The 107,973-nt window shown below is 39.4% G+C and overlaps 5 protein-coding genes across 7 annotated transcripts; 3 read left to right on the plus strand and 2 right to left on the minus strand.

The window, feature by feature from the left end:
- Positions 1–13,251: 13,251 nt before the first annotated feature.
- LOC146522405 (uncharacterized) lies at positions 13,252–21,509 on the plus strand. Of its 2 annotated transcripts, XM_085154750.1 has the most exons (14): positions 13,252–13,744; positions 14,461–14,615; positions 14,898–15,111; positions 15,254–15,329; positions 15,889–16,139; positions 16,889–16,945; positions 17,121–17,194; positions 17,550–17,650; positions 17,795–17,998; positions 18,156–18,242; positions 18,443–18,696; positions 18,846–18,974; positions 19,057–19,197; positions 19,582–21,509. In XM_085154750.1, exons 1-13 carry the CDS (start codon positions 13,601–13,603, stop codon positions 19,066–19,068), a joined length of 1,758 nt encoding a protein of 585 aa, XP_085010876.1. In that variant the 5' UTR covers positions 13,252–13,600; the 3' UTR covers positions 19,069–19,197; positions 19,582–21,509. The 2 variants fall into 2 exon arrangements, with proteins under 2 accessions (XP_085010876.1, XP_085010875.1); XM_085154749.1 differs by having other exon boundaries at positions 18,846–19,197.
- Positions 14,699–26,904, minus strand: LOC146522406 (uncharacterized). The gene is made up of 10 exons (XM_085154751.1): positions 26,449–26,904; positions 25,178–25,252; positions 24,761–24,920; positions 24,186–24,497; positions 23,802–24,000; positions 23,193–23,238; positions 23,026–23,117; positions 21,884–21,994; positions 21,363–21,639; positions 14,699–21,236 (listed from the first exon to the last, which is right to left on the minus strand). The coding sequence occupies exons 1-10, from the start codon at positions 26,590–26,592 to the stop codon at positions 21,030–21,032; spliced, it is 1,623 nt and encodes a 540-aa protein (XP_085010877.1). The 5' UTR covers positions 26,593–26,904; the 3' UTR covers positions 14,699–21,029.
- A 12,354-nt stretch (positions 26,905–39,258) lies between these two features.
- Positions 39,259–99,206, plus strand: pea15 (proliferation and apoptosis adaptor protein 15). The gene is made up of 4 exons (XM_085146733.1): positions 39,259–39,655; positions 96,792–96,966; positions 97,086–97,241; positions 99,015–99,206. Exons 2-4 carry the CDS (start codon positions 96,795–96,797, stop codon positions 99,077–99,079), a joined length of 393 nt encoding a protein of 130 aa, XP_085002859.1. The 5' UTR covers positions 39,259–39,655; positions 96,792–96,794; the 3' UTR covers positions 99,080–99,206.
- Positions 48,877–94,050, plus strand: LOC146522408 (uncharacterized). Of its 2 annotated transcripts, XR_014871643.1 has the most exons (3): positions 48,877–50,712; positions 51,274–87,452; positions 87,567–94,050. XR_014871643.1 is itself a non-coding variant. In XM_085146707.1 (2 exons), exons 1-2 carry the CDS (start codon positions 50,399–50,401, stop codon positions 51,398–51,400), a joined length of 441 nt encoding a protein of 146 aa, XP_085002833.1. In that variant the 5' UTR covers positions 48,877–50,398; the 3' UTR covers positions 51,401–94,050. The 2 variants fall into 2 exon arrangements, 1 of the variants encoding a protein (XP_085002833.1); XM_085146707.1 differs by having other exon boundaries at positions 51,274–94,050.
- On the minus strand, positions 52,010–53,797 carry LOC146522409 (uncharacterized). The gene is made up of 3 exons (XM_085146721.1): positions 53,668–53,797; positions 53,279–53,529; positions 52,010–52,705 (listed from the first exon to the last, which is right to left on the minus strand). The coding sequence occupies exons 1-3, from the start codon at positions 53,795–53,797 to the stop codon at positions 52,655–52,657; spliced, it is 432 nt and encodes a 143-aa protein (XP_085002847.1). The 3' UTR covers positions 52,010–52,654.
- Positions 99,207–107,973: the final 8,767 nt, after the last annotated feature.

Below are 107,973 nucleotides of genomic sequence, written 5' to 3' on the forward strand. Positions count from 1 at the left end.
AGACGACGACAGATGCATAGACACAAGCAGAGTGAGCGTCTCCTCTTCCTATTCAGTTTCCTGATCTATCATCAGGGAGAACAAGCACTGTAACAGGAACGAGACTCTCACAGTCACTGAGAGCTTCCTGTTAAATATTAACAGGTGTGTGACTAAGACCATTAGCCACTGCTGCCTCCTTTATTCAGCCCTAACTGTGTCTGCTAACTGTTGCACATCTGAGGACAGCTCCCTCCTCTGGCGGTTGCCCCGATAACCCTCATCTCTTTTTTGTCTTGTTACGTCCATCTTCTCCCTCTCAGCCCTCTTTAGATTGTCTCAAACAGGATGAGTAATAACAAGCAATCACACGGTTTGTGCCGAGGTCATTAAACTCTGCATGTGCTGTTGCTAAGGCGACTGGTAGGCTGACTCAAACAGCTTGTTTTGTGAGATGAAGAAGGATCACTGCAAATGTGGCTCATGCAGAGCTAAAGTAAATCCATCAGCTTCAGTTAATTCTTTTCTTGTACCGATATGTCTCTGTTTGTGAAACAGAGAACCAAGAGTCATTTTCCCTCTTTCAGATTTAAAAAATGCTGTAACGATGTCCCCATTTAAGACTTTCATCGTTTCAGCACAGACTTTGCTGTACTTGTACTTTCAACTCCATATTGTGCGTCACCTCCTCCACCGTGGCAAGGGGTGAAAAGTATGACACATCCGAGTTGGGGTGCTAATGAGATCTAAAGGCTTGATCACAAGGAGAGAAAATGGAAGAAACAAGGGAGGTGAAAAGGTGTGATGGGTAATTTTAGGTGAGAGATCAAAGGATGGAAAAAAAGGTAAGTAACAAAAAGAGGAGGAAATGAATGACACAAATAAGGACACTGACTCATATAGAAAGCAGGAAAATTAGCTATTGGGACTAATAACAGGGGAGAATTTAATGTGTGTAAAGAGTTACCACAAACTCCTCTGAGGCATAGTCATCCATAACAGATGCCCAAATCACTGTCTAAGGGCCACCTAGTGTGCAGCCACACTGCACTTCTGTAAGTTAACCACCGGCGTTAGGGGTTGTCGGATTATAATATTTGAATCCGTAACAGGGTGATCCTGCATCAGGTCTTTGTTGGACATTACTTTCAGGCACATTTTTTTTGTGCTTGAATGATTCATAGGTCAGTGTTAAGTGGCTTAACAAACAAAAAAATATTCCTCTGTAAATTTTTAGGTTTAACAGCTGGACTGGCAGCCACTGTCCAAGGAAATCAAACCTCACTTAGGCATAAGTAACAGCTCCCTGAAACACATCATCCGGTCTTCATTTAGTTTGTCGTGATCTCGTCAGCCGACTGTAAAAGGAAAATTTAAAGAAATAAACGGCAGACTTTATAAGAAGAAGAATAAGTGCAACACTTGAATGTGACAAAGTAATGCTGTGTACAGTCAGTCAAGTAACATAAATCATAGGAAGGAGCCCAAAAAGCAGGCTCAATTAGAAATGCAATAAAGGAATATGATGGAAGCAAAACTCAGTAGACCCTATGTTTGTAAAACATCTCCATTAAGCATAGATTTATATGAAGATCAGAGTTAGAAAATGATGATGTGTGAATTGATATTTAAAGAAAATTAGCCAAGTAGAGATGAATTAAGGGGGCAGAAACAGCACTGTTATTAATCATGCATGATTGTGTCAGAATTTTAAATGCAGAAGGTGAAAGAAAAATAGTCAAAAGTTTAATAAAGGCAGAATGGGAAAACTTAATAAAGCATAAAGCAAAGATGGCTTTTTCTTATTGTATGGCAGTATTACAGTGTGTCAACTTAAGCACATTTCAGATGCACTATTCTGATGCCATATGTCCACCACAGCAGGTTATTTCAGATACAGGTAATGTTTTTGTGCAGAATACCATATCCTCACACTCAACACATGTCAAAACCTCTGAGTGGGAAATGCTGATTCTGTTTTATGTTTTTTCTGTCAAAATATGTCACGATGAACACTGTGGAAATGAACGGCAGTGCAAGGTACTGCCAAATGAAGCTCAGTCTACTGCAAACTCAGGATGATTAGAAAACAGTCAGGTTTGACAAACTTTGATTGTAGGAATTCGTGTTATAATAGTAAACATACAACGTAATGCGTTGGCACCAGGTGAGCAATCACAAATACACATTTAAAGCTACACATTACAGTCACAAGGAGAGCAAACTCTACTCCTATACAAATATGAGGAATTTAATATTATAAACGTAGGACTGCTCCTACAGCCAAAGACAGAAAGAAAAGACCAAAAATAAAAACTGTGTGAGTTCATATACTTGTCTAGTGACCTTAAATGATCTTGGAAGCAAATAAGGAACGAATACAAGAAATGAATTAAAATCTGTAAGAGTGCTTTGCATGTCTGTATATCAAGGTCTACAAGTGCACATCTTTAATGCTGTCTGAGGATTATGTTGCTATAGGATAATTGTGCAATATAACAGGAATTAAGCAATAAAACAGTCTGTGAAAAAAAAATTTAATGGGTTCACTGTCCAAGAGACTGATGAGTGGAAAGTTGTTTTGTGAAGATCTATTATCCCAAGTTATGTCTGCATCATAAGTTCCTGTTGAGATGCACCTCAGTAAAAAGTTAAGCCTGGCCAGCTGCTCGTTAACAAAAATACTGAATCAGCCAATCATGTGGTAGCATCTCAGTGTAATCAGGCATGTAGAAATTGTTCAAACTGAGCACCAGAATGGGGAAGAAAGGTGATTTAAGTGACTCTGAATGTTGTATGGTCATTAGCGCCAAAGGTGCTGGGATTTTCCCAAACAACCATGAGGGAGTAGTGTTTTGAAAAATGAGGACATCTTTATTCCCCTTTATGTCTGATAGTAACACAAAGTGGAGAAAGTAGTGAAATATCTGAAAATTCTTAATGGTATCATAAATCTGGGGAATGGTAGAAGGAATGGAAAATGATATCTTTGGGGCTATTTCCCCTCCCTATTTCTGTTATAGATGGTTTATAATAATAGAAAATTTAAAAAGATCTTTAAGGTATTTCAGTGTTGCCTTCCAGCCACAGGGGGAAGATATTTAGAGATTGTAAGTGGGCGTAAACTCATGACATCCACCTGTCGCACGATTGCGGTCATATTTATTCATTTGTGAGTCACATCAACATGCAGCAGCAGAGCTGACCTGAGACATGTTTTGGCTAATAAGCTATCAGATCGAAATAATGTTCCAAATCAGACCCAAGTCGCAACCCTCCACACACACCTCCTACCAGGACCAGTCTGGCCCTGGTACTCACTCCCTCTCTGTCCCACACCCACGGTCCGTATGCTGGTTTAAATGTTGCTAAGCATTTCCTCACAAAGCTGGTGCTCTCTCCTTCTCTGACACACGCACACACATGACCAAAGTTTAAGAAATTCACACAACAAGATGTATGAAAGCAGATGCACAACAGAAGTTTAACAAGACATGTATGTACAACACAAATACTCAAAATGAAACAACTATACACCCAGACATTACACACATACACAAACACATTTCTTTTGGTAAAGTAGTGGGTTGGCTCTCTGCGTGAAACACTGGCCAGCCTTTGTGTTCTGGTGTCCAAGCAACTAGAGGGGGCAGAAACACACACACACACACACACACACAGACTGATAGGAGGAGAGATTCTGCGATGTGCAGTTTAAATTATTAGGAGTTAAGCCCTTGACATTTCCAGAAGAAAAGGGAAATTGTCTTTGCCACATGGCCTTGAATGAGCCACATTTATTTTTTGTTACAGTCTTTCAGGTGAGGCACTTTGAGTGGTTGACAGATTTCACCTGTCTTCCAGGATCTTAGTCAGCTGTGAAAGAAAGGCTCGTGAGGTTTGACTTTAGATTCAAAGCTAAGTGTAGTTCATAAACAGATTAAGGCTGACAGAAAGAGTGATGGCATGCTGCAGGGGAACTAACTGAAATTAACATTTAATTTTCAAATTCCAAAAATAATGGGACATTGTCATATGAGTGGCTTGAAGTAAGGAACCGACAAAGAAATATCACCTCTGTGTGTAGCTCTCATGAATCTGAAGGATGCGAGCTTTCTGAGCTGAACAGCCACAATTTTACTCACTTACTTCCACTTTATGGAGATACTTTTACCATAAAAAATGTATATGTATCTTATCAGTAAAATAAAGGCAGCAGGGGTAACAGGGTGGTTCTGTCACCAGAATTAACAAAAACACCACCAACTAAAAAAACATATATGTTATTCAAGAAATTAGTCTCTAACACTTGATAATGCTGAGTAACATTTCAACAGAGACTAGAATGTGCTGTTGCTATTAAAGGAAATATGGTGCAGTGGTTTGAAATGTATCCACCAGCTAGACCTTAATTTGTGCATTTAAACAGAGAATTCTTCACACATGAATGTTAGTCACAGAGCCTTTTGGGATTCTGTGCTTGAACCAGTACTATTTATATTATTTGCTATTTGCTTCCTTGGGCAATATTACCAAAAGAGAGCATATTTTTTCATTGCTATGCAGATGATACCTGATACCTCTGTCTATGGAGCCAAATGATACAACTCAACTAGTTAAACTACAGTCAAGTCTGAAACTGGGGGTCAGATAGAAATAAAGTCTGAAACTCCTCATTTGACTTGTGTCATCAGCGAGTGCTATTGAGGATGGCATCCTACCATGATGGACGCAGGCATGTTTCAGGTTCTTCTGACATGTTGCACATGTATTATGAGCACTAACCAGGGAACTCCAATGCTTCCTCCAATGACAGCTGCCTCCATGAAAATCATTGTGTTAAGTAAATATAAGTTATGTGAGCATACAGAAGACACTGTTTTGCAGAAGCTGCCCTAATTAAACAACAAAATGCATCCTTATGGAGCAAATCCTTTTCTCCATAAGAATGGTTTTCTAAAGTGCCCTTTCATGAAAGAGTGAGAGAAAACCTGAGGTGGAGCGAGGATTTGAGATGCTAAGACAAGTTGAAGCATACTCGGCCCAGATCATTAAGTACAGTGTGAGTGCAGGCCAGCAGTGGAGTGGAGAGCAGGGACAATCATGCTCAGGTACGATACAAAACAACTGTGCTTAATTTGAGTATGCTCTTATTTAAAACCCCTTTTTCCTCCGGTTATGGGGACACAATGAAATTCTGCACTCTCAATCTCCCATGTTAGACAACAGGCTGCAGGCTGTCCTTGAAGCCTTCAGAGAGGCAAAACTGAATGCGTCAAACAGAAGATAATCAGGTCATTATGTTCCCAAAAGGCTTTAAGAAAAAGAGTGCACTAAAATGCACAACAGGCTGTTTTGAGCAAAAAAATGTTTAAAACCCTTGTGTATTTTTCTAGATGGTTGAGAAGGAGCAAAGGGAGCATTATGCATTCATATGACTGATAATACAGTGTTTTATCGTGTCCATGTTCCATAAATAGAACAACAAAAGTCAAAAAACAACCTTAATGACCTGAATTATTACAATTATTATTAATAACACATCTTTAATTATACATTTTACAACAGTTATTAGTGAAATGCATTTTTTTAACTATAAAAAATGGTTACCAATAAATTGATTGGTAGTGTAGCTCATATTTTAATCAGATGACTGCTTAACTACTTGTTAGCTTCACACAGCTAAACACTGTGCAGCAAATCACAATGCATGATTCCAATGAAGAAAAAGAGCTTCCCAAAGGCAATAGATGTTAAGTCCAAGCACACAAGAAAGAACTGCTCAGGAAAGGTTTAACATTACATTGTTCAATAGTAAAGGTTGTCTTTGAAAGTTCTGCACAGATAGCTCAGTGCGGTCACTGCATCGTTGTCTTGTGTGGCCTGCTTTGTCAGGCCTCGCCTAAACCACCTAAATTATTTCCAGAAAGTGGCGCCTTTGAAGTGGATTACTTCCTGCAGTGTGCTACATGTGAGAAAAGAAAACTTGAGGCACTATCTCGACCTCATTCTTTTTTAACAGAATTCATCCGTGCACATGGCTTTCCACCATCCACCAAGGTCCACACCACTGGCTTACTCTAGTTTCTACTACATGCTGTAGATTGGTAGGTAAAGATTGTTACACAGGCTAATAAGCCAATGTTCTTGGCTCATCACTCCTGTTCAGAGAAAATAAACAAAACACCTTTTGTGGCTCACTCAGTTTCCTTCATTATAAAAACAGAAGAAAAAGAAGCTTTTTCAGCTGCCTCCTTATATCCTACAGGTGACCACAGCAAGTAGCTCCATTTAATCTTTTCCTGCATTGTGTTTGACTTTGAAAGCAAACTGGCATAACTGGTCCTAGACCTCCAGCCATTTTGTTGTTTTGTAGACGCAGTAGTTGTAGCACAGCACTAAAAACTCCAAGCAGTAAGAAATATAGCCAGGGTGCTGCCATAATTTCCTGCTCCTTCGAGCTCTTAGTTTGTACTCATTTTTTTTCTCACCCATAAAAGCAACAGACAGAATTCTCCAGTTTCAGCATCAGTCATGTTGGACCACAATGAAGCGCATTCATATTCACCATGAATCCTTTTAAGCCAGCGAATAAAATGTCAACATAGTCAAATGCAGAGAATGCACACAGAGATCTAATTAGAGGTGCTTTGGAGCCACTGCTGCTCATTTTTATGAATATTTGACAGTAGAGCAGAAGTTAATTTCTGACTCCAGACCATTTAAACTCTGTCAAGAAATGTCAATACGAAGAGACTCTTTGACAGCTGACTGATGACAGGAGGATGAGTGTTGCTAAGTAACCGAAAACCTGACAGACTAAGAGATCAAGCTTCAGACCGAACAGTTGGAGTGTGTAGGATGGGTATACATGCTGTAGTAAGTGTGCATGTTGTGATCTCTCTGTGTGTGTGTGTGTGTGTGTGTGTGTGTGTGTGTGTGTGTGTGTGTGTGTGTGTGTGTGTGTGTGTGTGTGTGTAGGTGTGTGTGTGTGCGTGTGTGCATGTGTAAATCTGCAAGGGAGAATTAAAATGTATGAGGCAGGGTCACTGGGTTCATCCTGTTTAGAGAGTGAAAGCAAACTGAAGCAGATGGTTATTTTCTTAATATTTTTTTTAATATTAAGTCTACCACTACTTTTTAGACATGACAATATAAAACACAATATGATGCTGTATAAAAATAATATGCGCACTGCACCCACAAGATGATGCAAGTATCTTTACAAAAACAAAAAAATACACATATAAAAGTGTGAAGAATAATCCAATAACTGTCTAGGGCTTCTTGTTTACACATCAAGGAACAACATCATGACTCACTTGCATGCATGTCTCCAGCCACCTGGCAAAATGAAGTCCAATATTCAATGTCTTCAAGCTATCTTTTTAGCCTACATCATCTCCAGAGGGATGTTTGAATCCAGCGAAATGTTCCATTTTGTTCACCAGCCAGGCACTTAGTGTTCCTTTGTCTTGTTTTTCAGTCAGCCCTTCTACTCAAACTAGACTTCCTGTTGTTTCTAAGTCACTAAACAGCTGCTCTCTAAAGCCCGAGTTATGCTGCAGTGGGAAATCTACGACTTAGCCTCAACATATAGTCTTAATAAGTTCTAAATAATAATCACAAGAATACACAACTGTCAACAGATTCCTAGATTGCAATGATAGTAAAGAAACTAAGCTACTAAAGAAACAGATTTCAGCACATATATGATGTAGTAATCCTAAAATATGCTGAAAAAACACATCTGACTGCATGTTTGGCAATGGCATGTACGAAGCTTTGGCATCTCTGGGTCTGAAGATATCTTGTTCCCAGTAGACTGTTTGTAAAGAATGACCAGCACCAAAGAAGATTAATAGAGGGCTTTTGTTTTGGGATTCATCCAATTAAGCACTTTCACTGTTGCTTTCTTAGTGTTTCCAAACCAGATGTGACGAGCCAGGCCTGGATCTGACTGAGAAAATGAGAAACGCTGCATGTACAGTAGTGACATATCAGTCTTGTTTTATCTTTCTTCTTTTTCAACTCTAGTCAGGCTCATATTTACAAAAAAGTAGGTACATTTTTTTGCAAAAAGACTTGTTCACGTGTCAAGTGTTTACTGAGTTCAACTGAACTTCTTGCAAAGTCGCCACCTGCTGGTTATTAGAAACAAAACTTTCCACATCTTTCAAATACGTTATGCAGTTGTTAGCTTGTGTTAGCATGTATCTTTCCAAGTTGCTTGGAGACACTTTAAGTCAGTTGTTCACAGCAATGGGTAGTTGTGTGTGGTTTAGGAACAGTTTGCTCATTGCAGAAAGGTTCTCACCAATTCACACAATAATACTAAAGTAGATTTGTAAACGAAGAATTGTTACCTGCATGCTGACAGAGACTGAGATCATTTCAAGTATGTAAAAGAAGCATTTTCTTTTTTCTATCAGAAGATAATGCAGATAAGTTTTCCACGGTTTGGTTAGTAACATAGCATAATGTTCCATGTCAATCAGTTATTCTTCTGGTAGTGGTTTTATGTTGTTTGTGCTATGTTGTTTTAGTAGGAAAAAATGGTTGAAAAAATCAATCTGTTTTCACAGATGCTTTTATTTGCTTGTCTGGGATCATGTTTTTATTCCATTTTCCAAACAAAGAATGCCTTTGCTTTGATTTTTAAAAGTTAATATCGATACACACAGTCGATCTCCCAAGGCGCTGCAAAAAGTCACGAATTTCATGATGAACAATACGTTTATGTTCATCATTTCATTCACTGCAGCATTTCTCCCTCTCTTTCTAACAAGACCATAAAGCGCAGCAGGCATTTTGTGTTGTGATTAATGAGCTGTAATCAATCCCTCTGCAGGTTTCTGAGCAACACCTAATGTAACAACCCCTTTAGGCTGTAATTTTGCCTCAACTAACAGGCCTTGGGAGGATGGTATAATTAAGAAACAGTGGGTAATGGAGACCAGTTTTCAGTGCACGGTTATCTAAGCCAGACCTAGCCTAATGTTCCTGAGAAGAGACATGGAGGCAGAAGAGTTACAAAAAGCAGAAGCACAAAAAGAAATACATGAAAAACTATTTTTACGTGCCCTTGTTGTCTTAAAATGCTCTTTATGGATATTTTGGACTTATCTGATACATTAACTAAATAGATAAAATTTAAAAAAGTCTCAAATACAAAGAGGAAAAGATCCCAGGAGTTTACTTTTGCCTATTGTATGTACTGAAAGAGAAACCCTAGAGCGTTTCTCATTTTTATGTTAATATTATGTGCCATTTCCAATTGTATAATATCCTGTGTGAAGAGCCTGTTTTGTGACATGGTACAAAAATAAAAAAGCCTTTGGTTTGTTCTGTCATTACTCATCATCGCACCAGTCAATGTGAGATGTAATTAACAGACTGCATCGAGGAGTCACGACCATCTGTAACATCGGGACACATTTAGATGGGGCTGGAGTATTTCAGGAGCGCGGCAAACAAAGACCCGAATGACTCAAGTCACCCTGAGGAGATCAGGTTTTTGACTCATTGTTTGAGACTCTAGAAATTTACTCATCGGCTAAAATTGGAAAGTGTGGCTGGAATTAATTGTAAGACTTTGCTTTTTCTTATTTTGAAACTTTAAAAATTCATTGTAAAATGTCTACTTTTCTGCTTAGGGTTGATGCCTGCTATATTTTTCTGTCGTTTTCTTTAGTGGTAGATGACAAATGTTGGAGAGCTTATCTGTCGCACCTCAATTAAAGTTGAATTAATGATGCTTGGATGGTTCAAAGGCATTAAATACATCAATAAGCTGTCAGAAAATTATAGAAAGAATATTTAGGAAAACAAAGATTTCCACACACACGATACAGAACGTCAGGATCCATTTGATGTTGTGTTTTTGTCACATGTGCCTAAATTTCAGTGGGAGATAGCTGGGTTTGGGTTGTTGTTAGCCGAGAGGAGGAAGCACACTTCTTGCTCCTTGTCTTCATTTCTTTACAAACTGTAATCCAAGTACCAATCTCACTCTCAATAATTATATAACTAGTGCATACAGTACATACGCATGTTACTGTGTTACTCTGTCTCTTCATTCTGTTGGTTAACTTATATTTAATCACACAGAGACAAGAAAATAGAGATAGTAAGATGGTGTTTATAGAAGTAAATTGGAGACTGATTTTATAAAAAATTAGGGCATTTCTGCAATAGGTCCTGCTATGCAATACAAATATCATTTGAGTCTTTTGTCAAGGGTTTGCCAGGCAACATGGCAATGTCATAATATATCATATATATTGTGTAAAATAATATTCAGATTAGGTCGCTGTGAGGCTTTCACATAATTTTGAAAAATTAGGAATTTTAGGAATTTTCGGTAGGTGGTTACTATGCAACATAGTCTCAGTTTCTTTTCAAAATAAGAGAGAACAAAGTGACACTAACCAATGTGTGACACTCTAGATGGCTTTCCTTTGAAAAGAATCTATGGAAATTCAACAAAGATATGCCCACCCTACAGTCCCTGTGGTCGAGTGGTGTTTAGGGGAATAGGTTGATGCTTGACTCATGAGGAATGTTAACTGGTTGGCTTTACTCACAAGGAGTGAATCACAGGCACAGTAGGAACAGAGCCATTAGGTAATTAAAAAATACAAGGAAAACACGTATAAGCTTTAAAAAAAAATTATTCATTTACATTTTTCTTGATCCTTCTCATAATTATAACATAAATATCATTAGGCAGCTTCTTCCGAGTGCTTGGTGACACCGCTGAACGTTCTGCTGCAGTTACACATTAATATTTTTCTTCAAATATTTAAGCTCTTTCATAAACACTCAATTAAGGCTAAGCAGAGCAGCCAAGTACAGGTCTTGCTATTCTGTGGCATGGTATTTGATGGCATGGCATCACAACAGTGTCTCTCTCTCCATGAAGCAGTTGAGCAGACAGCAGCAAAAGATACAAGCGGATATTTTAGGTCAATATTGAGCCCATTTCAAAGATAAACAGTAAAAGTGAAGTTTAGATCCACTGAAAACCAAAAATATTCATGTATAAATGGTAAATGTATATTATTAAGTGAATAAAAAACACACTAAGTACTGGTTGTGACATTTTTTTCTTATGTGGAATCATTTAAAGCTAAATAAATGTCAAATACTGAATTATTTAATCAATTTTTAGCAAAAATAAGACAGCAAAAATAAACACAAATAGTAAAGCTTTCTAGATGCATTTGATGTATGTCAAGAAATGAACAACTCCTATCTCAGCATTTAAAACAACAATTCAGCCACATAATGTGAGAGTTTCAGCAACTTAGCACTGTCATTTTCTATGTTATGAACCATGATAATAGATAGGCAGGACCATAAAAACAAATTTCCCAAATCCAGAAAAACACTGACATTCAAAATGCTCCAAGCCACTGCTGATTGTTCTGATGCAATTATGTCTCTCTGTGATCTTTGCTGATTGGTTGGGAAAGATTCACGGTTGGTTTTACAACCTGACAGAGATGCATGGTGAGGCCAGTGTTGATGTCCATTGAAGGTACCATTTATGGTTCCTTAAGAGAAAAACTCTAAACCCTGGGGCCAAGGGGGAAACTAAGATATACCTATGAATGCGTATAAAAAGGAGTTAAGTGTAAATCCAAACCAGTGAACTGACATATGAAGAACAGCAGACATTGTGGTTATTGTCTGTGAGCCATTTTCTGCGCACCTCAATTATCTGTAATAACGTCTGCGTGTACAGGAAAATAACTATGGTAGACACATTATTTCAAAGTTGAACCACAATTCGATAAGTTAAATAAACTCTTTCCCTGCTAAATAAGTTTGACTGATGTGTGGCTTTGTTTGGTTACTGTAGCCGTTAATTTCCAGCCTGTTCCTGTTTCTTACCTGGTTTAATAATGCCACTTTGTTCAAGTAGCGTTGCAATCACGAAGCGTTCTTATTACCTCCATGATTGAAAGCTAAACGGAAAAAGTATGAAACTGAACCAGTTGCCTCAACAAGAATATAAATTATCATCTGTCTGAGCGACTTTTACACATAAAACCTTGAAAAAGCAACACATTCTTATGTCTTGTCCATCTGTGTGAGCCTTAATTGAAACTATTTAAAAGAGCATAATAATTACTATTATTGATGGATTTTCTGTAGTAGCAGTAGTAATAGCTGAGCTTTTAGTATTATTATTTAATCATAGGAAAGAGCCCAGCAGAAAGCATTACATGGTCATGGTTTAACAAGGGAGGGCAGAGTTGTCTGTCTGCTGGCTGCTTTGTGGCATTTGTCATTACCGCTCTGATCTGGATGCCTATGTGTTTATAATAGGGTTGGATGCCCCGAGCTGTGGGCCTGCACTTAGTGCGGTTGGCGATTAGAGCTCAGCCTTTAATTTCTGCTACAGAGGCAGTGTCATCATGAGGAAGGGTGAGGAAGTGAAAAACAGAGGGCAGGGATGAAAACAGGACAGATGCTAAACCAGGAAGATAATGACAATGTGGAGGAGATGCTTGTTTAAAGCTGTGTTTACAAGGAGGAGGAAGTGCAGGTAGGCAGTGAGTGATGAAAGAAGGCAGGTGAGCTGGCAACATGACAAATGGGGAAAGATATAAGCTGGAGGACAACGCAGACTGAAAGAAACAGAGAGAATCTGTGTTTCATGTTGTAGTCTAAGGAGCTTGCAAAGAAAAGCGTCTGGACTTCTTTGAGTTGCTTGAAGACGTTTCACCTCTCATCCGAGAAGCTTCTTCAGTTCTAAGGTCAAATGGTGGAGAGTCCCAGATTTAAACCCAGTGGGCGTTTCCCCCCAAAGAGGGACAAAGGGCCCCCTGATGATCCTCTAATCGCCTGAGCCAATGTGTGAAAGCGGGTGTGGGTCACAACCAGCCAGGGTTTTGGGTGAGCTCATTGTGAAACCTGGCCCCACCCTATCATGCGAATTCCTGAGGTCAGATGGCCCAGGATGTGAGTGGGCGTTAAGGCGTCTGGGAAGGGATCTCAAAACTGGATTATAGATGGCAGAGAGTTGGTGTCGTAAACCACCACCTCTGTTCAAAGATGGTCACTCACAGTGGACGTAAATGAGTCTTTCACTGATTTCAATGAGGTCACCCGAAATCCTGGCTGATTGTGACCCACACCCGCTTTCACACCTTGGCTCATGTGATTTGACCCTAGAACTGAAGAAGCTTTCTAAGATAGACTATGATGACCTGGATGACTGAGAACCTTCACAGACATAGATGTTGTAGTCCATTAACTATGGGCTCAAAATGTGGTCATAAATATTTTGTACTTGTAAATTGGTTTTGTACTTGTAAAAAAGATTTGTATGTGTAAAGAAAATTTGTGTGTGCGTAAAAAAGATTTGTATGTGTAAAAAAAATTTGTGCGTGCGTAAAAAAGATTTGTATGTGTGAAAAAGATTTGTGCGTGTGTAAAAAAGATTTGTATGTGTGAAAAAAATTTGTGTGTGCGTAAAAAAGATTTGTATGTGTGAAAAAGATTTGTGCGTGCGTAAAAAAGATTTGTGTGTGGACTTAGCCAAAAAAAAACCTGCAAGTTACAAGTACGAATTTTGACCCTATTTTTCTTCCTTTAAGCTGATTGGTCAATGTCATGTCAATCACAAATTAAACACTCCAATCAGAGAACAGATGGGTTTGGCTGTTGGGGGGGATGCTTTACGGACCTTCAGGTCCTGGAAGGGTTACACAGTTTGAAGATGGAGGACAGCGGTGGCGCTTCTGCTGCGCAGGTAAGCTTTAATTTATGGTTTACTGGAACAAGCTAATTGTCCAGACATATATTTTTGAATATCATGTTCGGTTACTACACTGTAATTTTTCACGGTGCCAAAAGCTAGCTTAAAAAGGGCTCTCAACATTAGCCCTAGTGTTGCATGTGTTCAAATAGTCTCCTGTGTAGCACGGTCTGTCTGCTTAAACATCAGCATCGTGGAGAATTATGTGTTTGGATTTAAGTTTAATCCCGATGAGATGTCGTTTTGGTAATAATTGGAAATGAAATGCTCTGACTTGACCTTAGCACTGGTCCCAGGTCACCCCCGAGTTTGTGTTAGAGTAATACTACAGTAATTACAGTATACAACAACTTTCAGCAGCTACTGAATGTTAGGGGACCTAGCTTAATTTTCAGTAGCTGCTAACGCGTTAACGAGCAAACCGCGCTAACGTGTTACACTGGTTAACATCATTTTAAGGAGATTACCGCTGACAGCACAAATATATGTGCGTGTATAAAGTATTTGATTTCAATTTTCTTCTACTACTGTAACTATGGCTTAACAAGCTTCCTTAGTGTTCTTTTAAACTCTCACTCATGACTATTAGTTATACTGTTAACTATTTTAATATTAGGTTAATAAGGGAATAGGGATATATCGGGAAACCATATGGTATTGTTTAAATGAAGATGCAGATGTTCAATAACATATAAATATATTTTCAACAGGAGCCAAAGACTGCAATAGAGAAGGCTATACTGAGTCTTGTGGGAATTCTGTCAACTTCCCAGTCTGATATTAGGAGTGGAACTGCAACCACATCTGTTACTGCGACAGTGCCTCAGCAAACCCCAAGAGTGAGCACCCAAATAGAAATGCAAAGGTAAAAAGAAAAAGAAATTTGCCAGTAATGTTACTCCTTTCTTTTTTTTTTCTTTTTTCTTTTTTTTTTTTGGGGGGGGGGGGGGGGTGGGTGTAAGTCATCTTTTTATTTAAACAACCTGCTCTGCAAATTACCTATGCACTTGGATCCTCCTTAAACATCATTATGACATTTCACCTTAACAGCAATGCAGTACTTTTCCAATCAGATGAGTAGTCTTGCTTTAATTTGGAAGAAATTGGCAAAGTGTTTAATGCCTCAAATGTATAATCTTATTTACAGGTCATTTCCAGCAATGTTTCAAAGAAGGCAATCCAAAGGAAAGAGGCCTTTCCCAGCTCCTAGTAATGTGATACATGCAGTTCGCAACCTTCAGTTGCAATTCTGTCTTTTGCCTGATTCCACGACAAAAACCCCAAAGAATGAAATACGGCTTCTTCAAGCTGGACTTGGAAGGCGAACTCTCAGCATAGCTGACAATGCTGATCATGAAGAAGTACTTTTCTCAATTTTAGATGCCTTTATCTTGTCAAAAAAAATCTAATTTTAAACTTCAAAATTAAAATTGAAAAATGTTACAAGTTGACTTGACAAACTAATCATGAGGAAATGTTTAATTTCTTTTAACCCTAATTTAGATTACTGTAGCTCTGCATGAAGAGTATCCGAAGATGAAGGCCCTAACTGGTGGATGGCTCTTGTATAAAGCAGGAGGTAAGTCATTTTAACTCCCCGACTTTGTATCTGAGTTAATAGAAGACATTTACTTAGAGCCAAAAGCATCCGGATAAGTTTTAGAAGAAGCTTTTTTGTCTAATTAAAACATTTCTAACACTTCTTCCGAGAATAACTTATGGAACACTGATATGGCTTTTTTTATTTAGTTTTCAAATTTGTAGGCATGGTCTTTTTTTAGATTAACTCACTTTTTTTGCACATTGTGATTGAAAAGCAATAAAGGCATAAGATGCACATCAATACACTTCTATTGTTTACAGGTATAACATCAACAGTACAGCACCACTTAATTAAAAACTTAAATATTCGGAATATATTTATGAACGAAATATTTTTTTGGTCTAGTGATTCATTTAACATTTTAAGCATTGTTTAAAAATGAAAAGTATAGGTTGCTACAAGGTAGTTTTTAAAGACATTTCTATACAAGAGTAGTATTCCATAATGTTATGGATTTATTTGTACTTTATGATCTCAACTTTTAGAACATTGCTGTATTGCGAATGCATTACTTGGTTTTTGTTCCATATTCTAGGTGGTAGCGGACAGAGAAATCTCTCTCTAGTATCTCAGGGAACACAAGGCTACACAGCCAAGACGCTCAAGATGGCCACCAACAATGGAAAAAATACACTTTATATTGTCCCTCTCCAAGAAAAAATTGATACTACACCTCTTCCACATGATGCTGCAGAATTCAGCAAAATGCCAAAGTCTCAGTGCAAGACCTGTGGTGTGACTATGCCTCTTCAGCTACTTGTTTGTCATGTAGAAAACTGTGTACAAGTAAGCCAAATTCAGCAGTAAAACAAACATTGCTACCACCTTTGCTAAAAACGAAAACTTTTTAAGTTGTATTCTTTTTACTACTTTCAAAATGGAAGGACAGAATATTATGCTTTACCCAAGACTAATTTGGGTGAATTTCCAGAGTCAATGTATGTACTGAAATCAGTCGTAAGTTTTGCTCTAAATGTCTGTGAAGTTTCTCAGTTATCCCAGTCATTGTAGTCTAAAGAGTTTGCAAAGAAAACATCTGGACTTCTATAAGTTTCCTTGAAGATGTGCCACCTCTCATCTGAGAAGCTTCTTCGTTTCTTTAGAGCATAGGTGTCAAACTCTGGCCCGCAGGCTAATTACATTTGGCCCGCGAAGCCATACCAAATTACTATGAGCTGGCCTACTGGTATTATACAGCTAATATATATATTGTTTAGTATTAAGCTTTGCTTGTTCCATATTCAGTTTTTTAGCAAAATGTGTTTGAGTCCATAAGAAAAGATTCATTCTTATATCTGGAGGAACAAATATATTTCAATAAATATTAACGTTAGCCCGTTCCAGTTTTGAATTTTGGCTGTGTATTTGAGTTTGACACCCCTGCTTTAGAGCAATTGGTGGAGAGTCCAAAACCTTATGCCCTATTGGAGTGTCCCCATGAGGGGCGTTGATCCCCTAGTTTGCTCTAAATGACAAATCGTGAGCAGCATGTAGCTACCATAAATGTGTAATGTAACATTATATTCCTTTACCAGGAAGCTGCGTGTGAAAGCATGACTGACCAGGCACATCAGAATGAAGTCCAATTGGAGGTGAGTTCCCAGATATATTTAACATTGTAATATGGACAATACAAAATTCCAAGCGGATCTTTGTTCAACTGTTTCATTATTTGCTAATTACCTGTGGCATTCTGTGCTAGATTTTGACTGTTCATCTTTGCTAGGACTAAAATAAAACACTTTTTAATTGCAATATCCTCTTCAGCCTTCTTGTCCTGTTTGTGGAAATCGTTATCCTCCAGATGACTTGGTCTTGCATGCCAGTACATGTGGTGATCGGTAAGTTCATTTTAGTTGGACAACACTAAACAAATGCTATGTGTAGCACATTTATAGTTGCTCTTGCTTCTGTCTTTGCATCATGTCATAGCAGGGGCTCATCCTTACCTAACCTGTTCATCTTCTATGATCATGTTGACCACATGGATGAGCTTTTATCAGTGTTCATCCTGGCATTTTGACAATATACTTTTGCTTCTTTAGAGTGTATTGTTTAGGTGACCTTGTCTTTTATTGACAGTATTCCTGCATGCATGCATGCATCTATCTATCTATCTATCTATCTGGATAGATCAGTGTATATATGTTTAAACACTGATGTTTTTTGGTTTTTTTTGCACCACTTTGGGTAAAGTGAAGTGGATGACCTGCATCACACAGCACATGAAGTCAGAGACACACTTTTCAATTTTGCTGCTGAGATGAACACTGACATCCCAGCCAACAATAAGGAAGGTACTTTTCATACCAAATATCAGAGTATATTTAAAATTCCAAATTGACGTGCTTACCAAAAAGTGTGCTGGGCCTTAATTTTTTGGCTTACTGGGTTTACAGTACAAAATGTTATTTTTGCATACAATGTACTTTATCTTTTAGTAGAACAGTGGAAAAAGGCCAGTGATCCCCAAGATGCTGCAGTTTTGTTTAAGAGGCATCTCTTAAAGGAAAAGGAGGAGAACCCCAAAATCACAGCTATCATTGACATTCGACAAGATCAAACATCCCAGAGCCGAGAGATCATTGCTTTCTACAAAAGACCACAGATTGATTGGGCAGGACCTTTTCGTTGTTCTTTACAAGGTAATGCTTATGGTGAAGCATAGATTCAGTTAGTTTCTTTAAAGGCTGTTTAACATTCCAACTTGGTAAATGAGAATTTTCCATTAAAGGGTGCTGTAAAGCAGTTTGTACCTTTACTTGTGTTGTTGTTTTTTTCTTTTTCCCAATTTTAAAATAGGTGACACAGCTGTTGGCACTGGGGTCCAGAGACATTTTTTCAGCATGACAATGCTAAAGTTGCAACATGGCTTTAACATCCATAGCGGTATGTTTCTATATCCTTTTCTTAATTAATGTGAGATGAGTTTTTAAAATAATCCATCGAAAAATTTACTCCAGAAATTAAAAAAAAAAAAAGATACCATTGAAGTATTTGCATCATGTTTGACAACTTCATTAATCAACTACTTACGTCAATAGATAAAGCTATAGCTTTTTTATTTTGCTTGTACTGTTCTTCTCCAGGTGCAGCCAACGTGACCCTTCTCTTTGAGGGACAAGAGAACCATCTAGTGCCTTCTACTTCTCAGATTTTGGCAGACAGTGACTTATTTGTGGTAGCAGGCAGAATGATTGGGCATTCATTTTTGAACGATGGGCCACGATTGCATGGCCTCAGCAAGGCTATTATTCACATGTTGGTCCATGCTGATAGAGACACTGTCACTGTCCAGCTCGATGATGTGCCAGATCTAGATATTCGTTCTACAATTTGCATGGTGAATACTAATTTACTTCAAGCCTTTGTGAAATCATAATTTAAATTAACTCATTTTTATATAAGTGTAAATACCCCCTTCAAGAAAATGCAGATTTTTTAGGCAATATATTTGCAACATACTAAAATGGAATTTTTCTCCTCTATAAGCTTGATGGTAATAAACACCTCACTGAGCAGCAGAAGGATGACATTAACAATTTGGCCATTTCCTGGGACTTGCCACCCGTCAGTGCAGAAAACCGCAGATGGCTGTTCCAACAGCTTCTCCATCATGCAGTAAGATTGCCCTTTAAAAATTGTTTTTAGATTGTCATCACCTAAGCAAATGTCATGTGGTTATTTTTAATTATTGTTTTAGGTGATAGGCTGAACTAAAAGGCAGACAAAACACATCAGAAAAGGTCTGAAGGACACCGGATTGTTGACTATGCTTCAACAAAGACCTGACACAGCCTCAGTGGTCTTTCCCCAGCATGAAGACAGCATACTTACTGCACAGGTATTTCAATGCATTTCTAAGATGCAGACTACAGTGACAAGGCTAGATGGTATGACAGTTAATGCTGCTTTTAGGAGAGGCTGTAGCTCAGGAAGTAGAGCAGGTCATCTCCTGATCAGAAGTTTTTTAAGATCCCTGGCTAAGAATCAGTCCTTTTACCATTATACTCTAAGTAAGACAAAATGATTGATAATACTTTATTCATCCTGAGGAAAATTCTTTTAAAGGCTGCCAGATAATCCAGTGCCATCATGAGCACCCCATAGAATACACCATATATAAATGCCAAGTGTCGGGAAAAGGTCTCTTCACAAATTTAACATGTAAAAAAACTGTATTTAAGGCAGTTGCATTCTTAAGTGTGTCTCTGAAATCTCATTTTAGGCTGTTCTTAGCCACATTGTTTGGCCAGGAGATGAAGGCGATGATGAAGACGATGATGATCCACCTTACCCACTAAGCATCCAAAAGCAAACAGTGGGATTTCTGAAGACCTACATTGAAACAGGCAAGTGTAATTGCATTGTGATTCAAAATTTGAATCTAATTTGATTTCTAATGCATTGATTATTTTCACAGCCACTCCATTCCAGCTCAGCCAGCTGATGAGGTTTTGGGTCGGGTGGGAAATTCCAACTGGTACCATGAAGGTTGAAGTAGTCAAAGCAGACTACCTCATATCCTCTACATGTTTTGGAACGTTGCGTGTGCCTGGGCACTTCCACGAGTACAATGTCTTTTCCAAACATGTTGATGATTGCATTGCAACTTGTGCCACAGGTTTTGGCCTTATTTAAAAGCAATTTGTAGACACTGGATGTCGGATAAACTTTCCCATGCTTGAAAAATGTTTTACATAGGTTTGACTGTTACTTAGGCTTATTGATTTTTTGGGAATATTGTTATGTGAGTTTAAATATAAAAATTAAAGTTACAGTTCCCACCATTAACATTTATATTTGAAGTTAAGGAACTAATGATTGTGTTATTTAGGGTTCAGTCATTGTCATGCATCCAATTCACATCATCTCTTTGTTTGGAGCAGTTTCATGGTTTACAAGAGGTGAAAAAAAGTCGATTAATACCAAAGCCGTATTAAATGTTACACACAGTCCAATGCTGTTGAATAAAATGTTAATAAAAATCTGCCAAACTGTCAGCTGTGGTCAAGCTATTTAATTACCGCATGCAGGACAGCTAACACACATCAAAACATTACAGTTCTGCAGTCATGAGAGTTTTTGTCACTTTCAAGCTGTTATCAATAAAGTCAAGTTTTGAGCTATGAAAATTGGATGATAATATTCCTGATTATTTTTGAGGTTGTTTGAAATCATTTTGTAAATCAAAGGAAATATGCTTGAACACCCCAAATTGAAATCCAGAAGTTGTCAAGGACATGGATTTGGAGCAGCAGTTATTGGACTTAAATACAAGTTACATTCTAGACTGGTTGCCACTCCATCAAAGTTAAGAAAAAGAATTCTTGTCAGACTGTAAATAAAGTAGATTAATTGAATATTGCCTTTACAATTAAATAAAAATAGAAATCAGCAAGAATAGGCATGAGCATAGGCACCTAAGCAAATTTTTATTGAAGCTATTATTAAACAAAAGACTTACATGAGAACAGAAATAATTTATCATGTTACCTTTGCATTAACTGACAGATTATCAGGAAAATATAACTGTAAACTCATCAAACACAAAATGCATTAACATTAAAAACTGAAAATAAATATTGATGCAGACTTGGATACAAAAACTGATAATTCAACATAATGTAAACATCTGTTAGGGCATCTTATTTTCAACCATCACTCTAGATAAAGCTATAAATCCTGCCTGTTCTCAAGAATGGCTTCCACATACTGGACAAGGGAACTGTAAATGTCAGCCCCATAGGACATAGAGGGTTCCATGGGATTGAAAAGGTGTCTCACTCTTTCCAAATCCTCACTGTCAAGTGGAGACACAAGTTCTGGAAGGTGAATACCAGTTTGGTCCAAGTCTGCAATGTCCACATCTGGATACTCTGCCTGAAATTAGACGCCATCAATTCAGGAAGTCTTTAAAATACATGCTTTATTAATTTTGTCAATGATATACTTTTTATTTTTATTTTTTAAAAGCGATTTGAAGAATTTAGAGATGTGTAATCATACCACAATACTTTCAGGAGGATTGACTGGATTCTGAGTCTTTCCAATCTCCCATAGTTGGTTTGGGGTGTAGTTCCGCTCTGTCCTAAGAGAGTGATTGTTCCAGCCTTCAATAAACGTCTCCAAATCTGCTTGGATTCGTGGCAAAAACACATACTGTGCACAAAAAAGGTCAGTACAGTTTGTTGGATCCAAGAGTCTGTCTTCCTCAAGTCTGTGAAGAAGATCGTAGTAGATGTTGGTGACAACATTCCAAACGTCTCGCCACAGGCGCTCTATCCTTCAAAACAAAACAAAAAGAACATTTGTTTTTAAAAATCACTATACAGTGACATTCATCCTCATAAAATGAAATAATTTCCAAGCATTCTGTGCAAACAAAATGTTATGGGATCTTGTTATAATTTGAAGTAACACAGTAATTCAGTTTTAAACGTAATTTTGTTGCTAACACATTCAATAATTAACGCCAGAATACTACACCTGGCAATCAAAAATATGTTTTTGTTGTAAATTAGGAATACCTTTGGTTATGCACGCTTTTGCCAGACATAAAGCTTCCTCTACCACAGCCCCGAACTTCAAACATGTATCGAGCAATGTCAACATTCTCAACTCCTTGGTCTCCCCTCACTCTAGAAATATGAAAAACAAAGGACACAGAAATTACAGAGTATCACATTTTAGCAATATTTTAAAGTTAATCATTTAAAGAAAAATGTGAATGTTTTACATTCAACTGTATAATATTTTTAGGGCTCTTTGAGCTCTTATGCAGAGCTATATTAACAAAACTTGAATGTTAACAGAAAGCAAGCTGCTTCTGAAGGCTGGTAAAAACTATACAAAAGGCAGAGATGAAGCTAAACTAGGCAGACTAAAGATAAACATAAAAACCAAAACATGAAACTCGCCGTGGATACAAAGATACCTGAAACCTGGAGCGTAGAAGCAGAGACGCATGGAAACATGGCACAAACGACAACAGACAACATGACAAAGAATGAACAGAAACACACAGACTAAATACACACAAGTGTGATTACAGAAAATGAAAACACATGGGAAACAGCTGACACTGATTTGACATATTCGTCCATATTTATCTGATCTTCTACATTTGTACTACATTTGTACTCGCCCCCTCATACACTTCGCTCTTCTTCAGCTTCCCTTCTGTCTGTTCCACATGCTTGCCTAACTACAATGGGACTCAGAGCCTTAAGTTGTTCTGCCCCAAGACTTTGGATGTACCTCCACCAGATCTCCAGACCACAAACTCTTTCACCACTTTTAAGTCACATCTCAAAACCCATCTATTCAGAATTGCATACACCTGATTCTGTATTAGTCCATTTTAACTTGCTCAGCTTTTATACTGTCATGCTTGCTTTTTTCTTCTTTAACTTATGTCTACATTTTATTTGCAATGTTTCAATATATTGTATTGTTGCTATTGCAAGGTAACCTTAAGGTGTTATAAAACGTATTATTATTATTATTATTATTGTAGTATTTCTCTGCAAATAGAATACAAATGATAGGAAAATTCAATCATTTCCGGACAGCAAGCATGTGTGTCAGGCACGAATGTGTATTCAAAATTGAAGTGAGACTGATTTAAGCCTTTATGCTCTAATGTGAACAGCAAGTTTTTGCATTATACCTCGATGGAAATCCATGCTTCTGTACAGCCTCAAGGAAGAACGTCAGTGCTGTAGAAGCCTTGTTGTTGTTAGCTGCTTTCAAGTACAAGATCTGAAAATAAAGAGACATTATGGAAGTACTAGTACTAGCATCACATTTTCTGCTATTTTAGTGAAGAATGCAAACCTTCCTTGAGAAGCCATCAACACCACCAAACATCACAAGTCCATATCTGTAAAGAGACAAAGACACAGCCCCTAAGACTTCAGCCACTGAGTATAATTAATTAATTGCATTTTTCACCAATAATCAAATATGAAACATTACAAGTTAGGACTTGTCAAATTTGAAAGTGGATCACACATTTCTAAAAGCATGCAAAGGCTGGTGAACTTCTCTTAATCTGTTAGAATTCAGATAATATATATATGTATATATATATATATATATACGTATATATATATATATATATATATATATATATATATATATATATGTATATGTATATATATATATATACACACACACATATATATATATATATATATATATATATATATATGTATATGTATATATATATATACACACACACACATATATATATATATATATATATATATATATATATATATATATATATATATATATATATATATGTATATATATATATATTACTGCAAACTTGGCGGTAAAGTAATGGTGTAATGTAAAATACCGTGTTTGCATATGCATGAATGACTTAAATAGTAATGGGCCCAAATGTGCCCTATGACTATTGAGTTATGTTAAACTTACCTAATTAACTTATGGTTGGTGTCAATGTGGAGCAGTGACAGAGGACCAGGAACACTGTATGTCCTTCTGACAACACATCCAAGATTTGCCATCCTTTCAAGGATTCCAGCGCTGTCAACACAACACATGGAATCCCATACTCTGTTCCACTGCACCTTGTGGCCCAGTGCCCTGAGGCGTCCTTTAACCATTCTGTAGCCTAAAAAGGCATTCCATAGTGAAAGAATTACAACAGCACATTGGAAGGCACTTATAGTACAGTAAATCAAACTACTAACTAATCATGACATTCAGCTAGTGTTATTCATGTAAATATGAAAGGTTGCTAGCAAGAAAAATAAAATAGTCTTATTACAAGCATTATTTTTCACATGAATAACTAACCCAGATTTTTTGATTCCTGTTTTATGGCTGCAATTAAGTTGTCAAGTTCATCATCTGATAGTGAGCTGTAGGTTGCTGTTATTGAGAGGCCCCACTCTTCCATTCTTCGTCGGACTGTTTTCTGTGATATGCCCAAAAGCTTGGAGATACAAGGAATGGAGAGGTCCATCTTTATTAGATCTTTGAGGTGGTCTTTGGAAACATAGAGCTTTGGCCTCCCCCGTTCACCAGCTGAGCTGTCAACAACAATGGCAGACCTTCTTGTATCCATATCGGAATGGATGAGGCAGATGAGGTGGTGAAGAGCTTCAACTACCTAAAAAATGGTTGCATTAAAATATTTAGTTGGATGAAATCCTAGAATTCAGTTTTACCATCTTAGTAACATTATTCTAATCCCCAATCTTTATATTGAAACACAGAACAAAATTTCATCTTGGATTTAACAAAGCAATGGATGACAGGTGTATTTGTATAGCATAATTACTACACTGTAAAATTAACATTATAAGACACATAAGAATGGCATATATTGAAACAATTTTTAAAGGTAACCAAAACTAAATCAAATAAACCTACCAGTGATGGAACATTAATATGAGCAGAAAGAGAACAGACTAGAGTTGATGCGTTCACGCAGAGGAACTCAATATGATCAAGGTCCAAGGGCTGCTGTTGGTAGGACTGCACCAGCCTATTTTGAAGGTTTTGGAAAACATGTCTTCCTAAAGCCACCTGAAAGAAGAAAAGATTTATTGAATTACTGATATCACATGAAGTGCATTGAAGGAACAATAAAATGTCAAACTGCGTTAAACTCAATAAAACCAAATAATATTCTCATGAAATCTTTTTATTTTGATTAACTTTGTAATACAGTAAAGAAACTGAATTGCATTAAAAATTATTTTTAAATATGTTCTATCCTGTGCAACCTTGCTGTATTCAAAAAATTCAAACAACTTTAATAATGAAAAAAAAAATGAACCCACCAAAGAGTCACAGGGACATCCCAGGTTCTCTGTTCTGGAGGGAGATCGACCAAGGTCTACTTGATTTACAGTCACCTGTTAAGTAAAACAATCAGACAATTTTCAAAGATTTACACATTTCTCTATGGATGTATCATACACTCTCCTATTTCTCTCTCTGAAGTACCCCGTGGATGTTCCCATGATGACACAGATGACCCACAAATTTAGTATAGCACACTTCAAAACACATAACCCGATGCAGAAAGACACATGCAAAAGATGCAAAAGTCCCTAAACACATTTGACATCTGTTAGGGTTGAAAATTTAGTTTACAAAATTATTAAGTAAGGCTGTTTCATTATTTTTTTAAGATGTACACAATGCAAATGTGCTGCATATTGGCACTCCATGTTTGAAGGTTGAGAGCGCAATTCAGCGCTGTATTTGAAATATTGCAGGTACACCTAGAGTGCAGAGGGGGTTTTTGCAGCATGCTTACAAACACACGATAATGGTTAGATTAGTCTCTGGGTTAGGGTTGCTGAACAAGATGCGGTGAACTGGGCCTTAGAATCAGCATCTGTTTTCATTGCCCGTTTCAGCATTATCCTTTTTGGGAAGCTGGTTCACACAAAAGGCTGGCACTATAAACTTGTAATTTCAACTGCTGAAGCAAATTCAATATTTTTAAATCTTTTTCTCCTTAATTCCTTCTTAAATTTTTGAACACGACACATCCAGCAAAGCAAATATCAACAGACATTAGCTTACTGATACCAGACAGACACTGCACTACAGTTACTACAGAAGCATTCTCGGTCAATCTGGTATTGTATAACAGAGTACTTCTTAATGTCACTGCCTATAAGCTGTCATAAATCCCAAAACGCTCACTGAAGCTAGGTCCCCTAACATTCAGTAGCTGCTGAAAGTTGTTGTATACTGTAATTACTGTAGTATTACTCTAACACAAACTCGGGGGTGACCTGGGACCAGTGCTAAGGTCAAGTCAGAGCATTTCATTTCCAATTATTACCAAAACGACATCTCATCGGGATTAAACTTAAATCCAAACACATAATTCTCCACGATGCTGATGTTTAAGCAGACAGACCGTGCTACACAGGAGACTATTTGAACACATGCAACACTAGGGCTAATGTTGAGAGCCCTTTTTAAGCTAGCTTTTGGCACCGTGAAAAATTACAGTGTAGTAACCGAACATGATATTCAAAAATATATGTCTGGACAATTAGCTTGTTCCAGTAAACCATAAATTAAAGCTTACCTGCGCAGCAGAAGCGCCACCGCTGTCCTCCATCTTCAAACTGTGTAACCCTTCCAGGACCTGAAGGTCCGTAAAGCATCCCCCCCAACAGCCAAACCCATCTGTTCTCTGATTGGATTGTTTAATTTGTGATTGACATGACATTGACCAATCAGCTTAAAAGAAGAAAAATAGGGTCAAAATTCGTACTTGTAACTTGCAGGGTTTTTTTTGGCTAAGTCCACACACAAATCTTTTTTACGCACGCACAAATCTTTTTCACACATACAAATCTTTTTTACGCACACACAAATCTTTTTCACACATACAAATCTTTTTTACGCACGCACAAATTTTTTTTACACATACAAATCTTTTTTACGCACACACAAATTTTCTTTACACATACAAATCTTTTTTACAAGTACAAAACCAATTTACAAGTACAAAATATTTATGACCACATTTTGAGCCCATAATTAACACACTTACCTCATAAGATGACTGTCCTTTTGTTAAAAAGGAACTCCAGCAATTTCATATGTTAAAAATCTTTTAACAGAGCTTGAGAGTATTTCTAAAAATGTTGCTTCAGAGCAAGGTTATTATCGTTAATGAAAACTAACAAAATAACGAAAACTAGAAGTGAAACAGAAACGGAAATAAAAAATAAAAGCGAGACTTTGCCAAAACAGGAAAACTAACTAAAACTGTAATGAGTGTTCACAAAACTAACTAAAATTATCTAAATTTATAGCAAAAATGTGTTTAGTTTTCGTTGATGTGTGTGTGTCATACAATAGTCTAGGGTGAAAATGAAGTGTAGTTTCCAGGGGAGTTTGTCTTGCTGTGTCTCATTATGCCAGCAGGTGGCAAGTACGTTAGTCGAGTCGTCTGTGTTGCTGCTCCATCCACGCGCAGAATCCTGTCAGCAAAAGTCGGGAGAAAGCGCCAGAGTCCAAGTTGGGATTACTTTGAAAATGATTGTGTTTTAGACAAAGCAAGTGTCTTGTAGTGGAAAGAGACAAAATATGCATAACATTTCTAAAGGGAAAAAAATTCCACAAACCTTAAAGTGCACTGGAAAAGCTCGCACAAGAAGGCTAACCTAGCTTACCTTGTGAAGGTAAGGGAGAACGCCCAACCCTCATCCCCAGAAACAGAAGCTAACCCCAGGCAAGGCAGCGCGATGCATCCTGAGACAACTCCACAAAAAACATTAATGCAGTGCTTCCAGCAGCGACCCGATGGCTACTGGTTGGTCAATTTGCAGGAACATCACAAGTGAGAGGAAGCATTAGAGAAGATGTTTATTGAGACTGGGATATCTACACAACTGTGTGAGTCAGTTGCCTTCAAAAAGTTTAGCGATTCACTTGAACCAAAATTCTGAACACCCGGTGCTGCAAGAGTTAATAGTCTCATTGGGGCCAAGATGGATATAGCAATTTTCCTCATCAATATTGAGGTTAGGCCCATGTGACACACTGCTCAGTGGTCATTTGTTTCCCTTTCGTGATATTGGTGACAGTAGATGTTACCTCCATGAACAAAGCAGCCCCTGTTATCGTCCCTTTCACTGAGGGCATTGCTGCCAGCTCGCCCGTGATCTCAAACACTTTCCCTTTCTATGTACAATAAATCAATAAGTGGCTTGTGTTGAACAAAAGTAATGGTAAACTGCGTCATATAAGGTATTGATTACTTTAATAATCAAATGTTTTGAGTATTTGCTTTCCATAAAAACTCCTGTTTGATCCCACATAGAGAATACAATCTGGCTAATCTAAATCTGAAAACAGCTGACTTTTTATCAAGTTTGGAAAGTTACATGTGGAAACAAGATATTTATGGCAGAGGGTTTGTATTTGACCGTGTAATGCCAAATGTATCATATCTGACACGTGAGTTGTTGAAACCTGTAAATCAGCAGTGTGATCATCATCCTCGGTGACAGACCTAAATAAATTGCACAAAAAAGCTAGATGTAGCAAAAATGAAACAAAATGTGAAAATAAACGTACAATCTAATGTAGTAAATCTGTTATATGGTACAATAAAGACTCTGGTTTGAAAACATATGAATTTATGGTTCAGGCCTTACAGGGTTAAACTTGACATAAGTTCCAATTTAGTGACAAAAATAAAGGATATAACCTCGAAAGGATCCAAAATTATGAGTTTGTGCAGATTGCTCTCACTGATTAACAAAGATCAGACAACACTGAACATACTGCCATTAAAATCCAAAAAAACACACTTTAATCTGTGGTGAGTAAAGCTTTTAAAACAGCAGAAAAGAAAGTTTGGGAGGGTGAAAGCAACATAATATAAGATCTGAATAAAAGGGGTGCTGTGACTCTGCATTTTCATTGTTTCCCTTTCTACTGAATCATCCCTCTCAATAAGCACATTCACACACAGTGACACAAAAGTCCCTCGATATCCCCTCTCTCTGTGTCTCTGTTTCTCTCTGTCTCTCTGTCTGTTGTCTCTTCTTTCCATCCTTTCTCCATCTGAGTTTTGCTTTTTCTCCCCCTGTTTATCATCCAGTTCAGGTTTATTCTATTATATTTCTTGCATCTTTCTCCTCCTTCCTTTCTTCTTTCCTTCTTTTCACAGCAGCTGAACCCTCAGTTGTTTTATTTGGAGAAGCTTCCTTTCTGGGCTTTGGTCTCTCCTCAAATAAACGAGCCAGTCTTGTGATGGGAAGCAAGAACTTCCCTATTTTAGTTGTTCTGGGAAAAACACACATGCAAACAAAATCAGAAACACACACACACACACACACACAGAGAGAGAGATCTGTACATGCTCATAAAGTTCATACACTACATACTTTATGGGCACATACAGTAAATGCCCAGTTTCACACACGCATGCTGTACATTGCATGCATTTTTTTCTGTTAAATTGCGGCTTAACCCAAACCTCAGATTAGTGTTCTTGTTTGTGAGCCTTTTGTTTTTGATCTGGGTCCTGCCTGTCTGATGGCATGTGGAAGTGGCCGCTCTATCAGACAGGCAGGACGCCTGTCTGATAGAGCGGCCACTTCCACATCCTGGGGTGCAAACACATTGAATACACCAATGCTGTTTGTCCATTTTAAGTCCAAAAGCCAAACCTAGTACAGGAAACTGTTCCAAATATACAAGAAAATTCAGATTTCGTTTTTATTCCATTTCAGTCAAACACACACAAACTCACAAACTGTGGACTAGTCATCCATGCATGTAATACCATGTCGCTATTGAATAACAATAATAACAATTACAAATTCTTCATTTAATAGTTAAATCTGTGGTAAGAAAACTGTTACAATTATCATTATTATTATAATACCTACTGGTGATGCCATAGTGGCTGCTGAGCCAAAAAAAACAAAACAAATACTGAGCAGGCATTCAGCAGACTTGATTTTGTTTTGTCTTATAGTATAGATTAAAGTTCCATATTCGCCTCATGTACAAGCATGTACTGGAAAGATTAAATCTGAATATGTGCACACTGCAAAAATATCTCCCACAAGGTTCTGCGCTGAAACTGGATGTAATGGACTGTACATTTGTATGCTGATGATATTATTATGTTCAGTCTGCTGTTAAACTCAACAGTACTACTCTGAGTTAGTGCAACTACTTATTTAGCAACCGAGTCCATCCAGGCATGTCGACATGGTAAAGACGTCCTGCTGAAATTTAAACTGAGCATCAAAATGAGGAAGAAAGTTGATTTACAGTAACTCTGAACATTGCCGATGGGCTTCTCTGTCATGGTCCCCGTGTCTGCCCGGCCAGCTCCACAAGGCCACATGTGTTTTGTGTACATTCTCCTCTCTCCTCCCTGCCAGGGCGGAGCTCACTGCAGGCTCCCGCCCTTGGCACACACACCTGCATCTAGTCAGGCTCTAATTATGGGTTGGACTCTTAAGGCCGGGACGCAGACAGCCTCACCGCTGGATGATTGTGCTAGACACGTCAGTAAACCTCAGCCTGGTATCCTTAAGCATTGTGGACCTGCTGTGGTCTCTGTGTAACCCTCTTTTCTCCTGTGCACAGTTTCCCCGGACCCATGACCAACCTGTTGTTTGAACCGTTGTAAAGAAGAGCTACCGTGTATGTGACTCCTATCCCGGACTTCCCTTTCGGACCCAGGACCCCCGCTCCCCTCACTGTAAATATCTGCACCTGGTGACTGTGTAAATAAACGTTGTTTTCCCCTGAACTCTGCTCTGCACCTGAGTCCTACCACACCACATGACTTTCTCGTAGTATTTAAAAAACTGCTGATCTGCTGGGATTTTCACACGCAACCGTCTCTGGAGTTTACAGAGAATTGTTCAAAAGAGAGAAAATATTCAGTTAGCAGCAGTTCGCTGGGTGAAAATGTCAGAGGTCAGAGCAAAACGGCCAAACTGCTACAAGCTGATAGGAAGCCAACAGTAACTCAAATGAGCAGGCATTTCAACCAAAGTGTGCTGCAGAGCATCGCTCAATATACAACATGTCAAAGCTTATGAACATGGACTAGGAACAGGAAAAGACCGCTCTGGGTACTATTTATATCAGCTAAGAACAAGAAACTGAGTTTCGCTAAAATGAAACAACAGAAGACTGCAAAAATGGAGTGTGGCCTGAGGAGTCTCGAAATCTGCTCCAACATTTGAATTATAGGATATTGAGTGTAGTCTATACATGAAAGCATAGATCCATCCTGCTTTGTATCAATAGTCCAGGTGGTGTAATAATGTGGGGGGATATCAGCAGGCTTTGGGCCCTTTACTACCAACTGAGCATCATTTGAACACCACAGTCCACCTGAGTTTGTCCATCCCTTTAAGTCTTAAAGGGATGGACAAACTCATCTTGTACCATCTTCTTCCTGCTTCCTGCAGGATAACACACCATGTCACAAAGCTCAAATCATCTCACACTGGTTTCTTGAACATTATAATGAGTTCTTTGTACTCAAGTGGCCTCCACAATAATTAATTCTTAGTCTAAGAAAAGAGACCCTTCGGGGTGTACTGGAAAATGAGATTCTCATCATGGATGTGCAGCCGCCACATCTGCAGCAACTGTGCAATGCAATCATGTCAATGTGGACTAGAATCTATGAGAAATGATTACAGCACTTTGTTGAATCTATGGAGAATTAAATATAAAGAAGATCCAATGCAATACTAGGAAGGGGATTCTAATAGCTGGCTGGTGAGTGTATGCTTTTTATGAATCCAGAAATAGTGATTATGATAATCTTATCATCTCTACCGAGAATGACTGAATTACTCTGCAGACTGTTTTCACCAATCTTGTTAAAGTCTAGTTTTACTCACTGTGCACCTGCAGCCTGGAGTAATGGGCAGATAAGTTAAAAGCTTGCCTCTTTTTATTTCCTTGCATAAATATAAATTGCATTTTAATTCTATTTTACTTCATTCTGAGCTCCGTAGTCGATACATGTATCTTAAAACTTTATCTTTCTAAATATTCTTCACTGATATCCAACCAGCTTATTTTTACACCTACGTCTTCTTTTCTTCAGCTGTGTTGTAAGTGAGAACTCATCCTTTAGGGATATAAGGTTGAACCAGAGTTTTATTTTTTGTTCTTTTAATGAACACTGAGAGAATTTTACCAGATATCTGAGGGGTAAAGGACAGGCTAATGGATCAATTCTCCTTTGTCAGGGGTTTTCCTTTTTTCACTGTAATAGCACTGTTATTTTACTACTTCAGTTTTTTTTTCTTTACTTCAAACTCTCTGTGAAAGGATTTTGTTACCATGGCAAGCCCAAACAAGTGAGTTTATGCTAACACTAATGTTTTTCATATACGTGGTGCATCCTTAGAGAAAAAATAAATCTCCTACCATATGCTACAGAGTCGACACGTCCTTTAGAGATATTTCTAAGAATAAATGAGATGATCTCATTTAGAATTCTTGACATGGCAATGATTGAAAGGTTAACTCTTTATTGTTCCGCTGCAGAAAGTTGGGAGCTCATGTTGAGAATGCTTCCATAAATCCCAGTGCGCTAATCAACATATGGCCTCCAAGGCAACCAAAGATTGTCAACTGACTCATCCATCACCCACTGAGATCTATTTGAATATCTGACATGTGATGCATGAGTTAGAAACATAAGCTGTTGTTTTCCACTCTTTTTGTATTTGTAAGCATTGACGTGTTCAGTTTTTGTTCATGAAAAATGACTGAAGTTGAACCTCAGCTCTTTCAAGTAGAAAATAACTTAGATTAAACCCATAAAAAAGAAGTTTTGTTGTGCTGTTTTCTGTATCACTCTGAGTCCAAAGAGCGCTGTCTCATTGTCCATTTCAGATGACTCTGTCCTTATTTGCATGCATTAACAACAGGAAGCCCATTGTTACAGTGAAACCAGATCCTGAGACGACTCACTGAGGTGGTGACAGGTACAGGAAATCTGGTGTCACTGTATTCACTGCTGTTTGCAACATAATGATGATGATAATAATATTTTATTTAATACAAAATGTTTACTATAGGGTCAAACCTTTCAGGAAAAAAAATGCTTGGTAGAAAGTAGAACTATGAAAATAGACTAGAGTAGAATAAAATTGAATAGAATAAAGTAGCCACTTTATTGTAATTCAGAACACACATCAGTTAGTGTACATCCGAACAAAATATTGATGCATTTACTCACTAGCAGGCTGCACAATATAAATAAATAAATGTGTATATGTGCATGTATATGTGTATATATAAAACACCCAGCACGCCCCTGCGGGCGGTTTATCCTTCAAGCTCGGGCCCTCTACCAGAGGTCCTGCGCAGTATCTTAGCTGTTCCCAGGACTGCGCTCTTCTGGACAGAGATCTCCGATTTTATTCCCGGGATCTGCTGGAGCCACTCGCCTGGCTTGGGAGTCACCGCACCTAGTGCTCCGATTACCACCGTCACCTTCACCCTCCACATCCTCTCGAGCTCTTCTCTGAGCCCTTGGTATTTCTCCAGCTTCTCGTGTTCCTTCTTCCTGATATTGCTGTCATTCGGAACCGCTACATCGATCACTACGGCCGTCTTCTTCTGTTTGTCTACTACCACTATGTCCGGTTGGTTAGCCACCACCATTTTGTCCGTCTGTATCTGGAAGTCCCACAGGATCTTAGCTCGGTCATTCTCCACCACCCTTGGGGGCATTTCCCATTTTGACCTCGGGACTTCCAGGTTATACTCGGCACAGATGTTCCTGTACACTATGCCGGCCACTTGGTTATGGCGTTCCATGTATGCCTTGCCTGCTAGCATCTTGCACCCTGCTGTTATGTGCTGGATTGTCTCTGGGGCATCTTTACACAGCCTGCACCTCGGGTCTTGCCTGGTGTGATAGACCCCAGCCTCTATGGATCTTGTACTCAGAGCTTGTTCTTGTGCTGCCGTGATTAGTGCCTCTGTGCTGTCTTTCAGTCCAGCTTTGTCCAGCCACTGGTAGGATTTCTGGATATCAGCCACCTCCTCTATCTGCCGGTGGTACATACCGTGCAGGGGCCTGTCCTTCCATGATGGTTCCTCGTCTCCCTCCTCTTTCTTAGGTTTCTGCTGCCTGAGGTATTCACTGAGCACGCTGTCAGTTGGGGCCATCTTCGTGATGTATTCTTGGATGTTTGTTGTCTCATCCTGGACTGTGGTGCTGACATTCACCAGTCCCCGGCCCCCTTCCTTCCACTTAGCGTACAGCCTCAGGGTGCTGGACTTGGGGTGAAACCCTCCATGCATGGTAAGGAGCTTTCTTTTCTTTATGTCAGTGGCTTCTATCTCCTCCTTTGGCCAGCCTATTACCCCAGCAGGGTACCTGATCACGGGCAGGGCGTACGTGTTGATGGCCCGGATCTTGTTCTTACCGTTCAACTGACCCTCTGCAGGTACTTGGTGGTTGCAGCTTTCCTAGCGGCCTCTTCATGGTTCCCATTCGCCTGCAGGATCCCCAGGTACTTGTAACTGTCCTCTATGTCTGCAATGTTACCTTCTGGTAGTTCAATCCCCTCAGTTCTGACTACCTTCCCTCTCTTTGTTACCATCTGACTACACTTCTCCAGCCCGAACGACATTCCGATGTCATTGCTGTATATCCTGGTGGTGTGGATCAGTGAATCGATGTCTCGTTCACTCTTGGCATACAGCTTGATGTCATCCATGTACAGGAGGTGGCTGAGAACTGCTCCGTTCCGTAGTTGGTATCCGTAGCCAGTCTTGTTAATGATCTCACTGAGGGGGTTCAGGCCTATGCAGAACAGCAGTGGGGACAGAGCATCTCCTTGGTAGATCCCGCACTTGATGGTGACTTGTGCTATGGGCTTGGAGTTGGCCTCTAGTGTTGTACGCCACTGATGAAGGCTCTTAGGGTCCCGTTGATCTTGTACAATTTTAGGCATTCCAGTATCCAGCTGTGGGGCATTGAGTCATAGGCCTTCTTGTAATCAATCCAGGCAGTGCACAGGTTGGTCAGTCTGGTCTTGCAGTCTCGGCTGACTGATCTGTCTACCAGTAGCTGGTGTTTTGCGCCTCTGGTATTCTATATATATATATATATATATATATATAGATATATAGATATATAGATATAGATATAGATATATAATATACATAGATATATCTATGTATTTATATGTGTATATAAATATACACATATACACATATAAAGTAGCACTTCTGATTATAGCTCGGTAACAGAGGGTAAAAAGTACTGTAACAAAGTAGAAACAAGAAGGTAATAATTGAAAAAATCTGTTATGACCACTCAATTACCAAACTAATAACAATGTAACATTCAAGTAATTGTCATTGTGGCGTCAGCAGTTACATTTGAGTAATCCAACCCATCCATCCATTCTCTTCCGTTTATCTTTGTCAGGGTCGTGGGGAGCCTATCCCAGCTGACTTAGGGTGAGAGGCAGGGTACACCCTGGACAGGTTGCCAGTCTGTTGCAGGGCCAATACTTACTAATTAACCTACCCCATAATAATTGCACAAATGTGGTAGGAAGCCACAGTATCCAGAGAAAACCCAGGCAAACTCAACACAGAAAGACACTGGCCAGGACCTTCTTGCTGTGAGGCAACAGTGCTAACCACTATGCTGCCCCATTTAATTAACATTACACTGAAATAAACATTTTTAACTTTTCAATTTGTTTCTTGTCTTGTGGTCACTGATATTTAAGTGAGAAAGCGAGGTTCTGCTGATATGTAAGGAATTGAATGCTGTCGGCATCAAGGCGAATTTACAGCACTAACTTAAGTGGTTATGCCAAGGCTACATGCACTTTCAAAAATGTACAGCTGATCTGTGTTTTAAAAAAGCATCCATTGGGTTTAAAAGACAGCAAAGAAGTGCACTGAAACAGTAATGGGCTAACTCACATGCTTCCCCTGAATCGATGCCAATTTAGGGTGTTGTTGATAGTGAAGACAATCTTTAGCAATCTGAAATAAGAAGGCATTCATCATTTTCAACGTTTTCAGCAAAATAAAGCTTAATCTTCATCTTTCATTCCAGAAAACTTTGCAAAAGAAAAGACAAACCAGTGTTTTCCATTCAATAAGGCCAACAAGTCGATGAAGTCATTGGAAAAAGTGCTCAAAACAGGATAAAATATATGTCTTTTTAATTTGTCTCCTCATCAGTCCAAACTTTTAAGTCAGGCATCATGAACATCATGATTTTTTTACAGGCATTAAATAGTCACTTTTATTAATAAATAAAGATGTAAACATAGTCATGATTACACCCTAGTGATTTTAAAAACTACTTAAATAATAGCCGGTGAGGCCTTAATGCAACTACAGCTCTGTTTACTAAGACTGTAGTATTACAGTCTGTCATCACTCAGCATCACAAAGAATATAAATGCATTTAACCTCAGTAAATGTTATGCTTTGGTGCTTTGAATTGCAGCAGTTTTTCTGATTTTTAAGTAAAAGCAAATGGAAACTTTCCCAAGATCAGTGTCCTTAATCCAGTTCTTTTGCACCCTTGTGAGTGATCATGTGTACATGCTTGTGTATTAGTAAAAAAAAAAGGGGGACTTTTTCCAATGCCCGAGGTCAAAACCTGAGAAGAAAAGCGTTATTCATAACCTCCAGATTTGATGATCTGCATCACCATGAGTTACAGAGCAACTGCAAAGTCATAACAACACAACAAAATCATGAGATGCACTATAAAATTTTGTAAGATAAAGGTTATTCTTATATTCTATATTATGAAATGTGTTTTATTTTAAATTTGGGGGCATTTTTTTTTCATGTCCGTCATAACATATTCCAAAATTATGTCAAAACACACTCACGCACTTCTGAGGTGTGTGAAGAGGCCATTAGCAGTTTATTCCAGCAGAATTATTTATTTCAGTGATCTAAAGTTTAGTCGTCGGACATTTGATGTACAGCACCTGTTTTTGGATTTAAGTTACACTTTGCAAGAATGAACACAGCTGTGCGCTTCACACCCACCTACGCGCACTTCTGAAGACCTTTGAAAAGAGAAGTGTAGAATGGCTCAAGCAGCTTTTAACAGGAAGCAATTCTTGTTTTCTTGGTGTAACCTGAAGATGGTTAAAAAAAACAGGAAATGTGACATCACATATGAAGGTATTTCCACTACACATAGTTATTATTTTTAGTTGTCTGGACGTTTTACTCTAAGTTCCTGATGGTCGCAAAGACTGCTCAAAATACTTTACCTTACTTTACACTTAAAAGGGGGTTTGTGTTCTTTTCATAATAAAATATGTAGGACTAGCTGGAGTTAACGGGCGACTTCAACCGTTAATGCAGCAACAAAAGTTTAATCTCCAAAAAGGTTTTGTGGGGAAGCAAGGGAAAAATAGTAGTGCATGCCAACTTTGCTTTGACAGCTTAATTTTTATTTCGGCATTGTAGAGCCTATAGCATTTATGTGCTTCCACTGCTGGACCGTTTTACTGTCAAAACATTAGTGAGCAGTAGAGTTTCTCTTGAAAATTATTAGCCATGGAAATTACGGCTTAGAGTTACAAAAGAGTTTGCAGTTAGTTCCAACTGTACAGTAACTGTGTGTTAGACATGGACGCTACTATCTACTACTATTTACCAATCTAAACATATCTCCATGTTTCTGATGGTGACGACTTCTGACTGACTTTGAATGCAATTATCATTCCAATACTATGAGAAATAATAGCCTCGTTATAATCTAAGGATGCATCTCGCTAACATAGTTGCTTTGTGTTGCAGAATGTGAAATGTGAAACCAATGAAATAATATTTTATTCCCATTGAAAGAACAGACATCTGTCGCTTTTCAAGCAATTTTGTGACAGAAATATCTGAAATACAGACATAAACTAATTGCAGCTGTTTTCACACTTGTTTCCTTTTTCACTGTGCTAAGGGGGGGGGGGGGGGGGGGGGACCCTTTCTTTCGGAGGCCAGAGGGGAGAAACTAATGAATGCTTTAACTTCATTTGAGAGATCAGCACCCAGCAGCACAATTTCTGTTGGCTCGCTGTCACTTTTAAAAGAATGGAGTTGAAGGTGGGGGGGATGTTTGTGACAGAGAGAAAGGAACAGGAGGAGGGATTTGCAGACCGGATAGCGGCTCAGTGACATCAGCTTCGAAAAATGTGTGTGTGGAACTGAGAGTGTATGTGTGGAATCAGAGGGAAAATGGAGAATGGGAAAGCGCTCCCACTCTGCTCCTTTTAACGAGAACTAAAGAGAACACGAATGTGTGCTCGTCGTGTTATTCCTGCTGGTTGTTTGTTTCTTTAACTTTAAATTAACCCCACATGCATAACAAATATTTCTCTGGGTTATTCTCCAAAAAGGCCCTATTTTAATAAGAGATCAATTGAAGAAATTCCCCAAGGTACCCAGTGATGCATCTGTGTGGGTTTGAGCATGTGTATGTGGATTCATCTTGCAGTGTCAAAGTGCTTTGAGGACAAAGTGAGTGCTAAACATATAACAGTCCATATTACCATGGGCTAAACTAAAAGTAGGAGAAGGTAAAACACTTAAAATATTTGGATGGAAAGAAGATTAGAGACTGGTGATCACTACTGTGAAGCTTGGGGTTCATTAATGGTGTTTTTAGATTGATTACATGACTAAGCCAATAAAATAAAGCTAAACCAATAAAACAGCTTAGCACAATAGTCACCTGACAGCAAGAAGCTTCCAGGTTTGAAGCTGTCCAAAGACTCTTGTCAGGTTAGCTGGTAAATCTAAAGTGTTGTTATTGTGACTTCAGTGGTTAGTCTGTCCATATGAACATCACATCTCAGCCAGGGTCCTGGATAAGCGCCCTAAACGAGAGTGCTGAGCCAAGGATAAAGCAGCATTCACACGGATACTTGAAATTTGTGCAAATGGAGGCGAACAAATTGACATCGAGGGAATGCCTGAATCAGTGCTATCCAACGGATAATATTACTATTTTACTTAAGAACAAGAAGCTCTGAAGAAATGCAAGATAAAGATGTCCCTTACTTATCCCCAAAAGCATTAATTGAAAGGAAATGAAGAGAAATGAAGAAGATAAGATGACAGTGTGTTACAGGGAATTGTAACACCTGTTCAATCTAATATTTGATTATCCTCAAGCTTCACAGCCCCCTGAAGTCCTTTCAAAAATTTAATTATTATTATTATTAGTAGTAGTAGTAGTAGTAGTAGCATTAGCATTACTGACATATATAGCGTCGTGGCGTGTTATTGACAGAGTGAGGCGTTGTTTTCAACAGACGATCTCAGGGCGAATCAGACAGCGTGCTTAACCGTGACCGAGAGAGAGAGAGGAGGGGGAAGAGAGAGAGACAAAAGGCGTTTCCACGTTAGAGCAGCCAGTTTCAGAGGCGGATAGCGAAGCAAGCGGACATAGTGACACCTCACGAGCATCATACACCCCCAAACTCGTGCTGACAGTTCGTCTAACCCAGGCACCGCGGCCGCGTTTTGCCACGCTGATGACTCACACTCAAGTTCATCACTGAGCGCCTTAAAACCACAAAAGTGAACCGAAACCAAGCGGGACTGACCAGGTGGACTTTTTTCCTCCCTCCTTGCACCACCTCTGCCGCCTCTGTCGGGCTGCTTTCTACGAGTTTTAGCGTTTTAGAGGAAATCGTCCCGCAGACTCACGCATCACTTCCATCTCTGTGTCTCTCTCCCTGCCTGTAGCTGACTCATTTTTGCTCCTCGGGGTGAGTACATCTCTTTCTAACTCTCCCTTCCTGTCTCCATCTTTTTCTTTAAAAAAAAAAAAAAAATCATGCTTTTTCTCACACGCCTGTGGGGGATTGTTGCTTTAAGACCCATTTCCCCCAGAGTGTACTTCATTCATTTGACCGTCAGCCCGCTCTCCATTCATGGACACGGCTCATTTCTGTCATTGCATACCGTTACATGGAGGCTGTGTCGGAGACTCGCCTACTTCACAGCCTGCTGTCAATGAGAGTTGTTTTTTTGTGAACTATAAAATAAATCTGAGACCCCTGTGAGGAGGACATACAACATTGGTCAATTAAGTGATTCCACGGGGCGTTCGTCACAGTTGTTTCTTAACAATAAAATAAACACTTTTAAGAAGCTAAAATTGAAATAAGTGTATGTCCTTAACTCATTCATGGACTTTTAAATGGCAAATGGATGGATGTGTCATTCTCAAGAGTGCACTGAATACACCATTGATTAAACTAATTGGATTGAGTGTAGTGTGGCTGTGGGCAGGCTATTCATGTATCTAGTGTTCTTTTCATTACACCCCTGCTGAATATCCCCACAGTTTTCCATAGGCTGGACATTACAGTGCACTCTCCCACTGAATCCCAGCTATACTGTGTGATAAAAGTCTGTGGTGTTGGTTTAGTAGATCTGTATTCATGAGGATCACATGATCTGGAATATTCTGGCTCTAAACCAGAGGAGCAGATGATAAAGCACTGGTGACCACCTGTGACTGTCCCGGATGGCTGAGAGTGTGTGTGAGCGGATGGGGAAGGGGTGGGTCTTTTATGAATGAATTTGGGTGGATGGCCAGCACTTTGTGTGTGCACATGGGTGGGGGTGAGCGGAAGTCTTCTTCCCCAACTGTAACAGACTTATCTTGACTTGTGAACTTGTGAATAAGGGATCATGTTTGATTTGGCAGATTTTTAGCCAGATGCCTTTCCTGACACAACTGTTTTCTATCGGTGGCTTGCACATGTCACACCAGCATTTTTCTTTGAATGTTTGGCAATAGTTTCTACTTAACTGTAAAAGACTTCACACAAACAAAAAGCTCCAGTGACAAAATTTAAACTATTGTTTTTAAATTCATAATGTTATTTATAAATTTATAATACATAATGTGTAATTTCTAATATGTTCTTAAATCTATAGCTGGCCCATTTTACCGACGCATTGATTATGTTTTTCTTGTGTCAAAAGTGACATCTGCACAGCTCTGTCCTGTTACGTGCTGAGGAAGCGAGTGCTTTTTTCAATATTCTTCTGAATGATGGGATAAAACTATCAAGTTGTCTCCACTCAGATAAAACCTGTACATCAGTGCTGGCATAAGAGGAAAGAACAGCAGGTATAATGGGACCATTATTAGCTACAGCCCTTAACTAACGTGTTTTGTTTTTGATAGAGGTTTGACATATGTAAAAACAGCCAAAAAGATTAATTAGAACTATAAAGAGATACAAAAAAAGTAAAAAAGAACAAGGCAATTTTTGAAGTTTAATGCCATTTTACCATCAGTTGTTCTCTCAGTTTACTTTTAAGTCTGTTTTAAGCTAAAACATTCATTGCTGTATGTAAATTAAACCCATTTTATGTTTCCCTTTGCCACTTCTTAAGCCCGACATTGGTCGCGTTGCTTGCTAGCATAAACTCAAGCAGTCATTTTTTTATGGTCAAAAGTTAGAAAAGCATCACGGTAAAGATGCTGGCACGGTATTCAGCATATTTATTAAAAAATGACATGAACAATTAGCCAAGTAGATCCTGATTAATTTTGTTGACATGTAGCTTCTGCTCTAATTTTAGCTATTTGTCATTAATTACTGCATATTCCCATTCTTTCTGACCCCATCTGCCACACTCATACAGCACATTGCACTTTAGCGTGTAACAGATGCACAGTGTGACAGCTGTCAGTCCATTTCCTGTTAGGTCACATTCCACTCATTTTTATCCCTGAACACTGTCCACTTTGCAAGCTGTCGAACATTCCTGTGGACTTATAATACATCTTTGTGAGGACTTTTTTTTTTTTTTAACTTTGCCTGAGGGTAAAGCTTAATTTTAGGTTATGAACAGAGCTTAAGGGTCCTCACAGTTATACAAATAGGGGCCTGTGTGTGTGAGCCTTGACTAAGCTTTTTGGGAGCCGGTCTCCTCTCCTTTTTGATACATATATACATCGATCTGTAGTTGTGCACACAGACAAAAGAAATAAGTGGGACAGCAGAAATGTGCTTCCTCTCTCAGGTTCACTTCCTATATATGTGTGTGTGTGCGTCTGTTTGTGGTTTCGGATGTCCTCCTGCCACCGCCAGGGGAATGTTTGTGGTCGATTGTTTGCAGGCACCGAGACAAATACAGTATTTGGGAAAAGCGGTGTTAAACTGGCACTTGAAATAGTCAACACCAAAGGCACAATATGCTCTTTGATTTTGTTTATTTTTTCCATGCACTTTTGCAATTTCCTTTTCAACAAGCTGTTGGTTGTCGCACATTACAGACAATAGAAATCTAACAAACCCATTTGTGCAACAACTCACAGCCTAACAGCCAAAGTGTTAAAAGGACCTGTTATTTTTGGTAGAACATTGCTTCACCACAAGTCGAAAGCCAAATGTGCACTCCATTTTAGGCTATATGAAAGCCCAGCGTTGAGTACGGTTATGTCTCAAACCACAGGAAATGAGGAATTGAAACTTTGCTGAGACAAATCTGGACTCACTAACATCCGATCCATTTCCTCTGTCCCCGCTTTTAGTTTCATTTGGTATGAGACACCATAAAGTGCAGTGCATTTCCTCCTCACATTCTCTTGCAGAAGTAAACTTGGCTTTATCTCATAGCAACAAACATTAATAAAAAGATGCATGTTCAATTCATTTCAATTCAATTCAATTCAATTCAATTCAATTCAATTCAATTCAATTCAATTTTATTTATATAGCGCCAAATCACAACTACAGTCACCTAAAGGCAATTTATATTGTAAGGTAGACCCTACGATAATACATACAGCGAAAAACCCAACAATCACATGAACCCCTATGAGCAAGCACTTTGGCGACAGTGGTAAGGAAAAACTCCCTTTTAACAGGACGAAACCTCCGGCAGAACCATCTGCTGCGACCGGTTGGAGAAAGAGAAGGAAGACAGGATAAAAGACATGCTGTGGAAAAGAGCCAGAGATTTATAACAAGTATGATTCAGTGCAGAGAGGTCTATTAACACATGCTGAGTGAGAAAGGTGACTGAAGAAGAAAGACTCAATGCATCATGGGAATCCCCCAGCAGCCTATGCCTGTTGCAGCATAACTAAGGGAGGAGTCAGGGTCACCTGATCCACCCCTAACTATACTTTAGCAAAAATGAAGGTTTTAAGCCTAATCTTAAAAGTAGAGATAGTGTCTGTGTCCTGAATCAAAACTGGGAGTTGGTTCTATAGAAGAGGGGCCTGAAAACTGAAGGCTCTCCCTCCCATTCTACTTTTAAATACTCTAGGAACAACAAGTAGGCCTGCAGTGCGAGCGCGAAGAAATGTTAACCGCCAGTTCTGAAAAAAAGTTGGGAGATGCTCTAATATGTAAATAAAAACAGAGTGAACTGATTTGATTAGATGTCTACCTGCAGTTCCTTTAGAGCAGGTTTATTTCAGCTCTGTGGTTCGTCACACTCGAATCGTGTGTTTTCAGCTGCTGATGAACAATCACTAATTAGTCATCAGTTGTTTCCTTAAGTTTGCCAAACTTCAGATTTTTGTCACAGAAAACAGAAAATGTATAAACTGAGAAAATTTACAACTATTTTAATGCATATTTTAGCCCATTTTGAATTTCAGGGCATTAACACATCTTCAAACAGTTGAGACAGGGCCATGTTTATCACTGTCTGGGATCCTCTTTTAACTAATAGTCATAAACAGAATCATGCCTGTTTTCACTGCAATACTTCCTGAGTGCCTAATGATCACGGGCATCCAAAATTGATTTTTGACTTTGTTTCATCATGATATCTACTGCCGATGATGAGATATTCCAAGTCTTCAAAATGTTTGATTAAGCAACATCATTCTTGAATTATTTTTCTTGCAGATTGATGAACATCTGCCTATTTTTTCATCTGAGAAACTCCACCTCTCTAAAATGCTCTTTTTATACCCAATCATGTTACTGACCGATTAACATAATTAGCAAAACGTTCCTGCACTTGTTTCTTTTAGTATCATTTACTTTACTAGCCTTTTGTTGTTATATCTCAAATTTTGAGACATGTTACTGCCATCAAACTCAAAACAATAAAAAAAAAAATGAATGACATATTTTCTCAGTTTAAACATTTCATATATTTTCAGTATTCTATTATTATTTATTAACAAGATATAGGTCCATGAGATCCTGTCAAATACAAACATTTTGTAGAAGAATGCTACGCTTTAACCACTCGTACAGCAGGCAGCCCCATCCTTTATCCAAGATATTGAACTACAACCAAAACAAACTGCTAAAAAAAAGCAAAGAAAAAATGCAAAAGTTGACATTTAATCTTTTACCATCCACCATTGAGATCGTGATGAAGCAACAACATGAGAACATTTTCAGAAAATTAGAAGAAGGTAGAACATGACGTAGTCTTATGTATCAATTATCAGTTATTATTAACATGTTCATTTTTGTTTGTGAGCACACTTTATTTTTTTCAAATCCCATTGTAGCTTTCTCTGCTACTAAGTACTAGTTGCCAAAGTTTCCACAATCAAATATTTTTTTTAAATTTTATATCATTTTATTATTGCTTAGATTTAGAAGTTGTTAAAGAACTGCATTTTTAAGTGATTAAAAGTCTCTGACTAACCTTCAGTTCCTCAGTGGCAGAGGACACTGACAGCGGTGACTTCCATTATTTAATAAAACCTTGTATAAGCTTGATCTGACAACAGTGCATGTCAACACATTATGCTGGGTAATTAAGCTCACATCGTGCTGAAAACAAACACAGACGTGTGTGGTCTTAAAGTACAGACTCGGGTATCATGAAAAGCAACCTGTGTTTCGCAGCAAAGATGCCTCGCAGTCACTCTGGAGGGATCATTTCCCGCAGCAGGAGATCCTCTGACATGCCTCCCGGTTCACAGAGGGGAACATATATTTCACTGTCAGACTATCCCTGCCTTTTGTTTCCCATGGCCTCTCCCCCTTCGGCTGCAGATTTATTTATTTTCACCATGTGTACACAGGGCTCCCCAGGAAGCTATGAGTTACAGAAGGTCACTGGTACTATGGCATGTTACATCACTGCCTGTAATCTGCACTACAGCTTGCAACGTCCTGCAGCCTACTTTTCTCAGCTGTGTTTAGGTGTCCGCTGACAGATTAAACCCTAGGAGCAGATTCCACTTTCTATCCAAATTGGAATATTTCTGTCCATACTATCAGCAAATAATATAATATTTTTCTTTTTAAAAATGCAACAAAATTTGCACTGGAAGCCTGCAACCCAAACCAAACTAATCTTCTGCAACAAATAAACACATCCAAGAAGTTTTGAGGATTTTTTTCGTTTTACTTTCTTTTAACGAGTTAAGTATCAAAGTTCAGCTGCAAATTAAGGTTGAATCTATGTCACCAGTGTTTAACTGGGTAATTCTCTTAAACACTATTTCTTCCCATTTATTGTGGATGGATTTATGAAGCCTACCACCTAAACACCAATGAATCATTCTGCACTCTGCTAGCAAACTCCTGTATTTTTCAATGTGGTTGAGTTTTTAGGTCAAGTTTGTAGAAGCAGCATGTTTCATTTTGCAAGTCTTGCAGGTAAAACGTTTAATTTGTAATAATCCAATAATCTCTTTTCAGCTGTATTGAAGTAACCGTGTTATCTTCATACAAAACAGACACAACATTAAAATCCAATAATAATAATTAAAACCTAATACTGTTTCAAATCCGTTAGGTTTTCTCTCTACAAACACTTGGTTAGGCTCCAGCCTCCCTTCAAGCCTAAATAAGTGAGTAAGAAAACAGATGGTTGGATGGATGGCAGCTGTGGCTCTCAAGGCAGAGCAGGTCATCTGCCAGTTGGAAAATTGGTGGATCAATTCCCATCTCGCCTAGGCTTCATGTTAAAGTTTCCTTGAGTTTATGCTATGTGCATGGATCAGAGTGTGTGAATGTTAGGTTAGGCACAAGCCTCGCTATGTAAATGTATGAGGCTTGTAGAAGAGAGAGCGTTGAGTGCTGAAATAGTCAAGTCCATACCTTGATGTGACAGCTCTGCCAAGTCAAGTCATGGACCTGGGATTGTGTTGTTTTGCAGCAGCACCCCATTCTTTGAATGGGGTGGGGCCTCTATGTGTCAGTCTTCTTCTGGTGCATAACACAGATGCTTGGGTCCGATTGGGATCTGGAGAGGTTGAAGGCCGGGTCAGGACCCCAAGGTATTTGTCATGCTGCTCACCCAGTTTGTCGTGTGGCACGGGTGTATTGTCCTGCTGGGCGAGGCTATTGCAGATGGAGAGAGCCATTCCCATTCTGGGGGTGATTGCTGTACATCAATTTTTAGATAGTGGTTGTTGACGTATTAACATGAATGCTTGAGCCCAAGATTACTCATAACTGCACATCATCTGAAACAGTATAGGAAACCTTGGTCAGATGTTTCTGTTTCAGTCATTGGGGTCATAGAAAGTGATACCGCCAGCATGGCCGAGCAGTGGTCATGAGTGAAACTGGAACCCACAGCCAAGTTTACCACCCCCGCTAATTTAAAAAAATGTCAAACGCTGTTTATTGTTTAAAATTTACCCCGAGCACCGTCCGCTCCACTCTTTGGCAAACAGGATGCGATGCCTTGAAGGGGAAGTCCGCATTTCCAATTACATCACCAGATGTAGTCTGTTTTTACTCCCTGCTCTCTTGAATTCTCGATACATTGCAGATCGCGCATGGGTTACATGGGTATTGTCATTTAAAGCCACCCACACGCCTTCAGTATATCCTAATGTTCTGTCGTGTTTGCAGGTTAATGCACTCGACAGATTGTCATTTTGATGTTTACCTTAAAATTTTGCACGATATCCTGTATATATGTTATTAGGGAAAAGAAGAGGAAGCGAGCAGCCGGCCATCATTAATCATGCATTCAAACTAAAAGACAGATTTACCTTGTGTATCTGTATGTGTGCCGTGATGTGTTTCAAAGTCACACATGTTAAGCGCTCTCGCTGCAGCCAAAAATTTAAAGAAAAAAAAAAAACACCACAGATTTAATCCCTCTGGCAACTGCTTGGTTGCGTGGTCGTTTGGTTGCTGTGCTACAAGTGACGCCTACACAGCTACTTTGTAATGCTTGCTGCTACTTTTGAAAATGTTCTTCTGCACTCCTCTGTGTAAGTGAAGCTATGCAAATAAAACACACCGCAGTTTTCCTCTTTTAGGGCGGAGCAGAAACGTGCTGGCTTGGTAGCAGGATGGTGTGATTTCAGCATGATTGTTGGTTAAACTAGAGTGATTCTGTTAATCGCTTTATTTATTTGTTAAAGGAGAGAGGGAGAAAAACACAGCAGGGGTGTTTTTCTGCTTTAACACAGCTGTCTAAGTGTTTCATAAGCCCAATCTGTCTGACTGGCAGTGTTTCACAGTGGCCACAGTAATGGATAAAATGATCTGCACACACACACACACACACACACACACACACACACACACACACACACACACACACAGTACACCTAAGCCTACAGAGACGGGCCAGAGTCACACAGACAGCAACAGCACAGACTGACACATGCGCACACACAAATGCTCTCTATCCCTCTGTTTTGCATGTATGCACAAACGCACACTGATTAAAGCCATTCCTCTTCATCCGTGTGCATAATCTCCTCTGCTGCTTGACTCCGAATGAAACGCCTCAGTGGGTCTGATTGGATTTGATAAGACTTGATTCGATTGGAGCAGGAGAGGAAGAGAAGCAAAAACAACTCTCCTGTGTGTGTGTGTGTGTGTGTGTGTGTGTTTCAGGTGTTACAGGATATTATGTCAAAGGTCAGCTTGTATTGTTATACCCGTTTCCACCCTTCTCTCTCTCACATGCAGATGCTTGTTCCAAACCTTCTAACTGATTGCTGCTGTTGATCGAATGCGTTTTAATAGTGTTGTGCAAAAGTCTTGAGCCATCTCTCACTTCTTTGCATTTTATTTGAAGCAGCCAGACTGTCTTGTAAATGTTTTAAAGTGCTCTTGACCAGCCTTTTTGAAAGTTTCTTTGCCTGCTACTCCCCTATGAACCATTTAAGCATAAAAAAGGCACCGAACTCAATGTTGAACCAGTGTTGTGTCTACACATAAGAGAAAACTTAGCCAAGAGTTTTAAATGATATCTTCAGGCACTTTGTTATAAGCAGCATGTCACAAAAACACAATTTGTTCCTTGTGTCCTTAAAAAATGAACAAAAAAACTAAGAAACTGGAGAAGTGACAGACAGATGAAGAGCACACGATTAGTATCTAAAAGTCATGTACTTGAGAATGAGAAAAATGTCAAATTACACAAGAACTGGACTGAATATCTGTGGCAACAGGTCTGACCGAGTGATGACTCCAAATTTGAAACTGTGTCTACAACCACCTATAAAGCATGATGGCGTCTTAGTCAGGGTTGGGATGTTAATAGTGCTGAGGATCTCGTCAAAATTAATGGAATTTTGAACAAAGAAAAGTCCCATAAGAATTTCATCCACCATACAGTATCATCTGGAAACCATCAGAATGACATTGGCTTCATTTTTCAGTGTGACAGTGATCCCAAACACACTTCCAATGCAGGGAAAATATACCCAGATAGAAAAACACACAGTGGAACTCCATCAGTCATGGAGTGACCTCACCACAGCTCGAACCTCGAGCTGAAGCAGTGTGGGATCATCTGAAGGCAGTCAACATCCAAAGAAGAGCTTTTCATGTGCTTGAAGAAGCCTGGAGAACTATTCCTGAAAACTACTTAAAGAAATGACAAGAAAGTTGCCTAACGGTGTGTTCACACCGAACGCGATGGACGCGAACAAAAACGCCCCAAACGCCCCTAATTTGACGCGTGCACATTCGCGCCTCAACGCGTGTCCAAGAAAAATCCATCACGCGCGTGAACCGGAAATATGGGAAGGAAGGAAGTTGTGCCAGACGGTATCTTTTTTTTTTTTTTCTTTTTTTTTTTTTTTTTTTTTGCCTGTCCCGTTTGGCTCTTTTGCCATCAGAATTATTGTCTAAAGGCGAAGAGAGATGCCCAACGGATTTTCTTTACCAAATTGACCATCCCAGCTTTGCCGTAATGGTCCATTTGATTCACCTTTTATTCTTTATTTTATTTTCACTTGCTGAATACGGGACAGACTTGACTGGGGGAAAGAAAAGGGAGAAAGAAAGAGGGAAAGAAAAACAGTTGAGAAGAGGGACGGGGGAGAAGGGCAAAAAACAAAAACCAACAGAATAAGCAGAAAAAAAAAAAAATAAAAATACATATATCGATCACCTGGATCACCTGTTGAGAAAGAAAAAAGAAAACAAGCAGAGGAAAACGAGAGTAATACAATAAACCACATCACAATGATATATGGGAATATGACAGTAAATACTAAATATTAAACATTATTGTGCAGCACGTAAGATCGACAGCACAGTGTGCATTGAGGTAGGAGCCAAAAAGGGTGTAGTTTGTGTGTGTGATCACCCGTGTGTACACCTGTGAGCATGGACGCGCTTGTTTTCTTAAAAGGTTCCCTCATGTAATGATCTGCTAGAGGGTGTGGGGGGCCACTGCCCCGTCCTCCAGGGCATGAAGCAGGTATGGAGGAGATCAAAACTCCAGACATCCAGAGGCCCCCAGAACACAAGAGACCAAGGAAGACCAACAGAGGGGCAGCCGTGCCACCGTCCCAGAAAGAGCTGAGGAGAGTCCCAGATGAGGGGTCACCCAGCAGCCACGGAGCAGAAGCCAGGGGGGGCTGCAGTGACGTGCCCGTGAGCTCCGCCGGCAGCCAGCTGTGCCTGAGTGACCGAGCCCCAGGCCGAGAGGCCGGGGGCACCCCACCTCCGAAGTGGCCCAAGCGAGCCCCAGGCTCCAGGCCCCGATAAGCAGCCGCCAAGGAGTGAGCCGGTGTGTACCCGGACGCCCACCCCCGGACACAAAGAACCACCAACGCACCGATGTCTGAGGGAGTCCGCCCCCGGCAGGGGAAGTGGTGGGGGGAGATAGGCCTCCAAACCTTGGAGGGCCTGAGCTGTCCTCAGAGAGGTGGCATCTGATACCCAACCTGACATATAGACACAGACATACAGGCACACACAGATACAAACATCCATTCCCACCCTCATGCTCTCATATGCACTTACTCCACACTCAACCAACGTGGAGACAGACATAAAGAGACGCTGTACACACAATCACACTCCCCAAGCGTACTCTACGAACCGGGTCTAGGTACCCTTGCCCCTGGAGGGGGGAACTGCACCCAGACCCAGGTTGTGTTACCCTTTTCCCTGCGGTGGGGAGAAGCCGACCGCCCCGACTCCGCAGCAGCAGGGGGGCCCCACATTCCGGATCCCAGTCGGACGGCCAACTCCTCCTCCTAGCCCCCCTGCTCCAGCAGAAAGCAGAGAACGAGGGTGAGAGAAGACTCCTAACCTCCCTGCCTCCTTGCCAGACGGTATCTTTGCAAGATGGCAGCTGTCGAGCTAGCGCTTGAAGAGAGAGTCTCCCTTCTCTATGTACTGTGGAGAGCAGAGCAGCGGCGTAAAAGACGTCCTCGCCGTACCTGGGTCCATCAGGTCCTCCAGAGGCATGAGCAGTTTGGTGACTTTCACCATTTGCTCCAGGAGCTGCGCCTGGATGATGGCCGATTCCAGCGATATCACCGTCTTTCACTCGGCCAGTTTGAGGACCTTCTTTCCCACGTCGGTCCCAGAATCGCCCGCCTAGACACCAATTACAGGCGCTCAATCCCACCTGCAGAGTGCCTGTCCATCTGCCTGAGGTTAGTAAAAGTATTTAATATGGTAGTCCTTTATTGATACCTGTGCTAATATATGCTAAACCATCCATTTATACACTGCTAACATGGATGTGCTATGCTAACAGTGAATGCTCTCGGTGTTTACTGATAGCAAACTGTGGTACGGAGACGACTGTTTATAATATTTCTAGTGATACTCAGAAGGTCTCATCAAGTCCCGATTTAATTCGATTTATGCTGTTATCAGTGTTTGCATTGATAGCATGGCTGTGGTGTCATATCAATGTATGCGCTCGGTGTTTGCTGTTATCAAACTGTAGCATTAGGACCACTGAGTTAACCTTTGTAGTGATACTCACTCCTTTTTATTTAGACCTGGTTTAATTCTGGGATAGTTGAATATTTGTATATAATCACCGCAGACTGTTTTAGATTATATCTAATATATATCATGTAATTATCCTTATAATTACTAAATGTTTTATGTAAGATTTATGTTTTCTAATTTGTAATTTCGGAATTTCAATAATGTATTTTGTAACTGCAGTACACATAATACTCATTTTAAACAATTTTGTCCAGGTTCCTTGCCAGCAAACAACTCCTCCAGAGACGCTGTCCTGGTGAGGGAGAAATTCATGGCCCACTTCCTGGCGGAGGGAGCTGTGTCTTGGCAACCAAAGGAGTAGTCTGTTTGGAGTCCCAGTGACTTCCCCACAACGGCTCTTTTAACGGCTCCACCCACAAACCTCTAAAGAGTCTTCCTGTCCTTTTAATTTTTTCTTAATAAATGGAGCTCTACTCCAAAATAAACTAACCTCTTTTTACTCTCTTAAGTAACTTGTCTTCACTATGTTCCTATATACAGTGTGGTGCAAAAGTTTGGGCAACCTTATTAATAGTCATTATTTTCCTGTATGAATCGCTGTTACAATGAAAAATGTTACTTACATATATCATATAGGAGACACACACATTGATACACACTAAATATTTATTTTATTTCTCTTTTTTTGTGTCGCCAATTTATGCACCTGCTTGATTTAGTTTAAACAGTTATTGCACACTTTCTGTAAATCCAGTGAACTGCATTTCACTTCTCAAATATCACTGTGTGTGTCTCCTATATGATATATTTAACTGACTATTTTTATTGTGACAACCAATGATTTGTACAGGAAAATAATTACTTTTCACAATGTTGCCCAAACTTTTGCATCCCACTGTATTAGTATGTTTTGTCATTAGTATAATATGAAATAAATTCTACTTGTGTCAAGTCGGGTGCCAATATTTGCTGTGTAGTAGAACAGAGACATTTGTCATTATAAATGTTTATTTGAAAAAATATATAAATTCAGTAACAAAAACATTAAACATAAATATATGAAATATACATATTTACAGAGAGACAGGAATAAAAAGGACCCAGCTTGGAGTGGAAGAGCCTCAGGGAGAAGGAGGAGAAAAATAAGAACGTTGTTTCTGCCCTGGAGAGCTGCTGCCTCATCAGAAAACTACTGATCATTAGGGTCCAATGTTTCCAAATTTAACACAGCTGTGCTGTTTTCAAAAGCTAATTTATAAATTTGAAATTTCACGAATTCTCGTGTCTGAGGCGGCATGCTCTCCAGAACAAGGCCGAGGAGGAAATGTTCTGTTGGAGACGGGCGGGGCCTCTTTAGGGACTCCAGGATGGCCAGCTCCACCGCCGATGGACCGTCCTGGGACCCGTCCCTCGCCCGCCTTCGAGCTGTCCTCCTCTGTGGGCCTGTAAAACACAGCACAAAACAACACAAAGTAATGAGAAGGCTGCTACTAGATTTTCATTTTCAAAATTGAAAAAAACATGATATAAACAGATTGGTTGTAGATATTTAGTAAAGGTGATCACAAGGGAATTCAAGCAAGTAAAAAGCTATCAGTGCTTGATGTTCATACCTGTGGGTGCAGCAGCAGGAGCTCAGGGACCAGGGGAGGACAGGGGAGGACTCTGCTGCATGATTACTTGACTCTATCAAGACAATATTAGATGTTAACAGGTTGAAGACAATAGTCATAGAGAATATTATATTATTATATACTTATATACTTATTATATACAGTGGTCTCTCATTTATTGCAGCACATGAACAGTAGTCACAGTTCTCACAAGTTGATTCTCAAAGTGCAAACCTTTGTCGATTTTAAAACGTAAAAGTATTATGCCGCGCTTTTTCTCCGTCTGCGGTGTCACTTTTGTGCGCCTTTTTTGCTCCCGGTGCAGGTGTCTATTTCCGAATGAGGGTCATAGTTATGATTGTTTTGTGCTGTTTTTTTCTATTGGACGTGATGGTTATCAAAACCAAACATGATAAGTTTGGCAAGCGCAGGAGACACAACACGGAGGAGATTTGTCATTTGGGCTGCAGAATGCAATGCGCATCGTTGAAAGCTGTACGGTGCAATACAAAAAAATCTGCGAAAAGGCGAGGCAGTGACGGATGAACAGCGGGACTACTGTATACTGTTTATTAATAAACAAAATATGTTCCTGTATGACAACACGCATAAATTAACTGCCTACATTAACTCAATGTAAACATACCTTCTGACTGACACTCCCCTGCTGCCTCTTCGGGCTGTCCCTGGTCCTGGGGGAGAAGTTCTCCACGGTCCGCACCATATTACCGCTAGTCTCCCGCGGGGTGAGGAAGGGGTCCAGAAACCCCATGACCGCGAAGAACTTCGATTTTCTCCCCGATCCTGCTGCAGACCCACTCCTCTTCTCCTTCTCTGTCTTCTTCTCCTTATTATAAGTGTCCCTGAGGCTCTTCCACTTTCTCCTGCAGATGTCCTCTGAATAAACGCATTATCTTGTTAGCGGAAAGGTATTTGTACATCAGTGGGAAAATAGCGGGACAGTAGGCGGGCTTGCTAGCTTTTGCGCGGGTTCATCGGGTCAGTCTGAAAATTAAAAAGAAGGAATGAACTTACCAGGTTGCCCGATCTCCTCACTTATGTGTCTCCAAGCTAGGTCCTTTTTATTCCTGTCTCGGTAGAAGTCGTAGCTAGCATCATATAGCTCCGGGTGATTAGCCACGGCACTGATTAGCTTTTCCTCCATACTGAATGAAGAATGAAGGGCTTTGGCTGGATCTGCCCCTTTGACCTAGGTCAGAGCCACGTCACCAGGCTCCTGATTGGTTGTCGCGGCGCGATTTGACGCTGGAGTTCAGATTTTTCCAACTCGAGCGGTAGACGCGAAACGCGCGTATGCACAAAATGCAACACAAAAACTCACGCGCGTGGTTTTATTCGCGAGTCAAACGCGCCAGACGCGCTACACTGACGCGCGTTTCACGCGTTTTGGCGTTTTCGCGACGCAAATCTGCTTCCGAATTTTCGCAGGACCCGCAATCGCGCGTCATCGCGCTTTTCCATTGACTTTACATGTAAACCTGACGCTCTATTCGCGTCCATCGCGTTCGGTGTGAACACACCGTAAGAGTTCAGACTGTGTTGGAGAATAAAAGTTACAAAAAGTCAATGGAGAATAAAAGTCAATAGTTGTCAAATAACAACTATTGACTTTCAAGCTCGTTAGATTTGTACAAACTGTGTTTTGGCCTCATATGTCGTTTTTACATGTTTATGCTTGTTTCACCATTTTCCTAAAATATAAAGAAATGTGGGCTGGCTCAAGACTTTTGCAGAGTACTGTATTTAACAAGAACATGTTGCTTGTTTCGTTAGACGTGATGAGAGCTCTGTTATATTAATTTTGGTTGGGCAACAGACTTGCCTTTGTGCTGAGCTAACGTTGTTGTGGCGGTAGCTTCACATTCACCTCATATAGTCTACTTATAACTGATATCAGTCTTCTCGACTTGGCAAGAAAGTGAATAAATGGATTTCTCAAAATCGCAAACTACTCCCCTGAAGTAGGAGATTTTAGAACACGCGTGTTGCAATATTACAGACAATAAAAGCAAATAAGAGGTTCACTGTTTTATCCCACCTGCTGTTATTTCATCATTTAAGGTAAAAGTGAAAGTAATAACAATAAGAAACAATCCCTAAACCACGGTACCCTAGCTGAATGAGCTCATCTGTGTGTTTATGTGTGTCACAAGCAGCTAACTTTTTTATGAACAGTTTTTGTTTTTGTCTTGCAACAGACGAGGAGTCAGCCTGTGGCGCCGTAGAGAAGCTGGCAGTGCCCGTCGGGGGGTCTGTTGTGTTTGTGCTTCTTCATCTGCTCATTGGATGATGATGATGGATCTTTGTGTGTGTGCGTCTAACTGTATGATGAAGAAGCTTGTGGCGTGGGTGGAAAGCACGGGTGTATAACAGTTGCTCTGATGAGCAATGAGCGGCTTGATGAGACACTTTGTGTTATTGAGGTGATTCAGAGCTGCAGCCGCCTTTTATCCTGCCCTGAGCTGGGCATGAACTGAACCAAATGTTGCCTTTATGTGCCTCCATGCTCTCGCAAGCTTTTGAAATACTGCTTTACTTTTAAATACCGTGATTTTTTTACATACTTGTTTCCCCTGCTCACAGCTGTCTCAACTCTGATCATCCATCCAGGTCTCAAAAAGGATGTTCACCTCCTGAATGAATCAGTTAGAGCCCCCTGAACGTGTCTTTGAATGCCTTACTGCTGTTTCTTCTGTCTCCTTGTCAGCTGCTATGCATGTGTTCTTCATTGTGCGCGCACATACTTTACGTGCGGTTGAAAAGGCCTCGGGAATCAGGTTAACCTCCTTGCTGCAGAGATAAAAAAATTCAGAGTACATGCACACACACGCGTACATATGGATGTAGCTTCTCTCCGCTTCAAATGAGACCGATAAAATGCGATGCAGGCGTCAAATTTGTTCTGGGTACATTGTTTATGTAACCCTCTGGGGACCCGTGAGTCCACCTAGTGCTCGAGGTATTAATGCATTGTACCATTACAGAAAGACCCGGCTAGAAGCTTTTATGTAATACCTTTTCACGACTTTTTGGAGCCGATAAACACAAGGTGAGCAACGTGCTGCCTGCAAGCCACATCTGCCCTTGTTGTTTAGTTTTGGTCTGATCCCAGCACTTATTCAAAATTTAACAACCTCTTCAAATCGGTGAGTGACATGACATTTTTATTTATTAGTTGGAAGAATATTTTCATAGAAACAGAAAAGTTCACATTTAAAAGAAGGAAAACTGAATAAATCTATATGGCTTTTTATTTTCAGTTACATACACAACCTTGCAAAACTTACTTTCCAGCAGAAGAATGGCAGTAAGTTTAATCCTCAGAGCTGCTGTAATCGCTTACTGGCCACATCATTAGGTACTCCTGTCCAACTCCTGAACATAATTGGGGGCGATCGTGGCTCAAGAGTTGGGAGTTCGCCTTGTAATCGGAAGGTTGCTAGTTCGAGCCCCAGCTTGGACAGTCTCGGTCGTTGTGTCCTTGGGCAAGACACTTCACCCGTTGCCTACTGGTGGTGGTCAGAGGGCCCGGTGGCGCCAGTGTCCGGCAGCCTCGCCTCTGTCAGTGCGCCCCAGGGTGGCTGTGGCTACAATGTAGCTTGCCATCACCAGTGTGTGAATGTGTGTGTGAATGGGTGGATGACTGGACATGTAAAGCGCTTTGGGGTCCTTAGGGACTAGTAAAGCGCTATATAAATACAGGCCATTTACCATAATTAGCCAATCACATAGCAGCAATTCATGCATTTAGGCATGTAGAGATAGTCAAATCGAGCTGCTGAAGTTTAAACTGAGCATCAGAATAAGCATCAGAATAAGGAAGAAAGGTGATTTAATTTGAAGTAACTGAACGTGACAAAAAAAGCACCTTTGGTACGTGGTCGAACGGGAGATTCTCATCATGGATGTGCAGCCGACAAATATGCAGAGACTGTGTTTTGCCATCATGTCAACATGGATGGAATGCTTTGAGGAATGTTTGCAGCAGCTTCTTGAATCTATGTCATGAAGGCTTGAGGCACTTCTGAAGGCAGAAAACGGTTCAACCCAGTACTAGCAAGGTGTTTGTAATGAAGTGTCCAGTGAATGTAATGTGTTGATATCCTTATACGCTGCGTGAATTATTTATTTAAATACAACTTACAGTAAATATTGTATTTGCCCTTGTGTGGTACTCTAGAGAAAATCTGCAGGTATTTGCTTGTAATATAATTGCTGCAATATAATTTAATGAAGCAATTACACGTTCTTTCTCATGGAGGACTTATACCCACTAACTGAGCAATCTTGCTAGTTGTATATGCTCTTGATTGCAGAAAAATCAGTTTCTGCTTTGCTTTTGCGCCACTAAAGGATGTGAAATGGTTTAGAGTAATTTTTTACTTTTCACTTTGAGGCCCTGGGATAACAGCCCAGGGCCTCAAATGTTGCCATGCCTTCAGATGTTGTCACAGAGATGTGCACAAGATGTCCTTTAGCATTGGCGGTTCAATACACTGAGCCAAGATGTGAGCCTGACATGAGCCAAGACATGGCGGGTCTTTTTTATAAGGCCCAATAAACTTCACAGTAGGGGGGAATTTTGGATGGGTGTTTAGCAAGTTAGTCAGAACTCTGTCAGTGAGGAGACTGCGGTGCTGGCAGCGAAGGTTTTGGTACTTAAACTACTTGCTCAGTTTCATGTGCTACAGCATGCTCTTTTCCAACATTAACCATGCATCAACCTTGAAAACTGATGCCGAACCAATGTGTTCAAAGATGACGCCGAGGGGTCTTTTTGCAAGCATCGATATGTAAGGAATGAGGAGTGGGTGAGTTTGCCCCCTAACTCATCTGATATGTGTTGGCTGCAATAAAATTTTCCACAATTCAGTTTTCAAACAGAACTGGCGTGTAAGTGGACTCTCGCTGTTTGTAGTTCACAGCCATAGTGACCTTATAGCTGGCCTCCAACATGCAGTTCAATATAATATCTCACACTCCACTCTTTGTGCACTCCATTATTACAAACAACCCTTTTAGTCATCAGCGCCATGCACTGCTGCTCATGTTGTGCGCAGGCTCTTGGCAGACAGCGTTTGGAAAGAAGTTGAACTATTGAGCGGTAAAGTCAATCTTACTAAACCATTAGCAGGAAAGGCAAAGCACAGACATGTCGTTGCTGCTGGGTTTCTGTGAATGAAAGCATCAACACAATCAGCCAATGAGAGACAGGTGATTAATAACCCTCCTATGTTCCTTTTTAAAGACCTTACACGGCATCTAGTCTCACATTAGGAGGACAACAAGCATGTGCAGGAGAGCAAATGGAACTTTAATGGTTGTATTACATAAGCAGTAATTGAATCCAAGCAGTCTCCATGATGAAAGTTAGATTTCAATGATGCTGATAATTACAGCAAGAGCTGAGAGCTTTAAAGCAGGCGGTTTGGTAACCGAGGGACTATTTATCAATGTTTCATAATAATACTGCTACTTATCGTAGTTAACATGTGTTTTTTAATCAAGGGGGTTGAAGCAGCTGCTTCACTGTAATTCTGGATGCTTTGATGGCTGCATAGCTGCTCTTTATGTCCAAAAACTAAAGGAGGCACAGCCGATGAAGATGAAGCTTTTAAACATAGTAAAGAAATAATTACCTACTTTATTCAGAAGTTTTCTTAAAAACCGTGCTTGTAAAAAAGTTCCCATTTAAAGTAAGAATTTTACTTTAAATATCAGTCAAATAAGTCAGTGCAGATTGAGATAGCTCAAGTGCTTCACCTTTTTTCATGAAATTCTGTATCAGATGATGAATTTAAATAACCTTTTCCAATGTTCCTAGTTTTTTCTAAGCCCTATAGATATCTCCATTGGGGTCAGTAAGGTTCATGATTCAATTCAGTTTTATTTATATAGCACCAAATTACAACAGCAGCCACCTCAAGGTGCTTTTTACTATAAGACCCTACAATAATACAGAAAAGCCCAATAATCAAATTACTGTCTTTAAGCAAGTACTTGGCGACTGTGGGAAGGAAAAACTCACGTTTAACAGGAAGAAGCCTCTGGCACAACCAGGCTCAGGAAGGTGCTGCTGTCTGCAGTGGGCGGTTAGGAGTGAGGAGAGGAAGACAGAATAAAAGACTTTTCAGTGTGCTGAGTGAAAGCATTAGGTTTGTGTTAGCACTTGTTTGCCTTAATAAAATTCTGCAATAAGGTGACGAGTTTTCACCTTCCTCTTGCAACTGTGGGCACAAGTTTGATGACATTACTTTTTCTTTGTTTGTTTATGTGATATTTAGTTGATATGGGTTGAATGTGCCAGATCACAGGATTTAGCACATGTCACAAAGCTCTATTTACTAGCTTACAACTAGCTATTGTATGCACTTCCTTGTAAAACCACTAGAGGTCTCCTGCATTTTTGCCTGATTACAGTGGATGATAACAACCTGCTAAGTTGGCTACAAGTTAGAGGAGGGTGTGTACTCGTGATATGCATGGTAATTATAATGGCTTATTAACATAACGACTTTTTAGTAGATTTCCAATAAGGTGGATTTCCTCTGATTTCCCATCTATCGCCACCCTCACAGAGCATGATGTATTCAACAATAACTACCAGGTTGCAAGCACAACATGATTTTAAATATTTCTGTAGCTGCTGTAGTCTGGCTTTGCCAACTCATTTAAATGTTAGTTATTCCCTCAATGACGCGGATGAGAAACCCTAAATCCTAGAATTGCAATCAGGAGTTCTGCAGTGAATTCATATATTGTGTTGTTTTATTAGAGAAATCTATAATAGAGCAGTAATGTGAAGAGGTGATGAGGGCTGGCAGGTAAAGTACCCCAGTCTTGCGTCTCCCCTGATGCAGGTTGATGGACTGAGTTTCATTTTCTCTGAATTGCACCCATCTTCCTCCCCAGTACCAGCACGCTTAATCCACTAATGGAACAATATAGCGAACTGAGTGATAGAAAGAAAGCCTGAAAGAGGCGAGGAAGAGGAGAGGAGGCAGACGAGCCGGCAGAGTAATTTGAAATTTTGAGTCACGCCTGGAGTCTGAAACATAGACTGAACAACTTGTTTAATCTCTAATGGACTGTTTGGGGACTCCAGCCCATTTGCGTGTGTGTGTGCATGAGGGGTCAGTGACTCCAATATAGACAGCCATTCCCCACAGTCCCTGACCATTTGACTCCATGTCCATGTTAGTGAAGGAGACAGGGAAACTGCCATTAAAGATTTCCTCTCCTCTACTTCAGTGTGTTTCTGAGTGTGCGCACGTGTCTCTGTCTCTTCGCCACCGTTTGGCTCGTGGTTGTAACGGCCTATGACTCATACTGTCCCCCACCTCCTCCCCTTCCTCCACCTGCACCTCATCCGGCCCTTTTTAGTTTCCATCCTCTCTTTTTTTTTTACCTCTTCTTTGATGTTCACATCTTTTTTGCTATGAGATTCAGGGCTGCAGCAGCTTTTGTGTTTTTAGTTACAGTAACTGTTAAATTAGGATTTACGAGATTAAGAGTAATCTGTATTTCTTCAGTGACACCACAGTCACACAGATGTGCACCTACCCCCACAGTAACCTCCAGTTGCTAGGGAAAAATATGTAATCACCAACTGGTAACTGGAGTTTGCTGGCTGTTGCCGGGTGAAATCAGTTGCAGAAGACCAAAAATGTCCTTGTGCTTGTTTTGGTCACTATAAAATTGCTGCACTTGCTCATAATTGAATGGAAGAGGCCAACTTATCCACAAACACTCACTCTGCAAACCACAAACGGAGAATGTTGGAGAAAGTAAAAGCTTCACCTTTTGAAATGTGTTGCAGCGGCAAGGAACAACTTTCAATCTGAGTTTTTTTTTTTTTTATGCCTCAAGCGTTCGCAGACAAGCCATTGTCTTCCATGCAAGCTCAGTGGGCCATGGTAAACTGCTACCAAGTACAACTGTTGCTACCTCTTTGCAATCAGTTTCACCAAACAACTATCAGAAGTCACTCACCAGGGAAATTATATTTTTCCCTAGCAACCAGAGGTTACCAGGGGCTCGCCAACCAGTCTGCAGACCTGTGTCAGTGAGGCCTTATGAGACTCATGCACAAACTTCGTCGCTGAATTAAAACACAGTTTAATGGACACAAAAAAACAAAATCTAACCTGTCATAAATAAAACCATGAAATTGAAAAGCCTATTATGTTGGCAGCACTGTTGTATCCTCTAAGATTAGAGCGTTCTTACAACAGATAAAAGACAGATGAAAAATGTGATTCATGCCGCAGCCAGTAAACTTAAGGCTCCTGCAGGAAATCAAGGTGGCAGTTGTTATTATGTAACGCAAGTTCTCAGATCTGTGTTGGGTTTTTGTGCTTGCGAGATATGTTTGTGAGAAGAAACAAAAATGCACGAGGATCACGAACATTTTCTGGAAATATGCTCTTGCATCAGTGAGAAAGCTGAAGGTTGAAGGTAAACACCAAAATAAATCCTGGTAACTGAATGTAAATTTAAAAAAGATCTCATAAGGACCTCAGTTTCTCCCATGCTGCGTTGAAGGATTGAGCCAGCTCTGGTACAGACCTATAAAAAGAGGCTTTTTGGCTTCCTCGCCTAAACGGGTCAGAACGGGGCAGAATAACATTCTTACTTCTCAGCGACAAATCCTGTCACACATCGCGGCTCCTCTGCCTTTCTTGTCATGCTGAAAATATAACAAAAGGCAGCTTCTCCTCCTCCCACTTCTCCGCTGTCTCCAGCTCCTCCACCACCCCTACTTTCTCCTCCTGTCACACAGTGGAGCTGCACGATTGCAGCCGACACTCTTCGTGAAGTGCGCTCCATGTGAGAGTGCGCATGAACGTGATGTTGACGCGCTCTTACACCACTTCTGTCGTGTCTTTAATCGCATGCCCCTGCTTGTGGCTGTTTCTGTGTTTCATACATGCAAGCATCCATGTGGGTTGATGGTTGATGATGCTCTGGCCTGTGCGCTTCGGTGTGTGTATGTGTGTGAGCGTCTGCAGCTGTGGCTCTTGTCCACTGTGTGAGCCGAGGTTATGGCATCCTGTTCCTTTTCCTTGCTGCCTCTCCATCTGGAGGAGAGCCAGACTCAGTGAACTGTGCATTACAGTGGGATACAGCCCCATTATCACTGTGGAGAATGCCGGCATCCGGACCCAGGCTGGCTGTTCAACTGTGCATCTGTGTTTGTGGGTGCAAACTCGTGTGTAGAGGACAGACTTTTGAGTTAAATTAACAGAAAAATCTGTATTTAAAAAACTATTTTACTGGAGTACGTCTTTATGTGCCTATGTGTATGACTTTTGTGTGCCTGCCAATGTGTTAGCGTGTTGTTTTCACTCCTGTAGTTTTATATCTGCGACAACCCACAATTTTGAAAATCTGTTAGCCACTCTTCAAATCTTGTATTTGAGTTATTAAAACAATTAATTGGCATCTGTGATCCTTCTCTGTTTGAAAAACACAAATACGATGTCATTGTTCTGCTGGAACTGGCATCGGATTGTGCGTGGTTCATGTTTTGATTCGTAGGACTATGCAAACATCATAGTAACCAAATGAAGCAGCCACAGCTCCTCATAATGAGGAAACTACACATGTTTTAGAGCTACCATTAAAGCCTTTAAACATTAAGGTGGTTGATGCATTGAGTTTGGGTGAGCCGTATCTTCTGCTCAAACTCTTTTTATGCTTGGACTCAACTAGAGCTCAGGTTGATTGGCAGGATTCACAGTTCAAAATAGTCCCTGGTTATTTCCCTGTGATATATTGGCAAACTGACCAGGGTGAGTCTGCACCAGCCTATCCCAACTGTTCCTCAGTATCCAGTTCCTCAATACCCTAAATTGGATAAGTGGAAGAAGATGGATGGATGGATGGACCTTTTGCACTTCATTGCCTGAAACAAGCTTTTAGCTAGGTTTTATTTCCATTGGCTGCACCTCATAAACAGAAGGTTTGAGCGGTGAGTGGGTGGGGCCAAAGTTGTCTATGACATCATCATGCCAAACCAAGACTAGTGTTTAAAGCATCCGGAGCTCTTGGCTCAAACGGGTTAATAGTAATAATATAAATATGATTAACATGTGATTCAAGAAAGACTAGTAGTACAGTGGTTAGCACTTGCATATCACAGCAGGAAGGTTCTGGATTTAACATCAGTTCAGTTGAGTTTTGTCTGCCTCTCGATGTATGACAGGAGGTTCCAGCCTAGAAATGGATAGTGATGAATATAAGCATCCACCACTGTAACTGTATTTATTGTGACATCCAAGAAAAACTATCATAATAAACCATCGAGGTCAGGGAAAGTTCATTATAAATATAGTAGATATATTCATGTGTTCATCACCTCTGTGCGGACATGTTCTATTTTGACAGAAACTGAGTTAAATATAGTGAAAGCCCACTGAACACGCCGGGAGTCTCACGCTAACGCTCATGTCTAAACACGACATATGCTTCACAGTCATAAATACAACAGGCCAACAACAGGAAAGCCAACTTTTTTTTTTTTTTTTACAAAGGCATAATGTTCACACATTCATATCGGGCTGATAAAGGTGAGACTGTGGGTTTGTGCAGGTGTTTGTCAAATACACACACGAAAACATGCAGTTTGAAAACACAGTGGGACAGTGTGCAGCAGATGAAGTGTAGGATGCTAGCTGGAGAAAACCAGTATGTATTTTAGTGAGTCGCAAGCAGAAAAAAACTTGCCAGCTCATTATATGCAAAGACATGAGCAACAAGCTTCTCTCTCCTGTCTTTCTTTACTACCTTGCTCAAATGCTCCAGCAGCATATTTCCATGTAGTTTCTCCATTTGGGATCAGACAGGAGCCAAACAGGAACTGATCTTTTTTTTTTTCAGTCTGCAGCTTGGAGTTATTTATGCAAAGGTGCAGTGTGCAAAGTGAGTGGGGAACTTAGCCTGCACCATCAAAGTCAGAGTGGGCCTTTTATCAGCATTGCTTTGCATGTCTGCATAAGTGATTCTGACCCAGCGTGTGTGTCGCTTGGCCCCCGTGCTTGTTTCACTGCCTCTGTTTGCATATTGCTGAGAGAGACACAAAGAAGAGAGAGAGGAAGTGCACCGTATGTGTGGCGGAGGGCATGGTGTTGCTTTTTAAAGGTAGAATAGCCACATCGTGCCCAAAGCTGCGCTCGCCTCCAGATGCCTTCTGTTGTTCTAGAAGGCCTCCACAACAGAAATATCAGGGCAAGAATCTCATCCCACTTTGTTGTAGATTATGTGGGATGCAGCCTTTGAAGTGTTTTCACAAGCAGACAGAGATGGGTGCTTTTGCTTCTTAAGTTTTTAAAACATAAAGAGCTCAAAGCCATCGTAGCAGCATTGTTGACATTTTACTGCCACAACTGACAAAGTGATGAATTGACTAGTTGCTGCTCTCAGACAAAAATATGCCCACCACTTCCTATAAAACAAAAACATTTTTACACTTTGGTCTTCGTGCAAATCAAGAAAACAAGGTGCAATATTTTATGCTATGCTAAAGTAGAAGCACACTGACTGCCTGCACTGCAATGCTGTGTGTTTCATAGCTACACTGTACCTGAAGGGTTGCCTGGCCTTCTTTATGTGTGCACAATTGGTTGATACTTCACTGCACTGTTGCAGTGATAATGAAGTTGTGGGCAGTTAAACTCTCATGCCCGTTATGCAGACACAAGTGTTGGGCTTCAGTTTGTAGCTTTGATCACCAGCCTGCATTTAAAACAACAAGTAGGAAGTGTGAACAAAGCATAAGAAATAATTCGACTTATTTTTTCACTGAATTCAGTCCACGGCTCAGGAGTTCGAGCAGGTTGTCTTCTACTCCAAAGGTTAGTTAAGGGATTTGGCAAGATCCTAAACAGTGTCGGGTGTAACTCGTTTAAGTAATCACATTACATTTTCAGTAACATGTTCAGTTTAGACCAATGCCTGAAAATGCTTGCATAAAGTTGAATGAACTGTGAGCAGGAAAGGAATTTTAGTCAAGATTAATGAAAGTCTTTGAAAACTACCAGTCCCATAAAGACCTAGAGGAAATGTCAAGTAATAGAAGAAGCTTCAAGTTTCAACTTCTTGACCACAGCAGGCTCCACATGTTTGATTTGCAGGATATCTATGGCAGATTTGTGTCTTCTACCAGGATCAAATGTGTATGCATAAACCACTGCACTGTAGAGCTATTAGAAAAGCAACTATGTTGGAGGACAGACATTTATAAACATAAAGGTCAATTTGTTCATCACCATACAAACAAAAGATGTACACATAATATGAAGCACAAGTTTCTGTATTCAAATTTCTATCCTAAGGATTTGTTTTCTCTCAAAGGTGTAAAAATAAAGCAAAGACTGTGTTTTTGAAAACGTTGGAGGAGGAAATAAAAGTACAATTGGTGAAAATACATGAGCAGCACAACATTAACAAAAGGAAAGTGATGGTGGAGTGAATGAGAGGGTGTAAATGGGTAAAGTAAAGAAATAAGAAGAGACGGCAACAAAAATGTGAGAACAGTGAGTCCATTATCAGGTCTGAGCCAGGCTGTTTTTTTCAGCCTTAATGTGGGGTTCATGATGTGAACGGAGATGTTTTCATTAAAAAATGAAATAGAATAAAAAGAATAGGTCCATACAAGCAAATATTAGAACTTGATTTTGTCAAAAAAAAAGAAAAAGGGAAAAAAAATCACTTGTGTTATTTTATTGGAGTTGACCAAATGTCTTTTTTCCATACAAAGAGGTTTCAGTCAAAGGAGACATAACCAAAGGGAAGCTTTTTTATAAAATTTTATAAATTATGGATTTTATTCCTTTTTTAAAAAACAAACAAAAAAAACAACTGCATCTGACTGTAGATGCGTTCATTTTATCTTTGGTTGATACTGTTTTTCTTGATGTCCTTTTGGGCTGTTGTCCAGGTTTTAAAGATCCCAGCATTCCACTCTCACCCCAGGGGGAAGCCTACCATCCACCACAAGTGGAAAGTTAATGTTGATGGAATACCTCTTAACAAGAGCCAGTGTTTTCATGAACTCTGTTTAACTCGCTAAAATGTGGATCTAGGATTTTTTAGGTGAAACATGACCGTGCTGTAAAGGCATTTTCAATTTTAATTGAAAAGCGAGTACCTTGGAGTGCTTTGATCATTTAGCCTACTGTTCAAGATGGTTTGGGGTTGAAGCATACATATTAGTTAGGTAAGATCAAAACATGGTTAGGGTCAACTTAAGTTTAGGAGAAAGAGAGACTACGACAACAAAACAGTAATATATTACAACGAAAGGGCACTGAGCTAAAGTCGGGCTGGCAGCAGTCAGCGCCGGTTTCATACAGCAAGGTGATGCGTTTGAGGTGTTTTTGTTAGTTTCCATATTATTCATACAACGCTTGTATGAGCAGCTGTCACGCTGCCTTGATGGACTTCTTCTACAGTTGAGTACCACCTCAAATAGCTGTTATTAGGACTTGGCATGAGTCGACTTTTTTTAGTCCAAAGATAATACGATGAGGTGTTTGTCTGATGCTGAGCTTGAGCAGCAGTTTGGAGATGAGGCGCGGTGTGAAGAGATTATTACCAACTGCTTTTCTCAATAACCGAGAAGAAAGAAAGGTTCAGGAGCGCAGCTGTTACAACAAGGTGGTTCATAATGTGTTTCATATCGCAATCGGAATTTATAAGCTGCACTTACTGGAAAATCTGGGGTCCTCGGTGGGGATTTCAAGATTAAAGGAGACTTTAAAAATTATTACAGGCTTCTAGTTCTTCCTCACCTCTTAACTCTTCCAATGATGAGTCCATGCTGTGTGACCTTTAACCTCTTGAGGAAATGAGGCACCAATAAAGTAGCCGTTCTGCTGTCCTCTTTGGTCAATAAACGTGTCCTACACATAAGTCACAGCATCTCAGCACTGCCTGGTCCCTCTTTTATCCCCTCCTCTCTACCTCTTCCTCTTCATCTTCTTGTCCCTCAGGTCTTACTCCGCTTGTCTTTTTAATTCTGTGCTCACGACTCAGTACACACAAACACACACACACAGAAATGCACAGTCAGACACATCAGCAGCTGAATGTAAGAAAGCAGCCAGACTTCTGTCTGATTTTCTTGATTATTGGACAACCAATCAAAACATCTGACAGTGTTTCCCTGCAGGCTGACTGTGTCTGAACAGTTCTGGCTCTTAATTAAATTTCCTGCTTGAGTACCCAGCCACCTGTTTCTCTAGCTTTCTCAGAGGAAGAACTGCACCTTTTGGGGCAAAATTCACAATCCTGTTTATTTGTCATTTTTCTGGATTTGATGTGAACCTCAAGAAACCCCTCTGGTGGTTTCTGCATGTCTTATCTTAGCATACGATCCAAATATTTCCATCATTCTTGAACTACATGAACCAAAGCTTTATAAAACATACTGTGTTTTACAGATGGCTGTAGACACCCAGTCAGAAGTGTTGCCACTGATTTTGAGCCCAAATCTTGTGTAATTTGGTATCTTCTAGCTGCGAGGTCCCATGTCAGGTCTTTGCTTGATTTTTTTTTTTTCATTTCTTAAGGACATGACTTTCAGATACTGTTCCTCTGCTGTAGTTTTTATACATTCCACTTCATCTTTGTCCTCCACTTGTCCAGGCTTTCAGCTTTCAGCTCTTTGTTGTTCCAAAAAAATACTATTTTATGCTGTCAAACTCTGTTATCTTTGGCATTTTTCATAGATTCAGTGAAACACATATTGGACACTGGGCATACATAGCATGCTTTTGTAACAGGCTGCTTAGTGCCTAAAAATACAATTCAAAATTGGTTCTGTACTGAATTGTCTGTTATGTTTAAACACAACTCTGGTTCATCCGTTGAGTTAGGTGCCTTTTAATGCCAGAATGATTCATAGGTCAGTGAGAAGTGCTTTACCAAACAAAATCATTCTTCTGAAAATGGTCAAGTACAAGAACTGTAATGAAAATTAGTGAAAAAAGCAGCCAATATCAAAGGAAAAGCTCAGAAAGAACTATTGGTTAAAACCATTTTAAAATATTAACAAGAATGTAGAAAAACTGCTTGGAAATAAAATATGAGGAAATAAGGGGGGCTCAAGACTTTTGCTCAGTACTACAGTTAGCCTTTTAGTGAATACCTTCAAAGTTTTCACTACATATATAAGAAGAGTCTGAACAAATGAAGTGAAAGGCATACAACTGCAAGGTGACTGCTGCTGACACACCTGTGTATTTTTACCTTTAATGCGATTGAGGTTTTGTTCACCCCATCACTCGCCTTGTAAAAGGATTTTGCTCTTATTTGGGTATCCAGGACTGAAATAGTCCATCATTTTGGAGCCTTCTCAGCTCAAGCAACAATTTTAGACATTAAAGCTGGTGGGTAAAAAAAAGTGGTTTCTACACCATGATTTTCCTGCATGTCACAGTGAAATGATTGGATCTGAAATCGGTTCAATTTGGTATAATGATACTCAGTTTAGTCCTTTCATTTAGTCAGAACAGGTCTAAAAGGTGCATGTGTGATATAGTTTTCGGCTTTATGCATACAGCTTTTTGCACAGGTTTAAAAATCTGTGATATTTGAATGTGTTTAAGCTAAATGGTTTAATTAAAATTGAAATGTATATGGATATGATTAGACAGAATCACCTTTTTTCTTCAAATTTTAGCTACAGAGTTGCTTTTTTCCCCTGTTTCATCCTCACCGGCATGTTTTCATGCACTGCTGCATACATTCTCACAAAAGCCTGCAGTGTTGTTTTGATGAAGGAGCAGGAGGAAGAAGTGAGGAGGATAGTGTGTGTGAAGGTGGCGGCGATGAGGTGAGGAGATATTTCTGACTTGACTTCACAGTCGAGTGTCTGAAGTGTATGACGTCAGCTCGTGGTTTTGCACCTTTTGTCAATTTTTTTTTTTTTTTTTTGCCTGGAAGTTTTGCTCTGAACGACGTGGCTGTTACAACCCCAGCCGTGCACAAACACACAGGCTGACATTTGCAGGAGGGGAGGAAAAAAAAAAAACCTATGCATCCTGATTTCATCTCCTCACACACACACACTCTGCCCCTCCCCTCCTCGTCCTCTCTCCTCCCAGAGGCACAGAGATATTTTTATCTCCCGTAAAGCCCTAACGCTAATGAAGCATCGACGACACAAATACATTTCCATGATTTTTCATATCTGGCTTCTGCCGCCGCTGTCGTGACACACCAGAGGATTTCTGTCTGTGAACTTGTCACAGCGTGTGACGTACCAGATTGTTCTGCTGCATTTCAGTGATAATTTTACATTTAAAAATCGCCATTTAATCATGCATTCAGACCTAAAACCTCATTAGGTGAGAGAGGCAGCGAAGCGAGATTATTCCACTTATTTCCAGTCCATTTACTCGTTTGGAGCTTTTTTATAAAACACTTCACAGTGTCAGCAAATAAGACCCACGGTTCTTCCAGCACATTCTGACAATTGGATGTAACCAACACAAGTGCCTGATTTGCTCTTGTTTTAAAAGGTTAAGGGGGGGAATTTAGCTACAGCTAAAAAATACAATACAATCTGGAAATATTGACTTTATTTGCTGTGTCATAAGATTGAAAATGCCCTCAAATCCTAAATTTGTCACCTGAGGCACAAGCCCAGACTCACAAACTCAGAGCCGTATCATGTTATTGCTATCGAGGGATGTGCTCTCGGTCTGCATGATGCAAGAGGCTGTCATCAAGCCTGACGTTTGGAGGCAGTTTAAGTCGTCGGCCTTGTAGCCGGACCACACAGCTTCATCCTACCTAAGGCATCCTGGCAGCACATGCCGCATTCAGTGATACGGTATACATGGTTATCTAACATCATAATCCCCTCCTGCAAATATACAGTATGTATGGTGCAGTGGGTCATGGATAACCTAAAAGCAGTGGATCCAAAAAGTCTTCTACTCATTCTGCTCTTGCTGTGTGAATCAGTTAATTCCTACAAAGTAAGAATTAATAAGCCGTGTGGTTTCTAATCCTAATGCTGTACAATTTTCCAAGGTAGAATGTAATTAACTCAAGTATTATACTTACTAAGAGTGTTAAATTACTTTTGCTTAGATTGTTTTTCTTGAATTTTTATTTTCTTCGACAGCTGACAGTTTCAGATATACACAAGATGACATGACTGCAGATGATGGACTGTTAGAGCTTAATGCAGACAGACAGGACAGAATCGGCCATAGACAAAGGCTTCTATTGTTATGCAATCAGTAACAGTAAAGTAAGTAAACTGACATCAAAGTGATGATTATTAGTTAATTGAACAAATATTTATTATTTCAAGCTTCTCAGAAATGAAGCTGTTCTGATTTTCTGTCTTATATGACTCAAATTTGTTCATTCATTTGTTTTTATGTTGCTGGATTTGTAAGTCATTGGCACTCGGAAGGTTGTAGGTATGACGTTTTTATAACCTATAAAGAGCTGTCTCAATATAATATAATGTACTAATAAATGCTGAAAACTGTCAGAAATGTCAAAAAATTAGCTGGCATTGAACATATGCCATATTCTTAGTCTTGTTTACTACACTATATGGATCGCAGTACTGGACCACCTACACATTAGCCCTACAGGAACTGCTCGGCCATTGAAACTCATGTCACGAAGCTCCCGGTGCACAGTTGTTGTGCTGATGTTAGTGGAGCTCATTCTTTCACAAATGTTTGTAAAGGCAGACCTGCATGGCTAGGTTGCTTCACTTTATACACCTGTGGCAATGGGACTGAAAACACCCAACTTCCTCCCATCCCCCCAACTGGTCACGGCAGATGGCTTTCTTTTTGATAAAAGGATTTTTTTTCCTTCCCAACTGCTTGCTCAACAGGAGCGTTGTTTGATTCTTTACATCTTCTATGTATTACTGTAGGGCAGGGGTTGGCAACCTGCGGCTCTGGAGCCGAATGCGGCTCTTTTGTCCTTATACTGCGGCTCTGGGTGGTTTGGGAAAATAAATTAGAAGTATTTAGCTGAAGTGTATTTTATTTGTGTTTAGTTCTTTTTTTAACTTGTAGTTCTAAATTGGAAGATTATTGTGATATTGAAATATAAAAATAAAATTATATCTTATTATTTTTTTCATCGCTCAAAATAAGCGTCACACTCGCGGAAGCCGGTGTACCCGCCGAAACGCCGTGCATTTATCGAGACTTTCGACCCCAGGTAGGCCAGTTATGGATCTTCGGATCCACATTATGTCAGCAGCTGTTCTCCACTGTGAACTATGTTAAAAACAAACACTGCTCACGCCTCACAGATGAAAGCTTACAGTCCTGCGTAAAGGTGAAAGTGACTTCGTACAGCCCCGATTTGCAGATGCTGTGTGCAGAGGTTCAGGAGCAGAAGTCCCATTGTTAACATATCACGGCAGACCCGACGATGTTTGCATGAACATGCTTTTCAGCTCTTTATTGACACATTTCACACACGGTTGCTGTACGCATACAGCCGGCTGTAGCTTTTCAGCTCACAGCCCGACAACACAACAGCAGAGAGAGCACAGACTTTAAGGTGGCGAGGCGTGATTGCGGGTGCCGCTCTGGTGCGTCCGACTCCCCTGCAGCGGCACTGCAGACCACGCTCCGCCACACACATTAAGCAGGTAAAATACATATTTAGGCAGAATTTTGCAAATATCTATTTTTTTTAGCAGCATAGTGCTTTTTTTCCAATTATTTTTTAAAAGTCAGGTCAAGGCTCCAAAAACCCAAAGGCGATATAAGGGTGGCAGTTCACAACAGTTTTTGTTTGCTACATGGATCATTTTAGTTCAGCTGGGTGTCTTTCCTTTGGTTATATTTCTTTAAGAGTTCAAAATGTGTTAATTACATAAATAAAATGTAATTTTCTCTGTAGCTTCTCTGTAGCATAAGCAACACAGTTGCTCTGTGGATTCTTTTAAAAAGCAGTTAAAAACTTTTCTTTTCAAACAAGCCTTTTGTTGATCTACGTATTTTATATTCTTTACATTATTTACATTTGATCTTTTACATTGTGTATAATGTCTATTGATTGTATTGTTTATTTTAATATTTGTGTACAGCGCTTTGTGACTGCCTGTCTGTGAAAAGCGCTAAATAAATAAACTTTACTTACTTACTTTAGTTGTTCACACAAAGCATAAAGGTAAAAAACAATATATGCAGTGTTATCTTCATTTTAGACGTCAAAAAGTATTTGCGGCTCCCAGTGTTTTCTTTTGCGTGGAAACCGGGTCCAAGTGGCTCTTTGGGTGTAAAAGGTTGCAGACCCCTGCTGTAGGGTCTTTACATTACAATATAAAGCATTCTGAAGGGACCGTTGTTGTGATTTGGTGCTATATTAATAAAATAAAATAAAATGCAGTTGAATAAATTAAGAGGTGTTGCCTAATACTTTTGTTCACATACTGCAACTTTGATTATATACTTCTAAAAAAATGTGCTTTGACGTGGCGCTTCTTTGCATTAATGAAAAGATCCATAAAACTACACCAAATTATGCACAGATTTTCAAACTCTGTCAACAGACTTGTCACTGCATTTGCTTTTATAAAGAAAACATAATTATCATATGACAGATTCAGTATTTTTATGTAAGCAAACCTGTGAATGCAATTTGAATCTTGCATATGGAGAATGGCTCTATTAATGGTCCCATTTGAATAAATATTCCACTAGAGACGATTTGTCTGGTACCGTCAACAGAACGGGAAATTAGCAAAACAAAATGCCCCTTCGTCTCCAAACCAGCTTCGCTGAACAGATGATGATGATAAACCATTAGCATACTTTGGCTGCAGCTAACAGAGTCTCAGCCCAATGACATTATGCAGGTCATTATGTGCGCAATTATGTTAATAATTTTCAAATGATAATGTCTGTCAAGTCCACTGATCGCATGCAACAGAAGAGCCAAATTACATCTACAGTGGTTTGTTTTGCTAATATTTAGCGCCTCCTTGATTCTTTTAGTAGATGCTGAGCTTTCTCGCTGTCAGGCGTAAGTAGCTTTTTTTTATCAAACCTGTGACAAAATGGACGTAAAAATCTATTTTAAACCTCAAACCTGATTTGTTTTCCGTTTTTTACATTTTGATTTATCATTTATCTGTTTTCTTGGTTTAAGAGTTTAAGTTTCAAGAGAAGATACCACCGATATACCCTATATATACCAGTAGGTGGTTTTTTTTTTTGTTGTTTTCTTATGTTATTCATACAGAAATGTATAAGAAAAACACATAACATATAACAGTTAATATATTGTCCCTATTTTTATGCTAAACTAAAGCAAGCTAACTTGAATTATCATTATTTTATTTTATTTTTTATATAAAAGCTAGCACCAGAATTTATATTCCGAAGCAGAGGAGCCCTGTTCAGAATAATGCTTCTGACAGGTGCAGTTAACAACACACCCAACAAAAGAAAATGACACTACTACCAGCTCTTCCGGCAGCTTAGAACCACACTAAAGCATAAACGGCTTGTAATGACTGTTGACTGTGCCGACTTATGGGGTGCTGAAGGTAACTGACTTGCTTAAGGTAGCTCAGCCACATGGAAGCAGGGTTTTAATGGATTAGAGTATTAGAGCTGACGGCGGCTCAGCATTGTGGCGGTGTGTCGTGTGAGATCGTGCTTTTGTCGCCGTGCTTGGATGACTGCTGCCTGCAGCAGGGTCACTGGGTCATGAGGTACGTCTTGACTTTGGTTCGAAGTAGCACAGCTGTGCCTTTGTGTGATCGTGGGGACTCGATAATTCACTCTTGGTATTTCTGCAGATGCTCTGATTATTACCTTTACCTCATCTCGTCCATCTTCATTTCTTGTTGACTCCTACTGGCTGTATCTCTTTTTGCATGTCTTCATACCACATCTTTTTTTGGTCTCTCTCTTTCTGGTTTTAGTCATGGCCATCTGGTCTTTCCCTGCAGCCACAATGAAACGTTTGCCATTTAGAATTTAGATTAAGTGGAAGGCAGCTCCCTTGACGGGAAGGAGCACTCCCTCTTTCTCTCTCTCTCACTCTGTTTTTTCTTTCTGTGACTCCTGACCACCCTGGAGGGGTTGGATGGTGATGCACGTACAATAAAACGCTGTTAGCATTCAGGTTGTAGCTGATGGATGGAAAAGCTCTTACTCACAGTTTGTCAGACTCATTGTGGATTTATAATCTGACTTTCTAGCACTTAACCTTTTGGTTAATCTTGTGAATTTTAACACAGCAGGGAAAATAATAGTTGGCTGGGGCCGTTCTGTGTGGAGTTTGCATGTTGTGATAAAGGTTAGCCCACTTGGGTTACTTCCCGGTAATCTGGCTTCTTCCCACAGTCCAAATACATGCATCTTTGGTTCATTGGCAATTCAAAATTGTGTGTGTATGGATGTGAGCGTGAATAGTTGTCTGTCTTTGCCCTGCAAAAGACTAGCAACCTGTCCAATGAGGGTTTCCAGATCTCCCCCCGAGGTCATGAACTGGTGAAGCGACAAAATTGATGGATGGACAACTATAGACAATATCTGTAACTTGCTGGTATAGTTGTTGTAACTTATATGTCTGTCACATGTTTTTACTCCAGCGTGACGACTAACAATCTCAGATGAGAGAGAGAGATTAAAAATAGACTTCTGTTTCTCATTTCACTAGGCTGTCGGGATTTAAATTTTATTACCATTTGATTGTTGATGCACTTCAACTTGGTACTGAACTTCATTATTGATCTATGTGATGTCCAATACACATCCTTTTCTACTTTTTTTTAAAACAAGACAGAAAAAGATGCATGCAGCAATTTAGAAACCATCACAGTGTATGTCTAGCAGACTCTATACAACTCCATTCTTCACAAACAATCTGCACACTGTCTGTAGCACATGTACCAGAGGCCTGATGAATAGAAGCTGGTCTATATTATATGTCATCCAACTGTTTTACAGCAGTGTCGATCACTTTATACAAGCTGTTGAAATACAGTATTGCCTGCAGTAAAAAGGGGGCTTTAAAAGACTGTATATCATGTAAGATGGTTTCCTCTGCACAGAATTAAAGGTTCATTTCCAGTCTTTATCTAAAAATAATCTGCTACCACTCAAAGTCTTATGTTCTACCTAAACTTGTGCCTTTGGATGTTTTTGAAGCATCTTCATCAGTGCAGTGTGACAAGCGTGGTCCGAGATCCGCCTTCTTCATATGTCCTCATAAAAAAACAAGCCGGTGGGAAATAGAAGACACTGAACAAACATATGGGATTAACTCCAGTTTTAATTCCGATGAGAAGTCCAGCAGCTGCTTTTTCTTCTTTTTGTCCTCCCTATGTCTTTTCTACTCTCCTATTTTCACTCTCTTCATCATTCTTTCCTTCTTTATTTTTCTGTCTGCATTCTCCCTTGGCGGCAGTTGTTTTCTTTTTCCATTGCACCAAACCCAGGGCCAGGAAGTGTGTCCATGGTGACGGCAGGAAGTAAAGCTGGTCAGTCCAAGCCAGGTCTCTGCAGCACACAACACACTGTCTTGAACTCTTTGAGATGCCTTGTTTTCGCATTCATCTGAAAGCCTCAGACCGCTTTAACTCTTGCATCTCTGACACTTCTTGAAAGGTGGCAATAGATTTCTTTCAGTCTGCTGTAATTATTTCCTCACTCACAGATATGGTGCTGTGACAATGCTGTGTATGTCTGCATGTATGCATTTGCTATCATTAGGTTTGCATGCGTACACTTACCAGTGTATATGTTTGAGAAAACATCATCTGGTCAGTCTCTTTTACCAGTGAACAACAAATGCAGCTGCATGCAGCAATTCTCACATTTTCACATTCTGAATTTCTCCCAGTATTCACTCACCAAAAACTCAGTTTATTTGTCTCCTGTGCTTTTCAGTTTGGTGACCTTCACCCTGTGGCTTTACGCAATCTTGAGCCAAAAAATAAGGAGTATCTGTATGCAGGACACATCCACACAGTGCCCACAGAGTGTGTGTGTGTCACTTGGGAGGCTTGATTGTTGGTTCTGCCCACTCAGACTCTCTCTAGTGCTGTTCTTCTGTAGAAGAATAGGAAGTAAAAACACCAACATACATATGAATATATAAATGCATACGTGTAGATACAAATGCAAATTTGTGTACATTCAAAATGTACAATGTCGTGTTGCACATGGATAAAAAAGTTCAAGGATTTTTGTTTGGATGCTTTTGATAAATTGTTGTGTTCAGCCTTAGCACGCATGCTAAAGTGCAAATTTTTGTGTTGTTAACCCTTTAAAACCGGTCAGAGCGGGCACGCTCCGTTTTGCGCAACTACTTTAAAATCCCGGTAGCACTGCAACCGTGTAAGCTAGTGCAATAAATTTTTTTGCATATGAAACCAGGAGTTGTACTTACATCTTATGCCATCAGCTTGTCCTAGGTCACAGTTTCCTTTCACATATAGCTTTGCAAAAACTGCATAAAAAGCACTTGCAGCAACAAAAACATAATATTCCAGAAACAGGCTTTGCCGATCCGATCAGCTGTTTGTAACACTTCCTACGTTGAAATAGATGTCAGCACGAACTATCGCATGTCCACCATGACCTGCCCAAAACCGGAAGTGATGTCATTTTTGCGGAAATGTAGTTTTTTACCATCAGGGCCTCATGAGCTTATACTGGTGTTTTTAAAAGTTATGTTTGACTTTATGACTTTCCGTATAGTTCCCGGTATGCTTAGAACTAAAATTGCACTGCTGGAAATAGTTTATTTTGATGCATATGCTGCTTTTTTGCAAATTTGCACTATAACATTTATTTTCGTTTTTCCTGCAGTGTATAAAAATTGGTGTATTTCAGAAATAAAACTATGAAGACACTCAAAATAAATTTCCTGTGGTTGGAAACTATTTTGTGCAACTTTTTTGTATTTACAGTTTTGATGGATAAGCCTCTTAAATTTCTCTAACTAGAAATATATGTTAAAAAAACAAAAACGATTTTCAATTTTTTTGTAGTTTATTGCACTTTTTTGCAATGTATGTAATTACTATGCACTTAATGCATACATATTATTAAAATTTAGGCTATAATGGTTGTATTGATGTATAGAGACTTGAAATGCTCCCAAAAATGGCACTACAACATGTAAAAATATAATATAAGCTCTGGCGGACTTGGTTCTATGGTAGGTCTTAAAGGGTTAAGAAGTAAATCATAATACTGGAAGCAAAATTAGATTTTCTGTGAAGCTTAATCAGTTTGTGCAAATTTTGTGAAAAAATTTATACGTGTGTGAGTGAGTGAGTGAGTGAGTGAGAGAGAGAGGGAAATCAAAATAACGGTTTGGAGTGATCCCTTTGGATTATCCAGAGTAAACAGAGGATTATTTAAGGAGTATTAGATGAAATTTTTGAGGGTTGTGGATGACACGAACAAAAAGTCAGTTGATCTGGGCAAAGAAAAACCAAAACTATATTTAGTTTAAATACTTTTTCATTTGCATTTTCGGGGAACTGACTCATTAGACTTCAGCACAATCCAGCCCAGACAACTAATAAAGCTCCTTCTTTCTTAATCCTATTACCGTTATTAAAGGTGAAATGCTAGGTGGAAGGAGATCTTCCAGGAAACGGGTGTAAAATGTTGTTGTTAGATTTGTTTTTTTACATAGCAGGTTTAATAACACTCCAGCAGATTTAACCATCAGGCCAGGAAGCAAAAGGCTTTAATCAGCTTCATATTCTTCTCGTCATGAAGTCTCATTCAGGTTGGACATGTTGTTGTTTGAAGGTTTGATTTTGCAAGACAGTTTAATCAGAGAATGTGTTCTCTGAGGCGCACTGTAGATTCAATTTCCTCATTTTTTATCAAATCTGTTGGCTTTAACACATACAGACCAGTTGCGTGGTAACCTTAACAGCTGAGGATTTAATGCAAGGCTGAGAGTGGACTTTATTTTTCTTGACAGTAACAATCTCACCATTCAAGAGTTTGTGAGTCAGCTTCCATTCATATTTTCAGGGGTTTTTTTGTCTATGTTGACTTGAAGAGACAAAATAAAAGATGTACATGGCCACCAGGACGTCACTCATTGGTAGTATGTGATAAAGGAAGGGGAGCAGGTGTGACTGAGACACTTATCAGCTGGTAGCCAGTGATCATTCCCTGTTTTGTCCTTCTTTCTGACTCTTATTAATGACCTTAGTTTACAAAACTTCATGTTTAATTCTATATACTCAAAAACTTTCAATTGAGACCAAGAAATTGTTTTCTGGCGTCACTGAGCGAGAGACTTAAGGGCCTTTTTTTCCACAGACTTTGCTAGAATATATGCTATATATTTTGGCCTTACTTACATCTGTTATATTGTCTACCTCATGCCTAAAAACCAAGATCTGCTTTTTTTTTTTTTTTTACAGATAAATTAAAACACTGCAATGCCAGGCTCACAGCTAGACGTGTGGTTTTTAAATTATAAATTCATTTTTTTCTCTTACAAAACAGCTCAGTGCTTCTCATGTCGAACCTATTTGCAACATTTTACCAACCACATCAGCTGAGAAGTTATTGACACTCATTCTAATCCATCAACCATGTTGTATCAAATGTAGAAAAAACCTAGCATCTGGGAAATGCCTAAGATTTTGAGACCTACCTGCCTCACAAGCCACCTAAAAATGCTGAGGATTTTTGTTGAAATTAAGACAACGTGTTCAAAATCATCTTCAGGTCTCAATTCAATTCATTTCAATTTTATTTATATAACAACAACAGTCACCCCAAAGCCCTTCATATTGTAAGGTAGACCCTACAATAATACATACAGAGAAAAACCCAACAATCATATGACCCCCTATGAGCAAGCACTTTGGCGACAGTGGGAAGGAAAAACTCCCTTTTAACAGGAAGAAACCTCCAGCAGAACCAGGCTCAGGGAGGAGCGGCCATCTGCTGCGACCGGTTGGGGTGAGAGAAGGAAAACAGGATGAAACACATGCTGTGGAAGAGAGACAGAGATTAATAACACGTATGATTCAATGCAGAGAGGTCTACTAACACAGTGAGTGAGTAAGGTGACTGAAGAAGAAATACTCAGTGCAGGTGGATTCACCAACTTATATCAGTGAGAAAAGGGTAGTTAAAACATTAAGACAAACTGACGGACTGTTTAAAAAAAGATATTGAAATCAGCTGTGCTATTTATACACTCGGCAAATCTTTTTTTCTCCTCAATGAAAATGGGCCAGTGGCCTATATTCTCTGGCGCTTCACTGCTTCTCTCCAGATTAGTGCTTCCTCCTTTCCTCCATTTCTCTCCCCTTCTTTCTCCATCTCTCTTGCTCTGGGCTTTTGAACTGATAAGTGCTGGCAGTGCCCGCTGCCTCATTGGACATGAGGCCGTCTGTGAGGAAGAGAAGCGAGTGTTCTTCTTTTTTCTCTATCCTTCTTTATTTTTACCGCTCTCATCCAATAATTCCATTCACATTATCAGTCTTTGCGTTCTTCGTTTTCAGTTCTGCATCCCTGTTTTCACTGTCCAAGCCTGTGTTGTGAGTGGTGAGAGTGCAATGAGGGAATATGACTGACCAGAGGATGCTTAATCTTGTGTTGAAGTGGTGGGATTCGCTCCAAAGCACGCAAAAACAAACAGGACATCTGAGAGAGAAACAGTTGGACTCGCACAAGATGAGAAAAAACAAACGAGCCAAGTGTTTGAAGGACGGATCAGACATGAGTGATGGTGTGCACGAGGTGTTTTATTTGGTGAGGTACATGGGCAATGTTCCCAGCAAAAGAGACATCAAAGTAAGATTAACGGTCAGAAATCAATTCTAATGTTTCCTGGCAGCAAGACGCTCCTGTGATGGTGACGACTTCAAAGACTATCATGTGTCTGTGCCATAAAGAGCACTTGGAGGCCTAAAAAAGTATGTAGTCGCTAAGTGAAAAGTAAGGGCAGAGTGGCAACGAAGGACAGAGAAACTGAGACAAGGACAGAGAAAGAATCAGAGATGGGTGAGAACGATGTGGGTGTGGAAAGGGGATGGATGGCACAACCTTGGAGCATTGTGTTTGACCTTTCAGTGGAAGGATTGTATTTTAATTTAAGGTGTGTGTGTTTGTGTGTGTTTGTGTGTGTGTGCGTGTTCGTGTGTGTGTGTGTGTCAGTTGGCAGTGCCACTCTTGGCCATAAAAAATGATCTCTGTAGAAGCCACATAAATGTCATCTTGGTTTAAAATCTGCTTTCCTTTTCGAAAAGAGGAAAAATCAGTTTTTAATAGGATTAAGAGACACAGGGTGCTTCACCATTAGACTGTTATCTTACAGTGTCTGCTATGAATAAAACATATGTCCATTACTGAATCCATTTCATATTTGAAATGTGATCAGAATCCATGTCAGCAAAATGTATATTGGCTGACTTTAAAGGCACATTACCAGAGCTCGGACGTTTTACTCAAGAGATATACTTTAACCTGAATAAATATTGAACTTTGCACACGTATTATTGTACTAATTGTAAAAAAATATTTTACTTAATATTAATTTAGTTATCTATACAGTTGAGTACATATAGCTGGTATTAGGTTTAAAATGATACCCATATCTCTGTTGTGATTTTTTTAAAGCAGGTTGAAGAATATCTCGTAACATCATTGCAGTTTAACTGTGGTACATATACATGGGCCATGCTATAGTAAGTGTAGCTTCAGTTAACTGGAGCGACCAGTCTGCAAAGTCTGTCAGTGGATAGTTGCATAGAAATAATATCAGCCATTTGGCACCTGGCAAGTTAACCTTACATTGTGTGCTAATGCACTTGTGCTTTGACATATGCAAAAGTCATGAATCGGCATGGCTTATGTATCCTCAGTCAGACAGAACAGATAGCACACATGTATTAACCACAGAATACATGTTGTCAGGTTGTGGGATTAAAGTTCTGAGTAGGGCTGGGCGATATGGCCTAAAATCCATATTGCGGTATAATTTGAAGCATGTGCGGTAACGATATATATCACGATATATTCTTTTCTTCTGTATAACGTATTTTCCACACTATAAGGCACACTTAAAATCCTTTAATTTTCTCAAAAATCAAGAGTGTGCTTTATGTATGAATTCTGGTTGTGCTTACTGACCTCGAACCGATTTCTGCGTGCAGAAATCTGTTAAAAAATGTTTTAGTACAACTTTGGTAAGCCGCACTGCTTGATGGATTGTCAGAGCATTATGGCTGCCGTAGTGAGGAGCTTCGCGGAGTAATCTGGGTCCAAAACTCCGTCCACTTCAGGTCCCAAAGTCAAACGAACACTAAGAGTTAAAAACGGTCTAAATTCTTTCATCTTGAAATTAAATCATCAGCATTGCTGCTTTATCGGGTGTAACAATTAAGTTTAACATCCAGGCATCCATGAAAACAGAATTTATTCAATTTAACAGAGTTACAAGTTAACAGGAAGTTAGCTCGCTAGTTTCCACCTAAACATGACATACCATGTTCTGACTGAGAGATTTTTGAAACTAATTAAAACGTACAGCTCTGCTACCACTTCCAACATAAATGAAGACAGAAAACTAAACAGCAGTGGCGTTTGCAGGGTTACTGAAGTTGGACTACCTGGTATATAGAGCTGGGCGATATAAGATTTTTTCATATCACGATATGTTTTTTTTTCATTTCAGGCGATAATGATATATATCACGATATAAGCCAAATAACTATATTTGTAAGATTTAAATGTGCCATTGCTCACAAGTAAAATGTAAAATAATCAGCAGCTTGTTTTGATTTAAATATTTATTTCCCGTAATAAGTTCAACGGGGTAGATGTACTTAACCTCTTAAGCCCCAACGCCCCCTGATACGGGGGCAAAAAGCAGGAGATCAGGTAGGCTTGGGGCTTAAGAGGTCAAGGAACATGAGACTTTTTCAGATAAATAAAGGCAAATATTGCAAACTACACAAAAGGCAATTATTAATTCTAAAAATAAATCTTAGTTTGTTTTACAGAAGAAGAGACAAAATTGACTAACTTATTTAATATTGCTTTGGAAGTGCTGTCTGAGAGAAATGTTTATGTCCAAGGAGTTGGTAACGAGGATCCATTACCTTAATTAGCTGCTTGAATCCTTCATTGTCGACCGTGTTTATTGGTAGCATGTCTTTAGCAAGACAGTAGGCTATGGCATTCATTATGTTGCTATGTCTCTTAGCTTTTTTGTCATATGGTAAGACGCTGGAGAAAGCCAACTCAATTGACTGTTGCTGCTTCGCAGGGATTCCCCTGGTTGTTTTCGATGATGAATTAGTGCTTTCAGTCAGAGATTGAGCGTGCTCTAGTGGGTGACACTGCTTCAGTTGATAAAAAAGGTTTGTTGTATATCCAGATTTTGTGGGAACATGCTTTCGGCACAATTTACAGTGCGCGTTACTCCGTTTTTTGTCAGACTTCAAATAGCCGAAATACCTCCACACTGCGGAACTTCTCTGGCCTTTCCTTTCGACAATGTCGAAGAGATGTTGCCAGAGATGTTGAACCGTCATCTGTTTTCTCTTCGGTAACCTTCGGTCACGCTCTCGGTTGATTTTTCTCTAGTCAGCACACTCATTTCCTCCATTACCCGGCCGCACGGCGGGTGGCTGTTTCCCAAACAAATACACATGTGCGGCTTGGCACTTGAGCTGCATGTAACAAGTTACGTGACGTGACGCTGCGGCTGTGATTGGTTCGGCTCTGTGCTGCTTAATTTGTATTGGCTATTCATTTTTTTTATAAGAGAGGAAGAGAGAGACAGATGAGGTCTATCGCAATAGTTTCATTTTTCTATCGAGAAAAAGTTATTTCGCAATACATATCGTTATAGTTCTATGGCCCAGCTCTACTGGTATATAATGTTGTGCTACGTGATTGCTAGCGACACAGCTATGTTAGCATAACATTAGCACAGTGAAGCTGGAGGATGAACGCCAACTTTTTTTCCACTCAATAAAAGTTAACATGAGGGATTCTGGTGGTCAGGGACAAATGCAATCACATAGCAGGATGCTATACACGGGCCAAACTTCAGTCAGGAGAACAACTGAGATTATTCATCCACAATACCAGGTTAGTTATTAATATACTGCAACAACACGGGAATAGAGAGAGAATTCAACATTAATGAATCAATGTTACGGAAGTGGAGGAAGCGCAGTTTTTGGCTTTCCCCATATTTCAAAAGTGCTTCATCTCTTTGCTATGACGGTAATTTGCAGATGATAATGGTTGTAGCCGCTGCAATGCTTTTGACCAAAACAGGCGCAGCTTGATGACATCATCAACATGCGCTATTGCGATAGAGTGCGATAGAGTGTGATAGGTATAGTCAAAATCTCTATCGTTGGCCAAATTTATATTGTTTCTATCGTATATCGTTTATATCGCCCACCCCTAGTTCTGAGACCCTTTACAAGCACTTTAACTTCAAAGGTAAATCTGTTTCTGCTTCAGTAAATACTTAGCTATCATTTAGACAGTAGCTGGGATTATGAAGAAGGTGATGAAATTGGATATCTATACAAAAGAATTACCAGTGTGTCACCCATCTGATCATCAGCCATTTTTCTTAATATCTCCATGTTGCAACATGTGGCTCATATGTTCATTACTGATTGGGAAACACTGGAAACAGTAGCTTTGCAACAACTGTTTGATCAAACAGGAACCAAAATGAGCACAGTTGGAGAATTACTACTAAAGTTGCCCACAACTACCTCAGTAAAAATGAAAAAAGGGAGGAACAGCCGCGTGTTAACAGTACGGTATCATTCTGTAGCTCAACAGGATGCTGCAGTGTAGCAGCGGTGGATCAAGCTGTTGCATGGCGATGCGAAGCGAACGCTGGTTGATCCCTGCAGTGACCGGACAGCTTTTCCTCCTTATTTGATTGCCATCTGCCGGGGACGGCCGTTTGTTGTTTAATATTGGATAAGAAACATGTAGAGAGGCAGACTGGCTCAGTTTAATGCCTGTGGCATCGAACACTGATCAATTTCTGACTTCTTACTCGCCATAGAAATTCTGCAGTGGGTCATAGAGGCTTTACAGCATGAGACTTTTATTGTGTGCTGGCACATTCTTTGTAGTTACTTCCTGAGTAACTTTTTGAGCAAGTTTAAGACAGGTCATTAGGTTTGTATTTATGTGATTCATAACAGTCATGTTGGCTATAAAGTGGCAGCCTTCCTTTCCAATCACGAAGCTGTATAATGACGGGGGTTTTTTTGTATACTCAGTATTTTGTGTCTGATTTCTTTATGTTTTCGGATGTTTATATGTATATATGTTTTTATAAAGAGAAAAAGGCATGTTCTGGAGCTCTCCGTGCCACAAAGTTTTGTTGGCATGGCCATGACTGCAGTAAAAGCAGGTGTAACCACTGACATGAACTCTCAGCTGCCCAGTTTGTCAGCCTTGGTTTTCTTTAAAGTCATTTTTGCTGATTTCGGGAGCTCTTTTTTTTTTTCTTGTTGTGCTTAGTCCTGTCTCTCACTGTAATAGTTTCTTGCAGGCAGACAATAGTTTATCTGTAAATGTAAGACTGAATGTAAAAGATGGATGTAGTTACCGCATCCGATCTTAATCTTGCATTCGCTCTCATGGACATCAGGGGGTGTCTCCTGCGGTTACTAAATTCAAATTGTAAATCTGCTCACTCAATAAACAACAAATTGCTTTATGTTTAAATGATGTTAAATAGAACATTATGTTTATTTTGTTAATAATAGTCTCGATTAAAGTCAAAAAAGGAGAATAAAGTAGGCTTTGTATATCTTGTACATAAGATATTAATATTAATTCTAAAATGAGAATCGATAGTTTTCAAGATTCACTATTACAACATAGGAGAATAGCTGAGTTTTTGGGGTGTTTTTTGTGCCATCCCTACTAAAAAGCTTCTGCAGGCACCACTGGTGATGACAAATACCAGAAACCACATCCAGTAAAATACTAAAACAAACAGAAAAGCTACTTTGTTTCTGTCTCCACTCAAAATGACTTCATCACTCCACTCCTGTGAGGAAACATCTTTCATACATATGTAAAACCTGCTTTCACAAGAATTGAGACCATAAGTAGCTGCTAATCAAATGCACTTAACTAACTGATCATCAGCTCTGCTTAGGTTTGCAAAAATGCGTGATAACAAACCACAAGACTTCTGGAACAATGCCCTTTGGAAGGATGAGACCAAAGTGGAGATTTGGCCATAATGCACACACAACATATCAACACAAACTGTAGAGCATGATGGCGGAGGAGTGATGGTTTTGGCTTGTTTTATAGCCACTGGACCTGGACACCTTTCAGTCACACATCCGACCATAAATATCTCTGTAGATTAAAGTATCCAAGAAGCAAATGTGAGGCCATCTGTCTGGTTGAAATTGACCCAGTGATCAGGACAATGATCCCAAGCACAGCAGCAAATCTACAACAGAATGGCTGAAACAGAAAAGAATCAGTGGCCTGATCAAAAACCAACTTCAGCCTGACTTAAAAGCTGTATTAGGACCTGCATAAACAAATGCCAGCAAACCTCAAGAAAGTGAAGCACTGTTGTAAAGAAGAGTGGCTCCATCTGTGTGACAGGCTAAAGGTGGTTCTACATGCTGCTGAATCATCGGGTGTACTTATTTTTATTTTTGTTTTTGTTCATATGACTGCATCTATTATATTTGAACATAATGTTAAACTTGTACAGTCCCACAGGACCCTGTCTTGATAAATGCAACACAAGAATCAAAACTGATTGTAAACAGTGTGTGAGGCCTAATAATGAGCGCATGCTTTAGCACCTGCTTATTGTTGGTGACGTATTTCGTCACTTCAGTAAATAAGGTTGATTTGCACTGGGAAATGCCAATGGCAACATAAGAATGAGTGCAAATTTGTACACCGGAAACAACGGATAAAATAATTGTGGCCACATTCCTCTGCATATTTCTTTATTAATGTTTTTACATTTTAATCCATAGTTAGTGAGTGTAGATATATAAGAATAAAAACACAACAACACCAAAGCAGGTGGGTTGAAGTGAAATGCTTGAAAGACAAAGTAATTAGCTATGTGCTCAGAGATGCTAATTTATATCTGTTTTGGGTGGGAGGGAGATTTCTGACCTGAGATGTAGATTTTGGAGGCGGACATTTGCTGTGACCTGCAACTGTGAGCTCTTCTGCCTCCTACTCCCTGATCCCTTACCTCCTCCTGCTCATATGAGACCGAAGATGCTTTACTGTACTGAGATATGTGGGAAAAAACAAACAAACAAGATATACAGAGAGGGAAAGACAATATGAAAGAAATGCATTTAAGCTCACTTAAACCTTGGTATGCTTTAAAGTAGCATTGCTCAAATTAGACAGAGATTACGTCATGTAATTATATAATTTTTGGAATAAGAGCCGTTGCTCTGTCAGAATAGGCGCTGCTCTACGTGGAGCGCAGAAGAGATTTTTGTGAAGTTGTTTATGAGAGAGTTAAAGATGGAGAGTGGGCGGGACTCCTACTCTCTGCCTCTCAGTGCATCTGAGTGAAGTAGAAAAAAATCCTGAGAGAGAGAAAGAGATGAGGGGAGGTCCTGGAAGGTCAGGGTAATGAACAAGACTGAAACCAGCTCTTCTGCTTCCCTGAGTAAAACAAGATGATAAGATGAGTGATAGCAATTAGTATTTAATTTTTTTTTTTTTATTATATTTGTGTCCCTGCCACTCTGGTTTCTAGGAGGGGACCAGAGGTTTCTGAGGGGTGGGTGAGTTTGCTGGTTGCTGCTGCCGGAGGTCATAAAGAGGGCGGTACACAAAAAACCTCCTTGTGACCTTGGTTTGGTCACTAGCAAATTGCCGCAGACACCAATTGTTTATGCGGAAAACACAATTTTATGTGCAAATACTCAATAATGGTTAGGGAAATGGGAAATCTTTACTTTCAAAGTAAAAGTAGCTGAAACCCTTGTAGCTGAAACTAACACACATTCAAAGGCAGCTTTGAAGGTGAGCGGGCTCTGTGTCTAGCTTGTGTTGCACCTTTCACTGTTTCACTACCATTTAACAAGTAGCTGGTGGGTGTTTATAAGCCAGACCTTCTCCTTGGCATCCATGCAAACTATTGATGACAAGGTTTTTGGTACAGCATTGTGTATCGCTTTGCAACTAATTTCACCTTGTGACTCACAGCAACCACTCTCAGTTGGGCAATACTGCTTAACAGCTGATGCTTGCTAGCTTGTCGTCAACTGGTCTGGAGGCCTAAAGTTTGACAAGGAATGACTGACAACCTACTTTGCAATATGATCTTTGGGAAACTAACTTAAGAATTGCAAACATAGACGTTACAACTGGAGAGAAAGATGCTAATGTACTGTATCGTAATTTCAGAAGCATATTTAGTTGATAGATGAAAGCTTAATATTCAAAAGTAATCTTTCACATCAACTAAGAGTTGCCAAGAGTTGGATGACTGTAATGTCTGCACAGTGAATTTGACACTAGCAGACAACAAGTTCTTGGCTTGGTGTAGGTAACAACATCTACAAACGTGGAACTACTTCACTTACTTCATATATCTCATGTGTGTAACCTGCAGCTGTGTATCTTGTGGCTGAACAGATTTCCCAGAGCATAGATGGTGGTCTGATCTCCACACTTTCCAGCGCAGGAATGGTTGCAGAGCAAAGTGATTATTAGAATTACTGCATTGCCACCAACAAGTTAAACTGAAGTTGATATCATGTCAGCCCAGACTAATATTTGTCTGTGTGTTTGTGTTCAAGTATTGTTGCTTTTTTTGTGCAGTCTCCATGACCATGAGTAAACTACTTTAACGGGACGTATATTTATTGTCTGCAGCACTTATATTCAGACAAAAAGAGATGCACGATCATGGCAACCAAGAAAACAGCTTTAAAAGAATTTAACCAAACCACAATCTTTTTCTACTCGCAGGCATGTAAGATGTTTTGAATTAATAACAGATTGAAAATAATACAAATGATGTGTAAAAATCTGTGATGTGTATGACTCGTTCAACTTGGCGTGAACACTGAAATGACTCAGTCTTCCACCAACCTCTCCAACCTCCAAATGTGAATGTTTTCTCCTTTTAAAACTGTAAAATAGATTTTTTTTATTTTATTCTATGGACACGATTTAGCATTTATGAACTGAAAAACTAACTTCTGAGATACAAATCAATAGAAAACAGACCATGACTGTATCACGTAGTGCCCTGAGAGTGCCTTGACTCATATGACTCATACTAATAAAAAACTAGTTCAGGATGTCTGTTTGGGATCTGTGAGATTTTGATGTGCAAGTGTCGATAATTTTCTTTGAGCTCATCTTTCTGAAAGGCCAGTGAGCTTATGCCTTGGGAGTCAGGGTCTTTACCCAAATTGTGCTCAAAGCTGGGGTCACATTTGTTATTTTAAGCTGCAAGGAACCTGGAAACCGATGGACCATGAGCTGGTTGAGCTAATATCAATGGCATTGTGGTTTATTCAAAAGATTTAAATATTCATGTTAAAATTTAATTTAAATATTTGATCAAGTGACTCATGAAACTAACGGACACGTTATTTTATAATGACAATATTAATTACTTGCAACCCAAAGGTTTGAGATGTATCATAAACTCATTACCATCTGGCAAACTCACAAGCTAACAGTGAGTTTATTGCAGCATTTACACACCAGCAGTCATCGCGATTTCATTAGTGTTAACATATTAAAAAACATTCAGTAGAAAAAAACAAACGAAAGAATGTGAAGTATTTTAATATTAATACACTCTGTACAGGGGTAACCAATTCATACACCTGATGAAGATGTAGGGGGACTAACAGCAATAAAGACAAAAGGCAATATCTGTGTGAGGGAGCAGGAGAGCAGGGGTGGGGGAGGAAATGGAGTGCTGGCAAAGATAAACCAGTTGCACAGTTTGAATAAATTGCATAGAGCGGAGTCTGTTTCTTGTTCCAGATCTCTGTCAGAAAGATTTTGAGCTGCAATCCTTGTGGTTCGGTTGCTATGGTAAAATCTAAAGGCTTGTCTCCAAGCTGAAGTCCAGCACAGTTGTGTGTGCGCTGTGTTTGTGCCTGCGTGTGTATTTGAAAGAGAGATGGATGGAGTGTGTGTGTGTGTGTTTATTTGCCTTTGATACAAGGAGCCACACAGGAGACGTGTGTGCCATGTCCATTGATCGTATGACTGTCACAAGGTCACAGTCAAGAGATGAGCATCCTCATCTCTTTGTGCTCACTTGTATGTCTGAATGCATAGTGCTTACTTTTTCCCCCCTGTATTGTATTGGTCGCTGTTTCTGTATTTCAAATGGACTAAAAAAAGAAACTTTTAAAACGTTAACTTTTGAAGGTTTTTTTTTCTTAACAAGTCGATCACCCCTGTGTTTTTGTGGGCTTTTATTCTGAAAGAGACTTTGTCTCTCTGTAATATTTTAAGGTCTTTACCCTCCAATATAAAGTGCCTTGGGATAAATGACATCGTTATGAATTGGTACTATAAAAAAAAATTCATTCAATGTAGGAACTGAGTTGAAGTAGAGGAGGGGGAGAGGGGGTCTCGGCCCTGTCGCTAGGTAACAGTCTCCAGGCCTAAAGGCAAAGCCAGGCTTGGTTTCCATGGTGATGTCATTGGTGAATGGAGTTTGGGTGGTTGTGGTATACATATACAGTATACGTGTGTGTGTGTGTGTGTGTGTGTGTGTGTGTGTGTGTGTGTGTGTCCTAAACAAAGGGAGCAAATGTAAAAAAGAGAAAGAGGAAAAAAATTAGGCCTGTAATGGAAATCATAGCAGCAGCTTTCAGTTCATGGTCTTCTGCGTTTGTATCAGTCGTTATCTTTGTCTTCTCACATGCTGCCTCGTGTTTTGGTACAAGATACCGATCGGCTGCTGCTGTGTCTACTCCAGGATAAATCGTGCGCACGCATGTTGTCGAACATTTATGGGGGTAGAAAGAGAAACAGTAGTAGTGGGTGAGCAGTATGTTGTGTCTGAATGGATAATGACCTGATTGCACAGCAGACTATGGGAGGTGGGCAGGGAGAAGGGGTTAACAGTTAACCGTAATGAAGTGGAAGAAGCCTTGCTGCTTGGCTTCTATTCACACTGAGAGCTGTGGGAGAGCAGTCAGGACCAAACTGTAGCTTGAATTGTTTTTGTATAGATTCAGTAAACACCAAGAAGGGACATCAGCTGCCAAAAATCCTTGACTGCAAGTTTGTCCATTGCTATAGCTAAAAGATGAATCCTTCCATATGAGGCCATTTATATTGTGCGCTGTGATTGAATTTAATCATTATTAATCTTTGGTTCTCTTCCAAAATGTGTTTCTTATCCTGCCTTCCTCCCCTCTATGAGCCTGGTTCTGCTGGAGGCTTCTTCCTCTTAAGTTTTTTTTAGCATTTTTCCTTCCCACTGTTGCCAAAGCGCTTACTCATAGGAGGGTCATCTGATTGTTGGAGTTTTCTCTCTATTATTGTAGGGTCTTTACCTTACCCTATAAAGCACCTTGAGGCAACTGATGTTGTGATTTGGCGCTATAGAAACAGACTTTAATTAAATTTAATTGTGGCTATAAAATAAGTAAAGAACACACATCAGGCACAGCACAGACACTCTAAAGGAACTTACATCCGGTGGCGTGCATGAGATCTGCCAATTGGATGGGTAGAAGGGTATAAGCTGAGTCATCAGCACAGAGATCAGCTGGTCTGCTGGTATCGTAGATGAGCTTCACTTCACGACATGCCTCAGCTTTCAGTCTTTCTTCTCTACAGCTCTAGGACGCTGCAGCGTGCATCGGCACTCTCCAGACACTTGGAAACAAAACAAGGTGCAACGTTTTGAAATTCATGCAAAATTCAGTGACGGCTGAACGCTCTGGACTTTCAGCTACACATGTCTGCATACAGGATAAGAGAGCCTGTGTCACTAGATACGACTAAGCTCCGGGGCCTCCTTTGCACAGTGTTTTCAAAGTTGCTTAGTTTGGATGATTGCACACATGAACAGCCATAGGGTAAAATAATCCGCTCTGTCTACTGAATAATCTCAGACTGCTCCTGTAATTTGTTTATATGCCTCAAATGATTGTTTTGCATTTCCTGTGATAGGCTTGTTTTTCTGTCCACGGAAAAAATACAGAGCCAGGAGCCAGTTAGGTTAGCTCAACTCAGTCTGGAAACGGGGGAATTGAATGCAGTGACTTAGTAAGCATAAAAGTGAAGGCAGGCAGATTTCTTGGCAGTGATACTGATCCAACGCGTTCTCAACATGTTCAGCTATTCATGTAATAACAAACAATATTAATGCAATGTAACTTTTAATAACATAAGCTCCAAACCTCCTTTTGCAAGTCCAAATCTTCCCTTTGCATAGTTGATTACAGCCAAATTAGATTTGCTGCTCATTCAAATGCTTTGCCACTAATTACTTTCCATATATTCGCAATATAACTTGAGTTTTAATTACAAAAATACCGTCAGACAACCTATGTCTAGCTTTCTGTTCCAGAAATCAGTTTTTCTTGTTCAAGATCGCCTGCAGGCCTCTTTAACAATTAAGTGTAGTGACAGTGCACACAGCAAATAAGCTGACAGAGCTATTGGACTTTGTAATTATAATTTCAGTGACAGCTCTTCCTCCTGCTCGCGCTTTCACATGCAAACACTCGGGCAGAGCAAGAGCGAGCGAGAGGCAGCAGACAGAGGAACGAGCAGACAAAAGCATGTTTGTGTTCATGAGAATGTGAAGCACAGTGGGTCTCTATGTATGGAAGCAGTGTCAGGCTCGTCCCAGAGAAACCAAGCAAAAAGGGGAGGGGTTGCAGTCAGGGAGGCTTTAACAGACTCTTGTGGTTGGAGCATGGTTGCAATACTACACATATATAAATGAAAAACAGTCTTTTACTCTTTTACAAGGAAATCAGGGACTCGTCAGTGGCAGAAAACTGATCTTTTGTGGCGTTCAGCTCAGTAGTCAATAACGTGATGAAGGTGGTTTCATGCATCGTCATGGTTTCTGTATCAGTTGTCAGGCAACAACGAGCCTCGATGCTCCGACCAAGAAAGCAGTGTCATCCTTAGTTAATAAAAAAGCGTAACATGTTCATTGAGACTTTTTATTTTTTATTTATCCAGCAATTGAAAAACATGCAATTGAGACCATCTGACATCTGCAGGCTTTCAGCTTCAATTTAAGCAGTTTTATGTTACAATATGTATGCATTGCAGCAGTTGTATTTTATATACAGTCCCTCAATTTCAGACACTCAAAAATAATTTGAAAAACTAACAAAATTTTAATCAAAAACAATTATGTTTAATGCAATGGCTGCCTGAAGTCTAGATCCCATGTACCACTGTTCACGTGAGTTCTGGACCTACCTGTAGAACAATTAGAGTGCAAAATAGGTCATGCATACTATACTGTTATAATCAGCTGCAAAAAGTTAATAAATTTGGCACAATTTTTACAATATTAGGAAAGTTAACTATCTTGCATAAAGTAAAAGAAATGAGCTTCCATAGTTGAACATAAGGTGGTGATCGCTGAGAGCACAGAGGGAGCTAAAAAGAGAAAGAAAAGACATTAGGGGATGTAAGAAGGGCACACATCAATAAAACGACAATATTCAATATTCCTTTATTTGTCTGTAGCAAGCCCAAGACTGCACATTTTCAGTAGGAATAAGAGTTAAAGGCAGCAGAGAGTCAGAGGAATGTAAACGGGGTGGTGGGATAGAAACACTAAATGTAGCCACTCCATCCATTCTTGTTTTGTTTTGCCATTCTCATATAAAAGTACACAAAAGCAGCGCCAGTCCATTGTGGTGCAAAACAGGGAGCAGGCAGGGCGACCTGGGTCGAGAGAGGAGGCTCAGACACACACACACACACAACTACAACCTTCATTCTTTCAATCAGCTTCCCTCTGTCATGGGCACAATTCACATGCTCATGAGCTGAAGCATACAGGCATGCATTCACTTGAGCACACACACACACACACACACACACACACACACACACACACAGAGTATTGAGACCCTCATTGTATTCAGTGGAGTTAAGGTGCATATTTCTGCTCTCTCCCACGCAGAGCTTTGTGTTGATTGAGCAAGTTGCTCTGGTTAGAGAGGAGATGAATGTGACATTTTGACTGAAATAACACACACACAAGCATGCACGCACTGTAGAAATGCTCTGTCATCATTGTGCTCTCGCCCCAAGGCTGAGATCAGGGTTCTAATCCAAATGCAACCATTAGCCATTAATGAACAGACAAACAAATGTGACCTTAAATCAGCCTCTGGGACGATTACATTAGCCATCATATTTGCTCTGAGGCTCTGCGTTGGGCCACACATCGAGTGCTGATTTGAAGACTTAGTCGCTCTGTCAGTATCTGTTCATCAAGTCACCAGCTGTTGACTCTACTTTTGTTCTTCTTCTAGTGTGCATAAAAGGTAACGGGTTACTTTCTGAATGATCGAGCTTAGAAAGTAGTGCATGTGGTGTTGTAGTTTCAGGCACAAATATAACGCCCCCTTTGATGAGGCTAGGATGATATTGCTGTGCAGTGAGATGCTATTGCTTGAGCAAGCAAAGCTGCCTCTACGCTATGTAACGCTCCACAGCGAGTGGGGGCCCTCTGGTGGCAGCGGTAGGCAGCAGCAGCACCGTTATATAGGTCACGCCGCTGATCATGGAGCTCTTCTGGGCTCTCTGTATGCCGTGTTCATCTGTGATGAGACTGAGGGGATCAGAGGCAGACAGACCTGCGTGCCAGTGCCCATGATGCACTGCACAGAGCTGCTGCTTCTCGCCAGCTGCATGTATGCCAGGGACAAGCGACCAGGGGGGATGGGACAGAAAGATATCAAATGAACAGTTCATGTTTAATGTTATGTATAATTATGTTGCACTTGCAGGATTTATAGAAGGCCCTGCTACAACTTGTCTAACTCCCCAAAGTTGCCCAAAGTGTCCCAGAGCAAAACAACAGATCCTGTCGAGTCCCAAAGAGACTTTTTTTGGGTTTGTTTTTTAGGTGACCTTAATCATTTCAACAAAGCTAATCTGCAGCCTCAGTAAACTCTCTCAGGGACGAAGGAATCTCTCCAGGACTTTGGAAATCCTGAGGCAGCCATGTGATTGGTTGGAAAATGCTGGAAAAATTAGCATTGGCAACCCACTATGTCTCAGTCCCTCTATCTTTGTCACCAGACTTCACAGTGCAAACCAGGGAGAATTAAATGTGTGTGTGTGTGTGTGTGTGTGTGTGTGTGTGTGTGTGTGTGTGTGTGTGTGTGTGTGTGTGTGTGTGTGTGTGTGTGTGTGTGTGTGTGGCATTTAAAAATGTCAAACCATGTTATAAGTAAGCTGCAACAATTAAGAGTGAGCTTACTTGTGACAACTTTAGTTTACCTAAGAATTAAGATGATACAATCATCATTTGTTTAATCAGGACAAAAATAATACGTGTATGTTAAAACATATATAATGTGAAATGAATGCTTTTTCAGTTTAGGGTCTGGAGCTTCCATGGTGTCAAAGGCCGAGAGGCACGTTACACCCTGGACAGGCTGCTAAACTATTGTGGGGATAACACTTAAAGACAGACAACTATTTACATTCGCATTCACACCTACAGACACACCTGCCTGTGGGAGGCAGGAGGATTATCTGGAGGGAACATGCAAGCTCCAGATAGGAGGACCTGCTTGGTGAAGTGCTAAGCGCTTCACCACTGTGCTCCCAAAAAAACAGATACATTCATGAATATAAATATAAATGATTTAACACAGCACCTGCAAAAATATTTGGAAATGTTTGTTCCTCCCTCTCTCTTCACGTCATGCAGATCATTGCTACACAGTCATCTGAATATGAAAGTGCGTGCAAATCCCTCGACCCAAATATGATAAACCCGAGAGATGATTTAGAGTCTCACTATAAAAGCTTGCATTTGACCTCATGGTGCACTTTCTTTGCTTCTTCTAAACCAGCGACCAGCCTTAAAATCTGTTATTCAAACTGGTATTGAAGTAAAACATAAGGAAGCACAGCTTTATTTTAAGTGTAAATAGAGATGTAAAAAATTACTCTGTTTATAGAATTTCACGTTATCCCCCCAGAATGAATATTTATTACATCGTAGCTCCCGTGGATTACATAATAATGTGTGTCAGCTGTTCCCAGAGTGTGTGCTGTCGTCCCCTTGTGGATCATGATTTCACAGCAAACGATTCATAAGATGTTTTATTAAGATGTTTTATTTAAATGAATTAAGGCGAGGCTTTTGAAGTTTGAAGTCATAATGATAATGATGATATATATATATATATATATATATATATATATATATATTTATAGATATAGATATAGATATAGATATGTATATAGATAGATATATAGATATAGATATATAGATATAGATATATAGATATAGAATTTTTTATTTTTTTAAAACATGAGATTTAATTGGCATGTTAATTTATTTTTATGTCCTCTACTTCTGATCTGGAGCTTATATCTTATATTGGGTGGGGGGATGCAGCTCTGGCTGTCATTCCAGGTGTCACTTCAGTGCCAGGACATTTTCTTTTCAAATCTGGGTATACACTATTAGCCATAATATTAGGTACACCTGCTCAACCCCTCTTCTCTCTGAGTTTCTGCAGAAGACGACCCCAGGTGCCACTCCTGTCAGCTCAGAACAGGAAACAAAAGCTGTAATGAACACAGGATCGTGAAAACTAGGCAACAGATGATCTGAAAAGACGTTGCCCGGTCTCATTCTTGATTTGTTTCTCCTGTGACGTTCAGATGGTAGAATCACAGTTTAGTGTACAACATCAAAGCATGAACAGGAGATCCACATCATGGATGTGCAACTGACAAATCTGCAACAGATTGTGATGCTGTCATGTCAACTCGGACCGAACTCTGAGGAATATTTGCAGCATATTGTTGAGTCTTTGCCATGAAATGTTAGGACAGTTCTGAAGGCAAAAGGAGGACCAGGGTGGTATTTGCAAGGTGTACCTATTTCTCTGGCCAGTGAATGTAGAATCCTGCACACAAACTGTTTTTTTTTTTTATTTTTCCTCTGGTCTCCTCCCCAGTCAAAACCAGGAGTCACATGTTTAGCCGCAACAATTTCAGGAAGTCCTGAAATTGTTGGGTTTTCTCTGTTTTCCTTGAATAAGTGCAGGGTCTTTACCTTACAATATAAAGTGCCTTGAGGTGACTGCTGTTGTGGCTTGGCGATGTATTCATAAAATTGAATTGAATTGAACTGAAACACACAGAAAAGCCAACAAACAAAGAAACTGTCATTTTCACTCATTTCACTAGGGGGAGACAGTCACAAAGGTTTGCACACGCAGGAGTAAGAAGTGCTTTTGTTTTGCATCCATATTTTACACCCTGCAAGAAGAAGCTGGTGTTGACCCCGAATAAAATGCAGTGCCCATATTCATTGTTATCATTACATGTCAGATATCTTCATTTATGATATTCTCTGATGTATTTTTAATCGTTTTCTGGACAAATGGGAGATCTGCGAAACCTATATGAAATAAAAAGATTATCAAAATAAATCCATCGACTTGTGGTGGAGAAAAATAGACTGAATGTTAAATAAAATCCTCCTCTGGGTTAAAAGATCTTCCCTTTGGGGCCTTCTTGTTATGGTTAAAAGTCTGTGTTTTGTCCAGATTGGTCCTGTTTTTTCTCTTCAGTCAGTCTCCTCCAACTCTCTGCTAAAAACCAAACTCTGGCAGCAAATGACCTTAAAGAAAGGAGATGACTCTGTGTCTTTGTGCTTTTCCATCCCACCCTGATGGTATGCTATTGTCATCAGCTAAGTTTTCCTCGCTGTTTTCCATTGTGAAGTCTGGGAAGTAGGTGGGCTGCTTGCTGCTGCTGCACACAGCAATATTAGATTGAGATAATTTAGGAAGCTCTTTCTCTCATCGCCGTAGATTTTGTTCTTTCGCGCTGCCATCGTTGCAACTTAACATTATTTCAATTCTAACCTTTCTTTCTCTTCCCTCTTCCCGTGACCAGACCATGGCGGAGTACAGCTCTCTGCTCAGCGACCTGTCTGAAAACATCACCAACGAGGACTTGGAGCAGCTCAAATCTGCCTGCAAGGAGGACATCCCTGAGGACCAGAGCAACAACATCACCTCCTCCAAAGAGTGGTTCAGCTACCTGGAGAAGAATGACAAGCTGGCCCAGGGTGAGAAACATAAATTAGATCCACTTCTTGTTATGGTTCTTTTCATATGTGGCTTAAATTGATGTGAGAAACACCTTTATGAGCCAAAAAATATCCTCTAATAATGCTTCCTAATGCAGATAACCTGTCGTACATCGAACACATCTTTGAGATCTCACGGCGACCGGACCTGCTGACAAGGGTGATCGAGTATCGCACCAAAGTGCTCAAGATTTCTGAGGATGATGAGATCGACACCAAGCTCACACGCATCCCTTCGGCCAAGAAATACAAAGGTAGCACGCTCTGTCTTAAAAATTCAGAAAGTTGAATTTGATTATTTGAAAGATTGTTCCCTGTTTGGTTCTCCCAAATCTGATCTAGTTCTGCTCTCTAGTGGCTCAACCGAATAACTGCCTGAACAGCTTCTTCAGTGATCTTCATTCTCAGTAAATGTATGAAACGGGCTGATCTGCTCATAAAATAGATTAAAAAGAAATCCTGTTTTACATGGTTATACTTGATGTTGTAATCATTAACCAGTAATATGTAAAGTCACAACAAAAGCTTGAGCATTACTGGAAGACCAATATGTGAGAAATAAAGTAATTATTATGTCGTATCAGCTGCATTTCAGTTTCTTCCGTTTCCCCTTTTTTAAATTTAAATTAAATCTCATGTTTTACTTTCAACATTTTAGACACCGATTTAATTATGAGGTTGAAATATACTGCTGGTATTAAACAGACTGCAATTTCCAATAGACTGCAATAAACTGTCAGCTTTTGAGACGTTAAATTAATTCAGAGGCTTCATGTTGAACTGAAAATGTTCATTTCCATTCTCTACCTATTCATTTATTTAGTTTTTTGGTTAGTTTATTACAAGATTTTTGTCTTGTAATAGAGTGAGGTTATTACAACATAGAAATGTGAGGACAATGGTCAAATAAGTCTTGTTGTTTCCTCGTCATCATCATCATTCTTTATCTTTCCAACAAAGAGTTTGTTCAACTTGTTTAATTACTAATAATCAAAGTGCTACAAAAATGTGATGCTGACATAACTAATGATTTTATCAGGCAAAAAAAGAAGAAAAATGTAATCTTTTCAGATCGTTGCTATAATGAATACCTCTTTTAAATTAAAATAAAAGTTAAAAAAATAAATTAAAAACAAAAATTTAAAGCTGTCAGTTGCTGCCAATTGCCTTCAAATAGGTCCTTTAATTCAATATTTTTCTCTTTTCTGGATGTTACTTAGTAAAAATAAAAGGCACCAAAAATGTCATGAATGTTCTTAGTCCTGCTGTTTGTACAGTGATTAACAAATTCATTAAACTGCCACATAACATAAGGATTAAGACACAGCTGCCCTTAATTGGCAGTACTCATTTACTAAGTACAAAATTAGATTTTTCAAGATAGAACATAACTAACATTGTTATTTGGGAGTTTTCAATTTTAGCACTTTGCAAAAAAAGTAAATCACATTACAATCTTTTAGAAAAAAACAACTTTTGATTGCTAACTTTTAACAGCTGCTTACTAACTTGTGTTATTACTAGAGAATAGAGACAGAAGAACAGGAATCAGAGAGAGGAGCAATCCCACAGGGAGACAGATGTGAGGACATGGACAGCTTGTTTTTGCTTGTTTTTATGACGGTTTATGTCCAAATTTGAGCTGGCACACTGGACTTCAAACATAACATTTAACAAGTTTCTGGTGGAAAATCTTTCTAGCGTTGTCGGCACATTTTTGATGAGAAATCAAAGTTTATTCTGATGCTGTGTATTGTGTTAACGTGAAGCAGCAGAAAGCGTTCTGTATGCCTGAAACTGAGTCTAGTCTTAACAATAGCTATAAACAGCTATAAATCGAGCTGTGTGAGTCAGATATCTGTAGAAGCATTTACTTTACGTGAGAAAAGACTTAAATCATTTGTTTTTAATGTGCTGTCTTATACTTGTTGTCGTGCACCTTTTGAAAGACCAGGTTTCTTATGATTACCCTTTCTTTCTCTCAACTCTCTTTTTCCAACATTTCACCCCTCCGCTGTGAAATAAAGACATCATCCGCCAGCCATCTGAAGATGAGATCATCAAGTTGGCTCCACCCCCTAAAAAAGCATGAGGTCACGAAGTCCATCCCTGATCTTGGCACCTTGATTTCTTCACTCCTGGCACTCCAGTTATCCAATCAACCGTCTTTGGCCAGCCCTTCCTTCTTCACCCCTTCACACATCCAGCCACGTACCCCCACCCCCTTTCCCTGCATTACCACATACCAGAACCACGCAGGCCGCCACCAACACAAGCAACCAATCCGATCATAGTGACGCAGACTCTTCCCAAGCTGTGGAGAGACTGGAAGCAGCAGAAAAAAAGACATTACATGAAGAAATCTGGAGACGGACCAACAGAGTATGTGTGTGAAGAGAGAGAGAGAGAGAGAGAGAGAGAGAGACAAAGTCTGCCCCTAATTAAGGCACTGAGTGGGTCAGTTCAGAATGAGTGTGATCTTTGATACTGTGTTTATTGCAACCATCTGTGTGTGCATGACAGTCAAGGTTGTCAAATTTAAAACAAAGACTACATCCTCCCAAGAGGAAGCAGAAATTACAACCCCCTGCCTCTAAACTAAACAATGGCTCATTTATTTTTTCCAAAATTTAATTTTAAAAAAGAAGAAAGAGAAATACTAAAGGTGTATATGGATTATAGGTATAATGCAATATACTTAGACTAACAGAATTAACCACTAGTTAAATGTTTCTGTTGTTTTTGTTTTTTATGCCTTGAATGTGCAAATTAGCCAAAATGTCACAAACAATTGTGTAAAAACTACTGAACTACCATGTAAGAAATGTAAACAGTAATCTGCATTATCAGAAGTAATTTTAAAATCAAAACTGCAGTGATTAAAGTAATTAAACATTAAAAGTAATCATACATAACATATTCCTCTGGTTCATTTCTGTGACAGGGTTCATGTAATGTGCAGCTTAAGCTGCTTAAAAGAAGATTAGCATTAGCATAAAGACTGGGAATACTGGAGTGGACAGCCTGTCTATAGCCTAACAAATTAAATTTAAAACCCTTTGAAGAAGTTATCTTTTTGACAGAGTCAGACTGGATGTTTCAGTCTCTTTCAGATCTTTAAGATAAGTTAAGCTAATCAAACCCAGTGTTAGCTATACATAAATCTGGCAGCCGATTTGTTCTGCCAGCTAGCTAGTCACTGCTACAAGCGCCTCCATGTTACACAAATGAATCAGCAGCACCAGTTAACATTTGGCATGTGCATACCAGGTTTTATTTTGTTCTATTTGCCGACTTTTTTAACCCATGCTCAAGAGAAGTCAGCCTTAGAGAAGTCATAGTAGCAGTGGTTCCCAGGTACTACTGAAGGTACCTTATAGAGAGGGTGATCTTATTGCACATATTCTGTTTGTGGCATTACCTTTATGGTTGTTATGTTGTTCTTTAAAGCACAACAGTGAGGCCACAGAATAAAAATCCCATTCATATTCTCCATAGTGGGTTTGAGTACAAGCCATAAAGATGGAACCAACCAAAGGAGGCTTACCTTGAGCTACAAGTATGAAACGATGGTGTGTGCTCCAGTAGGAACAGGAAGTCTGTATTACATCAACTTTGTTTTAATAGAAACTGCTTTATTCAAGATGTCATGGAAAAGAGCTACTTGTTGGTGTTTAAACCCATGAACATCAGGTTCCTTACTGAGTAACACAAAATTTAAGAAAGCACCAGGACAGTTATTGCAATCAGGAACAAAGTACTGTGCCAAGCTGTGCTAACCGACAAAAAATGAATAAGAATACATTTGAGAAGACTAGAAGGTTTTTTCAGTGAAATCTATGGAGAAAATGAATGAGAAATTCACTTCCAGAAATTGGGTATGTTGTTACTGTTGACCTCTATTTAGAGCATCTAATGTCATGATAAGGTGATTGAATTTATTCTGTGCAACGATGGCAACCCGTAGACAATATCTTAGCCTAATAACATTAGGTAGATAAGCAGCACTGGTGCTGCTTCAAAGAAGCAAGGAATCAAGGTAGACGTTTGCATACTAATTACTGTGACACTGGCTAATGAAAATCTTATTATTATAATTTTCAATTCACTTCTGGTAAGCATTTCATAGGGACGCTACACTACAACCCGGATTTGTGTATGGCTTCAAAAATTTGGAGAGAAACGGTGAAAAACAAAACACTGATGTGTAACTATTTCCTTTGAATCTATCATAGTTTATTAAAAACAACAGTTATCAAGTTACCACATTGTTGCCATTTTAGAAACAAATCCAGAAAAAAAGTACTTAATTGACTATTATTCAGCTAACGGTTTTATATTCATTCCCTTTCAGCTCCGTCCACACAGGAAACAATCATAGAAAGTCACATTCAGAGACTCAAAGTGGGAAAAAAAGGGGAAAAAAGTGCTCGCTCAACAAGGTGGGCAGGTCTTAAGTTAAACTTGTCTCAGTTTAACTCAAGCACCAGATATCACTGTTTGACATGCTGACTGCTAGCAACCAATCATCAGTAAATCGCCTCCTGTGTGGATGGAGCTATACTGTTAAATAAATAATTTTTCATGAAGTCTTAGTATTTTAGAGGAAGCTGTATGAAGTTGATTTACATAGGAAAAGCCAATATCTGCCTTTAGCTCACAGTCATAGCAAGAGTTATTTAGATATAAAATCTATAGCAGTCATTTCTATATTATTGAAGTTTTTTTTCCATCACCTGTTAGCATGAAAATCTTTTGTATGAGCTGATTAGAGACGTTGATATACAAATAATATATTACAAGATAATATAGAAGAAATAATATATTGAGAGCTCGACTCTAGCAGCAAATTTCCACTGTCTGTCCCGACTTTCACCCTAATTTTAATTAATCAGTATCATGAGTTGAAAGTGAGATGAAAGACAAACTTTGGACTACTCTAGAAAACTGAAAAGTATATTTTAACAGAATATATAAGATATCATATATACTATGTAAAAAGATTCCCATGTGGTATTTATACATACAAGTAATTTTTTTCGTTTCATTTGTTGCACAGGAAATAACTGACCTGCATGTGTCTCCGACTGGTAGACAAGTTAAGACCTCTGGGGAAAATAAAGGTTCAAGTCAAGGTGCAGAATGGCAGAAAGCATCAGAAAGAAAGACAAAAAAACATGGCATGTGACAGTAACACATACATTTATTTAAGTGTACATAATTGTGACAAGGATCTCTAATGCACACAGCGGCTCATAACCTAACCTAAGCTGACTATGCCATTCCTGCCATGCACCAAACACAATCGCTAGCAAGACTGTTGAAACTAAACTATAATAACTGCTCTTTTGAACACTGTGTATCTCTTATCCCCACGATGAAGCCTTAGCAGACTTTGTGTTTACCCCTAAAATTTTCCAGAACTGTGAGAGTTTGTGTGCGAGGCGCATGCACGTCAAGTCGATCACCAAACGGCTCTCACTTTTTTTAGAGAGTGACGCTACTTTTATTCTGAAATTTGCTAAGGACTTCAGTGTTAGTGTGTACAGAATGTTTGTGGTCTGTTTCTGCACCTGTCTTTGTTGTCCTCACAGCTGTAGGATCCAAAAACGAGGCAACCACATATAAATCTTATCAGTGTATGACTAGTTATTTATTCCAGCCCCGCTACCTCCCCGCTTCCCTTCCACTCCGACCCCCAGTGCCAATGACCAAGACTTTTATTTCGATCACAGTTTTTGTGATCTGCTTCTGTTCTTTTTCTCCTTTTCTTTTTGTATTGCTTGACGTTTATTGTAGTGTTTGACTGATTTGTATCCTATGCATTTATGTCTGTAGGAAAACTGCACTGTAACATAACCTCCCAACAAACCGCTTAATCTAAGGAACTCAGCTCTTTAATTGTGACTAGTCAGGGTGTTTGACAAAGATCCTGATATTCTTGTGTTGACATTGCATGATGTTTGTACTGGATGGAGTGGCACTTTTGAACTGTGCAGTGTTTGGAAAGAAAAGTGTTTGTTTTCCAATGTTCATTGTTTGAAACTGGGGAATTATACCTTGTTAGACCAACTATACTGTAAAGCTCTCATTCTGCTCTTTAGCAAGCCAAGTCTTAGTCAAAAGTCCTTTAATGAATGCAATCATATGCTGAGGTTAACCACCAACGCTGGACATTTATTTTTTATATATAAAGCATCCAGCTAATCAAGGCCAGATCAAGCTTTTTATAGTACTGGAATAATCCACCATTAAATACTTTAACACTGTTATAGATACGCTACGTCTTAAATCGATCTGAGGTTTAGCTTTTATGCGTTCAGTCCCGTTCACCAGTTGAGTCCATAGTAAAGTTTATCAATACTTATTGAACTGATTGACAGGAAATCTGGTCACCAGAGGATTGTGGCCCCATTCCAACATGAGACTTATGACACTGACATTATTGTGAACAAGTTTTATTTATTTTTTTTATTTTTATTTTTTTTTTGGGGGGGGGGTTATAATTATTGAACTGTGGATGGTCATGAACATTGTCTAAAACTTGTAATCAGTTTTCAATCATTGATTCTGCTTAGTTTTCACTCTGTGTGTGCAGTGCTGTGATATATCGGCCAACCAATATTGACAGATAATGGCTGTTTGTATGGTGGCCTTGAGCAGTCAAATGCACTGGAACTCAAGAAGACAACAGGAAACAGAAGAAAAAACTCTAAATCTAAGGAGCATGGGAAGAGAAGCATCTGGAAAAGCGCCTGGTGGAGAGTCTGGATTTAAATCTGGGACTCTCCACCATTTGACCCTAGAACTGAAGAAGCTTCTCGGATGAGAGGTGAAACATCTTCAAGCATCTTAAAGAAGTCCAGACGCTTTTCTTTCCAAGCTCCTTAGACTACGATGACCTGGATGACTGAGAACCTTCACAGACAAAAACCTCAATACCACACAAACCAATTGAATATCTGTTGGACTACCATGTTAGCACAGTAACTTATGATAGTGACTTTTACATTTTTGACTTTTTGACAACATCAGCCAGTTTCTGAGTTAACAAAAAACTCTCACTGGATGTATTGCTTTAAACTCAAACATTCACACAAGGAGAAAGTAATGTAGACGTGTTTTCGGTAAACTTTTTCTTAAATGAATAGTATCACCAGATGGATTTTAGTTGAACAGTGTCAAAGTATTTCTGGGTGGATTTTCCCCTCAGAGTCCAGACTAGGCCAGACCCCAAGTGAAGCGGTGGCTGCCCTCCTTATTTAGCCTGTTGAACACAAAGTGGGACCACTGCATCTATCAGACCTGAACCATGAGCATTTTGTCAGGCAAGGGGAGGCAGTTGTACTCACTGCTATGACCTGTGGGTAATGGTCGTTCAGTGTTAAATTGAGTGAAATTATCGGCCATGAATGTTTAATCGCCACTTTCCAATTCCTGTGAAGAGATTTTTTTTTTTTTTTTGGCATGTGTTTCCACTGTTGTTCAAAAAAAGTCAGCAAAGGAAGATTAGAAGATTTTTTTCTCTTTATTTATTTTTCAACTGCTTTTTCAACAGCAGTTTGTGGATTTAGATGTATGTGACTAAATGACTTTTATTTTTTTCCTCGCTCTCTCAGAATTTAAGTAAGCAATGGAAATAAAACTATGTGGTAGTTTGTTAGTAGTTTGAAATAAAAAAACAAACAAACTGTCTGATGTTCTAGCTCCTGATTATAGCTTAATTTAAATGTTTTGATTGAGGTTATTCATAGTCAGCAACCGAAATGTTGCTGTGCTGCACCCTTTTGTTGTTTTTGTGCTTTGTTTTTTTTCTTTTCCCTTAGCTTTTTCCTTTGTAGCCATCGGCACATAGTATTTTAACATATCAGTCACAAATGATGTCAGATTTGGATTTCCATGTACCAAGTGCATATCAACTTACTAAATGCTGCAAAAGTTTTAGCCTACTAAAATACTTGTCTATTTATGGTAATTTCACAATAATATACATGAGTATGAGTGAGCTCGGTAAAGAGGTAGACATTGTGAAAGTTTTCAACATGAAATGCTAACAGTCAATTAAAATTCATTCAAGAAACTTTTTCCCTTTAGGACTTATTTTTTTTGTCTCTCTCTCTTTTATTTTGATAGGTTGTAAATATGTATTTTGAATATATATCACTGTGTTGGGATTTAAATTGATTAATTTATTCAATGCCTATATATTGTTGTTGTTTTTACATATCCTGATTTTGTTTTACTAACTGGAAACAAACCAAGGGGATGAACACATTGTGCTTAGTTAAGGAGATCACGCATCAACGTTTTTTTTTTTCTAATTCGTGTTATTCTCTTCATTTATGTTTTGCTGTTACAGCTTTGGGTGATGTTTTTATATATTAAAAAGTGATATTCATTTAATTGTATTAACTGATATGTAACATTATGTTTTACTGTGTTGTAATTGATCAGATGTGTTGTGGTCACTGCTTGTAAAATAATTTGATTCAGAGAGTTTCCAAATCATGACAAAAAACAAAGGTCACAGTATCACATTCTGCCATTTTGTTCACGTGAGGTATGTTGTCACTTCGAAGTTGCAACACGAGCAGGACATATAAAAGGTGCGGACATATGTAAATGTAGGTGTATATACAAATTTTACAAATGTAGACCCACGTTTTGTGAGTTATCCTCTCATGAGGAAAGTAAAATGAAGCTAATTAGCCCAGCAACTTACCTAGATCTACTATTTGGTTTAACCAATCAAATTGTTATTTGTGATATTATTTAATTCTACTCACAAAAAGCAAACAAAAAAACAGTGTGAAAAACAGCTGAAAACTGTCATCAGAACAGACAGCAGCTACTGTAGTTTTTTTATGCAATTGGCTCGATCAGAATTCCTGTTTCTGCCATAGCCAATGAAAATTGACTACATTTAACAGCTCTGTGTAACAACCTGGTGACATATGATTGGCTGCAAGGGAATTTTAAGCAAAGATTTCTATAAATATAATAAGTCAAAAGATATATAACATTATATCGTGATGAGGTGATAATGTATGTTACATTCATATTTTATACAACGTAGTTTTTCATTTATATCAAATAATGGTCTGTTAACCTATTCAATGTTCATCATGTGAGGCTCCTGAGTTTTATTTCCTTTTTTATGTTTAAAGTCAAGTTTTAATGAAAGGTTAAAGGTGCTTTTGTGGGGTGATAGATGGAGAAGGTGCACAGTAGTTAGTGTAAGTAGTGAGGAGTAACTTGGTGGTTTGTAGCTGTTAAAGATAAAATGCAGAAGTGTGAGCACATCTAAATATGTAGGTTCATATTTGATGAAGCATCTCGGGGGGAGGGTGTGCAACTTATGTCCACATCTAGTTCTATCAGATCACTCTGAATGTGGCACGTGTTGCACAAGAATGCTGTACAGAGGTGAGATGCCGTTAATGACAATGAGGCTGTTGTTACTGTAGGAATGCTGAATGTACGGTGAGTGATGTAATGAAGTTGTGCAGCAATGTTTTCTTGTTGTTGTTTTCAATTGTACCTTTGAACTGTCACTAGAAGAATGATTCATTACGTTTGGCTTTCCTGAAAACTGTGCTTAAGTTTTGTTTTTTTATTTTTCTAACCTCGTGTGCTGCATTTCTCTAGAGCTGCACAACAAAAACATGTTTTTGCTTTTGTTGAGACAAATAAAGTTTACATTTCATGCATAAAAATGTTCCCATCTTAGGTAAAAGTGCCAACTTGATTCAGTTGCAAACTGCTGGAGTGAATGAAGTTGAAATTGTGACGTGACTTTGAGCAATTTTCCATGATGTTCATCCTGAACAATCCTTATCTCTAGGCATGTGTGTTTTGTAGTAGCAGACAATGGAGGTTAAGCACTGAAGTATTTTAATTCAGATATTATTGTAATGGAGTCATTACCTGCTCCACTGTGGGTAAAGGTCTAACTTACAGCTAAGAAAGCTTCCTACAGTTTTAGTTTGGCTTTTGTAGGCTTCTAACAGTTCAAGCTGACATGAAAGGATTTGGCATTCAGCACCTAAAAGTTCCAGATATGTACCTTTAACTTATTATTAACCTCCATAATAAATATTGATTTCTCCAGGTATCTAGTTTGGATCCATTACCACAGGAAGAAAATGTAAACATTTAAATTGATGTGTTTCTCAGTTAATTGTTGGGCTCTGTGAGTTGCCTGTGTGTTACTGCCTTTTGAGTCAGTCGGTCTGTCAGTGGGATGTTTTGTCTCATATTCTGCATTTATCTAATTTTTGTAAAGTGCATAGTTCTTACTTGATGTTACAAGTGGCAGGTGTGGCTGTTTCATAGTTGGATCTAATTCATTACATTTGTCAAGAACTGTTGCTCTTTAATAGATACGATTAAGAGTTCTGCCTGTTATGTGAGACATTGAAGTGATCTAGTGTGACACTGACCTTAAGAGTGCAGTGAGGAGCATCATTACAACCATTAAATATTTCAGCTCACATAAGTAACTATGTTGGATCCTATGGGCTCAATGCTGTTAGACACTTTTGCTAAGGATTTCCTCTCATGGGTCAAGCAGTACTTCAGGATTCATTATTTATTTTGCAATGACTGCAGCAAAACATCATGAGGTATTCAAACACATATAAAGGTGTGGCTTTTTGTCATGATTTAAATGAGACTGAACTGAAATTATGCCATTTTGTCATTGTGCTAAAATGAATATACTATTATATATTAAAATATATTTGCTAACCAACTCTGTGTTGCCTGGACGTCTCCTTCAAAGACAACTAAGAAGTTATAAAATCTGAAGATGGAGAGGTGAAAATGTCACTGGACTAGTACCAAATGCTTTATTTGTCTTCATGCTGAATACAAATAATCCTCAGCAACTTGTAATTTCTGTTACCACACTCCAGTTTCAGGATGAATACATCATTTGTCCATTCTAGAGATTTTTAATGATAAAACCTGTAGACTTTTGTCTGT

The sequence above is a fragment of the Neolamprologus multifasciatus genome, chromosome 3 (assembly GCF_963576455.1).
Source record: "Neolamprologus multifasciatus chromosome 3, fNeoMul1.2, whole genome shotgun sequence".
In the NCBI taxonomy this organism is placed as follows: domain Eukaryota; kingdom Metazoa; phylum Chordata; class Actinopteri; order Cichliformes; family Cichlidae; genus Neolamprologus; species Neolamprologus multifasciatus.

Bases quoted from the DNA above. Each gene is read 5' to 3' on its own strand.
- LOC146522408 (XM_085146707.1), top strand. From the start codon at position 50,399: ATGGCAGCTGTCGAGCTAGCGCTTGAAGAGAGAGTCTCCCTTCTCTAT. The intron at 50,713-51,273 runs GTTAGTAAAAGT...AATTTTGTCCAG, and splicing joins TGCCTGTCCATCTGCCTGAG to GTTCCTTGCCAGCAAACAAC.
- LOC146522405 (XM_085154749.1), top strand. From the start codon at position 13,601: ATGTCATGTCAATCACAAATTAAACACTCCAATCAGAGAACAGATGGG. The intron at 14,616-14,897 runs GTAAAAAGAAAA...TCTTATTTACAG, and splicing joins ACCCAAATAGAAATGCAAAG to GTCATTTCCAGCAATGTTTC. The intron at 15,112-15,253 runs GTACTTTTCTCA...ACCCTAATTTAG, and splicing joins ACAATGCTGATCATGAAGAA to ATTACTGTAGCTCTGCATGA.
- LOC146522406 (XM_085154751.1), bottom strand. From the start codon at position 26,592: ATGTCATGTCAATCACAAATTAAACAATCCAATCAGAGAACAGATGGG. The intron at 24,001-24,185 runs GTTAGTTATTCA...ATGCCTTTTTAG, and splicing joins ACAGGAATCAAAAAATCTGG to GCTACAGAATGGTTAAAGGA. The intron at 23,239-23,801 runs GTAAGTTTAACA...GTCTCTTTACAG, and splicing joins ACCAACCATAAGTTAATTAG to ATATGGACTTGTGATGTTTG.
- pea15 (XM_085146733.1), top strand. From the start codon at position 96,795: ATGGCGGAGTACAGCTCTCTGCTCAGCGACCTGTCTGAAAACATCACC. The intron at 96,967-97,085 runs GTGAGAAACATA...TTCCTAATGCAG, and splicing joins GAATGACAAGCTGGCCCAGG to ATAACCTGTCGTACATCGAA. The intron at 97,242-99,014 runs GTAGCACGCTCT...TGTGAAATAAAG, and splicing joins TTCGGCCAAGAAATACAAAG to ACATCATCCGCCAGCCATCT.
- LOC146522409 (XM_085146721.1), bottom strand. From the start codon at position 53,797: ATGGAGGAAAAGCTAATCAGTGCCGTGGCTAATCACCCGGAGCTATAT. The intron at 53,530-53,667 runs GTAAGTTCATTC...GCGTTTATTCAG, and splicing joins TGAGGAGATCGGGCAACCTG to AGGACATCTGCAGGAGAAAG. The intron at 52,706-53,278 runs GTATGTTTACAT...TTGTCTTGATAG, and splicing joins AGGGGAGTGTCAGTCAGAAG to AGTCAAGTAATCATGCAGCA.